This window comes from Hylobates moloch, unplaced genomic scaffold (genome assembly GCF_009828535.3).
Source record: "Hylobates moloch isolate HMO894 unplaced genomic scaffold, HMol_V3 SCAFFOLD_4, whole genome shotgun sequence".
Taxonomy (NCBI): Eukaryota; Metazoa; Chordata; class Mammalia; order Primates; family Hylobatidae; genus Hylobates; species Hylobates moloch.
Window position 1 is genome coordinate 115,516,450 of NW_026652279.1, and position 144,179 is coordinate 115,660,628.

Consider the following 144,179-nt stretch of genomic DNA (forward strand, 5'->3'; position numbering starts at 1 on the left):
GCAGGCATAAGAAATTATAAAAGTATTAATTTGGGGAACTAATAAATGTCCATGAAATCTTCACAATTTATCTTCTTCTGCCGCTGCTTCAGCCAGTCCCTCTGTTCAGGGTCCCTGACTTCCCACAACAATCAAGAGACTTCAGCAATAAACTGGGAAATAATAGAAGTCATCCTTAGGTGAAGTGGAATCGACATCCCAATCTAGCAGACAAAGGCATCACAGAACCTTGATTGAAATGTGGGATATGGGGAAGAATCAGTAAGTAAAACAAACAAACAAACAAACAACAAACAAACAAAAAAACTTCAGAGCAGAATGCATTTAATTTAAAAACCTCAGCAGAAACAGAGATAGGAAATTGCTGGGTTGCTTTTCCTTATCATTGGCTGGGAGTGTTTTAGGGTGTACTGAGGGGTGGGGGAAAAATTTGTGACTTGACCATTTTCTCCATTTATGTTAGATGTCAGACTGTTAGGATGTGCTCCTAGAGACATAGCAATCTGTGTGACTCTAATATGTTACCTACTGGTTCTTACAAAGTACTTAGTAATCATGTATTCAAGTAATGAATGAATGAATGAAAAAAGAAAAAAAATGAAGCACTAGTAACTTCCACTGTTGAAAAGTGGCTGTCCTTCCTTGAATCTAGTGAAAGATTACTTAATGCATGAAATGTACCTGCAGAAAGATATCAATTTACATGGATACAGTGCCAGGCTCTCTGTATAGAATAGTATTCAAAATGTGTTTCATCCAATGTTTTGTTATTTTCTAAATGCAGAGCACTGGGATCTGAAGGCTCACCTATACTTCTCACATTGTTTTAAGAATAAAGCCTAACAAGTTGTGGCTTTGCCCAATATCTTTGCCAATGGAGCTCTCCATCAGTGTTTCTTCTTTCCTGACAGCCTGGCAGTTTCTAGGACACTTGCAAGAGAACTTTCTGAAAGATAGCATAGCATCACAGTTAAGAGTAGGAACTCTAGACCCAAAGTGCAGGGGTTAGAATCTTCCTTCAGGAATTTATTTACTGGGCTAGTTACTTAACATGCTTCACTTTTCTCATCTTTAAAATGGGAAAAATAATACCTCCTCATAGTGTTGTAATGAGAATTAAATAAAGTGAATATAAAGACATAAGAAGTATACTTGGCCTCTAATCTATACTTAATAATATGAAATTAATTGTAACTACATATGTATTTATAAAATAAATAAAATAATCCAAGTAAATAGGGTGTTGGTCCAGCCTGGAAGTTTTAGATAGACTACAAGTAAGAAGTGACAACAGAAAGTCATGGAATTCAAAGGGTAGAAAAGGGAAGGTGGAATGCAGTGTGAAAAGAAAATTGTTCTGTTGTATTTGGTTGAAGTATGGGATAGACTTGAGAATGTTTACAGAAGACCGAAAAGACCCAGAAGCAAGAGGGAATCTGAAGATAAAGATGACAACACCCAGGGAAGGTAGCAGAAGATGAGATCAATGACATAGGTGAAATGATTTAAACAGAAGCAGGGACAGATTATTGATGTAGTTCTTTTGTGCTCCATTATCCCATATATATATTTGGAAACTATGAACTATATTGGGTATCAAAACAGCACTGCTTATTGAAAGATGCCCTGTATCACAAATGTTCACAAATTTTCCCTACTTTGTATGCTATTAACTTGATGTTTAATCCATATGCCTGCTGTTTTGTGTGCTTGGAATGCCTTTTCTTTTAAATTTTGTCTTTCCCAAACAGATTTCTCAGTTAAGTGACTATTCAACCATTGAAACAATTTCTAAGTCCAGGAGATTTCTTTTGCATTTCCAGACACATAGTAAGCATGGTAAAGTATTCATTGTTCGCATTGTACTTATTCTCACTTCCTCAGTGCTATGTCATCACTTGATTCACACTACTAGCTAATAGCATCCCAAGGAAATGAAAATCCTAAAAGAACAGGCACTATGTCCATTTAGTCTGCCTCTCAGATTATCGTGTTGTTTCATGAATTATAAATGAACTTACATTCAATTTGATAATGGTGATGGCCAATCATCTTCATGTAGAAAAGCTCTTAAAATTGCCTTAAAGTAAGCAGGGCACAATTTAGCATGAACTAAATTGGCAGAATATCTAGAAACTTCTACCAAAAGAAATATTAATTTAGGTAATCTTCTATGCTCTTTGAATCCTACATTCAAATGCCCAGACTACTGTTTGAAATCATTCTGGATATTTAGGTAATCTGGCTTTAGAACCAACAACTAAAACTATGGTAAATGGAGTCTCTTGGTATATATAAGAAAATTAAAGCACCTGGCCAAAATCAAAGTACCTGGCCACCCTCAGAGCAAGCTCATGCTTTTGTAATAACATGAGTTTCACTTTAAAAGAGAAAAAAACTTCCAAGGCATGTGTGGGTGTTTAGTTACTGTCACAAGTTTGTGTATCTCTTTTTCAGAAAGATGAGAAAATGAGTTTGAAAAACTACTTCGGGTATGGTATTATCAAAGAGGAACTTTAGTTGAGCTTTGAGGTTCCCATTAAGCCTACAAGAGAGAATGAGTAAAACCATGTTCTGACTTTGTGACTTTAACCATTACTAATCATCAAAACACGGTGAAAAATGATTTCAAGATCAAAGCAAAACACAGCAACTTCAAAGACAGATGGAGAGCTCAGTGCTGAGAAAGCAGGGTCCTCAAAATGTAACCCCCATTAGAAGGCTGTAGAAAGTCAGGTAAACAAGACCTGGATCTGAAATAGACCTCTCTGAGAACATCTACAGCAATCTACCAAGTTTGTAAGTGTTACTCATAATTTTTAGTTACTTTCACAATCACTTTCTGCTCCATTCCATAGATGAAATCCAAGTGTGCTTTGTGAATTGAGTAAGCTAGCTACACTTCTCTAAACAGAATGATAAGGTGATCATATAATTCACCATTTAAACTTGAAAATTTTAAGAGAGAAAGAAGTTGCTATTAATTACACCTTGAAATAGTGTTAATTTGGTAATTCCCAAGCAAATGCAAAAGTACGCTCATCCTACCATAACACTGTTCCAAAACCTCATTTAAGATGAAATGTTGTTCCCTTAGTCTTTAATTAACATCTCTTTCTTTTGAAATCTCACTCATGCCTCAGCCATTTCCTTTCATGTGCCTCTCATTGGCCAGTCCTAACAATCACAAATATAAATGGTCTAGTGACTTTATATTATGAAAACATTTCATATCAGCCTCAAGATATACTTTATATTCAACAACAGCAAAAAATAATTTTCAAATGTTAACACTCTTACCATATTTAAAAAAAATCCTGATGGAAACATTAGTGTGTCTCATTTCATTACTCATTCAATAATATTTTGGGGACTTCCCTATGGAGACCATTTTATTCACCATACCTTAATTCTAATATCAATTTTTAAAAATGCCCAATAAAGAATAATAAATAACTATAAAAACAGCTATAATTTTAGCTATTTTTAACATTATTTAAATGTCACAGAGATGCTAAAAAATAGAAAAAACCTTTAATCTTACCATTTTAAAAATAACCTTTTTATATATTTGTTTTTTTATAGTTCTATAGGATTGTGCATATCTATTCATCTTCAATCCATTTATCTATTCATTTTCTATAGCAAAATATATATATAATTGTAACAAAAGTGTATATCAAAATTTTATCCAGTTTGAATTTATTTCTATGCTGTTACCCAATCTATATAATTATAACTTGAGAATATGAGAATAAATTTAGTTTGAATTGTGCCCTAATTTAATTAAACATACTCCTCAACAGTAATTCTCATTTTTTCACTCTGTTATTACTGAAATAAATATTTTAATACTTACAGCTTTTTCTGAAAAGAAAGATTTAAAATGTATGTACCCAATTGCAAGCTTGCTGGGCCACTTGGTAAAAGTGAAAAAAGTAAAAGAAACAGTTGTCTTTGAAGAAGAGGTATATGAGCCAATAGTGACCAAGCAAATTTAATTGTACCCTAAGTGACTTAGAAAAACACCTACTTTATATATATTTAACATGGATTAGTGTGGTTTAAATATATGTAATTCGGTCGTAAAGTCTGACTAATGAAAGATCATCTAATCTAATACTGAGTATCCTAGTTCAGCTGTCTTTATTATGAACATAAGTATTTAATTTAGGAATCCTACAGCTTTAAGGTCTGGTTTGGTTCAATAGAAATAAATGGATACAGAGCAAAGCCATAGGTAAAATGGATAAGTTAGCAAATGAAAAGTGACAGTATTACTTGAGCATAAAATATGTAGCACATTTTTAACCACAGTTCAGCATTAAGAAAGACAAACTGTTTATTCCAACTAAAATATAACATATTAATGTCAGTGAGATGGTAAACTTGCTCCTCCTTTATATGCAAATAATTTTCTATTGCAATATTTGCATGTAAGCAATTTTATCTATATTTTGTTGAAAATGGTGATTTATTATTTTGTTCTGGCTCTGATGCAGAGATAATTATATTTAAACCTACTTTTTTAGCCCACACTGTTTCTTCCCCATCCCCAGCTTGTCTTCCTGTCTGTCACCTATTCATCTCTGAGAGGTGTGCAAATAGCCGAAAAAGAAAGTAGAGAAACTTACTCTGTGACAATTGATTACAAAAGGATTTTGCCTATAAATCTCCCCTTACATGTTGAAATAATTCATTTAAACAAAAAGCAAAGCATAAAATAGACTTAAATTTGTTTCTAAGTAAAATGTTTTGTGGTTACCTTAAGGGTACCATTCACAAAATCATAAATATTGTGTTACTAGTATTACTATTCACATTTTATTCACTAAGAGGAATCAAAGAAATATGGAAAGCAGAAGAGATATATTCAAGCTTATAAAAGCACACTGAAACAAGAGAAACATGGAACAGTAATGTTTAGTCATCTCTATCAAAAATTAATGAAAGCATTTAGCAGTACAGAATAGTTTTCTAGATAACAAAACATGAAAAAATGTAGCTGATTGAATTTATTTAGGAATGTCATCACAAAAGTCAAACATGTGCTCAAATGTATTGTCATCAAATCCTGACCTTAATAAGCATTTCCAGTCTGATCTTCAATCCAAATCCTATATTATTTGCTTTACGATCTGGCCATCTTTCCCTGAACAAATGTAAACTATCTTACTCATGAACAACTGGAAGTTCATGAAATCAATTAACATGTCTTACCCCTGCTCAAATATCTCCCTCTTCGAATTCTTCTCTGTTTATGAAAATTCCCATAATTCAAGGAAGAATCTCCCTCAAACATAATTAACTGTTTCATTACAAACATAATCCACACAAAATTTTCTCAGCACCCTTGCCTTGCTTGCAAACCAGGATTCTGTGATTCAAGTCTACAGTAGCACAAAATAATGTTCATCCTGTGTAGTATGAGGAAGATTTCTGAAGAAATTATATTAGCTAATATTTGTATTAAGGTTAAATTTTACTAAATAACTAATATTTTAAGAAAAATGTGATAAGCTAGATTAGATATATCTCTTTAAGTATGTGTTGGAGTCCTAACATTTTTTTCAATAGAGAGAATGAATTCAATTCAATTCACAATATATCTTTTAAGTAATTATTATATTCATAGTTTTATGCTAGACCTATTATTACAAAGATGAATGCATATATTATAAAATAACCCACTTCAATACAATAATGTTTCTTATATTTAAATTATGTGTTTTAAATATAACCAGATGATGAGGCAATTCTTTGATAAGGAAATTAAGTACTTTTCTTACAGAAGAGGTGACACAAAGTTGAACCTTACACTAATGAGTAAATAAGTTTGGTGTGCATGCATAGAAAATATATAGAAGAGCCACAGTAACTGGGTAGATTTAACAATATCCAACTACAGATCCTTCCACTAGAAGAATACCACTAAGACAACCCCATTTCAAACATAATATGGTATATCTGTTTACTGCATTTTTTATTTAAGAGAGACTGAGTCTCATTGTCACACAGGCTGGAGTGCAAGGGTGTGATCATGTCTCACCAGAGCCTCCAACTCCTGAGATCTGCTTTTTATCAAATTAAAACATTGTCACTCATTTTTTTTTTCTGTTTAAATATCTCATTTTGAAAGAACTATTGTGTTCTCATTTATATTTCTTACATATTAGGACCATCTACTGACTATATGAATATAGTTCCAATTTTACAAGTAGTCAATAAAAGTGATTGAAGTTTCAAAATTTATATCTTGAGAAAACATCTAATATTTTTATTGATAAAAATCATTGCAAAATGCAAGTTTCAAACTCTCAATCTAATCTATGGTAAGAATTTTTTAAGAGCAGTTGCACTTGGAAGTTTTTAACTAAATTTGTAACACCTATTAGAAATAAAAATAATCTGCTGGGCGCGGTGGCTCAAGTCTGTAATCCCAGCAATTTGGGAGGCTGAGACAGGCGGATCATGAGATCAGGAGTTCGAGACCAGCCTGACCAACATGGAGAAACCCCGTCTCTACTGAAAATACAAAAAAATTAGCTGGGCGTGGTGGCGGGCACCTGTAATCCCAGCTACTCAGGAGGCTGAGGCAGGGGAATCGCTTGAACCCAAGAGGTGGAGGTTGCAGTGAGCCGAGATCAGACCACTGCACTCCAGCCTGGGTGACAGAGCGAGACTCTGTCTCAAAAAAAAAAAAAAAAAAAAAAAAAGAAAGAAATAAAAATTATCAATAAGTATTTTAAAGATTTTACTTGTTTCCAAGGCTTAGAAAAAATAGAACCAACACTAATAATATGAAGTTATGCTTAAATTGTTTTAACACCAGATATAGGCAGATTCAGAGCAAGTGTGTTTTAACATGTAATCACTAAATAACAAGGCATGAAGTCAATTTATCATTTGCATAGTTTAGAGAATATCATAGATCGAAATATATTGCAATTGAAAATAAATCAAGAACTCGAAAAGAATTGAAAAATGGTTAAATTGAATTTAAATTTTGGCAAGGAATTGGACTCAAATCCTCAGAGAAATACCCTTCTTTAAATGTAAAACATAGCCTATAAAAGGCACATTCCCCAATGACATCATCTTAATTGAAGAGATAGCATTGAAGCCCTCAGAGCTATAGCTTTCAGAGCTCTGCAACAGGCAAGAATGACCTTAAATGAATAGGATTTTTTTTCAGTTACTACAGCTGAATGCATCTGAAATAGGGAATTCATGCATTTCACTCCACTATGGAAATAATCATATAAATGAGATAGTGAAATTTTCAGCTTATATATAGCAAGAAATTATGTCATTTACAATGATGGTATAATTTACATCATGTATATTTTTTCATCTTGATTTACATTTTCCAAAAAGATTTTAGTGGTTATAATATTATAACTCTTTTAAAAAATAAAAGTCTGTTGGAACATCATTTAAAATATGCATTAAAAATAGGGTTTGAAATGGCTTAAAATAGCAGTAAAGCCAAGATATCAAAATACAGGTGTAGAAGGAATAGCCCAGCATTTATTTGCTAAATTCAGGGCAAGTCAGCCCCAGGCTAAAGTCATTCTGTGCCAAATTGCACATCATTAAAATAATAATAATAATAGCAGCTATTATTGTTTATATCATTTTAAGTGCCACTACTTGTAGGGTAATCCTCTGGCAGTGGATAAAATATAAAGCTATTAAAACAAAACACAATTCATTCTGAGGCACCTAAACGTCAAAGGAAAAGATGCAGTATGCAAGAGAACCTTAGCTTAACATCAGAGAACCTCAGCTTAACATCAGAGAACCTCAGACCCATCATAGCTAATATTGCTGCTTCTCTTTCTTAAACTGTCTAAGAGGGCGTTTTCCTTATTATTTGGTTACTTAAATAACCTATGATCCTTGTTTGTGTTAATTTGTTTTATGGGTGACTGCCTTTTCTGTTCAAGTGAATTGTAAGTTTTCAAGAAACAATGTCCACAGCTCATACTTCCTTTGATCCATTGTCGAGTCCAGCACATGCACAAATGCCTCTGCCTCCTCAATGCCTCTTGCATAAAATTCAGTTGGTTCATTTATTGGCGACAGAACTTGCCTCCTAACTGGGCAATGCATTACAGAAAACACAGATGCTGGTCCTTGTTTAATACCTACACTTAGCTCATTCCCTGGTACATAAAATGTTTAATAGATAAACGAATTAATCTGGCATTCTCTTCACTGCTCATCTGAGTTAAAATTATCAGTGAAAGGAAACGGTTTATTTCACAAGGCAGTGTACATTTTGTTTCACTGTTAAAATTTTATTAACCTTTAGCCCAAATCTTTTATCCTGTTTATTGTACACATTTTTTTTCTTGCTTTGTACGCTCAGCTTAAAGGAAATAGTCTAATTTCCCCTAACGTTTAGGTAGCATTTTACCACCTATAGGACTCCTGGCTATTCCAAGAATTGGGATTTACCTCAGATATTTTTCATGTTTTAGAAAACACATTTATCACAATTATCTTTTTTGTTATAATTACATTATTTCAAAAATGCATACAGCACATGGTTACCTATGTGTACCAATCTATATAATTTAATGGTTCATCATGATAAACAAACCCACACACAGACTGTCCAACAAAATGCTTTCATTAGTTATTAAAATTTTTAAGAGACTTAAAAACATACAGTTCAGATTCTCCAGTGAAATAATATAAGTAGAGGAAGCTGAGGTCTGACAAATTAACTGGGTAATTGCTTCTTTTTTTGTAATATATATTAATATGGATAAAACAGTACAAAAGAACTATTTATTCAAAATAATATAATAAAAAAACTTTTAATATCAATTATTAATAGTGTGCCTTATGTGGGTCTATTTCATATATAGAATTATTTAATTTCAGAATATTTTAGAGAAGAATAAACTTCATTTTGTTTTTAAAAGTATATTATAGATGAGTTGCATGGAGATTCCAAATGGCTAAAGGGAAATAGAGCCAAAGATGTGAGGGATAATATGCGGGTTTTTTTTATGTTGTACTTAGCCATTGCATGTTTATTTGAGCATTCACAGACTCTCTGACAATCCTGGAGATTAGGAACGTGGGAAAAACCTAGTCCAGGTGTCACTTTAAGTCACAAACTTTCTTTTTTATTGGATTACTTCCAGTTCTTTTTATATGCAAAGAATTATGAAGCAATTTGCAACAGAACTCTATTGGTGTTTGCCCATGAGAGGATATGTCTAAGATGTGGAATCAATTTTGGTCATGAAAGAGTCAGGTATACATCTGGTCAGGTGAAGTACTTATGATTACAACTTCCCATGTAGTCAATTCTTTATGATCCTTCAGTTGCAGGCTTAACTTGTTTAAGGCTATTTTTGGGAAAACCAATATTTTAAAACTTAACCTCAAAAAACGAAAATGCCTATAATATATTGACAATATAATTATTCTTTAAAGAAATCTATACATGAGAATATAAAATTTGGATAAATTAAAAGATGGATTCACTGTACATGGGCCATAGGAAGCTTTTCTTATTGTTTTGTAATACTGAGAAACATAATAAAAGTATTTTTGTAGCACGTTTTATTGCAGAAGCTTTTGAATTTTTATTTAACAGCAAAAAGGTCCCTATTGGTAGGTTAACATTCCCCTTTGTAGTTGTGCTGATATTATGATAGCATACCTACACTTGGATATGGAACAAAAAACTTAGCTATAGAAGCAAACATAGCTAAAGTTAGAGCTCTTATTTTATGAGATAAACAAACTTGATTTGGCTATTGGTTTTTGTTTTCACATAGTTTCTGTTCAATTCAAGTAACCCACATTTTCATTGGAAAATCTATTGAGAAGATATTGGGAAATCGATTCCATTGCACCTGGATTTTTCTAAATTTATGAGACTTACTAGCACTTTGCATAATGCACTACCTTTGGTGATTACCCTATAATAGACAAAGGTCATGTCCAAGATAGTCTTTGTTTTTTTGTATCTTTGGGCACCATTCAATATTTTTAGGTACACATTGATAATACTTCTGGGAAAAGCTCATATTTAGTTATTTTACAATATCTTCAATCATTCATATCAAGGAAATATATTGTGGCTATGAAGCTCAGTTCTTACATGGTTTTTAATTTGTCAGTAATTGTTTATGACCTCTCGGAAGGAAACTTCTATCCTTGTCTAATTCAAAAGACTAATCATAGTCAGGACTGTAGAATGAGAAAAGTAAATAGATTCAGAGCAATTCACAGAAGTCCAGAATTTCCAAATATATTCAGTGTAGCTTACACAGTTTGTGGGAAGTGTAAAGTTTATTACTGTAAAGTGCTTTAGAATTATCTAAGAAACGTGGCTCAAAAGTAGGTAAAGTTACTTGATTCTGAGTCAAGATTCCCCCCCACTCTGCCAACCTTACTGTTATTACTTGATTTGTTTAATATGTTGGCTCATGCACGTATTTTTGAAAATAGTGTCCTGCTGCTAATAACATATGAAAGCTACCATTAACATTTCCTTCTCATTTAATTGTTCACCAAACTCAGACTCACTAAGACCACCCAAGATTATATACATGTAACTAGAGATGTCAGAGATGGGAAACACTGTGGTCTCTTTACTTTGTTTCTGTCCTCCTACTTTGTCTTTAATTAGTCAGAGAACATTCTTACAAGTGAGATTTCAGCCTATGTATGATATGGAGAGGAGTCAGGGAAATACTGGGCAGAGGAGGGTGGTTCCCCAGCAATGGCTCCACCCTCAACCCTGGAAACCTGCGGCCCTAAATGAGAATAGGCATTCCTGTTTTCATGCCTAAAAGTTGCCTTTTGGCTCACCACCCCCTACTATTCTGCGCTCATATAAACCCCAGACTCCAGAAGCAGATGAAGAGACAAACAGAAGGGTAGAAGAATGGCAGAATGGCACAGCAGAGAAGGAGAGAAGAGGAGTTTCTGAACACCGAGAGGAATTCAGCTGTGGGCATTCGAAGAGGAGACAGGCCACTGTATGGCCATACTCCAGGGGAAGATCATATTCCTACTCTATCCCCTTTCCAGCTCCCCATCCATTCTGCTGAGAGCCACCTCCACCCTGCATTCAAAAATCCTCAAGTCTCTGTGTGACCCAATTCTTTCTGGATGCTGGACAAGGACCTGGGTACCAAGGAGGCACTAAGGTGGTTAACACTTAAGTGATCCATGGATGGCAAGGCTAAAAGAGCACACTGTAACACATGCCCTCCTTGGACTTTGGGAGTCACAGGATCCCACCCCTGGACACTGCTGTGAAGCTGGAGCCCAAGGGTACTCACCCTGGCTCCTCCTATATCTGCCCATCACGTGCTTCCGCTCCCATAGGGGTTTGAGAGCGCACAGTGGCTGAATAGACAAGCCACACCTCTGTTGCATGTCCTGCAAGGGGGTTCAGGGAACTCTCCTATTTCATATGCAGTATTCATTAATTTGACAGACCTAAACTGTTGACCTAACACCAGTACCAATGCCATTTTATAGTGTGATCCAATTCAACTTAGAGACATCTTTTTTTTTTTTTTTGAGATGGAGTCTCACTCTGTAGCCCAGGCTGGAGCACAGTGGCGTGATCTTGGCTCACTGCAAGCTCCACCTCCCGGGTTCACACCATTCTCCTGCCTCAGCCTCCGGAGTAGCTGGGATTACAGGCGCCTGCCACCACGCCCGGCTAATTTTTTTTTGTATTTTTAGTAGAGACGGGATTTCACCGTGTTAGCCAGGATGGTCTCAATCTCCTGAACTCATGATCTGCCCTCCTCGGCCTTCCAAAGTGCTAGGATCACAGGCGTGAGCCACGGCGCCCGGCCAGAGACATCTTACTAAATGTATTGCAGTGTATATATTTTACAAAACTTACTTGTTTTCAATAAATACACCCAGTCCCTGGTTCCTGGGTACTTTGGTATCAAAATATAGGAAAAAGCATAATAACAAATTATTGTGTGAGTGAGGGCTGACTGTGGAGTATAATTCCCAGATCAAATATTATCGCATTTTGCTATGTGACCTTGGGGAAGTTATGCAACCTTTTTATGCTTGCGTTTCTTTGTCCATAAACTGGATATAAGGAACAGATGATTAATGTCTGTCAAGTACTTAGAAAAATGCCTGGCACATAATAAACCTTATTAAAGTCTTTGTAAAATAAATAAGATTGCTCTTAAAAAGATAACACTGCTCTTAAAAATGGAAGTACAAGACACCACAATGCACACATTAAAAAAATGGCTACATAGCAATCGTATTTGTTGCTTGGGAGGATTCGAAGTAAAGATTCTTAATGGATCTATCAGAGCTTTTGTGCATAACAGTGAAATACTCTGCCTCTACAGTCAATAATGTTCAAGAGTGTATCTTCTTTCTCAGCTATGCATCTTGCTACAGTTAGTCTGGCTTCCTGCTCTGGGCTCCTGTGAAGTAATCTATTTGGGACCTTCCCAGAAGATTCATTAAGTTGTATTGAACGTGTCGGCTTTCCTCATGGGCAAGGCAAGGCATACCAAACACAAAACACCTGTGCTCTCAAGTTTGCACCAATTCTGTTTCTTTAGCCAATTCAAGGTTTCATTTATTATTTATAACATTCTGAATGTGTTGGGACCTAATTATTTCTGAAAGTACTTCATCCCCCACTCCGTGTCATGTCAGTTGCAGCTGGCTGGAATCTTATCTATTCTTAGATTCGAATTTGAAGCAGGATATTCTCAGTGGAGAGCCCTTGCCTCCTGAACACACTCCCCTTAGTAATCTATCAACATGCAAATATGAGAGTGTTTAGGTCATGATTTATGATGCCCACAATCTTCTCAAAATTTGATTAATTTTGTTCATTTTTTCTAGGACAGAAAACAATAGTATATTTAATATCACTTAATATTAAATTGCAGAAAAGCTAATATATTGCACACTAATCATTTATTTTGAATCATATAAGAGTATAACATTAATAATGAAGGGGGTATTTATACATGAAAACAGAATATGTCTACTCAGATACATTTCAATCCAGTTTCACAAGGTTTTCTCAGCTCCTACTATCTGGAGCAATATTTTTGAAAATGTGTTCAAAGGGCAATCTGGCATCAGAATTACCCATAAGCTTTTTCAGGAATGCAGAGACCTGGCTCAATGCAGACCCATTGATCAGTAATTCTGGAAGTGAGGCCCTAGAAATTAAAATTGTAACATATATCATAGGTGATTTCAATGTATTCCAATGTTTGGACATCTCTGGTTCTCACATACTGAAACCATTTATTTTCCCAGCTTCTTTATTTACTTTTTGTTTTAGCTTTCAGGCAGCTGCTGACCAGGCAGGGTGTGACTGGCAAATAGGACGGAACTGCTTCAATCCATATGTGTGTATTAATTTATCATCCCGACCACCTGCCAGTCACACAGTTGGCCTCTTTGCTAGGACTGAATACCACAGGGAGCAAAGGTGCAGACTTTGCTCAGGATTTAACTTGAAACACCAAAACAGCTGTCTGGGGAGCTGATAATTCAGGGATTCTTTCTTGGCAGTCAGCACAGCACACCCCAGAGACCACTGGTGACCTACATTCAATTTAAAACCAAGAACATCTCCTTATTTTCCGCTTACTCCTTTGACTTAATCTGGATGAATGAGTCTAACTTGACACACCTATTCCTTGACAAACTCTGGTGGCCTGAACCACAGATCTTCTGGAAGCACCACTGCTAATTGAGAAGCAGGGCTGCATCTGTAACTATGCCAACTTTGTGTTCTCTGCTGGCTCCATTTCCTCTTCCATCCTCTCCCGGTAGCTTTTTTTAAAGTGGTGTTCTCAACTCCCTTCTTCCTCTACACTCCCTGCCAAAGAGAATCAATCCCTTTTTGTTGTTTCAACCAACAACTCCATGTTTGTGATCCTTAAATATTTATCTTCAACTCCAGTCATTTTTTTTAATGCCTTTACCTCCTTTCATTCGCTATGGACATTTTCCATTTCCATGTTCAATTGTAACCTCAATGAACACTTTTCTTTACCTTCAAAAAATGGGATCAGAAATCTAGCCTCTTCCATCAATGGCATTTCCACCTTCCTAGTTCCACAATTTAAGTTCATTAATCAATTTTCCCTTCTTTAGTCTCAAATTAATCATGGAATTGATTCACTGCTACTTATAATACATTCTTTATAGGAATTTCAGAAATCCTGAGACCTTCTGGACAGAGAAAGCGCTTCACTCTAAAAGAGGTAACACACTATGGTGGTGATAAGCAGGACTTGCGAATGAGAAAGTTTGGTTCTCCAACATGTAACTGCCACAAAAATATAGGTGTATTTCTTGTTTTCTCTGATCGTCTGTTTTTCATAACAATATTAATTTATTTTTTCCAATAAATATTGTTAGAATCTTATAAGTTTCATCAGCATACTAGACTCTCAATCTACAATGGTGGCCAAAGTCTCTTCACTCAGGGGGAATATAGATGAGTGGTTTATTATGATGAAAAATAATTTATTTAAAACAATTGGCACAAAGTAAATGTTCTGAAAGTATCAATAACTTCTGTTTCCTCTAGAATCTGTTTTCTGATCTTTGGCTAGCATCTCATATTTTAGTGGGCACTACTGTGTTTTTTCTTTCCTCATGGAAGCTTCTACATGTAACTTTCTTCATCTTCTTGGCTACATTCCACAAAGATGTACTGTAGAATGTGATTAGATTCCCCAGGTTCCCTGGTTCCTGATTTTCTCAGAGAAAAGTTCTCAATTTCTTTTATTCTAATTCTTTTTCCCGAGAATTTATTAAATAATCCTGGTTAAAATGTGTATATATCTAAGGGGTGTAAGTGCAGTTTTGTTACATGGATATATTCCTTAAGGTTGAAGTATGAGTTTTTAGTGTAAACGTCAACCAAATTATATACATTGTACCCATTATGTAATTTTCATCCCTCTCCCCAAAACCCACCACCCCACCTTTCTGAGTCTTTATTGTCTATTTTCCACGTTCTATGTTCATGTGTACACATTCTTTAGCTCCCACTTATAAGTGAGAGCATGTAATATTTCACTTTCTGTTTCTGAATTGTTTCACTTAAAATAATGGCCTCCAGTTCCATCCATGTTGCTGCAAAAGACATGATTTAATTCTTTTTCATTGCTGAATAATAGTATTCCATTGTATATACATATATATACACACGTATATACGCATATATATACATGTGCATACATACATATTTGCATATATGTACATATGTGTGTATATACATACATATATATGCATGTATATGTGTATGCATATATGTGTGTGTGTATATATGTATGTATGTGTATCCATACCCCCACACACACCACATTTCCTTTATCCAGTCATCCGTTGAGGGCACTTAGGTTGATCCTATATCTTTACTATTGCAAATTGTGCTGCAATAAACATAAAAGTGCTAGGTATCTTTTTCCTTTTCTTTCTAACTTTTATTTTAGGTTTAAGGGATACACATGCAGGTTTGTTACGTGGGTAAAGTATGTGTCATGAGGGTTTGATATACAGATAATTTTGTCACTCAATTAATGAGCATATTACTCAATATGTAGTATTGAGTAATACTACTTCACCCTCAATCCTCACCCTTCTCCCACCTCAAGTAGGCCTCAGTGTCTTTTTTTCCCTTCTTGGTGTCCATATATACTCAGTGTTTAGCTCCCACGTATTAGTGAGAACAGGCAGTATTGGGTTTTCTGTTCCCGTGTTAATTCGCTTAAGATAATGGCCTCCAACTCCATCCATGTTGCTGCAAAGGACATGATTTCATTCCTTTTATGGCTTCATAGTATTCCACGGTGTATATGCACCACATTATCTTTATGCAGTCCACCATTGGTGGCCATCTAAATTGATTCCATGTCTTTGCCACTGTGTATAATGCTGTGATGAACATATGTGTGCATGTGTCTTTATGGTAGTACAATTTATATTCATTTGGGTATATACCCAGTAATAAGATTGCTGGGTCAAATGGTAGTTCAATTTAAAGTTCTTTGAGAAATCTCCAGACTGCTTTCCACAGTAGCTGAACTAATTTACATTCTCACCAGCAGTCTACATGTGTTCCCTTTTCTCTGCAACCTCGCCAGCATCAGTTATGTCTTCGGCTTTTTAGTACTAGCCATTCTACTGCTGTCAGACGATATTTTGTTGTGATTTTGATTTACATTTCTCTGATGATTAGTGGAATTGAACTTTTTTATGCTTTTGCTGGCTGCGTGTATTTATTCTGCTGAGAATTGTCTATTCATATCCTTTACTGATTTTTTAATGCAGTTGTTTATTTTTTTGCTTGTCTGCTTAAGTTCCTTATAGATTCTAAATGTTAGACCTTTGTCGGATGCCCTGTTTGCAATATTTTCTCCCAATCTGTAGGTTGTCTGTTTAATCTGTTGATAGTTTCTTTGCTGTGCAGAAGCTCTTTATTTTAATTAGGTCCCATCTTTCAATTTTTGTCTTTGTTGCAATAGCTCTTGGAATCTTTGTCATAAAGTCTTTCTCGGGGTTGATGTCCAGAATGGTATTTTCTAGGTTTTCTACTAGGGTATTTATAGTTATAGGCTTTACAATAGTTAATCTGTAGTGGGTTGATTTTTGTATATGGTGAAAGATAGAAATCCAATTTCAATTTTCTTCATATAGCTAGTCAGCTATCCCAGCACCTTTTATTGAGTAGGGAGTCTTTTCACCTAGCTTGTTATTGTCATCTTTGTCAAAGATCAAATGGTTGGAGATGTGCAGCTTTATTTCTCAGATCTCTAGCCCATTCTGTTGATCTATGGATCTGTTTTTCTACCAGTACCAGATTGTTTTGGCTATTTGGGATTGCTTTTGTTTCCAAATGAATTTTAGAATTTTTTTTTCTAATTCTGTGAAAAATGTCCTTGGTAGTTTGATAGGAATAGCATTGAATCTGGAAATTGTTTTGGGCAATATGGCCATTTTAATATTGAATCTTCTTATCCATGAGCATGGAAAGTTTTCCTATCTGTTTGTGTAGTCTCTGATTTCTTTCAACAGTGTTTTCTCATTCTCATGGTAGAGATCTTTCACCTCCCTGATTAGCTGTCTTCCTTGATATTTTATTCTTTTTGTGGATATTCTAAATAGAATTGCATTTTTGGATTGGCTCTCAGCTTGGATGTTATTGGGGTACAGAAAGGCTACTAATTTTTGTAGATTTTTTTTATATCCTGAAACTTTGCTGGAGTTGTTTATGAGATCTAGAGCCTTTGGGCAGAAACTGGAATTTTCTAGGTATTGTGTCATATTGTCTGGAAAGAGACAGTTTGACTTTCTCTCTTCCTATTTAGAAAGTTTTTTTTTTCTCTTGCCTGATTACTCTGTCTAGGACATCCAGCATTATGTTGAATAGGTGTGGTAAGAGTGGGCATTCTTGTCTTGTTCCGGTTCTCAAGATGAATGCTTCCAGCATTTGCCAGTTCAGTAGAATGTTGGCTGTGAGTTTGTCGTACATGGCTCTTCTTATTTTGAGGAATGTACCCTCAATACCTAGTTTATTGAGAGTGTTTAACATGAAGAAATGTTGAATTTTACCAAAAGCCTTTTCTGCATCAATTAACATGTAATTTTTTTTTGTTTTTAGTTCTATTTATGTGATAAATCATATTTATTGAATTGTGTATATTGAATCAACCTTGTATCCCAGGGATAAAGCCTACTTGATCATTGTGAATTGTCTTTTTGATGTGCTGCTGGATTTGATTTGCTAGTATTTTGTTGAGAATTTTTGTGTCTGTGTTCATGAGGGACATTGGTCTGAAGTTTGTTGGTTTTCTTTCATTGTGTCTCTGCCAGGTTTTGATATCAAAATGATTCTGACCTCATAGAATGAGTTAGGGAGGTGTCCCTCATCCTCAATTTTTTGTAATAGTTTCAGTAAGATTGGTACCCACTTTTCTTAATACATCTGATAGAATTCAGCTGTGAATTCTTCTGATCCTGGGCTTTTCTGGTTGGTAGGGGTTTTTTTGTATTATTATTACTGACTTTGTTTTGGAACTTTTTATTTGTCTGTTCAGGGTTTCAATTTGCTCCTCATTCAATCTTGGGAGGTTGTATATTTCCAAGAATTTATCAGTTTCTTCTAGGTTTTCTAGCTTGTGTGCGTAGTGGTGTTCCTAATAGTCTCTGAGAGTTTGTTGTATTTCTGTGGGGTCAGTGGTAATGTCCCCTTTGTTATTTCTGATTGTGTTTCTTTGGACCTTTTTCCTTTTTTCTTTATTAGTCTAGCTAGTGTTCTATCAATCTTATTTAAGCTTTCAAATAATCAACTGCTGGCTTCATTGATGTTTTTCATGGTTTTCCTCATCTCCGTTTTGTTCAGTTCAGTTCTGATTTTTTCTTTTTTCTTCTGCTAGCTTTGGTGTTGGTTTGCTCTTGTTTGTCAGGTTCCTCCAGATTTGATGTAAGGTTATTAATTTAAGATCTTTCTAACTTTTTGATATGGGCATTTAGCACTATAAACTTTCCTCTTAACACTGCTTTAGATCTGTCCTAGGGATTCTGATATGCTGTATTTTTGTTTTTATTACTTTCAAATAATTTCTTTATTTCTGCCTTAATTTCAGTGTGTACTCAAAAGTCATTCAGGAGCAGAATGTTTAATTTCCATCTAATTGTATAGGTTTGAGAGATCCTCTTGGTATTGATTTCTCCTTTTTTGATATGTGGTCTGAGAGTGTGGATGGTACAATTTCAATTTTTTTGAATTTTTTAGAATTACCTATGGCTAAGGCTGTGGTCAATTTTAGAGTATGTGCCATGTGCAGATGAGAATATATGTTCAGTTGTTGTTGGGTGAAATGTTCTGTAGATATCTGTTAAGTCCATTTGGTCAAGCGTCAAGTTTAGGTCCCAAATATCTTTGTTAGTATTCTGCTTCCATGGTCTGTCCAATACTGTCAATGGAGTGTTGAAGTCTCCCACTGTTATTGTATGGTTATCTGTCTCTTCCTAAGCCTCTAAAAACTTGCTTTATGAATCTGAGTGATCCAGTGTTTGGTGCATATATATTTAGAATACAAGTCTTCCTTGTTACATCGAATCCTTTATCATTATGTAATGATAATCTTCTTTGTCCTTTTTGATTGTTGTTGATTTAAAGTCTATTTTCTCTGAAATAAGTATAGCAGCCTTTGCTCTTTTGATCCTATGGGTGGCCTTGCATGTGAGATGGATTTTTTTTTTTTTTTGAGACAAAAGTCATGCTCTGTCACCCAGGCTAGAGTGTAGTGGCATGATCTTGACTCATTGCAGACTCCACATCCTAGGTTCAAGCTATTCTCATGCCTCAGCCTTCCAAGCAGCTGGGATTACAGACATGCACCACCATGCCCAGCCAAGATGGATCCCTTGAAAACAGCATAAAGTTGGGTCCTGCTTCTTTATCCAACTTGCCACTTTGTGCCTTTTAAATGGGGCATTTAGCCTATTTACATTCAAGATTAATATTGATATATCCATGATCTTGTCATGACATTGTTAGCTGGTTTTTATGTACACTTGATTATGAATTTGCTTTATAGTGTTGACAGTGTATGTACTTGAGTGTGTTTTTGTGGTGGTTGGTAACAGTCTTTTGTTTCCATGTTTAGAACTCCCTTAAGGGTCTCTTGTAAGGCAGGTCTGGTGGTAACAAATTCCCTTAACACTTGCTGTTCTGGAAATGATTTTATTTCTCCTTTACGAAGCTTAGTTTTGCTTGATATGAAATTCTTGGTTGGAATTTATGTTCTTTAAGGATTCTGAATGTAGGTTCCCAATCTTTTCTAGCTTGTAGGTTTTCTGCTGAAAGGTCTGCTGTTAACCTGATGCTTCCTTCTGTAGGTGACCAGCCCCTTCTTTCTAGCTGTCTTTAATATTTTTCTTTCACTTTGGCCTTGGAGAATCTGCTATTTGTCTTGGGGATGATCATCTTGTATAGTATCTTGCAGGGGTTCTCTGAATTCCCTGAATTTCATGTCAACCTCTCTAGCAAGGTTGGGAAAATTTTCATGGACAATATCCTTGAATATGTTTTCCAAGTTCCTTGCTCTCTCTCCTTCTCTTTCAGGGATGATGATTAGTTATAGATTTGGTCTCATTACAGAATTCCATATTTCTCAGAGGTTTTGTTCATTTTTGTAAAGTTATTTTTTCTTTATTTTTGTCTGACTGAGTTAATTTGAATAACTGGTTTTCCAACTCTGAGATTCTTTCCTTAGATTGGACTTTTCTATTGTTAATAATTCTGATTATGTTATCAAACTCCTATAGTGAGCTTTCCAGCTCTATCAGCTCAGTCTGGTTCCTTTTTAAAATGGCTATTTTGTCTTTCATCTTTTGAATCATTTTATTGGATGCCTTAGATTCTTTGGAATGGGTATCAACTTTTCTCCTGAATCTCAATGATCTTCATTGTTGTCCAGATTTTTAATTCTTTGTCTGCCATTTCAGCCATTTCATTCTGATTAAGAACCATTGCTGGGGTGCTAGTGCGGTCATTTGGAGTTAAGAAGACACTGGCTTTTAGAGTTGCCAGAGTTCTTGCACTGGTGCTTTCTCACTGTGTGGGCTAATATCCCTTTAACTGTGGTGTATTATGAATATAGTCAGTTGGCTTTATTCTTGGGTTTGTGCAGGATTTTTATTTGTAGCTGAACTCTTGTCCTTGGTTTCATGGAAGACTATATTAGAAAGGTATTATTGGTGTTGATGTTTAGGCTGCAATCCAGGAGATGGTGCTTAGGTGTAATGGCTTGTAGATAGGCTCTTGCTCAGCCATGGGATTCCTCTGTATTTCCTGGCATTGGCCACAGTGCTACCTCCCATTCCTCTGAGAGTGTGAGCTTCTTTCCTACTGGAGTTCTGGCTACCTACAGATCTCTGCTTACGTCTTCTAAGTTGCTCACTGCAGCCCTGGGTCATTTCTCTGATGATTAGGAATGTTGACCATTTTCTTCATGGCTTCTTGGCTACTTGTACCTCTTCTTTTGGAAAGTGTCTACTCATGTCCCTTGCCCACTTTTTAATGGAGTTATTGTTGGTTGAGTCTTTGAGTCTCTTATAAATGGATATTATTTCCCTGCTTCATGCACAGTTTGCAAATATTTTCTCCAATTCTTGTTTTCTGTTCACTCTATTAATTATTTCTTTTACTTTTCAGAATATTTTTAGTTTAATTAAGTCTCATTTGTCTACTTTTGTTTTTATTGTTTGTTCTTTTGAGGTCAGAGTCAGGAAGTTTTTGCCTAGACCAATGTTAAGAGGCATTTTCCCTAGGCTTTCCTCCAGTATATTTATAATTCCAGGACTACATGTAGGTCTTTAATTCATCTGGAATTGATTTTTGTATATTTTGAGGGATAGGGATCCAGTTTCATTCTTTTGCATATGACCATCCTATTTTCCCAGCTTCATTTATTGGGTAGGGTATCCTTTCCCCAGTGTATATTTGTTGACTGTGTCAGTGATCAGTTGGCTGTAGATATGTGGCTTATTTCTGAGTTTTCTCTTATGTTGCATTGATCTATGTTTCTTTTTTTATGCCAATACCATGCTGTTTTGTTTATTATAGCCTTGTAGTATAATTTGAAGTCAGTGATGCCTCTAGCTTTATTCTTTTAGCTTAGAATTGCTTTTGGCTATTCTAGCTCTTTTTTGATTATATACAAATTTTAGGATTTTTTTCCTAATTTTGTGAAAAATGACACTGGTATTTTGACAGTAATTTCATTTAATCTGTAGATTGCATTGGGTGATATGTTCATTTTATGATATTAATTTTTCTTACTCATGATCATGGAATATTTTTTCATTTGTTTGTGTCCTCAGCAGTTTCTTTCATCAGTCCTCCATAGTTTTCTTTACATAGATCTTTCACTTCCTTGGCTAAATATATTCCTAGGTCATTTATTTTTCCATTAAATAAACTTATTTAGCAGAGTGATATGATCAAATACACAAGATTGGTCATTTTTTTTAAATGAGTGGTGAGAGAAGCAGGTAAAAATGCCTAGTAGGTATTCTTCTTGGTTGATTGGTTTGATAGCAGTACCACTAACTGAAATTCATATAGAAGAAAGAGAAGAGAAAAAAGAAATAACTATACATTATTTAGAAATGTTACATTTGAGGTTCTTGCAGAACTTTTAGTGAGGAGTTTAGCAGAAATTCAGATAAACAAATATTCAGTTTGGGAGAAAGGCCTGGGTTTGAACTAAAGCTTTAAAATCAACTTGTAGTTGGTACTAAAATCTATGGTAGTAGATTAATTTGTTTAAAAATATTATATAATATATAATTATTGTGTACTAGGTATCCTTTAGCTAAGGATGAAAAAGGGAATCAAACTCATATTACCCCTGCCATAAGTGTGCTGTTACTCTGTTAAGGACAAAAACACAAAGTAAATAAATATAAATTGGGAAGTGGGATAGATCATATGATATATTAGAAGTTTAAAAAAATGCTTATGACAGGATCTCATTCCCATTTATGGATAAATAGTTCCCCATTGTACATATGTACCACATTTTTTTTATCCATTTGTCTGTTGATGGACACTTAGATTGATTCCAAATCTCAGCTATTGTGAATAGTGCTGCAATAAACATGGGAGTGCAGATGTCTCTTCAATATACTGATTTCCCTTCTTTGGATATATACTTAGCCGTGGAATTGCTGGACCACATAAATTACATTTTTAGTTTTTTGAGGAACTTTTATACTGTTCTCCATAATAGCTATCCTAATTTACATTCCAACTAACAGTGTATGATGGTACCCCTTTCTCCACATCCTTGCCAACATTCTTATTTCCTTTAAATTGTGTGAACTGAGAGAAATCAAGCATAGTTGCGTGGGGGTGGAAGAATCCGTGACACCTAGCACCTTATACACCACCAGAGACATTTGGATTTCAAATGAAAGCAATGAGAAATCACTAAAATTTTAGTTTTTCAGTTTAAGTGACATGGTAACATGCTAAAAAGTGATATATTACTCTTGTTATTAAATGGAAAAGTGGATCAGCTGAGAGCAGGAATGTTGTCCTAACATCATTCCTGAACTCTTGATCTACATTTTCATGATAACTTATGAAAAACTCACTAATCATAGCAGAGGTATCTTATATGGAAGAAATTGGGGCTCAGATAATCTTAATTACTTAATAGGCAAGTTATTGATCTGGCATAAAAATTCAGGACTTCTGATCTGTATTTCAGTGATTTTAATGCAGGATGGATGACCTTTGGTTCTCTGAAAAATGCCTTTACTTCTGTGCATTTCCATAGTTTATGTCTGTTGTTCCACACCAAAAATCCTTCCTTCACCAGAATATTTTGCTGAAATTTTCTAAGACAAAGATCAACTGCCAAGAAACATTTTGAACTCAGGTCCTGTGGAACAAAGGTTGTGGGCAAGGTAAAGCTTGAACTTTAGCAGCAAAGCCAGACTGTCAGCAAGATTTCAAAATAATTTGCAAAATTTACAATCATGAGTACTAATCACCATAGGGTAGAGTTGTCATTAACTATATGGACATTGACAGATATTGAATATTAGCTGGGCACATCAACTTAGGTGCAATCAACTAAGGTACAAAGTCATCAATATTTTAAGTCAAGAACATTCATAGAAGTAAAACCAATAGCAACGATATTGTCTTCAAAGAACCATATACATTCAAATATAATAATTGAAGCAAATATAAATTGACTGCTCATATGTTATAGCACTTTACATACTTTATATGGATCTCTCTTTAATAGGCACTATTATCCTTATTTTGTAGATTTAAAAAAATCTAGGACACACAGTGATCAAGTAATTTGCTAAATGTTCACATTGCTTGAAATCACCAGGTCTAGGATTTGAACCACAGCTGCCTGGCTTCTCTCTGTCCTTGTATACTTCAAAACAATACCATTACCCCATCGTCTCAGCCCAAAATCTCCTTAAGCTGATTAGCAACTTCAGCAAAGTCTCAGGATACAAAATTAATGTACAAAAATCACAAGCATTCTTGTACACCAATCACAGACTAACAGAGAGCCAAATCATGAGTGAACTCCCATTCACAATTGCTTCAAAGAGAATAAAATACCTAGGAATACAACTTATGAGGGATGTGAAGGACCTCTTCAAGGAGAACTACAAACCACTGCTCAATGAAATCAAAGAGGATACAAACAAATGGAAGAACATTCCATGCTCATGGGTTGGAAGAATCAATATCGTGAAAATGGCCATACTGCCCAAGGTAATTTATAGATTCCATGCCATCCCCATCAAGCTACCAATGACTTTCTTCACAGAATTGGAAAAAACTACTTTAAAGTTCATATGGAACCAAAAAAGAGCCCGCATCACCAAGTCAATCCTAAGCCAAAAGAACAAAGCTGGAGGCATCACGCTATCTGACTTCAAACTATACTACAAGGCTACAGTAACCAAAACAGCATGGTACTGGTACCACCACAGAGACATAGATCAATGGAACAGAACAGAGTCCTCAGAAATGATGCTGCATATCTACAACTATCTGATCTTTGACAAACCTGACAAAAACAAGAAATGGGGAAAGGATTCCCTATTTAATAAATGGTGCTGGGAAAACTGGCTAGCCATATGTAGAAAGCTGAAACTGGATCCCTTCCTTACACCTTATACAAAAATTAATTCAAGACGGATTAAAGACTTAAATGTTAGACCTAAAACCATTAAAACCCTACAAGAAAACCTAGGCAATACCATTCAGGACATAGGCGTGGGCAAAGACTTCATGTCTAAAACACCAAAAGCAATGGCAACAAAAGCCAAAATTGACAAATGGGATCTAATTAAACTCAAGAGCTTCTGCACAGCAAAAGAAACTACCATCAGAGTGAACAGGCAACCTACAGAATGGGAGAAAATTTTTGCAACCTACTCATCTGACAAAGGGCTAATATCCAGAATCTACAATGAACTCAAACAAATTTACAAGAAAAAAACAAACAACCCCATCAGAAAGTGGGCGAAGGACATGAACAGACACTTCTCAAAAGAAGATATTTATGCAGCCAAAAAACACATGAAGAAATGCTCATCATCACTGGCCATCAGAGAAATGCAAATCAAAACCACAGTGAGATACCATCTCACACCAGTTAGAATGGCCATCATTCAAAAGTCAGGAAACAACAGGTGCTGGAGAGGATGTGGAGAAATAGGAACACTTTTACACTGTTGGTGGGACTGTAAACTAGTTCAACCATTGTGGAAGTCAGTGTGGCGATTCCTCAGGGATCTCGAACTAGAAATACCATTTGACCCAGCCATCCCATTACTGGGTATATACCCAAAGGACTATAAATCATGCTGCTATAAAGACACATGCCCACGTATGTTTATTGCAGCACTATTCACAATAGCAAAGACTTGGAACCAACCCAAATGTCCAACAACAATAGACTGGATTAAGAAAATGTAGCACATATACACCATGGAATACTATGCAGCCATAAAAAATGATGAGTTCATATCCTTTGTAGGGACATGGATGAAACTGGAAAACATCATTCTGAGTAAACTATCGCAAGGACAAAAAACCAAACACTGCATGTTCTCACTCATAGGTGGGAATTGAACAATGAGAACTCATGGACACAGGAAGGGGAACATCACACTCCGGGGACTGTTGTGGGGTTGGGGGGGGGAGGGACAGCATTAGGAGATATACCTAATGCTAAATGACGAGTTAATGGGTGCAGCAAAACAACATGGCACATGGATACATATGTAACAAACCTGCACATTGTGCACATGTACCCTAAAACCTAAAGTATAATAATAATAAAAAAAAGGAAAAAAAAACCAATACTATTGAAGCATGACATTATAAATGGTGTTTGTCTTTATATTTTAATTATTAAAAGTTATTAAAATTCAGAGCACTAAGTTTAAATAGCTACAGCTTATTTTTTTAATTTTGCCATCAAAACAAATGGTTTCATATTTATTTGTACAGAGATTTGTAAGACATAAAACATTATTGTAGTTTGAGAACATAGGACAGTGTTTTTTATCTTCATACACAGTTAAAACTGTTGTTGAGCTGTAAGTACTAAATAATCTCTTACCTTAAAAAATGACTGTCAGTGTTCAAGGACACAAAATTATTATGTCCATATTGTCTACAATTTTAGATTGATTTCCTGTCATTATATTGTTGGCTTGGTTTATAATCTGTTGCATGAGTTAATAAGTATGACAGCTGCCTGATTTGATCTAGGGGGAAAAACAGCATTCTGATAAAACTATACTAGTGAGAGAAAATAAAATATTATAATAAACTTCTTACATCACAAGGATATAAAGATACTAAGGTACTATAAGGACCTAAATAAACATATTACTACAAATTAGATATATTTTATTTATAACTTTATTTAAATAATTAAAACAGATGTATCATAAAGCTCTAGTAAGAGCCCTAAGGGAAAAATCATTTCCATTTGCTGCCTTATTACCAAATTTATGTGAATTCTCTAAAAGGTGAGATACTTTACTTTGCGTGTTCCTTTATACACATATTTTAAATATATTAATAAGTATTTTCCAAGGAGGTAGTTCTTTTATAGTATCATAAAGGAGAAAATAATCTTTTCATAGTTTACTTTTTATTTAACTATAAGTTTATCAATTCCATTTTGGTAGAGAAAATAATTGCTGACATTTAATAATGAGTTAACTTTCTCTAGGCCATTGCTTCACATGTGTTAAATCATTTAATATTCACAATAACTTTATGAAATAAGGGTCATTATTAGCTCATTATATAATGAGGAAACTGAGATATGGAGAACAGAGGCAAATTTCTCAAGGTTATACATTTAGTAAGTAGATGAGTTGAGATCTGATTGTAGGCTGTTTCCTGAGTCAGATATTTTAACTACATTAAACTGAAGTATATATATATTTTTCCAGGAGTTAATGGAAACCTGGTTTGGAGAGGCTAACATTTAAGGTACACAAGGAGAATTCTTTTTTAAACAATAAGTACGTACTTTTATGCAGCAATGCTTTTATCGCATTTTAGAATATGTACTGTCTTAGTCCATTTCTACTGCTTTAAAAAATACCCCAAACTGGATAACTTATAAAGAATAGAAATTTATTGCTTACAGTTCTGGAGGCTAGAAGTCCAGAATCAAGATGCTGGCATCTGGTGTCTGGTGAGGGCCTTCTTGCTGCATCTTCACAGGGTGGAAAAGGCAGAAATTACAAAAGGAGGATCACCAGGTCCTCACATGGCAGAAGAGTGGAAGAGCAAGAGATCTTCAACCTCAAGCCATTTACTAAGAGTGATAATTCTATTACTAAGTTGGAGCCTTCAAGACTTAATCATTTTTAAAAGGCTACACCTCAAGCTTCAATGTGAATTTTGGAAGGGACACCATCATTCAAACCATAGCATGTGCCATAGTTAAAGGTTTTTGTTTTTCTATGTTGAAGAAAAATTCTAGTAAGTGAAAAATTCTGTAAGGAAGACATATTCTTCAGTTCTTGTCAATCTAGAGGTTAATTTTTTAAATAAAGGTGAATATATACTAATCTGTTAGTCAAAGTTAATTCCAAGGGGTAGAACTATATTGCATGACAGCAGTGAGGGAGACCTTTACATGTGAATGTTTTTATTTTGTACCATTTCCATTTTTAGAGTAACCATTTTAATTTTATATTTAAAATAAGACAAAAAGGTAAAAATTCCAGGCAGGGACTAGGAAGAAGTGCCATAAGTGTCAGTTTTATTTTATGGATAGGAAAATGGCTATTAAGAGAAGGTAAGTAAAATACTCAGCATCATCTAACTCCAAAGTCCACAGACTTTTCATGTAAATTGAAGAACAGAAAAGAAAGCAAGCAAGCAATTTAGATTTAGAAATTCAGCCTTGGGCTGTATTAGCTGCATAACTTGTGTTAAAACCTATGATTCAATCAGGATTCCGGCCATAAATTTTTAACAGGCAAGAACTCTGTCATATTTACCTCTATCCTAAAACAACGTTTGGCCCATAGTTAGAATTCAATAACCATTGAATTTGAATGAATTGAACAGAATGTTTATTTATATTCAAGGCAATAATGATTTTCTATGAAAATGTATTTACATATCTCTTAGTTCCATCTCACATTTTTAGGTTAAGAATCAAATTTTTCCTTGAAAGGTAAATAGGTCATTCAGTAATCCATTATTCAAAATGAAAATAAACAAATAATTTTCATTGACATACAGCCAGCCACTTTTTAAATTAGTGGGAATGAGCAGTGGCCCTCTTATTCTGTAGCATCTGGAATTCTTATAAACTTTCAAAGGAGTCAAATGTTTCAGAGTATTATTTTCTTCTTATTTTTCTCTCTTCCCACCTCTTTTCAGCTTTTCGTTTATCTCCAGTGCTCATCCATAAAACTCAATATGAAAATAAAGTTTTAAATAAAGGAATGAGGATTACCATGCAGCATAACATACTTGAGTTCTCTTTCCCTATACTCAAAATCTGAGCATTGGTAGCAACTTCAAGTGTCTTGGGCTTAAGGAATATGTCATATTAACTCCCTTAATATGACTTAACAACAGAACAATAGTTTATTCTTAAGTAATTATATTTGAAGAAAAGAAACTATAATTAAATAAACAGAGAAACCCTTGATCTGTTATTAATGATTTTTGAAGAATATTTTGAAAGTCATGGCAACTCCTACCCTAAAACTAATTTTAAAATCAGGCAGTTTCATATATTGTGTAAGAAAATTTATATAATACTATTTTTAAAGCTACTTCAGCATCCTAATTTTCCTATAATTATCTTCCTCTTTCAATATCCATTATCTTTGTATGCCTAGGGTTCATGCTTAACGAATCAAGCTATAGTCATAAAAATAGAAACACATTTTAGTAACTATTGCTATTACACTAAAAATACATTTGGATCTATAAGATTTCACAAATTCAGGACTCTTTCCCAACACCAAATGTCTTGAATTTCCTACAGTTGAGCAAAATAATAGTTCTGCATTGCTTTTCTAATTAAAGAGCAGAAAGTTAATAGCTCTGGACATCTCTGCAAAATGAGTAAATGTGTCCTCCTGCCTTGACCTTTCCTCCAGCATTCATTTGAAAACACTAAATGTATTTTATTTTGTGGAACCAGAGCACAAAAATCCACCCAGTAATTATTTTCCATTGATATTCCCTCAGTGAGTTTGCATTTGTAGGATAAGAATTGGCATTTATAATTTAGAGCCAGTCAAATTATAGAATTTGTAGACTGAAGCTCTTTATTTTTATTAGTATAACCTTACAAAGTGATGGGATGATTTTGTACAGTCTATTCATTTGTCTCTTATTTCAAAATTAATTAAATAAGAGCCACTTTGCCTATAGAACAGAGCAGGAGAACTTTCTTGAGCACATTTTTAAAAAATACATTTCTTAGAAAACTTATTTTGACACTTTAAGACCAAGGCACAACTAAGAAATCAAGTTTACATTAAATATTTTAAGGGAAGGTCTTCTAAATGCAGGCTTCAGGTCTGGTCAGCAGGACAGCTCCCCCAGATTTGCAGTGAACTTAGGAACTTTTGCCTTCATATAGGTGTTGGAAACATGAATAATGCCCTTTATATTGATTATATGCCATCAAGAAAAAAGTCAGGGTAGTGCGGGTGCGGGCAATGAGATGAAGCAGTGGCGGAGGTCAAACTGCAGATAAATGAAATATCAGTCAGCAGTCATATGCTCTCTCTTTCTGAGATTTAGAGTATAGACCTTCCCTGTGGGATGCTGAAATCAGAGAAATTCACACTGCGTCTGTCTTTCAACATTCTACATAAATTATAATTAATATACAGATAAAACCAAGCTTAAAGAAACATAGAGTTATTTACCCTTAGAGAAAAGAGAAGTTATAAAAATTCAAGCCAAAATGCTATATGGAAGTTGGCAAAGAATAATTTCATAAACATTGCTCTGATGCTTGGCTTCTTGATGGTATGTGGTTTTGGGGATTCTTCCCCTTCCCCGCTTTTTTTCCTCATTCTGTGAGATTCATGTAGAACTTGGAACAGGAATAATTACTTCATTAATTAAAGGCACCTAATATATAGGACAAAATAGTCTGGTGTGGTAATTGATGGACTTCTCTTCATTGACTATAGTATCTATGCATAGTCAGTGACTCACAATCTTAGTCTTCAACCATGACCTGTATATTGAGACCAGACAAAATACTCTCAACACACTCCGAAGGAAAGTATTATCCACCAGGGCTTTTTTCCTTGTCTTCCTATCTCTGTTATTGACATCACTATCTATATTTATTTTGGTCTAAGCTACAAGAGACTGTTGTTCTTCATTTTGTACTGCCATCTCCCCATTACCTTCCACAACCATTGCAACAATGGTCTATTTGTGATGAATCTCTAACTTCTCCTCCTTTTCTTCTTTTGGGTTGCTATTATCACACTCTATCTTGTGACAATCTCCGTAACAGATTACCACAGTCATCTCCAAAACCATGGAGGAAAAAAGAGTCAACAAGGAGAGTAATGAGAACATGTCTTTCATGAAGATAATTCTTTTTATTATTATTATTATACTTCAAGTTCTGGGATACATGTTTAGAACGTGCAGGTTTGTTACATAGGTATACACATGCCATGGTGGTTTGCTGCACCCATCACCTCATCATTGACATTAGGTATTTCTCCTAATGCTATCCCTCCCCTAGCCCCCAACCCCCTGACAGGCCCCGGTGTGTGATGTTCCCCTCCCTGTGTCTATGTGTTCTCATTGTTCAACTCCCACTTATGAGTGAGAACATGCGGGGTTTGGTTTTCTGTTCCTGTGTTAGTTTGCTGAGAATAATAATTCTTTCAAAGGATAACACTTTGTTCAGAGTGGAGAGAAAGACAAAAATATTTTTGTAAGTCTTGTGACTTCAACTTAAGGATATTTAAGATAAAGGATATTACAGATTCCATCATTGTTTTCACGAAGGTCTCTTGGAGGACCCAGACACTGGTATACCTATTCTTTTTTTAACAATATAGGCATATCTTGGAGATATGTGTTCAGTTCCAGACTACTGAAATAAAATGAATACTGCAACAAAGCAAGTAACATTTTTTTTTGTTTCCGAGTAAATATCAAAGTTATGTTTACACTATAAGTGTGCAATAGCATTATGTCTAAAAAATGTACAGACATTAATTTTAAAAATATTTTATTGCTAAAAAATGCTAATGATCACCTGAACCTTCAATGAATTATAACCTTTTTGGTTTTGGAGTGTCTTGCCTCATTGTTGATGGTTGCTGAGTGATTGGAGTGGTGGTTGCTGAAGGCTGGGGTTGCTGACACAATTTCTTAAAATAAGGCAACAATGAAGTTTTCCACATAGACTGACTCTTCCTTTGATAAGGGGTTTCTCTAGCGTGTAATGTTGTTTGGTAGCATTTTACCCACAGTAAAATTGCTTTCAAAATTGATGTCAATTCTCTCAAACCTTGATGCTGCTATATCAATTAGGTTTTACATATTTGAAATCTTTTGTTATTTCAACAACATTCACAGAATCTTCACCAGGATTAAATTCTATCTCTAATAAGTAATTTTCTTTCCTCATTTATAGGAAGCAATTCGTCATTTGTTCAAGTTTTATCCTGAGATTGCAAGAATTCAGTCACATTTTCAGGCTCCACTTCTAACTCTAGTTCTCTTGCTATTTACACCACAACTGCAGTTACTTCTTCCACCAAAGTCTTGAAACCCCTCAAAGTCATCCATGAGGGTTGAAATGAACTTTTTACAAACTCCTGTTCATGTTGACATTTTGATCTCCTCCCATGAATCAAGAATATTCTTAATGGCATCTAAAATGGTGAATCCTTTCTAGGAGGTGTTTCATTTACTTTTCCCAGATCCATCCGCGGAATCACAATGACAGCTATAGCCTTATGAAATATATTTCTTAAATAATAAGATTTGAATGTAGAAATCACTCCTTGAATCATAGGCTGCAGAATGGATGTTTTGTTAGCAGACATGAAAACATTAATCTCCTTATACATCTCCATCAGAGCTCTTGGGTGACTAGGTGCATTGTCAATGTAATATTTTTAAAGAAACCTTTTCTTTCTGAGCAGTAGATTTTAACAGTGAGCTTAAAATATTCAGTAAACAATGCCAACTGTGCTGTAAACTGATGTGCTGTAATTTGGTCTTTGTTGTTTCATTTATAGAGGACAGGCAGAGAAGATTTAGCATAATTCTTAAGGACTGCAAATTTTCTGACTGGTAAATGATTATTGGCTTCAACTTAAAAGTCACCAGCTTCCTTATCCCTTAATGAGAGAGTCAGCCTGTCTTTAGAAGCTTTAAAGCCAAGTATTGACTTCTCCTCTTTAGCTATGGAAGTCTTAGACAGCATCTTCTTCCAACAGAAGGCTATTTTGTCTACATTAAAAATTTTTTGTCTTGGGTAGAGAATTTTTGTTTAGTGTAGAAGTTCAGATAGTTCAGATGATCGATGAACAATGGATAACTTGCTGCAGCTTCTATATCAGCATTTGATACTTCATCTTGCACTTTTATGTTATAGAGATAGCTTTTTTCTTTAATCCTCATGAAACAACTTCTGCTAGCTTCACATTTTCTTCTGAAGCTTCCTCACCTCTCTCAGCCTTCATATATTTAAAGCATTAGGGCCTTGTTCTGGCTTTGGCTTAATGGAATGTTGTGACTGATGTGATATTCTATCCAGACCACTAAAACTTTCTCCCTATCAGCAATAAAGCACTTTCATTTATTTAAAAATCATTCATGTGTCCACTAGATTATCACTTTTAATTTCCTTCAAGAACATTTTCTTTGCATTCACAACTTGGCTAACTATTTGGCATACAAGGCCTAGTTTTCAGTCTGTCTCAGCTTTTGACATGCCTTCATCACTAAGCTTAAATAATAGTATTCGAAAGTCAGAATGACTCCCCAGTCCATAGGCTACAGAATGGATGTTATGTTAGCAGACATGAAAACCACATTAATTTCTTTATACATCTTCATCAGAGCTTTGGGTGACTAGGTGTATTGTCAATGTAATAGAACGTAGTGAGAACTGTCATTTTAGAATGTAGTGAGAACTCTATATCATGTGACTCTTCCTGTCACTTGAACACTTAGAGGTCATTGTAGGGTTACTTATTGGCCTACTTTCAATATTGCTGTTTTTCAGGGACTGGGAGGAACTAGGAGAGGGAGAGAGATGGAGGAACAGCCAGTTAGAGGAACAGACTGATAATACACAACATTTATTAATTAAGTCTGCCATCTTATGTGGGTGTTGTTCATAGTGCCCCAAAACAATTACAATAGTTACATCCGATCACAGATTACCATAACAGATATAATAATAGTAAAAATTTGAAATATTGTCAAATGTGATACAGAAACATGAAGTGAGCACACGATGTCATAAAAATGGCATTGATAGCAGGATTGCAATGAGCTGATAGCTCAAAGCAGGATTGCCATAAACATTTGGTTTGTAGAAACTGCAGTAGCTGGGAAGTGCAGTAAAGTATGAGGCAAGATAAAAAGAGGTGTGGCTGGGCATGGTGACTCAGGCCTGTAATCCCAGCACTTTGGGAGGCTGAGGCGGGTGGATCACAAGGGCAAGAGTTTGAGACCAGCCTGGCCAATATGGTAAAACCCCGTCTCTACTAAAAATACAAAAAAATTAGCCAGGCGTGGTGGCAGGCACCTGTAGTCTCAGCTACTCGGGAGGCTGAGGCAGGAGAATGGCATGAACCTGGGAGGCAGAGCTTGCAGTGAGCCGAGATTGTGCCACTGCAGTCCAGCCTGGGGGACAGAGCGAGACTCCGTCTCAAAAAACAACAACAACAACAACAAACAAAATAAAAAATAAAAAAATAAAAACAGAGATGTGCATGTATGATATCAATGATTGTGTCAACCACTGAGAGTGCTCTCTGTGTATCACCCACAATGCTAAGTAAGGTGTTTTACGTAGGTTACCACAATCTCAATCCTTGCAGTATCCCTATGAGGTGTTGTTAATCTCATTTTACAGATTAAGAAATTGATTTTAAGGGAGGATAAATAAATTATCCAAGGTATCACGGTTGGTAAATTTTAGAGTCCAGATCTGAAAGCAGGCTGATTCCAAAGATAACTTTTATAGTAGGCACAGCCTCTGGAACCATCTGCTTTAGTTCTAGTACCTCATAATTTATAGGCCTTGGGCTAATTTTATTAATATCTTTGTGCATCATTTTTCTCATCAATAATGTAAGGATAATAATTTTCCCTTTATAGGGTTTATATGAAGATTAAAATAACATATGTTTAGCACTAAGAACAAGGCCTAACACATAGTGAGAGCTGTATAAAGTGTTAAGGATTTTCATCTGACTGTCTCCCCTTCATCCATACCATATTTAGAAGTGGGGTTGAGTAGAATTGGATATGTTTAGCTTTAGAATCCCTGTCTACTATGCCTGAACCCAGGAACAGGCAGAGTAAATGGCTAAAGGGATAGGTCTTGTCATATCCCAGGTTATATAAAACTTGTGCAAAATCACATGATATTGAAGGGCATTCTTTTTAGTTCATTGATTTAAAGACTCCACTTGATTGGCCTAAGAAATACTCAGGCAGAAATGGGAGTGTAAGACTAGGGAAATTGCTTTTGGGAATCTAATACTAATAATTATTACCATAGTCTCTCTTGTCATGTTTGGTCCTCCAAGTGGACATAGATAGAAGAGACATTCTGACCTCTTGAGAACAATACATTTTGGATGTTCCCAAGTTTTAAAGAAAAATAAACATGTTATCCAAAGTCACAGCAAAGGAAAATTAACAAATTCATTAATCAGAATTCTTTTTAGTAAAATAGTTAATACGCTTATTGAAGCACAAACTGCCTATTGCTTCTGGTTTTGGAATTTGTGTCCAAATTTAAATTTTATTAATTAAAGAAAAGGTATAACATACTACTGTATCAGATGACAAATAATCATTTTATTAAAAGTATATCTTATTTAAAACAAACAAATGATTTAATTAGTTGAAGAAAGTAGAAATGGATTCTGATTAGTGGATTTTCTGATTATTCTTTCCCATGGCCTTTAGCTGTAACAAATTAGGAAAGACTGAATAAAACAATGAAAGGAAATCAAATTATCTCTGCTCATTTAATTTTTAAGTATTTAATAAATCTGTAAATGTTAATCTACAAAAAATATTGTACTTATATGATTGAATTATAAATAGATGATAAAAACATTTGACAGTGAAAAGAATTTCATTTTAGAAGCCAGATGATCTAAATTTTCTTTATCTGTTAACTGTAGTGTCAGCTCCTGCAGACCTCATTTTCTCATCAGGAAATGGTGACTGCCCCAAAAACCCTTCTCCTGATGCATGAATTCTTCAAGCTTTGGCTTATGTGTCACTTTCTTAGTTTAAATCCTATTGTTAAAACTTCAAATTGCAAATGTAATTTATTTGAGGTATTTAACATCAATTTAAATTTGTAATTATTTCTCTGCTTTCTATTCTTCTAATGGGCTGTCAACGTTATATGATGATAAGGTGAATGGCTGTCTTTTATATCATCTTTGCACATAATACTTTCAATTAATATATAGACTGAAATCAAGGCTATCAAACCCAAATGCCTTTAGTCTGAATATGAGACATCATAGAGTTTAGAAACCAGATAAACTGGAGACTGTAGGTACCATTCAAAATTATTAAAGTTTTAAAATACCATTCATGCAAAATAATAAAGCTCTGTGGAGTCATATTTTTATGAATTCCAGTATCTGCCAGTAGGTCATTCAAACACCCTAATGACAGTAAAACAAAAGAAAACAAAACAAAACAATAGGAACTAATGGAAAGTGTTCCATCGGACAAATAAGGAAAATTTTTCTGTATTGTATTTCTTATTGCCCTCCATTATTTAATACATAATCAGTTCTTTTTTCGGTAATCTCAAATCTTCCTCCATGGAACTATTCTTGATGAACTTGGCCTTGCACTACTATCTCAAAGTATTCTTGTATCTCTATCAGTAAATGTACATAAATAATCATTAGGTTAAACATACTTAATAAATTAAAAATGCATTGAGAAAATATTTATTAAAAATTATCACCTCCTTACAAATTAATACATTTGTAATTCAGCATGGGAGCCCTTTAAATAATAAACTCTTATTACGTATTTAAATATGTAATTATATTTACAACTTGTTTTACATGGGACTTTTAAAAAATCTATCTGATTTCAAAGCAAGATTCAGCTGCATTGATCAAAAATTGTACTTTTGCAGGAGACAGAACTTCGCTTTTATTTATTCTGTTTCATATTACAGACACATATGCTCACTGTACACTGTGGACACTCAATAAATCTAGTTGACCAAAATTGCAATACTTCTAACCTGACTCCAAACTGTCCTTCAAACAAAAAATTTAAATAACATGAAATGTAAATTAAAGCTATCAACAGGAAACTAAAACTGGAAAATATTTATCAAAAGAAAAAAAAACGAGGCAAAAAGAATTTAGTCATTCAATGCCCTTGGCTATATAAATTCTTCTTTTCTTATTACAAAACTGGAGACAGAATACGAAACTATAAGTATAAAATCTGAACCTATGACATACTCTTCTCCAAGCTACAGATATTCTTTATAATACCAGATTTTCTCAAACTTCATTCAATACCACATTCATTTCTACCATAGATAATTAAAATGATTATGAAAATAACAGAAATGCATTGACTTAAGTATAAACGTATTCTTCATTTCACAATCTTGATCCACTATGGAAAACTAAATGTGTCTATAGTACTTGTTCCCCGTGTCTACTAGAAGAAGTTTGTACTCCTTACTAGTCTTGTCACAGAAAAAAAAAAAAGAAAAGAAATAAAAAAGAATACAGTACAGCTAAACTTTATGTTGAATTTAGGGCATTCTAAAATAATTTATGATACCATAAACATAATTATCATCAAAACAAATCCTGTCACTTGCAGAAAAGATGAAGAAATTCTGTAAATCATCATCTAAAAGAAAAAGCTTTGTCAGAGATGATATCGTGAGAAATTAGAATTAAATATAAAATATCTAAATAAGATAAAAGCACCTAGTTTCAAAATGTGTCTTAAAACAATTGAGGCTAAAATATTTTTGTGAGCAATTTCTTAAATTGTTTCTAATACTGAGATGACTTTAAGACATAACAGAAAATTCAAAATTACCTAAATATATGAGAAGTATTGTAAGTTTTATCTAAATGTAGAGCTAAATATACTATTAAAACAATAATGACACAATTACAGAACTCTTCATCTCTCTTGCACATTCAGTGACAATGGCAATTGTTTACTGCATAAAGTTAATTCTTCACGAAATAGATTTTCAGCTAATAATTTTTTCTTCAGGGATGTTGATATTAATCTGTTGGATAAATATTAAGAAAAATTCTTTCGAAAAATAACTGTTTAAATTTGTTTTTTTGTTTTGAGACAGAGTCTCACTCTGTCGCCTGGCTGGAGTGCACTCACCATTGCAACCTCCATCCGCCACCCCACCCCCCCCCGCCCCCGATTTCAAGATATTGTCATGCTTCAGCCTCCCAAGGAGCTAGAATTATAGGTGCACACCAGTACTCCCGGCTAATTTTTGCATTTTTAGTAGAGAGGGGGTCTCACCATGTTGGCCAGGCTCGTCCCGAACTCCTTACCTCAAGTGATTCGCCCACATTGGCCTCCCAAAGTGCTGTGATTGCAGGTGTAAGCCACTGTGCCTGGCCCCTAAAATTGTAAGAATTTTGAACTTAAAACTCCTGTAAAAAATAAATCCACTAAAAAAAAGAATTCCATACACCGGTGAACTATGCCATACTGTATTTGTTTTTGAAACTTTATTTCTATGTTAAGTACATATCTTTAATCAATTATTCAGTGATTTTTGAAAGGAACTATGCATCTGAAGAGTCCCTAGATTATCATCTCATAGTTAATGACAATGAAAAAGATGAGGAAGATGGGGGATAAGGAGGAGGATGTAGAGGAGACAATGATGACAACAAAAAAGATAAAAGAAATGGTACAGAAGAAAAGGAGGAAGAAAGACAAGGAAAAGGAAAGAGGAAACTAACTGAAAGAAGAGAAAGTCTATTACTAAAGAAAACTACTCAGAAAAATAGTTTTTTTCTTCTCTTTTATTTACTTACTGCCCTGTCTTAGTCACATATCTACTATACACTATTCTTTGTTGGGCAATGAGAATAATATTGCTAATTTAACTCATAGAAATGTTTCTGTTCTCTCGTATCTACATAGGTTCTTTGCTAGCACTGTATTTCTTAGAGAAGCAATGATCTAAAATCAATGTCTGTGTTATTCTCGAATAAAATCTAACAATAAATTCAATTCACAACATTGTTAGTATAGCCTTGACTAGTGAGAGTGTTACTATAAAAGCAGGAAGAGTTTCTCTATGGAATTGTACCTCCCCATGTTGTCTATCTTTCTGTCTTTTACTGCTCTCAGTTAACTCACTGTCTCAGATTACCCCAGCAATGTTATAGTCTCTTTCCATTAAAAATCAGTCTTATTTCAATCGACTGTTATTGAAAAATCCCAAGACAATTATATTATGGGACAAATAATTATCAGTATTAATGTATTGCTCCTCTAGATGGATTTGCAGTTTCAAAAAAATTATTTTAACCCCAATAAATTTATATGAAATTGAAATGTAAGCGTTGTATAGCATATATACTTATAGAGTGGAGCCCTTCTGGAAACTTACAAATCATATAACATATTTGAATTAATCCACCAACAACTAAATTCAGGCATATTGGGCCAAATATTCTTTCATTTAAATAGGCAGGTTAAATTCCTTTCTCTTTCTACTTTCCAACTTATTCTAACCATTAAATATAGAACATTCATTCACCTGTCTTCAAATCTGTGCTCATGTCTTTTATTTGCTTATTTTTCAGTTCTAAATGAATTCTACCTTCTCTCAGAAGAGACCACGTCTGTGTTCTCACTGTTGTACCTAATAAAATAGCTGACAAGTAATAGCTCAATAAATGTCTGTTGAATGAATAAACAATGTGTGGTTAGATTCCAATGATAAAGGAATGCTAGAGCTAACATACTTTTGTAGGAAAATGTCCTTACTTTGGTCAATAAAATTATGTTTTGATATGAGCAAAATAAATATGAAATTCAAAGGTTTGCATAGTAAACAAGACAAAATTGAAGTTAATTGATGGTCATATCCCGTGAGGTTAACAGAAGACATCTACACCTAAAAATGAATAAATAACCAGTATAAACATAACTGTCAATCTCAACCTTTTAATGACTAGATTATTATTTACTCTTTTGATGTAAACAAAAATTCTCCTTTGGAAACTCAAGCACAAAAGTGACATCTGAATAGTTTATAATTTTAATATAGACATGACACATACTGGTCTTTAGCATCCCCTGATAACTTTATTCTTTTCAGTAACTTGGATTTCTGCTGCAGGTATTATTTTTCCCCTCGTGTTATTGCCAACTCACCTATTTTCATACACAAAGTAACTAGCCCATGTATGCTACTACATTTCCAATCTCACAGAACCCTAGGCAGTATTATTGCAATTCCTTTCTCTACCTGAGACATTGTGAAAGGCATTAGTTGTAAAGTATTGTTGAGTTGACAGGTCTAGAGTTGCTGCTGACACTGTAGAAAAAGACTTCCCAAAAGGTTAAAACCTACATTTTATCAAAGAAAACAGCAGTGAAAGATTTGAACTATTGTGTCTTGAATTATGGCTGGCTGAGATGCTCTACTGAATCACTTAATCCTTTTAATACCCACCTATTTTAGCTTTTATATAAGCATCTGCTCATACAAAGCCTGCATCAAGCTCTGCATCAAACTCCAAATCCAGGAACTATTAGAACTGCTTGTAAGATTGATGGACTGTGCTGTGAGCTGTGAAAAGATTGAGAAAATTAGGGAATCAGCATTATTAGAACCCAGGAGGTGCAAGCACTTAGTTACCCGGACTCAATCTTTCTGCTTCTAACTTACTGGATTTCTTCTAATACCAGACTGTTTCTAACACCTAGGAACAAAATGGTGTCAGGAAAGCACATATGTTGATGTAATTATTTTTGTTAAGGTGCTAGGTCTATTGATTTAGACTATCATAGAAAAAATTCTATAAGGGCTGTTGTACCACATGACTTTGAAATCAATTAGAGTTGAGTTCATGTCTCATGTGACAATCTAATGGAAAAGATTGATCTGTTTGGTGCAAAGTAAGTACTTACTATTAAGATTTGATTTTGTTATGTGCTGAATAGGAAATGTGAAAAAAATAAAGAGGCAAGTCATTCTCATGTTGCTTTCCATCTCAAACCTTGAGCATCAATGAAATATTATAACACTTCCCTTTCACCACTGTTCCCATCATGGAGAAAGGTAGGTAAGAAACAGAAGTAAAGAAGATTGAATCAGTGAAAGAGAAAACCTTTTTCCTACTGAATAAAAGTTTAAAAAAAATCTATGAACAATGTAAAAGTAGCCATCTAAGAAAATATGAAATTTTAAAAATGTATATACATATAAAAACATCACATGCTGGGCATGGTGGCTCACCCTTATAATCCCAGCACTTTGGGAGTTAAAGGTGAGTAGATTGCTTGAGCCCAGGAGTTCCAGACCAGCTTGAGCAACATAATAAGATCCCATCTCTACTAAAAATAAAAATTAAAAAAAAGAGAATTTAGCCAAGCATGGTGGTGCACCCCTGTGGTCCCAGCTAGTATGGAGGCTGACAAGGGAGCCGTGATTGTGCCACTGTACTACAGCCTGGGGGACAAAGAGAAACTCTGTCTCAAAAACAAAAAGCAATAAAACAAATTTTAAAAAACCCATCACATTGTACATCTTGAATATATACAAATTCTATTTGTCAATTATATTCAATAAATCTGAAAAATCCAAATAAAACAAAAAAAGTTATGCAGCTCAATAGTGGAACGTTTTTTTCCAAAACTCACACACAATCAATAAAAATCTCCTCACCAATGTATTTTCTTATAACCCAAAGTATTATTATCATAGGGAATTAATTAGATTGAGAAGAAATACTAAAATGCATAATACTTCAGGATTCTCTGGATACAGTTGTCCACAAATTTAAATCCAGAGTTACAAAAATGAACATGGGTATGTGAAATCAGCAGCCTACTTATAGGTGAACAAATTCTGTCAATAATTGGTTTTAGAATTAAAGAACCATGTCTGTTGTAAAAATGTACTTCTGATAATATATAACATATACCTCTGCTTTCAAGTGTTAGTACTTGATCAGAGGATGTCATCTAAAATTTATAAATTGCATATCCTTTATGGAATTGTGACCTAAATATTTTGTTTACTATTTTTGCTGTCTTTTAATGATTGACACTATTAGCCTTTCCTTGTCGTGTTTCTATTAATACTTCCCATGATACCCCACTGCTTGAATCTTGAAGAGTTTTACAAACAAGTGATAGTTTTATCTTTTCTAGTTATTCCTGTATTTCACTCTAAAAAGTTTTACATAAAAAGAATTTTCACACTATTTTACTTTATTTAGAGAATGGCATTTTTCTTAGCTAAAACTTCCAAACTTTTATTTGTAGATAGCCACATTGACATATTGTTTGCATGAACAAGATAAACATGTGCAGAACAAACATGTGAAGAGTTTGCTCTTCACCATACTTTCTTCTAATTTTTTGAGTTGTCAAAATCCTTGATTAAAAGAACCTGAACACAAATATCAAGTAGAAATGCTTGTGGGCAACTTCATCACCCATTTCTTCATGAATAAGCCAAGGAGACATTCGCTACTAATATATAAGAAATGGCATCAAACTGTACACATACAATAAAAATCTTGCTACTTAGAAAGAATCATATACTGGGTAATGAAAATACAATTTGGATATTCATGAGGAATCTATGAGTCATGAAAAGTAAAATAGCCACACATGATTTATTCTGAAATAAAAGTAGACACAGCTCTATAAGAAAAAAAATATGGAAACACTAGGTGAAAGTGAGTAGTGGTAACCAGTTAACCTAAGATGAATACAGGTTTACCTGCAAATGAAATGTGACAATGTCTGAGCTTTTCCTCTAGCGTTCCAGAAAAGATAAAAATGAAATAATCTTCTTTCAACTGAAGTGCTACCTACTCACAGAACACCGGATAATAGAAGCTCTATTGAGACTTATTATTCTCGATAAAGTTAATGTCAAATTGGACGACCATTTAAGCATGAAAGTGACAGATAAGGAAGCATTGTTTAAGTGCAAAGGCTTTTTCTGAAATTTAAAATCTTTTTAAAGAAAAGACTTTAAATACAAAGGTGGTCCATTGCCTAATGCCAGCACAAAAAAAATTAGATACAATTGAAAAAGAAGTTTGTGAGTGATCTCTCTGAATGATGAAATAGTAGGTGCTGTTTTCATAATTCAAGGTATGTTGACTGGTGGTGGTCTGCATTCCTTTACCACAGAAGGAACAAAGACACACTGGTCTCTCTTCTTTTCTAGTTGAGTTTGCATTTACCAATTATCCCCTCAAAATGTGCAATTTACTAGTATTAATTGAACTACTCTATTACAACTGAGTATCTTTTTAATAGATAAAACATTTTTTAGCATGAACAATACTATATTAATTGAAAGTTATCTTTCCTACAATGAAAATAATTTAACAATTACGGACAATTTTTGTGCATGTGTATGTGTGTGCGCGTGAGAGAGAGAGAGAGAGGAAAACAGAGAAAGAGAAAATGTGCTTTTTAATCTGTGTATTTTGGGGAAATTTTTGCAAAGGCTTTCTGCTAGTGTGACAGTGTTCACAGTATTTGCAGCTTTCTGAGGTACTAGCCCAGTCTGAAGTGTAGATGATTAAAGTCAGCTCAGGTTTTCAGTGAAAACAGATATTATTGAAATGCTAGAATGGACCTTTCTCTCTTTGCATCTTTATAGCTTTTATGATCAAACAGAAGACTTGTTTTTTCCCCTACATTTGAATTTTAAAGAATCCAGAAATCATTATTCTCTTTTACCAGAATGTCATGAGTCCCTTTAAAAATTGTCCAAATGGACTCTGTAACATATCGAAGGGATGATATCATTGATAAGGCAGCTGGAAGGATGCACAGTTGCTAGGAAGGGGGGCTTTCTTGGATTTGTTATGGTTGTTCCTCCCTAGAGGATCTTAAAGCAGGTTAAGTAATATCCATCTGGACTAGTCAGGATATAGTTTCTTTCAAGTACAAGGTATAGCCCATAATTCAAGCTCTAGACCCAAAGGGCTATTAACATAGGACTGCTTGGTAATAATGATGATGATATCTTATGCAGTAGGGTGTTTACAGTTTTCAGAATGCTTTCAGGAAAAAAAATTCTACTCTGATCTCTGCAAAATTCCTTTGCTCACTTTCATCAAGAACAGCCTAATTCCCTAGTCTTGCAAATCAGTAACCCTGATGTCCTGATTGATGCAGCACCTCTCCTAATTTCCCACATTTTTCAAAATGTCTCTGGAGTCTTTAGCCTTTAACTTTCTTTCCATTTCCATTACGACTGCCTTTGTTTGCGCTCTAATCTCTCTTGCAGAGTTTTATTAAACCATAACGTTCTTATGGACCCAAAGCTCTACCTCCTATATGTATGCTCTGCAGCCACTAGACTTAACTTTCTAAAACGCAGTTCTAATCATGATATTCTTCTAGTAGATCATAGATGAGGACTCCTGAGAGCCAGCAGAGAAGTCCCAGCTCGTTACCACAACCCAAGCCTCCCACAATCTGGACTGTGGTTTTGTGGTCTCCTTTTCTTTCTCTTTATCCTTTCATCCATGCCTCCTAGTCATTCTGAGGCATCACTAATCAGATTTCTGAATCACACTCACTTAAATTATTATCTGCAACTTTGCCAATGCTCTTCCTTATAGCTGGAACAACTGTCTCTGTTCTTAAACTGATAAAAATGGCTTTTGATTAGGAAGGATTTGGGTATGACTGGAGAAGACAGAAGCGTTTTGCTCATGAAGAGACTCTTAAACCATGCTAAGGAAATTTGGACTCCATGTTAGGGCAATTTGGACTTCATGTTAAGGGAGCTAGGCAGCTGAATGTTTTTGGAAGATAAGTCATGCAATATAATTTGCATTTCAAGTCACGATCACTCTGTTGTAGGAAGTGATCAGGAGAAAGGCAAGGCAGGAGACCAGTTAGGAACATTTTGGATTAAGAGAGCAGGTGAGCTGATGGCTGCAATCCCCGGGGATGCAGGAATGGAAAGACTTACACATGACTTAGATATTTCTAAAAAGTAGATTCAGCAAGACTTTGAAATTAACTTGATTTGGAGAATGTGTATAGCATTAGTACAGCATTTAGAAGAGTGCAATCTAGTTAGGAGGCAGGATTTCCATACCGCAGCCTTGAGAGTTAGTTTCTTGAAGGCAGATATTACCTATCTTTGAATCTCAAGAATCTAATTTTTAGAAGTAATTTATAAGTAGAGGAAGTTGCTATTTTTATTCAAATTTGAGGGAGTAATGTAAGGTCAGAATGACTGCTTAACTTAGTCAAGATCACAGTTAATAAGTCAGAGCAGAGGCCACGCCATTTCAAACAGTCCAATAGTTATTTTATGTGATATTTTAGTAGACAAAACAGGATTTTTTTTTTTTTTTAGCTAAAAATGAGCTCTTTCTCTAGATAGAATTTTAGCAAAAATGGGAGACAGGATGCGATCATACCTAGAAAATAATGAAGCTGGTGGTAAGGCCCGCTGGGTCCCTGCTAAGAAGGGGCATTGTGGTGCTTGCAGCATCATCAACAATGGCAGGCACTTGTCACTCATGGGTTGGTGTTCTCCTCTCTCTATGGCCTGGTCTATCCATCTGGGAGTTGCAGGTGATGTCCTTACTAAGGCACCCTTGTCAGGCTTCAGGAGGCTGAGGACTGTCCTCTTCTCTCTCAGGAGGCAAGGTGTAGGTCTGCTCAGCGTGCTTGAGACTAGAAAAGGCCCCTGCCAGATGGGCACTAGTATCTTTTCTGTAAAGAAACATGTGTTTTAGTGTAAATTCCTCAGGTCCCAAAGAAGTAATTCAAGCGAACAACCAGAAATGCAAACAGTACAGGAAAGTCTATGGCAAAAATCCCAGGAGATGCAATGGAGAACAAAACACTTCCGCCTTCCAGGAGCTGACTTGCACCAACCAAGAAAACAACTAAATAAGTCAGGTCACAAGAGTAATATTGAAGTCCAGATAGCTTGAGAAAGATGAGTCCGGCCATGTCTCCCTTTTTAGATGGCAACCTTAGGCTGGGTTTATCATAAACCAGGTCGAGACAATTGAGACCTGTTGGCATCTTCAAGCTAGCCAGTCATGGGGACTGTATCTTTTTTATCCACGTGGCACACAAGGACTGGGGAGATGCTGGGGAGTGACTCCTGTTCAGCTTCAGACATTGCTTCAGGAAGGGGACAAATTTGGCCCAGGAATGACTGCTAGCCTTGTTGATATTAGGGAGACTTGGCAGTGTGCTGAAAACCAACCTGAAGTAAAAGTGCCTGGTTGCTATTTGAAATTCGAGGTGATTACTATAGAGTCAATATCCATGAAAAGGGGAAAGGATATACTCCAAGTAGATATCACAGAGGATCTAATCACTTTGGGACAGGAGGCGTGATGGAGTCCTGAGTGTAACATGGCAGAGAAACACAGTAAATATTTTTCCCAATCATGCCACATATACAAATCATATTAAAGCTAAACTGCTGCTGTTTTTGATACTGCTATCCAGTAAGTATTTTTGATGTAAACCTATTACTCCACTCAGATGAAGGAATGGGAGTAGGGGAAGGCTTTCTTTGTTAGATATGCCTCTAGGCTTAGGAAAATGTTTTAAGTATTTTGATGATTACCAAAAAGGAAAAGTTGCCAGTTTATAAGAAGATGGTGAGGGGCCAGTTGTGGTGTCTCATACCTGTAATCCCAGCACTTTGGGAGGCCAAGGTGGGCGGATCGCTTGAGCCCAAGAGAGGGAGATTGCAGTGACCTGTGATTGCACCACTGCACTCCATCCTGGGTGACAGAGCGAGACACTGTCTCAAAACAAAAACAAAACAAAAACAAACAAACAAAGAACAGTGAGGGTTGGGGGAGGGAAGAAGAAAGAGAAGAAAAGAAAGAAAAAAAGACCAATGGTGTAATTGGGGGGAAAGGGGGGTGATTCTTGAGTGTGTGCCATAATATATGTAAAGTGTTAATTCATTCTTTAAACAAATTCTCATTCATATCATACGTAAAAATATGTATGAATCAGTTAACTTCACTATTTCATGTAATTTGAATCTTTTTCTTACAACTTTCCAATGTTTATTAGACATTTACAAATGAGAGATATCCTTCATCCTTCTTTCCCATCTCACATGCTGTTGTATTAAGAAATTTCATATCTATCCTAAATCCTTAAAGGCATTCAAGTTTACTGTTATTTTCTTACCCTTTTTAAAATAAATATCATGATGACGATAATTATAGGATTGTCTTCTGACTGATGAAAAAATACTAAAAACTCCTGAAACGTTTTTGCATAAATGCCTTTTATTTTTCAATATACCTCTGATAATACAAAATTAAATACCAAATGACACTCACTTAACAGTATAATTAGAAGTGAGCATGACCTGAGTTGCTGCCGAAAATGGGGTTTCTGACATGAACCTCTTTCCTTAGATGAGCTTTGAATCATGCAGAATCTCAAAGAAGCGTGGGTTGTGTCAGACAGTGAGTTCAGAATCACTGAGGCAGTGGGACAGTATGAATCAAGATGGGCAGTGGGAGGAAATTCTGACAAGTGGTGACAGGTAAGCTATTGATATCAGGTTAATTCAGCAGAAGAGAGGCAGCTTGACTTGGCAGAGACAAAGAGTAGAGGCAAGGAATTGGGGAGAAGGGACAACATACATATATGCAAGAAGAGAGTAGATAATAGCTCAGATCTGGGATTTAGGTTTCCAATCAGTACTGCTGGGTTATTCTACAGACAGACTTATCACAAGTTTGGGTGTGGAAAATGACTGAGAAACGAAAATTTTAATATTTGCTGCTATAAGAACAACAGTGGCTGAATGTCATAATCAGAATTCACTGGACTTTCTTAAACTTCCTTTGCTGTCTATTATTATTTTTGTTTTGAATTACACATGTGGAGGGAACGATAATCTTTTCACTACTCAAGTTCTCTAAAGGTCTTAAGCTGTTCCTAGTTAGAACTGTGGCACATATTTTCAGAGCAGGGCAGTTGGAAGGTCAATGATGCAGAGTTACTGAGAAAGAGCTAATTAAATTATCCAGCAAACGTCGGGATATAGCCTGGTGTTTATTTGAGCTGAAGATGGAGTTAGACAGTACAGTTTTGGGGATTTGAATGATGGGGGCAAATAAATCTTTGCAAGAATTTATGAAGACTATACATATCAATGTCAAGAAATGTGAAGGGTCTGGGAATTTACAATTCTTGCAATCTAACTAGTTAGCCTGCTGCAGTTTCATGGATGCAGGCAAAAGACAAGAAGACTCCTGGGTCGGAGACAAAGGATTTCAGTACTCACAGTAATATCAATAGCTGGAGCATCAATATTATCTCGTGACAGTTCACTGAGCCCCAGTTCCCACAGAGTAACATGAAAAGGGCCAGATGATATCTGTTTGCACAGTAGGTTGCAGTATCAAAATGAAACCCTGAGCTTAGGGAACCCAAAAGCTATTAATGGGCAAGAAGCATGCCTGCCCATTGTTCTGGAGGGAGACACTATTTCTATTTTCCAAGGCTGTTCACTATACAAACATAATTTGAATAGATAGTCTGGAACAAAGGCTGTCAGTATCAGCTCACAAGATGTGAAAAAACATGAGAGACCTATGAAGAATTGATCCCCAGTCATCAACTCTTCATTTTTCTGTTCAAAAAATGTGAGGCTTTAAAAGATCAAGTGACACTTTAAAAAAACACAATCAGTTAACATATGATTTTTAAGCTAGACCTAGATGCTCAGGCCTGAGTAGCAAAGCCCGCTACGTAACATCCAAGGTTCCATAAGCTTTCCCCACAGAGTTCCTAATGTTAGGATGCATAATATACACATTTTAAATTAATCTGAAAAGCAGTGCTGATTGATACTCAGTAATCCCTTCTGTTCCAGACTTACAGTATTACTAATGCCATTGTCTAGAGTATTTTGTGAGAGGCTATTCCGACTGAACCATATCTTCCCTAACAGTTACAGAGAAATAGACAGATTTCCTCTCTATAGAAGCACAAGGTTATTTACACAGCAACTGTAGTTTGTGTAGTAACGTTGGAGACATTACTTGGTGCTACTGTACTACCCAAGAGGGCACCTTAGAGGAAGCACTCTAGGCGTCAATGACAGTGAAGAAGTAGCTGACAGGTGGTAGAAAGTGAGCAGCACCTGGAGTCATACAAACAATTTACTGATTATTGGCAATTAACTTAGCATCACAATGTCAAACAATCACCCTGTAAAAGGAGAATATCCATACCTCACTCAAAGTGTTATAATGAAAATTAAATAGAATGAATATGCCAGTGCTCTATTTGTGAAACATTCATTAGAGATTGTGCTCTGGTAAAAATTGTAAATGGCTGTATACTTCATAAGAGTTGTCAGTGACAATCATGAGAACAGTAAGCTGATTAACACGACAAAGTTGACATTTTGCTGTCTAGAAGATAAAATTTCTGATTGTGTGAACTCCAAAAAAAATTAACTCAAACAAAAATACAGAAAACTCCCAAATTTTTTTTAAAAAACCCTTGAGGTTATAGGGAGACAATTTTTAAAAAATTGTACTTTTCATGACCTCATTTTTAGGGAAAAACAAGTCGTTTTCAAAATAAATAAGCTTTTGTTTTTGTAGAATATGGGCATATTTTATTAACTTATCACTAATTTGTAATTTTCTTAAAATGTTGAATATATAACGGTGATGAAAGATGTTTTCACTCTTTCATTAAAGTTGCCATTTTTGTTGGGCGCTATGGCTCACACCTGTAATCCCAGAACTTTAGCAGGCCAAGGTGGGCGGATCACCTGAGATCAGAAGTTTGAGACCAGCCTAGCCAACATGGTAAAAGCCCATCTCTATGAAAAATTTAAAAAAAAAAAAAATTAGCCAGGCGTGGTGGCAGGCGCCTGTAATCCCAGTTACTCAGGAGGCTGAGGCAGGAGCATCGCTTTAACCCAGAGGCGGAGGTTGCAGTGAGCCGAGATGGTGCCACTGCACTCCAGCCTGGGTGACAAGAGGGAGGGTCAGAATCAAAACAAAAATAAACAAAAATATTGCCATTTTCTTTATCTGTGATTTACATGAAATTTTCTAATTCTGTTTTCTAATTAGTCACATGTTGAAATGGAGTGTGTTTAAAAATTCATTATACATGTACAAACCATGTTAAATGTTTTCCAAAGTCAGGACTTGTATTTAATTGATAAATCAGCATAAACTTTGAAAATTTTAACAATTAGGATTTAGAATAGGATTGCCTATGACATTGCAAGAACATATTTTCATCTTCCTAATGCTCAGATAATAATTCTCTTATTATTCTTACTAACAACCTTTTCATTCTTCCAATCACACAGGTTTTGAAGCTTGTATTAGTTCGTTCTTGCACTGCTATAAAGACATACCTGAGACTGGGAAATTTATAAAGAAAAGAAGCTCAATTGGCTTATGGTTTCACAGGCTGTACAGGTAGCATGGCTGTAGAGGCCTCAGGAAACTTTCAATAATGGCGGAAGGCAAAGGGAAAGCAGCACACCTTTACACGGCTGAAGCAGGAGAGAGAGAGAAGGGGGAGGTGCTACACACTTTTAAACAACGAGGTCTTGTGAGAACTCACCCACTATTATGAGAACAGCAAGGGGAAAATCTGCCCCCATGATCCATTTACCTCCCACCAGGCCCCTCCTCCAACACTGGGGATTACAAGCGAATATGGGTTTAGGTGGGGACACGAATCCAAACCATATCAAAGCCTCATCTATGATTCTATCCCACTGCCTCTTCCCTTGCCATATTACCAGGGATCACATCCTTTCTATTCTGCATTCAACCAACATTTCCTATTGTAGAAACTGAGGCCCTAGGATGTTATTATGATATAGTATTTAGGAAGAGATAGTATCATGTTTGAGGATTCTTCTCCATTCTGACCAGTGAGGTCTCGTCTCCGTATCTCTAATCCAGACTGCTCATATTCTTTATCTGCCTACTCTGGTCTATTCCACGGCATTACCAAAGTATCACCCTAAAGCATTTATGGTCATAGTCAAACATCATGAAAGGACTCCTCGCATTTACTAAATAAATCCATGTGTGTAAGCATAGAATTCAAAGATTTCCATGCCCTGGTCTCAATATACTTCTGCAATTCTTATTCTATCTTTTTCATAATATATCTTTATCCTTTGTGCAACCTGACAACTTGACATTGCCTATACTTTCCCATTTCCAAGATACTATTCCCTTCACATGAAATGCTCTTCTACTTCATATTGAGCTGTCAAAATGCTACCAAGACTTTAGGGTAAACTCAGAGCCTTATTTGAATTCCCAATTATATTCTCACATTTCCTTGGAACTTTTTGTTACACTTTTGTATATCTCTCACTGCAACGAATAACTTCTGTTTTTAATTGTACTCATATGTGCCCCTGTTATATTCTATTATCTGGCAACTCAAAAAGAATTAAAGTCCTGAGTATTTTAATGTTCCATTCATTTACACTACGTATATAGCTATATGTTTCTTCATCAACTTTTCAACAGGATTTCATTTCCTTCAAATTAGTCCTACCAAGTCTTAGGTTAGATAGCCCCCTTTCCTCACCTTTCTTTGTGTATTTGTAATATATTGCACATTGAAACAGAAATGAGCAGAGCTGAGAAATCATTCTATAAGAAATGCTGCTTATCCACTCTGAGTGTCTGAAGAATACATCTTTAAAAAGAAAACAAAAATAATATGTAATAGCATACTGAAATGCATGGGACACATTTCAGATGGGAATTGGGCAACAAACAAATGCTTGCATAGAGTTTAAACTGAAAAATCGTAACTGCAAATGAGAAATAGGTCATGATCAGTATCAATAACAGAAGTTAATATGTACATTTTTATTTTTATTTTTTTAAGATGGAGTCTTGCTCTGTCACCAGGCTGGAGTGCAGTGGCATGATCTCGGCTCACTGCACCATCTGCCTCCTGGGTTCAAGCGATTTTCGTGCCTCAGCCTCCCGAATAGCTGGGATTACAGGCATGCACCACCATACCCAGCTAATTTTTGTATTTTTAGTAGAGATGGGGTTTCACCATGTTGGCCAGGATAGTCTCGATTTCCTGACTTCATGATCTGCCCATCTGTAGTGCTGGGATTGGGATTACAGGCGTGAGCCACCGTGCTGGGCCCGTATCTACATTTTAAGACTGCACTAAGAAAGTTCAGAAAACTTCAGCCTACATAAGATAGTATATCTAGACAGACAGGTAAGTGTTGGAAGACACTGATCATGGCCTGAGTCTTAAAGGAGATTGGCAGAGATCCCAGGACACCTCAGCTTTACCCTGCCTGCTTACTACCTCATGTGCACAAACCAAAGCGTATCAAAACTTTGACTATTTCAAATATTAATTTAAGTATAAGTATGTACATCAATTACAAAAAATTGATAGCCATCACCGAGAGTAGGTTTTAGGGTAATTTTCACTCTCCACTTTTCAGGGCATCAGAGAAAGTGATAACTAGGAATAACTTAGGGAAATCTCTGACCTGGTACTCATCAAGATTTTCTTCTCCTGTCTTTGAATACGTGTGATGTGCGGGTCCCATTCTGTGCCTCTCATCAGTCTACAATTCACATTAATTTGTAGCAAATCTTGTGTGAGTGCAGAGAATTCACACATCTTCTCTGTGTTTAACATAAGTCACACTCAAAAGAAGCTTCTCATTAATCTATGGTTCATAAGAGTTGGTTCTATGCCTGTTTACTTATGCAAAAATCCATGAAAATACAGGAGATGATTCCTTTGACCCAAAAAGTAGTGTGTGTGTGAGGGGATGGGGAGATTACATGATTAGACGGTTTCATATATTAAGATTTTGTTGAAAAACAACTTTTATTCCAGATGCCACCTGGGAAAATATCCCTCATGTGACTAAAAGTCCTTTATCCTATGGCTACAGCCTGTGACTCATGAGTAAATGAGTAAATCCAGGGGATGCAGCTGTGGATTAAGTTGTCTGTTCCAGCAGGGTAACCTAGGAGGATGTGTAACTAACTGTTCTATGTGTTGATACAGCCCCTTCAAGTATCCATGCCTACATGAGAACAATCCTTTCCTTTGTAACTGCTAAATGCAACTGCAACTTTAGGATGGGAGCGATACATGTGGACAGCAAAGATGAAAAGAACTTCACTAAATAGTGTTTCTCATTACTTTGAAAAATGTCAGCCATGTTCAGCATGCAAGAAGAAACAGTGAAGAATGTTAACATGCTCAGCATGGGAAACCGAGTCATAGCTTTACATCTTCACTTGATTATTTCCAACATTATTTTACATGCTTCTGATCAAAGACTTCAATTTTCTCAATTTTTCAGATCATTTTTGGCACTGGAACATCATTACACAAGTTCTTGGAACAGTACATTACCCTATTATTAGTTTGACCTACTACCTTTCTTATATTAAGCTCCTCACAAAAGGACTATAGAATAAGAAAATTAAGGTTTTCTACTAATCCTAGTTAATTGCTGATATTAGATATTAGTTAACTGTGTGCTTCCTTAAGTATGTTTTTAGGAGTCATAAACAGAACCTCTGTATTAAATATATTTTTACATTTCAACTGATTCTTGGCATTTATGTCATTCATGTTGTTTTTCTTGACATTTATACCATCTAATCAGTCAGAAAAAAAGTAGTGGGTGGTTAATAAGTTATTTACAGGAAAAGTGAGGCATATAAGAATTAATGAAAGACACTCAACTGACATCACCAAAGAGAACCTGACAAAACTTAAACACTCAAATAGTTTTAATAGTCATCTTCATACAATGTTATACTTTTTCATTCAATAAATGTAATTAATTTTGTACTTTTTAATGTTTAAAACTTTCTAGTGGAAACTTTAACCAAGAAATTTGAGGCCATATTTCATCTTGTGCTACTTATTTTTAAAAATATATTTTGTGCAATAAATCTGACAGCTTCAGTAGCAGTTGGCTAAAAAGACCATAGAATTTGTCATCCAAACTGGACACTATTGAGAGTCTAAGAGGTTACCATTATGTTGAGATAACCAGTGTAAAATCAAATTTTCCCAGGAAAGCCACAACTTACAGACAACCTAAAGTTATGCCAACTAAGCAGACGTAGAGAAAGATAAGATTTCTTCTCCTCTTTGAAGATATTTTTTATTGTCTTTTTCTCTCCCCCTTTGACTTCTTACAAAAAGGCATAAGAAAAGAAAGAAATAGAATAAGGTTTAGAGACTAAGTACTACTCATAATGACATTTTAGTCAATGACAGACCACATCACATATACAACTGTGGTTGCCTATGATAATAACGGACCTAAAAAATTCCCTGGCCTAGTGATGTCATGGTTGTCAGAATATCATGGCGTGTCATATTACTCATGTGTTTGTGGTGATGCTGGTATAAACAAACCTACTGTGCTGCCAGTCACATAAAATTGTAGCACATATAATTTTGTACAGTATGTAATACTTGATAGTAAACCATTATGTTACTGGTTTATGCATTTACTATACTACACTTATTATTTTAGAGTACAATCCTTCTACTTATTAAAAAAAAAAACCTAACTGTGAAAGAGCCTCAGGCAGGTCCTTCAGGAGGTATCCAGAAGAAGGCATTGTTATCATAGGAGATGACGACTCCATTATGTGTTATTGTCTCTGAAGACCTTCCAGTAGGACAAGATGCAGCTCTGGAAGACAATGACATTGATGATCCTGACCCTATGTAGGCTTAGGCAAATGTATGTGTTTGTGTCTTTGTTTTTAACAAAAACGTTTAAAAAGTAAAAAAAAAAATGAAAATTAAAAAAAAATTCAAATAGATAAAAGCTCATAGTATAAGGCTATGAAGAAAGAACACATATTTGAACAGCTGTACAATATACACTAAATGTTATTACAAAAACGTCAAAAGGAAATTTAAAAGTTTATAAAGTAAAATAGAGCAAGCTTAGCTTATTATTAAAGAAAAATTGTTTATAAATTTAGTGGTGGCCTAAGTGTATAGCATTTATAAAGCCTACCATAGTGTATGGTAATGTCCTAGGCCTTCACATTCACTCACCACTCACTCACTGACTGGCCCAGAACAACACCCAGTTCTGCAAGCTCCATTCGTGGTAAGTGTCCCATACATGTGCACCATTTTTTATCTTGTACACCATGTTTTTACTGTACCTTTTCTATGTTTGGATATGTTTAGATAGTACAAACGTCATTGTGTTACAAATGTCCACAGTATTCAGTACATTTACATGACATAGATTTGTAACCTAGGAACAGTATGCTATACCGTATAGCCTAGGTGTGTACTAGGTGACGTCATTTAAGTTTGTGTAAGTACAGCCTATGATGTTCGCACAACTATGAAATCACTTAAAGATGCATTTCTCAGAACACATTGCCATTGATAAGTGAAGCCTGACTGTAATTTACATTCAAATTTGGGCTCTTCCAGATAGTAGCTGAGTGATATTTCTCATCTTATCTCTGTTTTCATTTCCATTTTGAATGACAGTGTCTTATCCATATTGCCATGTATTGAAATCATTTAATATACTAAACTCTAATCCCGTTGATCAGAGCTGTATAATACATTAGCCATTAGCTACATGTGGCTTTTTTTTAACCTGTGGCTTTTTAAATATAAATTTGGAATAATTAGTATTAAAAAAACATAAAATTCAGTTGCTCAGTCACTCTAGCTACATTTAAGTGTTGGATAGCCACATGTAGCTAATGGTGACTACAGTAGAATAGAGATTAGATTTCCATCATTGCAAAATGTTCTTTTGGACAACACTTGGAGGGTCAAAATCATCATTATTTCTCCCTCAGACACTTTCGAATCTTCCTAAAATGTCAATGTATATTCACTTTGGCATTCCTGAATCTGTTCTCCATTCAGCAGCCAGAGCAATTCTCTCCAAAGGCAAACTTTGCCAATTTACTTACCTATTTAAAACCATTTAATGGTGTCCTGTGGCTCCAGCCCTCCCTGTATGATCTCCCTGCTTCTTTCACCCCAACGTTGTTAAACTATGCTTGCTTTCTCTTTCTGTTTCCAGCCACCTTGATCTCGTAATTCCCCTTGCATTTGCCAGGCTTCCTTCCTCCATGGGTCCTTCAACTGTATCATTTTCACTGCCTTGAATGCTCTTTCTGTTATTCATCACATATGTCCTCCTACAGATCAGCTCAAGTGTCACTTCCCAGGGGAGTCTCCCCAAGCTTCTCTGAAAGATTAAATCTTCCATGATAACTCTCAAACACCATATAATTTCCCTTCAAATGGCAAACACGTTTTTATTTGCTTGTGTATCTTCCTCAAAATCTGTCTTTGTGGCAGGCAAATAGTGATAATAAATGAGTGAATGTTTGTTTTTCATCACATTTGAATTTCTACCACAGTGGCTTCTGCAGAATTGGCATTCATGGAACAAAAGAATGAGTCCAATCCTTGAGCAGGCTCTAGCAGCATCACTAGGAAAAGCTATAGCACCTGATAACAGAAATCTCTCAGAACACTGGGATCAATCTCCAGAGGTCATTGATCTCACCCCCTGCCCCAATGACTCATGTTGTTTCTTTTATTTCAGCTAGAATCCATTAATAGAATAATTATCTATGTAAATGTAAAATGGAAATCTGAGTCCCAGCTTCAATAATTTTAATAATTAATATAATAATCAATTACTAACTCACAGTACTTGCTGTAGAAAGGTTGTGAGACGTCCATCCTTTGAGATTTAAATACAGTTCAGTCCAGAAGAACAAGTCCTTTTTTTGTTTTTTTATTCTGCTACCAAAAGAGATTTGTTTGTTTTTTCATGCGCATTGGTGTGAAGAGACCACCAAACAGGCTTTGTGTGAGCAACAAGGCTGTCTATTTCACCGGGGGCAGGCGGGCTGAGTCCGAAAAGAGAGTCAGCCAAGGGAGATAGAGGTGGGGCTGTTTTATAAGATTTGGGTAGGTAAAGGAAAATTACAGTCAAAGGGGGGGCAGGTGTGGGAGTCACAAGGTGCTCAGTAGGGGAGCTTTTGAGCCAGGATGAGCCAGGAGAAGGAATTTCACAAGATAATGTCATCAGTTAAGGCAGGAACTGGCCATTTTCACTTCTTTTGTGGTGGAATGTCATCAGTTAAGGCAGGAACTGGCCATCTGGATGTGTATGTGCAGGTCACAGGGGATATGACGGCTTAGCTTGGGCTCAGAGTCCTGACATTCCTGTCTTCTTATATTAATAAGAAAAATAAAATGAAATAGTGGTAAAATGTTGGGTCGGCAAAAATTTTGGGGGATGGTATGGAGAGATAATGGGAAATGTTTCTCAGGGCTGCTTCAAGCCGGATTAGGGGAGGCGTGGGAACTTAGAGTGGGAGAGATTAAGTTGAAGGAAGATTTTGTGGTAAGGAGTGATATTGTGGGGTTGTTAGAAGAAACATTTGTCGTTTAGAATTATTGGTGATGGCCTGGATACGGTTTTGTATGAATTGAAAAACTAAATGGAATAAAAGAAGGAGAAAAACAGGTATTAAAGGCCTAAGAATTGGGAAGACCTAGGACAGCTAATTAGAGAGTGCCTAAGGAGATTCAGCAAAGTCTTGCCAGCAAAGATTATTTATTTACTTTAAGAGTTAAGAGTGGCGGTTTGGGGACAGCACCAGGGGATATCAGCTGTGATGGCTTGGAGAAACAGTGCAAACCGGCAGTGTAAACAAGAGCAGGGTATGTATAAGTAGTTGAGAACGGTGAACAGGAGTATGACTAGACAGAAGATAGTAGGGATGACAAGTTTTTTGGGGCACAGTCCAAGTTGGTCTGGTGTCTGGAATGAGACTGGGGCCTAATAAAAAGGAGTGTCTATACAGGAGCTCAAATGGGCTGTACCCTGTAGCATTCCGAGGACAGGCCTGAATTCTGAGAAGGGAAAGTGATAAAAGTATTGTCCAGTCCTTTTTAAGTTGGTGGCTGAGCTTGGTGAGGTGTGTTTTTAAAAGACCATTAGTCTGTTCTACCTTTCCTGAAGACTGAGGACCGTAAGGGATTTAAAGGTTTCACTGAACACTAAGAGCCTGAAAAAATGCTTGGCTGATTTGACTACTAAAGGCTGGTCTGCTATTGGACTGTATAGAGATGGGAAGGCTAAACCGAGGAATTATGTCTGACAGAAGGGAAGAAATGACCATGGTGGCCTTCTCAGACCCTGTAGGAAAGGCCTCTACCTATCCAGCGAAAGTGTCTACCTAGACTAAGAGGTATTTTAGCTTTCTGACTCGGGGCATGTGAGTAAACTCAATTTGCCAGTCCTGGGTGGGGCAAATCCCCGAGCGGGTGGGAGTGACCAATGTGAAGGAGAAAAACTGGCGGTGAAGGACAGAAGTTGGAAATCTAGCTGCTTGTCTAGCCACCTTATCAGCATACGCATTGCCTAGAGCAATGGGATCTGACGCCTTTTGATGGCCCTTGCAGTGAATGACTCCAGCTTCCTTTGGAAGTGGCCTTGAGCAGTTTTTATTAAAGAGGCATTAATGATGGAGGAGCCTTGCATAGTGAGGAAACTTCTTTCTGCCTATATAACAGCATGGTGGTGCAGAATATGGAAGGCATATTTAGAGTCAGTATAAATATTGACATGTAGTCGTTTTGCAAGAATGAGGGCCCGCGTTAAGGCAACTAGTTCGGCTTGCTGAGAGGTAGTGGAGGGAGGCAGAACAGTAGCCTCAACGATAGATGTGGAAGATACTATAGCATAGCCTGCCTTGGCTGGTGAGTGGTGATTAGGCCTGGTGGAAGTGCCATCAATAAACCAAATGTGATCAGGGTGAGGAACAGGAAATAAGAAAATATGGGGAAATGGGGTGAATGTCAGGTGGATCAGAGAGATACAGTCATGAGGGTCAGATGTGGTATCCAGAATAATGTGGGAGACCGGATTGAAGCCCATGCCAGGAACAATGGTAACTGTAGGAGACTCAACAAAGAGTGAATACAGCTGAAGGAGCCGGGAAGCAGAAAGTATATGCATCAGGTATGAGGAAGAAAATAGATTTTGGAAGTTAGAACTGTAGAGAGTGACTTGAGCATAGTTTGTGATTTTTAGGGCCTCTAAAAGTATTAAAGCAGCAGCAGCTACTGCACACAGACATGAGGGCTAGGCTAAAACAGTAAGGTCAAGTTGTTTGGACAGAAAGGCTACAGGGTGCGGTCCTGGCTCTTATGTAACAATTCTGACCGCACTAACCGTGCCTAGGAAGGAAAGGAGTTGTTGTTTTGTAGAAGGGATTGAGGTTTGGGAGATTAGTTGAACACGATCAGCAGGGAGAGCACGTGTGTTTTTATGAGAATTATCCCAAGATAGGTAACAGATGAGGATGAAATCTGGGCTTGACTGAAGTAATGGGGGCTATCTGTGAAGCCTTGTGGCAGTACAGCCCAGGTAATTTGCTGAGCCTGATGAGTGTCAGGGTCAGTCCTAGTGAAAGCGAAGAGAAGCTGGGATGAAGGGTGCAAAGGAATAGTAAAGAAAGCATGTTTGAGAGCCAGAACAGAATAATGGGTTGTGGAGGGAGGTATTGAGGATAGGAGTGTATATGGGTTTGGCACCATGGGGTGGATAGGCAAAACAATTTGGTTGACAAGGCGCAGATCCTGAACTAACTTGTAAGGCTTGCCTGGTTTTAGGACAGGTAAAATGGGGGAATCGTAAGGAGAGCTTATAGGCTTTAAAAGGCCATGCTGTAGCAGGTGAGTGATAACAGGCTTTAATCTTTTTAAAATGAGCTGTGGGATGAGATATTGGCTTTGAGCGGGGTAAGGGTGATTATGTTTTAATGAGATGGTAAGTGGTGCATGATCGTTCGCCAAGGAGGGAGTAGAGGTATCCTATACTTGTGGGTTAAGGTTGGGGGATACAAGAGGAGGATGCAAAGGAGGCTTTGGATTGGGAAGAAGGGAGGCAATGAGATATGGCTGTAGCCCAGGAATAGTCAGGGCAGCAGATAATTTAGTTAAAGTGTCTCAGCCTAATAAGGGAACTGGGCAGGTGGGGATAACTAAAAAGGAGTGCTTAAAAAAGTATTGTCTAAGTTGGCACCAGAGTTGAGGAATTTTAAGAGGTTTAGAAGCCTGGCCGTCAATACCCACGACAGTTATGGAGGCAAGGGAAGCAGGCCCTTGAAAAGAAAGTAATGTGGAGTGAGTAGCCTCCACATTGATTAAGAAGGGGACGGACTTACCCTACACTGTGAGAGTTACTCGAAGCTGGGCATCTGTGATGGTCTAGGGGGCTTCCGAGGCGATCGGGCAGTGTCAGTCTTCAGCTGCTAAGCCGAGAAGATCTGGGAAGGAGTCAGAGAGCCTTGGACCAGAGTTCCAGGGGCTCTGGGAGTGGCTGCCAGGTGAGTTGAATAGTCTGATTTTCAGTGGGGTCCTGCACAGATGGGACGTGGCTTAGGAGGAATCCCAGGCTGCGGGCATTCCTTGGCCTTGTGGCCAGATTTCTGGCACTTGTAGCAAGCTCCTGGGGGAGGCAGGCCTGGAGGAATGCCTGGCCGCTGCAGTTTAGGCATTTGGAAGTCCTTGTGTGCTGGAGATGTGGCTGGGGTTTGTCTCACAGTGGAGGCAAGGAAGAGCAACTCAGAAATATGTTGCTACTTGGCTGCCGCTACTCTATTATTGTACGCCTTGAAGGTGAGGTTAATTAAGTCCTGTTGTGGGGTTTGAGGGCTGGAACTTAATTTTTGGAGTTTTATTTAATGTTGGGAGCGGATTGGGTAATAAAATATATATTGAGAATAAGACGGCCTTTTGACTTTTTAGGGTCTAGGGTTGTAAAGCATCTCAGGGTTGCTGCCAAACAAGCCATGAACTGGGCTGGGTTTTTATATTTAATGAAAAAGAGCCTAAACACTATCTGACTTGGGATAAAGAAAAAGGAGCATTAACCTTGACTATGCCTTTAGCTCCAGCCACCTTTTTAAGAGGAAATTGCTGGGCAGGTGGGGGAGGGCTAGTCACGGGAGGAAACTGTAAGCCGGACCAGGTGTGAGGAGGGGAGGTGATAAAAGGATTATAGGGTGGAGGAGCGGAGGCTGAGGAAGAATTGGGACCTAACTCAGCCTGGCGAGGAGGGGAGAGGTCAGATGGGTCTGTAGAAAAGGAAGATTAGAAAGACTCGGTGACACTTGGGGTTGGGACTGAGGGGACAGGTGGGAGGGAAAGAAGGAAGAGTTGAGATGAGTTGCACTGGGAACAGACTAGGGAAAGACTGATGTGTAAAAGAATGCCTGGACGTCAGGCACTTCAGACCGTTTGCCCATTTTATGACAAGAATTATTTAGATTTTGTAGAATGGAAAAATTGAAAGTGCCATTTTCTGGCTATTTGGAACTACTGTCGAGTTTGTATTGGGGTCAAGCAGCATTGCAGAAGAAAATAAGATGCCTAGATTTTAGGTCAGGCGAGAGTTGAAGAGGTTTTAAGTTCTTAAGAACACAGGCTAAGGGAGAAGGAGGAGGAATGGAGGGTGGAAGTTTGCCCATAGTGAAGGAGGCAAGTTTAAAGAGAAGGGTAGGGACACGGAGAAGGGGGGTGGGGAGCAGCCCTGGGCTGCAACGTGGGTGAGTAGCCAAAGCAGGCGTCCCCGCAATTGACTTGCCACCAAGGGAATGTGAGTGAATGATCAAGGCAGGCATCCCCGCGGAGATCAGACACCAATGGAACGCGGGTGAATAATCAGAGAGGCGTCCCCGCCATGATTAAACACCAAGGGAAGGCTGCCTTCTTGAGTCTGTGACCGGCGCCAGAGTTTTGGGTCCACAGATAAAATGTGTCTCCTTTATCTCCACCAGAAGATGAAAGGAATTGAAATTAAGAGAAGGGAGAGATTGAAGTGTGGCACCAAGATAGAAAGGAGAAAGAGGTTGAGGGATAGTGAGGGAGGTTGGAGAAGAGAGTAAAAAGAGGCCACTTACCAGATTTGAAACTGGTGAGATGTTCCTTGGGCTGGTCGGTCTGAGGACCCGAGGTCCTAGGTGGATCTTTCTCACGGAGCAAAGAGCCGGAGGACAAGGGATTGATCTCCCAAGGGAGGTCCCCCGATCCGAGTCACGGCACCAAATTTCATGCGCGTTCGTGTGAAGAGACCACCAAACAGGCTTTGTGTGAGCAATAAGGCTGTTTATTTCACCTGGGGGCAGGCGGGCTGAGTCCAAAAAGAGAGTCAGCCAAGGGAGATAGGGGTGGGGCCGTTTTATAAGATTTGGGTAGGTAAAGGAAAATTACAGTCAAATGGGGGGCAGGTGTGGGGGTCACGAGGTGCTCAGTAGGGGAGCTTTTGAGCCAGATGAGCCAGGAGAAGGAATTTCACAAGATAATGTCATCAGTTAAGGCAGGAACAGGCTGCCTCAGTTATAACATCTATAAAATAGAGATAATAATTGTACTTCCTTTACATGATCATGGTAAAGATTAAATGTAAAGTTCTTTGAAGAGTACTAGGCACACTTATCTAAAAAAATTTTACCTGATAATATTATCATGGTTGACCCTTGGAATTATGGGTATTGATCCTCTCTCATAGTTGAAAATTCATGTTTAACTTTTGACTCCCCAAAAACTTAACTACAAAGAGCCTATTGTTGACCAGAAACCTTACCAAAAACCTAAAAGGTCGATTAACACATAATTTGCATGTTGCATGTATTATATACTGTATTCTCACAATAATGTCAGCTAGAAAAAAGAAAATGTTATTAAGAAAACAATAAGGAAGAGAAAATATATTTACTATTCATTAAATGGAAGAGGAATATCATATGGTCATTATCCTCACTGTCTTCACTTTTAGTAGGCTGAAGAGAAGGAGGAAGATCAGGGTTTGGTCTTGCTGTTTCAGGGGTGGCAGATGGAAGAAACTCCACATATAAATGTACCTTTGCAGTTCTAACCTATGTTGTTCAAGTGTGAACTGTACTATTATTATCTTGTTTTCATAAAAATTCTCATAGTTGTTCCTCAGAAAGATAACAATAACTAAATTGATATCCAAAATAAAGTGAATATTTTAGAAATAAAAGATAACAATAATAATATGGCATAAGTTTTTTCTTGGGCCCATACTAAATGCCGTGCAATAATCACTTAAATGGGAAGAAACTGAGACTTAGAATAAGTGGATTGTATGTACGTATGACACCAGTCTGCTTCCTGAACTCAGAAAGGCTTGATGACAATGAACTCCAGGGAGACATAGGAGTCCCACTGATGGGGTTCAGGACGTGGTACCCTAAAATATGGCACCTTGGCATCTGAAAAAAACCGTAGAAGTAGGAAGGACACTCTCACCTTCCCCTGTCCTTCTTTTCTGAAAAAGGTCATAAAACCTAAGAAGGATTTTCTGACCTTCCCCTGAAGCAGGTCATAGACCCTCATTTTAGAGTCACCCTTCTTATATCCAGAGAAAACAAGTGTCCTTATCTTTGAAGACAAACAGTCATAGAGAAGAATGTGAACAAATAGGCCTTGCTAAATTTCCCTCCAGTTTATTACCATTAGATCACACTCTTTAATCATATTTCTCCATTTTTACACATTCTTCATCAAACCTAGCACAAAAGTCTGCACGTTTAATCATTTCTTCAGGTTATAATTTTCTTGTGAAGGCTCCTATGTCACAAAAATTATATTAAAGAAATATGTCTCTTTTTTTCTTATTAATCTTAAATAATTTTAATTTTCTTATTTGTTTGGCCCACCACCCTTAATCAGTATGGCACTTGCCTAAATCATACGGCAATTCTCAAGGAGACAGAACATCCATTTTTTACTCACCAAGAGCCTTCAGAGAAATGCTGACTTAGTTCATTCACAGCAAACTGCATTAAAAACAAACAAATGGCAACAAAAAATAAAGTTTATTTTTGACCATGTAAATAAAAATAAATTTTATATTTGGACCCCACCTCCAAAAGAAAACAGGACTGAGAAAGCTTCTCACATTTTGCTCATGACTAATCTCTCTCAAGGTCCTCCTTTTACTTGAAGAATGATAGACCTCTGAAGTTAAATGGAATCTCAGAAATAATCATAAGGAACTTAGTATTTTCTGCAGTAAGGACAGTGGCCCAATGACATTAACTGCCTTTGTTTCTATCCTTACATCTATGCATTTTCATTTAAAAGCATTCTTCCTGAGACTAATGTTGTCTATTTTTGTCTTTCCTATCTGAATTTTTCTTCAGGAAGAAACAAAGAACAGAAGTGTTTTAGTAAAATTTTCTTATTTATAGCCTACAAAGCCAGTCTTCTTTCACTAATTCATCTTTTTGTTTAGATTCATTCTTGACTATATTTCTTTTCCACAGGTGCCTGAGGACACACTTCTTACCTCTGAGCTTCTGATCTCAAAGCAGCAATGTTGTTTTCTGTGTCTCCCACAGCCCCTCACCTCCGCTTCTTTATTTGTGCTTTTGGGGAAACCCTTTTATTTTAGATAGAGTGCTTTTTTTTTTCTTTTTCTGCTCACCATTTGTTAATGTCTGCATCCAAATAGCTGGCATTAAAATGTCTGTCTTTGCAGAATGCATTAAACATTATATTTTGCACTTTGACCCACTTTGTCCATTCACTACTCCTTTTTAAACCATCTCTGCACATCCAGTCTAATGCTTAAGGGCTCTCAAGATTCATAACGACATCTTGTGCTTCATAGGCACCCTACTTATTTACAATATGGTTTCAGCATGTCCATATAAAATAGGCAAATAGCTCACTCCAGAACCACTTCTCATAATTTAGCTTCACCTTTACGCCCACCTGTCTATCTTCAGTAGACGTCTTTTTTTTTCCCCTTTTGACCTCTCTCCTGGCCATAGGTCTCTAAATGAAATACATAGCATGGCTCAGCTGCCACCATCCTAATTGTAAAAAATCACACATCTGCTAGTTAGTCTCTCTCTGTTAGCCTTTTGCAAAGAAAGACTTTGTAGAAAATGGATTTTCTAATAGATACATGCCACGTTTGTTTTTTTAAGTAACAGTTTTTTTAAAATGCCTTCTGATTACATTTTCTTAGCAAATCATATGCTACTCTATTTCTAAAGTTTTGTAAAAGACTAAATGAAATAATAAAATAATGATTTCTAATGTGTAAGTCATTTGATACAAGTTAGTAATCAGGAAGACTATAAATTATTTCAATTGATTGTGATTTAAACAATATTGAGGTGAACAGAGATTCTAACATTTATTTTGTAACAGAGGGTACAGGGATATTCTCTATATTTTGTTAATGAGGCAGTGACCACACAGCTAGCAAGTTGTTGAGCAAAGATTAGTATCCTGGTGTTCTGACTCTTGACCACACAAGACCCGCTCACATAGCAAGGCTAAAAGGTGCCCAGATGCAACATAAGGTGCTTGCATTGCCTCTTCCACATTCTGCTAAAACTGCACCAGAACTGGGTAACAGGAGCACCTTTGACATACTCACTGCACTAATCCTTAAATCTCACTATACATTTGCACATGCTCCTAATGCAGGTCTTGACAGATAAAATGAAATATTTTAGATGGGCTTTGAAGCATAAACAAGAGTCTACTTGGTATTAACACAAAGAAAAAATAACATTCCAGGCAGAAGTTATAGGGAGTACGAAGTCATCACCAGAAGGGGCATTATAAAGCAACATGCTTGCATTTCCAAATGCAATATCCTTAAGCAAAGTAGAATTCTGTATTAAAATGGAAACTCAATCACTAACTTCTGAAAGTGCACATGGCATAATAGCATAGCCACAGAAAGATCCAATCCAATCTCTAGATTCCTCTTATGGATTATTGGGAAATTGCACAGCCAGAAGCATGAATAAGTAATTTTCAAGTGCTGCTTTCAGTATTTTGTCTGGGAAATATAAAAATCAATCATATTAGAATATACAAAAGTCCCAATTTTAGAGGACTTTATAAACTCTATGAAGTTTACATGAATAATGTCACCAGATCCTTACCACAATCCTGTGAAATATATTGCTATGATTATTTACTCTGAGGTTCAGACACAGTGAAGGTTGAGGTTTGAGGTTGCAGTGGTGCGATTTCGGCTCACTGCAACCTCTGCCTCCAGGGTTCAAGCGATTCTCCTGCCTCAGCCTCCCTAGTAGCTAGGACTACAGGCGCGTGCCACCACGCCCAGCTAATTTTTGTAATTTTTAGTAGAGACGGGGTTTCACCATGTCAGCCAGGATGGTCTTGATCTATTGACCTTGTGATCCGCTCACCTCGGCCTCCCAAAGTGCTGGGATTAAAGGCGTGAGCCACTGCACCCGGCCCCAATTGGTTTCTTAAGATCACGTAAGTAATTCCTCCTATAACTGGACCTATAAAATAGGTGTTTGGATTCCTTCTCCATTGTTTTAAAAAATCAGCCAGTTTGTAACATTTCTTGAATGTAAAACTTGTTGCAGGTAGGAGATAAACAAAAGAAACCCATTAAAAGAAACCAGCTCTGGCAGAACTGTAAAGATTATTACTGTTTTCACTAACCCAGGATTATTCATTTTTATGCACACTAGCATTTGTGGGCACTCTTCTATTGCCATTTCGATTGACACCCTTCTGTTTCTTCTTTTAGAAACATACTCTTAGCAGGCCTGTTCTTCAGAGCCTTAGACCTACTCCTCTTTTCCATAACCTGGTTGCCTTCTCATTAAATGCTATCTCTTGACTTCAGACCACCCAAGATATTTACTTATGCCCCACTGAAATGTACCATCTTCATTTATTTTCTTGGACCATGACTCTGTGTATTATCCATGACCCCACCTTGACAGGATGACCCTACATCTTGATATCCCTGAGGAAATCAGGAATAATGCCTATTTCCGTAGCATAGTTAAAAATTTGTGTCCCCTTCACTTTTAAATGTGTCACAGTTTTACAAAATGTATATAGTTACCCTTATCTATACTTACTTGTACTAGGTGATCTGATAAATTAATCTATGCTCTTCAGAGAGAATAGAGACAGTATCAAATTATTTTCTTGCCAATGCTCTTTCAAGAGCCTGCAGTTAAGTGGGTTAGATATATATTTTAATTCTGAACATTTAAAAAAATCACAAATTTCTATGTTGGTTACTTCAATGCAGGATTTTATCTTATTATAAAACAGATATTGGTAATGTTTGTCCAAGTTATATTTAGATAAGCATATTTTCAAAATTAGAATGGCTTCCACATTTTCAAACATAATAAAAAGTCCTTTCTCAGCTGAGATACTTCCTTCACTTGTCTTCTGAGAAATAGTACTCTTCTTGCTTTTTATTTGCTTTACTGTCCAAAACTTCTCAGGATTTTTGGTGGATATTTTTCCTATTTCTATTGAAATATTTGATTGGGTGCCCCAGGAAGCAATCCTTGGAGTATTTTCTGTGTCTGCATAATCTCCTAACATAATCTCATTCAATACTATGATTTTATAGAAACTCTATGCAAATAACTCCTCCTTAATTTCAAATTTTTAGAACCAATTACTACAACATCTCAATTTTCATTCATACATTTATTTATGTATTCTCACACAACAAACATTTTTTTTTTTTTGCCTGATAATAAATCTCATGCACCGTTTTGTGTGCTATAACAATGATCAAGAGAGAGTCCTTGCTTTCATGGAGATTTCATTCTGGGAAACTAATAGGGGCCTAAGATATGCCCAAAAAACAGAACCCCTGATTCCTTAAACATTCTCACACATGCAAACATACACATGTACACACACATACACACGTACGGGCATTCATAGACATCAACTTGCATCTTCCCCAACAGTCTTCCATCTCAGGACATAACTCCACAATTCACCAAGTGGCTCAGGCAAAAATATTGGATTCTTTCCAGACTCCTTTGCTGATACCCCAAATCCTGTCAGCTTCATATTTAAAATGCATTTTGAATCTCAGCAGTTCTCATAGCATCCATCTTCACCATTCTAGACCAAGCTTGGAATTTTGCAGTAGCCTCCTTATTGTCCTTCTTGCTTCCACTGGACTTGCTACCATTTATTCTCCAGACACACTAGAATTATATTATTAAATGCACTCCAAATCCTTTCCAATCCCTTCAATAGTTTTCTATAACAGCCATAATAAAATATGAATCCTTTCCCATGCCAATAGCACTCTGTGTGAGCAACCATGGCCTCTATAACATCTTCTACTATTCATGATCTTTCTCACATCTCTCCAGCTACTCTGCCCTCCTGGCTGCTCCTTGAACATAACAAACACACTCTTTGTGGCCAATGCATTAATTCCTCCTTGGTCTCAAATACTCATACCCCCGATATTTGCATGGCTCACCGCTTAATTCAGGTTACTGCAGGGATTACCTCCAGAGAAAGGCCTTCATGGATTTTCTGGCCTAAAACAGCTTCTTACTCACCTATACCCCCTCAATCTATTATCAAGTTTTGTTTAGCCTTTGTTCCTAAACTATTATAAATATACATCTATATTTTTTGTATTGATTTTCTGACACTCTACTGGGATGTCGCTGCCATAGTAGAAGAAACTTTAGTGCTAACTGCCTTCTCTCAAGCTCTGGAAAAGTATTTGTCATGCAAACTGAGGTCAACTAAGATCTGATAAATAAATAAATAAATTTATTAAAGCAATCCTAATGATCTCTGCCTCACAGGACTTTACACAGAGGTGGCTCTGGCATTAAATAAAATCTCAAGCTCAATGATGGACAAACATACACTAACAATTGTGAAGTGTCTTCCAAGGCTTTTTTTCTTGACTTAAGTGACAAAGAAGAGCAGTTTTGTGGTGTGGAAGATACATAAAGTCACTTTTTTTTTTTCTTTTTTGAGACTGATCTTGCTCTATCACCCAGGCTGGAGTGCAGTGGCGCAATCTCAGCTCACTGCAACCTCCGTCTCCCGGGTTCAGGCAATTCTCCTGCCTCAACCTCCCAAGTAGCTGGGATTACAGGCATGCACCACCATGCCCAGCTAATTTTTGTATTTTCTAGTAGAGACGGGGTTTCACTATGTTGGCCGAGCTGGTCTCGAACTCCTGACCTCAAGTGATCCGCCTGCCTCGGCCTCCCAAAGTGCTGGGATTACAGGCGTGAACCACCGCACCCGGCCAAAATCACATTTCCATTTCAAATTATATAATCTAAGTTACTTGATCTCTACCTTTATTTCCTCTAAAGTTTTATTGACCTTATAGAGCCATTGTGAGAATTACATGACATAATACAATTTAAATTCTTAGAATTTTGCTTGGCGCATTGTAAATGTGTACTACATTTATTTTCATTCTTTTTTTTTGTCTCGTTCACTTATTGTGGTATTTAGTGGGTGATATACCACATTTTTCTATATTCCTCTTCCCCGCTGATCTTGAGTGACACTTAGTCAGTGAGACAGAATGTTTAGAAGATACATCATATCACTAACTCATACCATGTGATTGTTTTGTGTGAAGAAATAATATCTGGGCACTATACTAATCCTGCGGAAGATGGGCACAGTATGGCTTTCATTTTAAATGGCCTACAATCCTTTTGCCCCTAGTAGAAATGAGATAATGCTAAGTGAGCTGTTAAATGCTCAGTGAATCTCCGATGAATCAAATTATATTAATCATGGTCTTTTTCTGCCTCCAGATATACTAACAGATGCAGGGAGGCTCGCCATATGAGATTTTTGGCTTTATTCTCTTATTAATCTCTTCTTAGTCTTTTTGTCATTTTCAACTCCTCATCTTTTAGCTTTGCAGGCCTGAAATTGCAAGTTCAGCTGCTTTGGAACAGGTGGATTAGTGGTAGTTTTATGGAACATGTGGCTAATGGGGTCCTTATACATGGGATGTTTGATTTGCCTAAAAGAGAGATTGCTGTTGCTTTTCCTACAGTTGCTTCTCTTCTCCCTTTAATTTCAGATATCTCAGGAGGAAGAAGCAGGGAGAAATAACAAATTATTTTATCTCCTTCATCTTGAATAGCAAGATTTTATAACAAACTAAGTGAACTCTGCCCTCTCCCATCCCATCTGGAAAGAAAAAAGAATTAAAAAAACTGATGAAATCAGTTGAGTATTTTAATCACATAAGAGATGTAATTTTCAGTCAGAATTTCCATAACCTGGTATCATCATTTGGAACTAAGCCATCATTTACTTCTACTGCTAACACAGCAATAATAGTGGTGATAATGGGGGAAAAAAAATAAAGAGAAGGCACGGATCCAACAGGGACTTCAAAACTGGATGAAGTCCTGTTGAATCTTCTTAGTTATCTCCTCCATCCCCTCCTGGAAGAGCCACCATAGCCATCACAGCCTCATCTTTCATTGTTTCTTTCCAACCAAAGGGCTAGAAGACAGTGTGACATCTCCAGCAAGGATCACTTTAGAGAAAGTTACAGGAATTTTTAAGGCCTAACTCTTTGCTTCAAGGTGCCAAGATTCCAAGTGGATTTGCCTTCAATGATATAACATCACAGTGACAAACCGAAGTGAGTCAGTTTTGCAAGGTTTGGTTTACCAGACCAATAGCTCCTCACAGAATAAGATTATTCTTTTATTTCTGTACCTTGAATATCTCAGTTGTCATCTCTAAGAGTTTACTGAATAAAAATTGGATGGACATTCTAACAGATGCAGGGAGGCTCAACGCATGAGAGACCACAATCTTCTCTGCCCTGGCTCTGACTCTGATGTAATCTTAAGATCTGTTCACTCTTCTCCAAGTCTTTGCTATGAACCTAGTTCAGGCCTTTCATCATCTCTCACCTGGATTACTCCCCCAACTTGATAACTGGGAACTATCCCTTCTGTTTTGATCATGTATCTCTTTCTGAATCCCTGTGCCCCTTTCTGTACTGCAAACAAAATTATGTTTCTGATATGAAAATTTGATCAGGACAATTTCCACTTAAAACTGACCAATGGCTTTTTATCTCTCTTGGTTTAAAGTCCAGATTTTAGTTTGTGCATTTGGTTTGTCATGTCCAACATGATGCAGCTGTGCTAAATCTACAGCATTGTCTCTTCCCACTGTCACTTTTGTAGGATGTGATCCAGCCATAATGAAAACTAATGTATACATTCTAAGCCACATGTTTTTTCACATTGTAATGTCCTTGGGATCATGATGAAACTCAAAGTAAGTGGTATAAGTGTGTTTTCTTTTGCCTTGGTGTACAAAATTATAATGCAGTTTATATTTGCTATCAACCTAAATTTAATAGACAACAGTATTTTCATTTTTTCAAATATACCAAGTTACCTTAAATTCTGTCTTTTAACATAGACAGACACACTTCAAAATATCTAAATAATTAACAATCTCCTAGAGGAATGACCCTTTAATTTTTATTGTCCCAACTTCATAGAACTTATATATTTCTTATTGTAACATTTTCAGCCAATCTTTATGTAAGACCAAAAAGTAGAGTATATTTATGTCCCCAAAGTTCAATGAAGCATTTTTAACAAAATGACTTCCAGGAAAATTCTTGAGTTACAATCCAAATACAACTGCTAGAATGCCAGAGTCACTTTTATAACTAACCTAAAAGTGTGCCAAATGTCACAAAGTGTATGCAATCCACAGAGAGTGGAGATGTAAGAGATGTAGCCCAAAGTCTTTTTGATTCGAGCAATGGCTTTTATATTTACCTTTATTATTGCATAGATTGTGTGACAACATTGAAGAACATCATTGAGAACTTTAAAAAATTGAGTAAGATGTTAAAAATAGAAGATGCTACTGCATACAAAACATCTGTTAATAACCATATTAAAAATCATAATTGTTGATCAAAAATTTTAAACATTTTACAATGTAAAATAATCATTTTGGAGCCAGTTCCAGTGGTTCATGCCTGTAATTCCAGCATTCTGGGAGGCTGAGGTGAGTGAATCGCTTGAGGTCAGGAGATCAAGACCAGCCTGGGAAAGATGGTGAAACCTCATCTCTACAAAAATTAGACGAGTGTGCTGGTGCCTGCCTGTAGTCTCAGTTACTTGAGATGCTGAGGTGGGAGGATCACTCAAGCCTGGGAAGTTGAGGCTTCAATAGGCAGACATCACACCACTCTACTCCAGCCTGGATGATAGTGTGAAACACCATGTAAAAAAATTTTTTTTAATTTTTAACTTATATATGTACATATATGGTGTACATATGTACATATGTGTATATGCACACGCATATGTGTCTATGTAAATATCTGTGTGCACATACATATATGTGTATATATGTACATGCATGTGTACATGTATGTGTCTGTGCATATCTACATACATAGATACATAGATACACACGGACATATATACACATATATGTACGTACATATATACACATATATGTACGTGCATATATACACATATATGCACACATATACACATATATACACACATATATGTACATATATGTATATAACTATGTTTTAGTTATATTTTAAGAAATTCCGTGAGGATTTGTGTTGAGATGTGCAGTAGATTCTTCAATATTTCGTTGAAGTAGTATAGAACCATACATTTATCATGGCCTCATCATATATGGACATAGCCAAATGACTTTCTTTGGCCAGTGGGATGATGTCAAATGCAATGGCAAGCAGAAGTCTCACATGTGCTTGTATATTGTTTATATAATTTTTAAAAATTTTAGTGTATTATGATGTTTTGACATTTTAAAAACTTTGCGGAAGAGAGACTGTCCCTCCATGGCTAGCCAATTCTACAGGATAGCAAAGGCCTCAGCCAGGAATATGCTTCATGCTTTTGATATGCAAATTAAGCAATTCAGAGATACTCCTCCTCTGTCTAGCCTGTACACACCCCAGGAGGCAATGTTTCCCTACTTTAATTATCTCAGTAGTAGGTACCAGGCATTTAGGACCAACTGTATCATTTATAGCCCGCCAAAATTATTCAAACTAGCCAATCCTAAAATGTTTACCATGCTCTGCTTTTTCTCATGGAAATCTCAATAGAGGTTCCAGCCCTGGCTTTTACCTTGCTCCTGCTTTGTTCCTCCTGACCACCTGACATTTTCCCTTGTGGTCCTGCTTGGCTGCTTTGCCTCCTGTTTCTAGGTTTATAATACGATTTTGTTTCCTGGATCCTCTCCTTTGTCCCCTCTTATGGACACCTGACTGACCATCATATAAAAGAGTACGTAACAGCTTGTGTGGTTGGGCTTATTATCTTGTGCCGCTGCCCTTCTTCATGAGAAGATCGTGTCTCCAGGAGAGCTAATAATATTCTAAGAACAATGACAGACATATGGAGAGCCTGGGACTCAACCTAAAGCTTGAGCCAACCCCTGTCAAGCCCAGCAAGAGTAGCCGAACCCAAGTCTACATATATATGTATGAGCAAAAAATAAATTCCTATTTTTATAAACTAATAAGTTCTAGAATGGAGTGTTTTGAAAAATTATTGTGGAATAACAGCTTTCTACTACCATATAAAACATCATTTAATGATGAAAATGAGACTGCTGGTTAGAGATTTTGCTCAGAGCATCTGACTTTTGGAAAGAATTGCTGATGTTCAACAGGAGATACAGCTCCTATCCTATCTTATCTCTAACAGGAGATAGAGTTCCAATCCAACCATCTCCTATCCTTGCCATCAGCATAGGGATTCTAACTTCTCTTTTACTTGTGTTTACTTGTCTTCTGATCTCCTGAACTGTGCTGAGGTCCCTATGCCCATTTTTTTCATAGCATCCTGTCTTTTTCTATATTATAGCACTTAGCAAATTTTACGCTATTTTTATCTATGTGATTCACTTGAATATCACAACTTGGAGGGTGGAAACAATATGTGTTTCCAGCACATAACATAATGCCTGGCATGCATTAGGCTTTTAAAAAATTATTGTTGCTGAATCAAATGAACTATCTCAGCTCAGCTCTGTTTCCAGATAGTGTGTGACTTTGAACAAGATACTTTATTTTTATGGCCTCCGTATCCTTTTTGTGCAATTGGTTAGTCTAAATTATCTCGAAGACTTTATTTCTATAATATGTGTTAAAGAGCTAAAATTAAAATATAATCATTTATTTAACTGTACAGTTTACAGAAATTTATGTAATCTTTTTTTTTTTTTTCTTGAGACGGAATCTCGCTCTTTCCCCCAGGCTGGAGTGCAGTGGCGCGATCTCGGCTCACTGCAAGCTCCGCCTCCCGGGTTCACGCCATTCTCCTGCCTCAGCCTCCCGAGTAGCTGGGACTACAGGCGCCTGCTGCCACGCCCGGCTAATTTTTTCTATTTTTAGTAGAGACGGGGTTTCACCGTGTTAGCCAGGATGGTCTCGATCTCCTGACCTCGTGATCCGCCCGTCTAGGCCTCCCAAAGTGCTGGGATTACAGGCGTGAGCCACAGCGCCCGGCCTTATGTAATCTTTTATAAAGGATTGCTTATTTATATAAACTTGGAAAAGGATAAATAATCAAATAAAAATGGGATCCTACAAATAAGATTGATAGGTGTTCTATTTAGCTGTAGGTCTCCTTTAACCATCATATATACACACATACACACACACACAACAAATATCTACCTTTTTCTTACATTCATTTTCATGATGAAATTTTATGTGATTAAAATTTTATTCTATATTTTTGTATCTTACATTTTATTTACAATTATGTTCTCATATTTAAGTAAAATACTTAATTTACTTTCAATTTTTAAAAAATAATTGTAATTTTAAAATTATGAATTTTCCCACTAATTGTAGCTTTGGCTGCAACCCATTAGTCATGGGATATAGCCTTTTCCACTTCATTTTGTATTAATTTATCTCTTAATTTATTAATAAATTAAGCACTCTACTGTGTTAGTGTGATCGGAACTATTTCAAAAACTGAAATTACAACTATGTACACAAAAACAATAAAGGTCTTGTCTTAAAATAACACAATTTCTAGTATCTGTATGGTTTGAACTACAGATTGAACAAGAAAATTACACCTCACCTGCCTCTGAGTAAAAAATTATTTCACCTTTCTTTTAAATCCTCAAACAAAATGTACTTGAGCTCTCATCACTGATTTGAATAAATATATCCCTGTGTATTAACAAGGTTTACTTAGGTGGCTATAGCACAGGTTCTAATGAACAGGTTTAAGTTTTATTCCCAAGGACTTCCTATAAGGCCAGTTACTGCTGTGGTCATTTGGCCTCTTGAGGCAATTTACATTTCAGACCAGAGCACTTACCATTGAAGTTTAGGAAAATGGTCACTTACCAGTGTTTTATTCAAGAACAATAGGTAGATATTTTCTTTTCTTTACGTTTCTGTAAGTGGAGAACTCTCTCAGATTGCTTTCACAAAAGTGAATTTAAGTCACTATTTGGAGAATTACTGCCTGCAACTTTAAAATAGCAGTTTGTTGCAAACTTTTCCTATTATTTAAAAAAAAAAATCTTACAGAGACAGGAGCTAGATGAAGCATCATAGTATGTTACTTCAGATTTCTTTTTTGAACTGTTGTTTCTTTGAAAAGTAGTATTTTTTTCTTTGTTTTAAAGTTATTTGTTTTGTTTGCTTCTTTTAAAAATGTTTTTTACTATAGGAACCAGAGGTCAGAATATGGGTAATTACTGTTAGTGTAACTGCCCAATGAGTTCACTATGCCCGCTGCCTAGTCAGAGACGATTTATCAAGACAGGGGAATTGCAATAGAGAAAGAATAATTCACGCAGGGCTGGCTGTACAGAGACCGGAGTTTTGTTATTACTCAAATCAGTCTCCCAGACAACATGGTGCATGGGGGAAGCCAATGAGCCAGGAGTGCTGATTGCTCAGGTCAAAGATGAAATCATAGGGGGTCAAAGATGAAATCATAGGGAGTCAAAGCTGTATTCTTGTGCTGAGTCAGTTCCTGAGTCGGTGCCACAAGATCAGATAAGAGAGTTTATTATCTGGATGGTACCACTGATCCATCAAGTGCAGGGTCTGCAAAATATCTCAAGCAGTGATCTTAGGAGCAGTTTAGGGAAGGTCAGAATCTTGTAACCTCCAGCTGCATGACTCCTAAACCATAACTTCTAATCTTGTGGTTAATTTGTTAGTCCTACAAAGGCAATCTAGTCCCCAAGAAAGAAGATTTGCCTTGGGAAAGGCTGTTATCATCTTTGTTTTAAACTGTAAACTGTAAACTAAGTTCCTCTCTAAGTTAGTTCGGCCTGTGTCCAGGAATGAACAAGGACAACTTGGAGGTTAGAAGCAAGATAGAGTTGGTTAGGTCAGCTCTCTTTCACTGTCTCAGTTACAATTTTTCAACAGCAGTTTCATTAGGGTTCTATAGGTCAAGTAAAATAATCAGTATCTACCTGTGAATTTGCACATGAGGTAGACACTATAGACACTGGGAAGCTAGCTCATCAGTTTCCCAGCCTCCTCCCAGGCAGAGGTGGTTATGTGCCATTCTTGTCTACCGGAAGATGTGCGATAAAGCCTTTGCTTTGTAGATATAACTATAGTAGCCTTTACTGTTTGCCAGTCTCTCTGCCTGCAACTGAAAGTACCACAACCCCTTGTGACCATTAATAAGAACGCCAAGAGGTTAGGGCTTAAAGACATAATTGAGATACTTGACTAGCCTTAACCAACCGACCTCTAGACTTCCTTTATGTAAGGAAAAGTAAATTAATATTTTTTAAATCACCCTTTATAAGCAACACAATATTATTGAAATGTTCGCTAGGCTTATAAATGTTGTATATCTGATTTTGCAAGCACTTAGAGATTCTGTGACTATCTCTTTGTATTTATAATGTATTATTGTTATTATTATTTTTTTTTCTGAGACGGAGTCTGGCTCTGTCACCTGGGCTGGAGTGCAGTGGCACAGTCTTGGCTATTGCAACCTCTGTCTCCCAGTTTCAAGAGATTCTGCAGCCTCAGCCTCCTGAGTAGCTGGAATTACAGGTGCCCATCACCATGCCCGGCTAATTTTTGTATTTTTAGTAGAGACAGGGTTTCGCCATGTTGGCCAGGTTGGTCTCGAACTCCTGACCTCAGATGATCCACCCACCTCAGCCTCTCAAAGTTCTGGAATTACAGCTGTGAGATATTTTGATGTCATGAGGTTCAGAATATTATTTTTGTATCTTTATTGTGAATTATGCACTATATCAACATAAAATGACCCTCTTCATTCATTAGTTAATTTTTGCCTTAAAATTATGTCATTTCATCCATTTATTTTTTATTTATTTAAAAATATGGATTGAGTGCCGTATTAATAAAGGTTCACTTTGACCACTGATGCATTATTTGCAGAAGTACTAGGATGTGATTTTTAAACATATTTTATGTCAATTTACTGTCTAATTATAATTGTCATGTGGAGATACAAAAGACCTAGAAGAACCACAAGTTTTAAAAAGAGAAACAAGTTAGAGTACTAACACTGTTAGTATAACCAAAATTATAAACTTGTGCTTTTCATAAGACGCTATTAAGAGAATGAAAATACAAGCCACAGATTGGGTAAAAACATTTGCAAATCATAAATTTGACAAAAGATTTATAACTAGAATGTAAAATACTCTCAAAATTCAAGGAGAAAACAAATAATAAATTATAAAATGGGCAAATGTTTTAAACATGCTTCACCATATACATAGATAGCAAGCACATGAAAAGATATTCAGCATCATTAGTCATTAGGACAATAAAAAGTTAGAACTACAGTGAGATACTATGACACACCTCTTTGAATTGCTAAAATTAAAAAGACTAATCATAACAAGTGTTGGCATGAAATGTGAAATGTGGAAAAACTAGAACTCTTATTCTTTGTTGGTAGATATGTAAAATATTATGACTACTTTGAAATAAACGTTAGCAGTTTCTTCAAAAGTTAAACATACACTTACCATATGATCCAACAATCCAAATCTTAGTTATTAACCCCAAATAAATGAAAACATATATTCATACAAGGCCTGTGCATTAATGTTCACTGAAGCTTTATTCATAATAGCCCAACATTAGAAACCACCTAAATATCCATCAACAGGTTAATGGATTTAAAAGAAGTTATGATTTCTTTACACAGTGCAATAGTGTATATATTTTGTATATATCAGCAATAAGAAGAAATAAAATATTGTTATATATTACAGTGTGGAAGACTTAAAAAAACTGTGTTGAGTGAAGAAATTCAGACCAAAAATATTACACATTGTATGATGCCCTTATATAATACTCAAGAAAAATTCAACCTTAATTATAGTGGTAATAGGCAGATGAGTGGTTGTCTGAGCAGAGACAGAGTGGAGGAGTGAAAGTTGGGAATACAAAGTGGCATGGGGAATGTTTGGGAGTAATTAATATGGTCATTAACTTAATTGAGGTAATCTGTCATAGTTAGATACATATATCAAAACTTAAATTCTATACTTCAATGTGCATAGTTTATTGTATGTCCATTATACCTCTAAGCTGTTCAAAAAAAGAATTGTCAATGTTTTCCCATCATATAGCAAATAAAATACGATCTCCTGACTACTGCGTTTTAGTGCTTTGTAATCTAGTATTTGTTGATCCCCATAGTTTTCTCCTCTACCACTCTCCAAACCCACTGTCCTCTTGTTTTCTTTTTTCATTGATAATGCCAATCTTTTTTCATTACTCAGTGACTTTTGCACTTATTTACCCCTGTGAATGGACTTCTCTCCCCTTGACTCTTTCTTTTTTTTTTTTTTTTTTTTTTTTTAAGGAGTCTCACTCTTTCACCCAGGCTGGAGTGCAGTGGCGCAATCTTGGCTCACTGCAGGCTCCGCCCCCCGGGGTTCACGCCATTCTCCTGCCTCAGCCTCCCGTGTAGCTGGGACTACAGGCGCCCGCCACCTCGCCCAGCTAATTTTTTGTATTTTTAGTAGAGACGGGGTTTCACCATGTTAACCAGGATGGTCTCCATCTCTTGACCTCATGATCTGCCCGCCTCTGCCTCCCAAAGTGCTGGGATTACAGGCGTGAGCCACCACGCCCGGCTCCCCTTCACTCTTTCTATATCTGCCCCTGTACATACTACAAGTCCATATCAGTAATTTTGTTACCAGAAATCCAAGGCCAATGGCTTAAATTTATTGAAATATATATTCAGTAAGTCCAATGCTACGTAGAGCAGGCTTCATATCTGATTTAGTCCAGCCACTCATGCTTCTGAGATGCTCTCAGATTTAATAATGTTAACGTATCTCAGGCTGGTAGTAAAACAACTGAAATAGTTACAGCTCTCAATCATAGACATGTACAAAAATAAAAAGAAATAATGAGCTGATTATATAAGCTTTTCTTAAAGATCCAGAATGAACTCTGCCAGAAGCTCCCTAGCATCCCGCTGGCCTGATCTGTTCATTGGGAGGGAACTACTGCAGACCAAGTAGATGCATTCCTGCATCTGGGGTGGCTCAACTTACACTGTATAAGCAAGGAGGAACCAGAACCAAGCTGGTGTTCTGTAAGGAAGGACAAAAGAAAAGAATATATCCTGGTGAGACAATGTATAATTCTACTAGTAAATTTCAGTACAAATGTGACTACTATTGTCCAAAGGAACACTCACCTCTCTTTAGCTAATCTTTCTGTTTATTTCCTGTAAACTATGCTTTATTATTTATGATATCTTGTTTTTTAACAGAGTTATATATTTGATATCTGTCTTCTTTTCCAGAATGTAAACTCCTTAAACACAAAGACATTTTGTGTTTTATTTGTTATTTTAATCCTAGATTCTAGAATAGCAGAACAAAAACATACAGAACTATATCAATAAAAATTAATTATATGAATAAGTGAGTGAATTAATCATTTAATAAATTCTTTACATCCAAGCATTAATTTGATTTCCATAGCACTAAATAAAGAGTTGTATTTTCTGATTGAAATTATTATAATCCAGGGTACATGATACATTCCATAATAATGATGCATATAAAATATTTGAGACCTGAGAAGCAAATGTTGGTGACATCACTAGAGACTGAATGGAGAAAGTCCTTCAGTATTTTTAGTCATTAGGAAAATGCAAATTAAAGTCATGTAAGATATTACTATCTACCAACTAGAGTAGCCAAACAAACAAGTAAGTGACAACATCAAGTATGGTCAAGGATATGGAGCAATTGGATCTCTCATACCTTATTTGTAGAAATGTAAAATTGTATTACCACACTGAGAATTTCTCTATAAAACTGTATATATGCTTATCCTATGAACTATCCTATCAACCCCTAAGTATTTACTCCTCCAAAATGAAAACATATACAAGTGAGGCTGGATAGGTAGTCAAGGAAGAGACCATGTCCTTGGGACATAGCAACCATGGCGACTGCACCTGCAACACAATAAGCCCTAGCATTCACATTGTAGTCAAGCTCATTCAAGCAAAGCTATCTCCAGTAGGGAAATTTTCCTGTGGAGAGCATGTGCATTTCGATTTTACCTATCCTCAGACTTACTCATTGTAATAGTAAAAAACACACTCCTGGGTGGAGATGTAATGAGACATGTGATGTATGAACAAGCATATACAGCTATTGCACATGTGCACCCAGAGGACCACCAGAATATGCTTACTAGTAACACCTCTTCCTACTCCCTTTATGAGTAATCATGTAAGACTCCCATAACAGGAGTTTTCCCAGTAACAGCCAATGCTGTCTCATCCTTATGAGCAGCCAGCTCTGAACCCTCTCTCTCTCTCTCGGGGTGTACTGTCTATTTCACACTTAACTTTCAAAATATTCTTTCTTCTTTGCAATAAACTACTCTATGCTGCATCTCCTTTGTTGTGTGCCTCTTGTTTAAATTCTTTTAAGCTGAGAAGATAAGAACCACAGTTTTACAACAGCCATCAACACAAGTGTATTGTCTTAGTCCATTTTGTATTACTGTAACAGACTTCATGAGATGGGGTAATTTATAAAGAAGAGAAATGCATTTCTCACAGTTCTAGAGGCTGGGAAGTTCAACATCGAGGGGCTACACTAAAAAGAGCCCTCATGCTGCTTCATTACATGGTGGAAGGCATCACATAATATGAGAGCGTACATGCAAAAGAGGATGGCAAAGAGGGTGGAACTCATCCTTTTATCAGAAACTTTCTCCTGTGATAACTGTCCTACTTCAGCAATGAAGCCATTAATCCCTTCATGAGAGCAGAGCTCTCATAACCTAATTACCTCTTAAAGGCCCCACCTCTCAACACAGTTATATTGGGGATTAGGTTTCCAACACATGAACTTTAGGGGTCAAATTCAAGCCATAAGAGGTATTCATAGCAGTTTTATTCCTAATAGCCCCCAAATATAAACAAACCAATGTTATCAATAAGAAATAAGCAAGCAGGAGTATATTCATACATTGTAATACTACTGAGCAATAAAAACAAACTACAGAAATATTCAACAAAATAAATGTATCTCAAAAACAGTAAAATGAGTAAATGAAGCCTTACACAAAATAGTGCATACGGTATGCTTTTATTTACATGAAAATCTTCATCTGGAGAATTGACTGGAAAGGACCAGAAGAAACTTTCTAGAACACCATGTACTAAACTTTTTTGTAGAGGGCCAGATTGCAAATATTTTCAGCTTGTGGGCCTGATGGTTCCTGTTGCAACTACTCTTTACTGCCATTGTAACACAAAAGCAGCCATAAACATGTCAGCAAATGTGTGTAGCTGTGTTTCAAAAATAGTTTATTTACAAAAACTGTTGGAATGCAAGATTTGGCCTGCCAGCCATAGATTGCTGCACCTCCATAGACTGATAACAACGTCCTGTATCTTGAAAGAGATTATACGTGGGTGTATGTATTTATTAAAACTCAGTGAATGTACACCGAAGGTTTGTGCATTTCCCTATACTTCAACAAATATTGGATTCTAGAATGATATGTGTGCTGAAGCATTTAAGAAAAAGTATACTGATGTCTGTAATATAGTTTAAAATGTACTTAAAAGTAAGATTGTAAAGCAGATTAATACTGAGATGAATAAATGGGTAGCTATGTGGTAAAGTAACTGGGTAAAAAGTTAATGGAAGAATACAAGTGGTGCATGTAAGGATATTCACCTTAAAATCTTTGTTTTGCCATTTCTATGAAATTTTTCATAATAAAATGTTGAATAGATGGCTTAGGGAAGTTTATCTGCTAGCAAGTGCAGGCAGTGGCAGTGAAGTGGTGGCAAACAGGACTGTAGTATTGGCAACATCATGCAGTGTGTAGACCCTTGCATTGTAAGCCAAATATTGTAACTTTTTGTTCCAGTTTAACCCTTGGGTGAGTCATCTCAGTTCCCTGTGTCTCAATTTCTACATGCACTTTTAATAATAGAGACAATAAATATTTTTTGAGTTAATGTTTGATATATTGATATATAAATTGAAGGAAATGGATAAAATAATCTCTCAGGTCCCGTCTATGTTTTCTATGACTCATTTTCATTGACTATGTATCAGATTAACATCTCTATCATTACTTAAAATATTTTACAATTTATATTATGACTAATTATATAAATTCTAACAATAACATAATTTTAATGGATGAACTAAAATTTGTATTTACAAATGAATGGTAACTCAAAGAAGTAGATCCCTTGAAAAGCCATGTAACTGTATGTCAGCTTGGTAAGAAAGTCAGTGTCAAATATAGCAATAGAATTACACTACTCTTTTCAATGCTTTTTCCCAAATTTAAAATGTATAAACAAATGTGCATATGCTTCCAAATTAAAGTTTGGATCTAATAGTAGCCACTTGGGAAGACTATTCCATTCAATGTAACATATTTTTGTGCCGAACTATAAGCATCTGATTACTAGCTGAGGTATAAGTTGTTAAAATACCCCTCATAATTTATCTAGTTCAAGCAGCAATGAAATTGTGGCAGATGATGAATAAATATCAAGCACTTCCTTTGTTTGCAGCTGTGTCCTTACAGAGTTTCAAGGTGTTTAGGAGAAAAAGAGACAATTGTGACATGACACCCGTAAGTACTTATTACATCATCCTTGGTATTGAGCTAACGATAACTAAAAGAATTATATTTTTATTAGGCACCCAGGGTACACAATAAAATATTCATTTACCTTACACTGCATATAAAGCTATGTTTTCAACAGTTTGTTTCTTATATAGGATTGCCATAATGTGATTCTCAGAACATTAAGCACCAATGCAATTATTAACCTCCTTGTATACAGCCATCTACATTAAATACCATTAAATGAAACGCTCTTACAAATACTGTATATCCTTATAGAACTATTATCTACATTTTCTCAAAATATCGTGCTCAAAATTGGATCAATGGAATTAGTATTTTGTTCTTATAATAATGTGTATGAGCCTAAGGCTGAATGCAGGAGAAAGAGAGCTTTATGGCTCCCAATTCATTGGAACATGCGGGATTTTGGGGGGACCACACCCTGAGAACCATACCTTCTACACCCAGGTCACTTTTGGCATTTTATTTTTATTTCTATGAACCCCTTTTGGCCTTGATTTTTTAAAAGAGCTGCACTCTTTAAAATGTCTTTGTGTACTTCATATATTCTCTGAAATACAGGCAATGAGCAAGACTGCCAGTGCTCAAGAAATACTCATCAACGAGCCATGACTTTGCACTAACACAGTGGTTTCCAAACCTGTCTGCATATTAGAATCTCCTGAATTTTTTTAAATGTCCCTAAGCCTAGGACACACCCACAATCAATTAAATCAAAGTCTATTTTGATGGGCCAAAGTCATTACTATTTTTCGAAGTTCAACAGAGTACAACAATTTGCAGACAAGTTTGGGAGCAACAATCAGATTAGGAGTAATAAGTAAAATTCTAAGGGAAGATGACATGGAAGCCAAATGATCCAAAGTTGAATTTTTGGTTTTTAGAAGAAAAAAAATAGAGATAATATGACATTATAACTCTCAAACCATTTTTTCCTCTGTATGTGAAAAGTTAAAGTTAAGTACCTTTGAAGATATTATCACCCCTGATATTTTAATTGTTTAGCAACAGCCACTAAACTATACATATGTAGCTATTTGGACATTAATTTAAAAAGTAGCAGCTATAAGAAAAGAAATGAACAGTAGCTTAATGGCTATTTAGTAAAGATTATATTGGGAAGCTGTAACTTGCATGTATATTCAGTAAATACATATGGAGGTTTGTCTGAAAACGAGAGAAATAGATAAGAAGTTACATACTATATTATATATTTTAATAAAAACAAAGATGTAAAAAAGGCATGACATTTTGTTTCGTTACATGTCTTCATGAGTTGGTAAGGTGGCCTTATACTACATCCAAAGACGTGTCAGGCTGTGCATGGCTTTTGGGTTTCACAAAGAGCTACACCGTTTTTTTGAATCCAATTATATTTTCCCTATCTGATTAAGTTACTGTGCCAGGCAAAGTCTCCTGAAAAGGGTATTATGTGGTTTATGTTCAATAGATTTTTCTAATTATATTCATAGTAGTAGACATATTTCTAGATAATTTGATTCAGAGTCAAACCTGAGATTGCAAATTGATGAGGTATAAGCACCTACTGGTGTCATCATTATTAAGAGATGGTTGTTGTCATCCTCACCATCAAATTTCCCCTGTTTTGGGTTATTACAACCTGACAACATTAAGTCTTGTGAGAAAAAAAGATTTAGTGGGTAGGATTTTCTAATAAAAAATGTAAATTATATAGTTATTGTTTTGAATATTGTGATGGTTAATGTTAGGTGTCAAGATGACCAGATTAAGGATTACCTAGAGAACTGGTGTAGCATTATTTTGGATGTGTCTGTGAAAGTATTTCCAGAGGAGACTGGGTTGCTTGTGAGTTGGTGGACAGAATGAGGAAGACCCACCCCCAATGTGGGCGAGCACTGTCAAATCCACTAGGAGCCCAGATAGAAAAAAGGGGATTTCCCCTCACTCTTTCTCCCTCTCCCTCTCTGCTGGAGCTGCAACACTCTTCTCCGTCCTTTGGACATCAAAACTCCAGGCTTTCTGAGCTTTGAACTCCAGGACCTAACCAGAAGCCCCCTGGTTCTCAGGCCTTTGACCTTGGACTGAGATTTATATTATCAGCTTCCCTGGTTCCGAGGCCTTCAGAATTAGACTGAGCCATGCCACTGACATCTCAGGCTCTCCACCTTGCAGATGACCTCTACTGGGACTGCTCAGCCTCCATTATCAAATGAGCCAAATCCCTTAATGAATCTCTTCTCATCTTTCTATCTATCCTATTGGGTTTGTCCCTTTGGAGAACCCTGACTAATACAAACATTATTACAGAGAAGCATCCCTAATATGTTTGGTGTTGTGACATGAAAAAAAGAAAGACTTTAATGCCTAATTTCTAAAAGAATTTAGGAATTTTTAAAGTTTTTAAATAAATAGAAATTTACATGGATAAGTAAGACTGTGACAATATTGTGCAGTCGGTCAGCATATAATAAAATATTTATCAATTTTTAATATAGCCAATTTCGGGTATTATAGATTCAAATAGTGTGCATATGAATGCTTTATGTGTTCACCTGAGTGAAGTAAACATAAATGTTATATCTCGATTGTGAATATTTTTTAATTGAATCTAGTTTAGAGCAGGTAATTCTGTAAACACTTTTTGTGTGCTTAGTCTTCACATATGTTCTCAGAAAGTGCCAAAAGTTTATTTAAATGGTGGCAAGGACCTTTAAAGGAATAAAATTACAGGGTTCATATGTCTTTGTTGTCCTAACACAGTCTTTATATATATATATAAAATATTTTTTTAATTATACTTTAAGTTTTAGGGTACATGTGCACAACGTGCAGGTTTGTTACATCTGTATACATGTGCCATGTTGGTGTGCTGCACCCATTAACTCGTCATTTACACTATGTATATCTCCTAATGCTATCCCTCCCCCCTCCCCCAACCCCACAACAGGCCATGGTGTGTGATGTTCCCCTTCCTGTGTCCATGTGTTCTCATTGTTCAATTCCCACCTATGAGTGAGAACATGCAGTGTTTGGTTTTTTGTCCTTGCAATAGTTTGCTGAGAGTGATGGTTTCCAGCTTCTTCCATGTCCCTACAAAGGACATGAACTCATCCTTTTTTATGGCTGCATAGTATTCCATGGTGTATATGTGCCAAATTTTCTTAATCCAAGTCCTAACACAGTCTTAAATTAGAATTTTCAGTAGTAATAACTGGAAGCATTGATATGATTTAAGGAATTCATTGACTTAAGAGATTATGTTGAAATTTTTATATATTGCCTCTACACTCTATAGATAAGCAAATAGTAATTCCAGTCACCTCTCACTTGAACAAGAAGGAATCAACATATTGGTACTAAGCAGTTAAGAGCCTGGCCAGTACATGTGTTTTGTTTTGTACACTTAAAATATTTCAAAATTATTTTCCAACATTTTAAAAATTAAGAAAAGTTAAACATTTAAACACATTTTCAAATTTTAAAATTGGGAGATTTGATATAAATATCCAGATTTCTGGTTTATCTTGAAAAGCCACCATCGGGCTATCTATCACTGCAGCTTTCTTTTCACCTGCAATATTTGGATAGAGCAAGTAGCTGCTGTCTTCTATAGGTGGGCATCTGTTATGCAGTTTGGCATAATGTCCACCTGGCCTCACCTCACCTGTCTGGCTCCTAAAGACACTTGAGTACTTAGTCCTCAGAATTTCTACTTAAAAGCTCTATACAGGTTAGTGGATAAAAAATGGTGGTGATTTCAGACACCCAGGATTCTAAATTATACCACACTTTTTTCAGTTGGCGATGATATAACATCTGGCCCTTGGAATGCAGGTAAGTGCAAAAATACTTCAGATGGTAGATAGCAAATAGCTTAATATCCCTAACTCTTATGCCTCTAATGCTGCTTTTGTTTGATCAGATTTTTAGTTTTTCAGAATTTGAAAACTATTATACAAAATAACTGTTCCCAAACTCATTGTCTCCCCAATTTGTATTATAACTGCACCTCCAAAGCTAGTTAACTAGAAAGGAGGAAGGGTTGGCAGAATCAGCGGGGTGAATATTGTCAGGGAAAGTCTAGAATTGGCTGCTACATCAAGACATGGAGTGGCAGGCTGGGCACAGTGACTCACGCCTGGAATCCCAGCACTTTGAGAGGCCAAGGTGAGAGGATAGCTTGAGATCAGGAATACGAGACCAGCCAGGGCAAAAAATCAAGACCCTGTGTCTGCAAATAATAATAATAATAATGATAATAATAATAATTAGCCAAACATGGTGGTGTCCACCTATAGTCTCAGCTACCCTGGAGGCTGAAGTGGGAGGATTGTTTGAGCACAGGAGTTCAGGGCTGCAATGAGCTATGATTGTACCACTGCACTCCAGCCTGGGTGACAGAAGAAAAATAAATAAATAAAAACATGCAATGGCATTTGTACTTGCCTCCGTTTGGCCTACTACTGAGTCTGGATGCTACTGTGGTGCACAGCTCCATGTGAATTCAGACATATCTTGTGCAGATGGCATCTTATCTCAAGCAGAACACTAAGTCTCTTCATGTTTTTTTTTCACCCCCACCCCAATTTTTTGACACAGATAGCCTGGCCTATGCAAAACTACAGCGTGGAAGGGAAGTTAATGCTGTCGGGGGCAACTTTCAACTAATGGGGCTTGTGGGTCAGTGGATAAATATTTTAACCTTCTGTCCTTCAGAAGACAAAAGATGGATTAGATTTTCTTTCCATTTTACTAGTACTATAGTTGGAAAGTTCTACAAAGCAGTGAAAAACACATACAAAAGGATAGATTATATCCATATATCCACAGTCAAGAGGCAAGGGCATTTTATTCACCTGAAAATTAGTAGCATATTGTATATTACCAGGAAGAATGGTGCCAAGAGATAAAAAGAGATAAAGTTGATGGATATCATTTCCTTATTCAGTTTAGTGCACAGCAGGCAAAGTGGTATCTTTTTTTTTTTTTTTTTTTTTTTTTAGAGAGAGAGAGAAACAGAAATAGAAAACCACAGGCAGGAGAGAGACAACCATATGGAAGGAAAGGCCAAAGAAAGGATGTGGCAAAGAGTGATGAGACACAAACTGCACTTGACAATTACATCTGGGGTGACACAGAAACCTGTATGATAATTTTGGCAAAAATAGCTTTCTGATTAGCTGTACATTTGAGAATTTCAAAAATATTAGTTTGGAAGTAGAATTTCTCCACTTTTTTTTTTTTTTGCCCTTTAAGATAGAAATGTGACACTGTTTTATATATAGGACATCTCCTCGATTCCAACAGTATACTTGGCATGTTGCTCTAGTTCCTCAATAAATGTATGCTGAATAATGAATGAGTAATGTTCAGAGACCATGAGTGAAGTGCTGTGTTAATTGGTTAGTTCTTCAGAGTGCTTGGCCAATACATTTACCCAGATTTACTTATTAATTACTTTCTATTCCAAATGAATGATATTATACCAATTTTTGCTTTAGCCTTATTTCAATGACAACTGAATTCAAATGAGAAATTATTGCTTCAGGGGCCAGGGAATAACATATTTTTTAATAAATTTGCCACACTTATTTATTAAATGAACAAAACACTTGCATTTTTTAATATGCATCTCAATCTAAGTAGCTCTCCAATGTTAGACTAAACAGAATCAAACTGCTGATACCATATACTTACAGGTCGAACTATGAAATTTGACAAGGCTTCAAAATTGTGAGCCTTATTTGAAGTTTGAATAAATAATAAAAGCGAACTTCACTTAATGGTGTTGTTATTCTTCATGTTCCTTATTATTTGATTTTGGTAAATTAATTGCCTACTGTGTTTTATTCACGTGGTTAGGTGTTGGAATACACAGATGAATAAGACACAGTCTCTGCCACAGTGTGGTGAGCATTGTCACTATTTATGGCTATGGAATATCTGAATCTCTTTTGTAGAGTTGGCTATATTTTATTATATGGATTTTATTGGTAGTAAGAGACCATTCCCTGTCATAGGAGGTTAATATACCAGATTCCTGCTTTTTAGATTTCTTATAACAGAGACTCAGGCATATGATCTACTTTCTGCCCATCAGTGACATTGGTGCTGGCTTTGCCACAAAAGCTCACACCGGGAAAATGGAACCGTGGATCTCTGACAAACAGGAGTAGGATTTCTCTGACAAGAATTCTATAGGACTGAGTTTTCCATACAGTAGTGGTAGCAGAGACAACCATAACATCTGGTGATTGGTAAGAAAGGGTGACAATGATTGCCCGACCAGATAAATTCTGCAGATGGTATTGTTAGTTGAGGCTGATTCCATAGATGTCATTCATCTGCTTCCATAGGTTTCCCATTGATTCATCTGGCTATATAGTATCCTTTTAATAAACTCCTTTTCTCTTTCTATTATCCATAATTAAATTACTGGCTACAACTAAGAAGACTGAATGATAAACACACACATATTTCCTTCAATTTAGAACCAGAAGATAGACACATGACTACTTTGATTTTGATTATGTCGATACATTCTCAATAATATTAATAGTTTTTATGATAAATAATCCACCCATAAATGTACGGAAACTAATATACATTGAAAATGGCACAAAGGTAGAGAAACTGAATGTGTTGGGAACCTGTCATCGGCCTGGCATCACACTCACTAAAATTTTGTCACATTTAGTTGGTTATGAATTGGATAGTTACAAACATATTTGCTTTGTCTTTTGCCCCTAAAGATTATTATAGAATTAAAACAAGAACATCCATGTAGTATGCACAACACAATTCCTGGTATGAAATGAATGTTCCAAAATGTTAGTTCCACATACTTAACATATTACATGTTTGCAAAATAGTTTTCATGTTGGTGTTACAGGGAGAGTGATGGTGACAAATGTGGGGTAGGGCAAAATTAAGCTAGTATCCAGTAGGCATAATATGAAAAATGAGCCAGGCATGGTGGCTCATGCCTGTAATACCAGCACCTTGGCAGGCCAAGGCAAGTGGATCACCTGAGGTCAGGAGTTCGAGACCAGCCTGGCCAACATGGTGAAACCCGGTCTCTACTAAAGATACAAAAATTAACCGGGCATGGTGGTATGCGCCTGTAGTCCCAGCTACTCAGGAGGCTGAGCAGGAGAACTGCTTGAACCCACGAGGCAGAGGTTGCAGTGAGCTGAGATCACGCCATTGAACTCCAGCCTGGGCAACAAGAGCAAAACTCCATTTCACAAAAAAAAAAAAAAAAAAGAAAAAAAAGAAAACAGAAAAATGATAAAATCAATTTGGTATTGAGAAATATGTAGATATCAGCTGTTTTGTAATTAAAAGTCAGAATCCAATAAAAATAACATAAATTGGTGTGTCTTATAAGAAAGCATTTTATTCAAATTTGTATATAAATTTTGTTCAAACCACATCAAGCCCAGACTTCTTTTTTGGACTTAGAATCATATCTACAACTGCTATTTAACTCACTCCAGTTGGTGAGCACAAGCCTCTGCTTAGTTTCCTAAGGCTGCTGTAACGAAGTACCCCACTGGGTGGCTTAAACAACAGGAATTTATTGTCTCACAGTTCTGGAGGCAATAGTCTTAGATCAAGGTGTTGGCAAGGTGAATTCCTTCTGAGGGTTATAAGGGAAAATCTATTCCAGGCCTCTTAACCAGCTTCCTGTGGTTTGCCTGTAATATCTGGCATTTCTTTACTTACAGATATGTCACCCTCATCTCTGCCTTCATTTTTATATGGCTCTCTCCTTGCATGTGTGTCTCTGTGTTCAAATTTCCTTTTCATAAGGACATGGTTATACTATATTAGAGTCACCCTAATTACCTCATCTTAACTTGATCACCGGCAAAGACCCTATTTCTAAATAAGGCCACATTCACAAATACTGGGGGTTAGGACTTCGACACATTTTGAGGACACACAATTCAGCTTATAATAGTCCCCCAATGCTAGTATATCTAAATACAAACCCTTGGTTTCTTCTCTCTCTCCCTTAAGTCTTACCTTCAGCAGTCTTATCTTCCCGTACCTTTCCCCATATTGGATAAATAGTGTCTTCATTTCTCTATTTTTTTCAGGGCAATAGTCCAGAGAGACAATATAGTAGATGGGTAAAATATTGCATTAGAGACAGAGAGCCTAGATTCGAGTTCTTTCTCTCCCAATTCAAAGCTGTATAGCCTTAGCAGGTTACTTAATCACTGTGCGGCTCAGCATCCTCATGTGTCACATGCAGATAACAATAATACCAACCCACAGGTTAAGAATCAAATGTATAAGACAATTACAAGACAGGAAAAACATAAGAAAATCAAATTTCTTCCTAAAATAGTCACAAATAGAAATCCCTTCATAGAAAACAAGGTAAAACTAAATAATACTTAATAGGAAAAAAAATGTTTAATAATCTAAGTCATCTTGGGTTGTTTAAAAAATAGCCTTCTTTCAGATAGCTTATTTAAATATAAATTAAATAAATCCTATTACTTGAAAGCTGAAAGAAAAATCTGCCTAAAAAGTCAGGGGAAAATCATTCCAGGAAATATATACTCTTAATCAATATTCTAAATTTCTTTTTAAAAAAGTAGTAATTGTATTTTGTATGTATGTATATGCCTTTTTATATTCAAAAAGTGTGAAAAATCAGCAGGATTTTGCAGTCTTAAAAGAGTAAATAGATTGAAAATTGTAATAACACATGTAGAGAATGAATCACTTCTTGCTCATAGTGGGAATGTCAACTCAACATCTGGAGCACACAGCAGTGATGAGTTTTTAAAATAAAACGCAAGTTTGCATTATAATTTCTTTTTTTTTTTTTTTTGAGACGGAGTCTCGCGCTGTCACCCAGCCTAGAGTGCAATGGCACAATCTCAGCTCACTGCAACCTCCACCTCCTGGGTTTAAGTGATTCTCCGGCCTCAGCCTCCCAAGTAACTGGGATTACAGATGCCTGCCACCACACCTGGCTAATTTTTTGTATTTTTAGTAGAGACGGGGTTTCACCATGTTGGCCAGGCTGGTCTTGAACTCCTGACCTCCCAAAGTGCTAGGATTACAGGCGTGAGCCACTGCGCCTGGCTGCATTATAATTTTTAAATATAAAAAGAGAAATTATAGATTCATTGTTATTTAGTATAGCCCTGTTTTCTTCCTTTAAAGACTTCCAGGACTTATTTAAAATCAGAACTTATACTCTTACCACCTCTGAGGAATCATAGGGCAGAAATGATGATTCTAATTTACACCTATAGCAAGATGAGTACAGACACAAGTGAAATAGCTCATTCAAACTCAGACAGAATCATTGCCTGAAGCTTTTTGGCCATCCCTAATTTCTAGTCCCAACTGTAGTCACATCATGTTGTTTTATGAAGCTATTGCATAGTGAATACAAAATATCTGTTAATATATGCAAATTAGAGCAGAACTGCAATTATATCAATAAACCTAATGAACTCAGGTGAAAGTATTTGATATGACTTTCATTACTTCAGTTATTGCAACTTACTATTATTTACAAGTGTGGTAGCAGTTGATGATGGTTAAAAAAAATCTCCCCAGTAAAAATACTTCTCTCTACACGTTTACATATTTTAAAGTAGTTGGTGTAAGATCTCTGTTAGATTAGGAGAGTCTATTTTTCATTAGTTTTCTATCTCCTATATAAAATAGCTTGTAGTCTCTCCCTTTCAATTCTGTCCCTTAAAAAAAAATCAAATCTGGAAACTTTCAATACTACCAGCATCTGTGAGCCTTACATAGTCCATTTTAGCAAACTCACTATGATGTTATAGCCGATGGAAAAACTTTAGTCATGAACTCTGATAACCAGCCCACTAAATTAACTATGTAGGAAGCAGGCAGAGATGTTCCCTCTCGACTCTCTTTTCAGGTATGTGACAAGAGGAAAGAATGAACTTTTCCCTATTATAGATACTGAGTATGGTCAAGAGACTATCAAGGACCTACCACGTGGTCCACAAATTTGCTGTAGTGATGCCGGGATGCAAGAGAGGTTGCTTGTCTGTGTTCTACTTTTGGCTGGTCTGGAGTCACAAAGGCTGGGTTCGCTCTGGGGAAGCGTCTCACAGGGAGATGGCAGGCTACCAAGAGGTGCAACCAGTTACCATTTTATTTTGAGGGGAAGTTATATATCATTTAGTGGGAACTGATAACTCTAAAACTCACCCACTTTTTAAAAAAATATTGAGATTGGGTTCAAGTGATCTTTGTGATTTTGCATGAATATCAGACCTTCATTGATCTGTAAAATTGCATATTACAACTGAACATTTTGCGTAGATTGTGTTCAATATACTTTATGTTAGAATATGCTGAGTTGCTAAGTTTTGTAAAAGAATGTTTATAAATGGACATTTTCATAAAATGATGTTTTTGCCTTCAATGACATTTCTTATACTTTCAAACAGATTGTTTACATTATGGCTTGTTGTTAACAACAAAAAACACTTTGTGCTGTAAAGAAGGAAACATTGCAACACTCAGTCATAGGCATTCCCATAATCCTCCTACGACAATATAATTGCTGTTTAGTTAATAAGCCTAAGTACCAGTGATGAATGTAAGTTTATGTATGGCATATTGATGATAATATCTGAGTAGCATAAGCTGCCAAATGAGAGGCAACAAAAAAGAAATATTGCAGCCCAAATTGCATTCCAAATAACTATTTTTCTCACTGTGCAATCAAAATTGTATAGTGTACAGTTATTTCCATAAACACCCATTGGTGCTGTAGAATGAAAATAATAACTTCATGTGATTCACAGCAGATGCTGATAACATAAACCTACACACCTGTGATGAATAGGATTTAGTAATTTCTCCATGATTAAGGAAATTGCTTACTGTTCTGCAATTGCAATGGGTTGTTTATCTTTCCTATTAGACTTGTAATTAATCATCAAGGCATGAATTGCTTGATGCCAGGTAGATTTAACATTCTGGGATGTATGTTAGAATTAGACACAGAATATGTTGTACCATAAATGAAACACGTGAGATGCTCTCCAATATTTCTTTGTTTGCCAGCAACATATAGGGTAAATGAGATCTAGTGAAAGGGAGAGTATAAATCAGCAGTGCAAAGTGAGTCTTTCTTAGTTTAAGCTAAATGGTAGACTGTCCTTTTTTACACTTGTAAAGTTTTAATAGATCTATTTTGCTATTGTTAGTGAAAGGAGAAAATGGGTTTCTGCTAATTTAAGTGGGCAAAGTACGCACACTTTAAAGGGTAACAAGATAATAAATAAAACATTGTCACAGTCTGCATAAGGACAGGATGAAGCGGCAGTAATTCAGGAGTCCACTAAGCAAGCTAAAGCTCTTAGCTCACTCCAGTAAAACGTTCTAAACAGAGTCTTTATGCAGCTGAAAATGCATATAAAGGACCCTCTGCCTCCTGGTAATATCAAGAGAAAAGAGAGGCAGTCAGAAACATTAAAGTAATCATATTGTTGGCAGTGTACTGCCATGAATAAGAATGAAGACACACCTTAAAACTGTATGTATAGGACAAAGCTTTCTTTTCCTATAATCGTTTTTCATAAAATTATTTTATACATTAACTTCAGTATTATACTCTCACTATGTATAGTTTCCTGGAGTGGCTTGTTTTGCTTTCATCAATATTTTAATAATTTACATGGGTGAGGCCTCTTTTCAGGAAGTTTTTAAAGACTAACAGTGAGTTTGATCCCTCAGAGCTTTGTATTGAGCTGTTTATTGACGAAAGAAATCACTGGAAGGTAAAAGAAAACTGACCTGTTCTGTCAGATAGCAGTAAGTAATTTAGAAATCTGAAATAGTAATAAAAATATGAAAAGCATGTGGGGAATAAAAATTCTCATATTTTACAACCATTTTATATATGACTATACTAAGCTTTCAGTTCAGTCAGAAAAACTGGATCTGTTGACAATGTGATCAAGAGTAGTTGTGATACTCTAGAAATATCTGAAATAAAACGGTTTTCATACAATATGAAAGATTCTTGATTTTTCAGGGAAATGATTAAATTGTAATGATTCTATTTTGAAACTATGGCAAACCACAATTCACAGGCTGAGTGCAGCCATTGCCTGTTTTTGTAAATAAAATTTTATTGCAACACAGCCATGCCCATTTGTTAATTTACTGTCAGTGTGTACTTGGGAGTTACAGTAATGGCAGAGTTCAGTAGTTGTGACAGTTTGCCTACAAAGTCAAAAATATTTATGATCTGGTCCTTTAAAGAAAAATGTTTGCCAACCTCTAGATCAAATTATTTAAATTTTACTTTTTGGTAGTCACTTAAATTGTGGGGAATGGCAACAAACTCAGATACATGTGACTCCCCAGATGAACAGAGCAAGTTCTGTAAACTTTGGTGAACTGTTGATGTAAGACTTCTTCAAGGACTAGATTTGCCTTTGTAAAATTATAGAAACTATTTTTGTTATCATTATCTTGATCTAAATGACAGTTCAGAATTTTGCTTTGTTCTTTCTAACCCACACAAACTCCAATGGGAAGTGTTGATTTAAAATGTGAATTGAGGAGACTTATTATAAAAAAAAATCCTCAATCAGTTCCTTTTCATAGTCTAAGATGTTGAGTTGCAATTTTTAAGCAGTTTTTCCATACAGCAGACTTGTTTACAATTGACTAGCCCTAGGATAGTATTAAATTATTCCAACAATGCACACCTTTGGGGCTAGTAAAAAACCTACTTGGGGAAAAAAAAAAAAAAACACAACAAAAACAAGCAAGGGCATATAAAAGTAGCTTTTTCTCCTGGAAGTTTCTTCAGGTATATAAGGGGCATGGGCATAGGCAAAATAGAATTAAGGGAGAAAGAACAGGTAAAGATAGAAGATTCAAATACACATAAATAATAACTATGTTCATACTTTTTGTTATAAATGTTTCTCTGCTGCACATGGACATCAAGTATTATGAACATCTGAAAAGGAAATTCAATCAAAAAATATCAGGCAATCACAATGTATGCTAGCCTATATATGCATTGTATTAAATATTTAGGAAACAGCAAACGAACATGTTTTGGAGAATTTGTGATGCCCAAGTGTTCTCTTAAAACTCAGAGCCATTTAACATCTATTTTTTACAGACAATGAAAAGGAGAGGTTATGATGACTTTCTAAAGGAACAGCCCACAATGCATGTTTGAAATGCCATACAAGCTGCTTAAATTTTGATATTCTGGAGGTGTGTGTGACTATCTCTCATTTAATAAATTGTTTTCTTTCTCATTGTTTTCTTTTCTAAAAAGAATCAAAAGTTAAACTTGCTCATGTGTCCCCCTGCCTTCTCGGTTCTACTTGCCCCTGCCATGTACAGTACGTGTCTTGCTCACCCACTCTTCAATTATCGGCCTAACTTTGAAATCGTATCAGTGACAATAGAGGAAAAAAATCTAAATTGTGTTTAAAAACTAAATAATGAGGCAGTTTACTCAATAGGGATATTCAGGATACTTTTGTTTTCCTCTCTACATCATGTTTGTAATCTCTACTGGCTCTTGTTGGCATAGAATTTTCTATAATCTTTCTGGTTCAATATTTGAGGATTCTGAAAATGTATTGTATTTCCTTGTAACAAATAAGCATTTTTAAAGGTCTGTGGCTTCTGCTCAGAGTCTGTATATAGCAAGTAGCAGATGGAATTTTCACTCTGATAACTGTGAAGAACTGCTCTTCACGTATAAAAATAACGGTGCAGCTGAGATATCTCTTTCCAGATAGGTTTCAGCCATGTCTAGAAGTATAATACCCACAACTGCCTATCTCTAACATAAGCTGTTGTTAGAACTTCCAACCAATGTGCCATATAAAATGCAGGAAGTGGGCATTCTGTTTTATTAGTATGGAAGCATATGAATGATAGATTATATCCTCTGGACGATTATTTATTTGTGCATTCATTCAAGTACAAAATAAAATATAGCAATGTATTCTTATCTTTCCAACAGAATTTCATTGACAAAGAATCCAGAGAAATGCAGAAAAGCTATACTGAAAATAACATTTATGTTTCTGGCTGCAAAAATAAGTACCATTTCAAAGTGAATAATGAATTGTATTTGAGGCACTTAGATGTGATTCCTACCCTTTGGAATATCTATTTTGGAGTTTGTTGGTGGTAAAGGACAGCAATATGGAAGAGTGTTCAGATGCATGGACTCCGGAGATAAAATTGTTGAAAAGTTTTAATAATATAATGTAAATACTTAGTATAGTGCTTAGCACATAATAAATAATCAAAAATTACATGCTATGATAATAATTCTTCTTATTATAATAATTATTGTTATTACCACCACTCCTAATTTTACTACCAGTAGCACGATGAGTTTAATTTGATAGGGAACATATTAGAGCCAAAATATTCTTTTTCTCCAACTTTGCTGTCATATTTGCACTTGGGAATTTTCCGTGGATCTGTTTTGTATATGTCATCTGACCCAACATACCGAATGATAGCTGGTCCCTGACTTTTGCAGTTATAAACTAGATTCTTTTGTTTGAGATTAGTGGGATTAGAGCACTATATTTCAGGAAATGTAGAGAAGTGAGTATAGAAGTTAATATTAATTTAACTGATTCTTTTCCTACGCATACATATAATTACCTTTGTTGGAAGAGACATTAGAGCCACCGCCCATAGTTACCCCTCAAGAAAGGGGGTTTGAATTATGCACACTTAGTTGTTCCAAGTCTAGTTTAGTGTAGCAGATAAGAATTTCACACCATAAACTAAAATGTGAAAATAATATGACTTTGTAGTTTAGTTTATGTTTTAAAGCCCTAACAGGATAATAGATTTTATTCTGTTGAGGTTCCCAATTTTCAAAGAGTCATGTCTAATTTTCAGAGTTGTTATATAGTGCCAAGTCATTGTTGGAGGCAGGGAACGCTTGAATCATCTGTTCACTCAGGCACTGGCCAATGCCATAATTATCCAGTTGTGTTCTATTAAGTCAACAACACCAATTCTCTTTCAAAGTTTTCCCTGGTCTTCTCTGCATGGCTTCACAGGAATTGGAACACTCTCCAGTCATTCTGTGCAATGCTCTAGGACTACCAAATGATTTATTTTGGTGTTTGAGATAAAAAAGCTAGTACATGTTGTTTTTATTTTTTGGTTTTCAACCTATTGCATACTTCTCTAGAATTCTGAAAGCTTTTTCTTTCTTTTTAATGTGTGAAAGAAGAAGACAGAAAATACCTGGTAAATAAGAGAAAGAATAAGTTAATATTTACAATATTGCCCTTACACAGGAGTTAATGGACAATAGCCCCCACCCCCATTCCTCGACCCTCCCCTTATCTGTCTAATGGGCTGAGGGTTTGAAGATCCACACCGCAAAAATGGTAGTATGTGGAGAAGTTGCCTTTATGAGAAAGCTCCTCTGTATTCACTAGGATAGAGCCATGGTACTGTGCTCATGCTTTTCTCCATGTTTATGCAAAGCCTCCTATTATGCACAAGCTCTAAAAATAATATGCAGAAAAGGATCCAAATATCCAAGATTCAGAAGGTAGCATTGTCATTGGTGGCATTAGGCACCACACATTTTGTGAGGGATTTTTGATTTGTTTGGTTTGGTCCAGCAAACAAGAAGAGTTGAGAATAGGAAAAGCAGGTCCCTTTTATTGTTTAATACCATGTTTGCCTAAAAATCTGAAATCGTTTTATAGACAGGCCATGAAGGGGAATTCAGCATAAGATGGAAACTTCCTGGACTTCTCTTAAGTGGACCAGTTTATAAGGTAGCCTCATATAAAGCTAAATTTATAGGTAAATTTAAATGCTAATCACTTTGAATCATCCTTAAATGGTTGTATTAAGTCTCAGGGTGGAAAGTTATTTATTTTGATACAGGATCTCACTCTGTCACCCAGGCTGGAGTGCAGTGGTGCTATCATGGCTCACTGCAGCCTTGACCTCCCAGGCTCAATTAGCCCTCCCACCTCAGCGTCTGGAGTAGCTGGGACTACAGGTATTCACCAACACACTCAGATAACTTTTGTATTTTTTGCAGAGATGGGTTTTTGCCACGTTGCCCAAGCTGGTATTGAACCCCTGGGCTCAAGCAATCTGCCCTCCTCTGCCTCCCAAAGTGCTGGTGTTACAGGTGTGAGCCACCACGCCAGCCTGGGTGGAACACTTTCAATAAACATTCTAATGCTATCAAATATCTGAAAGGTTTTTGAAGTAGATAGCTGCAGGAATATGAGGAGGAACTTAGAAGGCTGTGAATCTTCTGTTTGATCCCTCTCACCTTCCAGTTTACTTTTAATAAGAGATGTCATTATCTGACATGCTGAAGACATGGGCCTAGTATCTGTCCACCCTTCCATACACATATATCAGACAAACCTGCAGATACCATACCACTATTTCCCATAGGTCAGATGAAATCCAAAAGATCGTGCATTCCTGTCACATGTCAAACTCCCAAGCCCTGTTTTTTTTCCAACTTGGAGTCATAACATTCGAATGCTGGCATTCACCTTCCTATGTCCGAAAACACCTCATTATCAGGGTAGACATATTTCATTAGTTGAATTTCCACTTGCCAAGTCTCATTTCTCAATTGTATCCTACAATATAGGTCACTTAGGTATATTGGACTGTTCAACAGGCGTTTGGCAGAGTTCTAAGTAGAAGGCTTGAAATATTTGTGCAGAATACTCCTTACTATTTTTTAAATCGCTGTAAAAGCAGTACGTATTTTAAATACCCGTATTGCTTAGCTCTTCATCTCTTTCCCAATGTTGACTCATCTTTCCTCTCTACCTCTCTTTTTTGAAATATTTCAGAAAAGAGAGGCTTAATAAGATATGAAGTGGGAATGCTTAAAGAAGGGCATCCGCATCCGAGGCTATGATGCTTGCTCTTCTTCAGAGTGTTCTAAAGAGTTTTGTATCATTAGACTTGTTCTATGTGCTATGCCATTAGAGCAATGCCTTACATACCTCACAGTAGTTCTGTCTATTTCCTACTGTAACTTTATGTGGCAAAATGAGAAGTGGAATTTCTTTTTTTTATAAACAACTCAACTTTGTTCAGATTCCTTGAAAAAGTTAAGCAAACTCCTTATAGGAACTTTATAGAGTAGTTGCCTTCTGTTGAAATAAATTCAGCAACTAAAATTAATGCAAGATTCCAGGCAAAATGGAACTAAAGGTGATTCATAGGTAGATTCTGACAGCTTGGTTATCATTCTAATTGAGCTGAAGCTTTTATAAAATTATGTTCTTTCCTGAAAATTATATTACTATCAGGTTTGATTGTCTTTTATTTCAACCATCATGTAGGAATTTCAAGTTAAAACCAAAAGAAAAACAAATAATTAATTTTGCTTATTTTAAAAATAACAATATTTTATATTTATAGATTTTTTATAAGCAAAAAATGGCTTTGTATGGTCATATTTATATGTATTTAGGTGAAAGGCACAGAACTGGTATACGGTAAAAAATTAAGATGGTCAAACAACTTAAGGAAGAATCTTGAGTGTTACAGAGCAGTTACCTGCAAATAGTATGTTTATTGTCATCAAATGAAACAAAGAACATTCACTTCCACTAGGATGTAGAAAGTCAAAAAATGAAATCATTTACATTCCAGAATACGTAAAGAACCACAATATGTAAAAAAACTCTCCAAACTCAGTAATAAGACAATCCAACTTAAAAATGGGTAAAATATTTGAACAAAGGCCAAAGAAAAGATATGACTGGCAAATAAGCCCATAAAAGTATAGTCATTAGTCATTAGGAAAATACAAATTAAAGCCATAATGAGATAGTACTACATAGCTTTTAGAATATCTGTAACTAAAAATAAAGATAAAACATGCAAGGATTTAGAGTAACTAGAAGTCTTAGGCATTACTTGTGGAAATGAAAGTTGATATGGTGGCTTTGAAAAACAGTTTTTCAGTTGCATACAAAGTTATTTTTACCATAGAACCCAGCAATATATTCCTATTAATAGATAATTACCCAAAAGAAATGAAAACGTAGGTTCAGGAAAATACCTATAGACAAATTTTTATAGCAGCTTTATTTCTAATTACCAAAAGTGGTAAACTACCTGAATGTCCACCAAAGGTAGGGGTTGGGCAAATCAATTAATTGTGGTACATCCATACAGTGGAATGCTACTCAGCAATAAAAAGGAACAAACTACTGTTCCATGCAGTAACATGGATAATTTAAAAAGCATTGTGCTAAATAAAAGATTCAGAAAAATATATTTTTAAGGATTCCATTTATTTGACATTCTTGAAAAGGTAAAAATATAGGGACAGAAACCAGATCTGTATTTGCTAAAAGTTGGTGATGGGGAGAGGGATTTGATTACAAAGGAGTATGAGAAAAGTTTGGGGGAGGATAAAACTATTCTACACTGAGTTTTATGGTAGTTACACGACTGTGTAAGTTTGTCAAAATATATAGAATCTGACACCTTCTTAGGATAGACTTTACTGTATTCAAATTATAACTCAGTAAACCAAAGCTAAAAGAGAAATATGGGGTACAAAATCCTTTTTTGTCTGCACTAGGCAAGAAGAATGTAAGACCTAATAAACTAAATGGTTTTCTCCATAAATTACTGTAAGTTACCTTGTCTAAGAATTCAGTGATTACAAATTGGTACTTCAGTGCAGCTATTCATTTTATTCCAGATTTCTTTCATATCTGGCAAACTCCATGGGAGTTTGGTATCAATGATGTCAAATACAAAGGTATTGAGAACATAAATGAGTAAGAGATTTTTTTAATTTTTAGAGAACAGTTTGATCATGAACCCCCAGGGCTGCTTACTCTGGGCTTCTGGGGATTGGTATGGGAAAGGGAGGATGCAGAACCCCAAAGTTGATTTAAAAAAAAAACAAACTTTAATTCTATTATCATTTGATTTTGAGCATCAAATACTGGTGAAGTATTTAAATACAAATTTAGATAAGAAAGAAAGCTGTGTCTACTAAAATCAAGCTGAACATTAATGTCTTGGAATATGGTCACTTTGATGCATTATTGGCACACCATGGAAACCATCACAAGCTGCTTTACAGATTTTACCCAGTTTGGAAGTTTTTGTGCTTCAAGGCTAAAAAGAATTGATTTAATTAAACCAGCAGATTGACAGAAACAGATACTGTGTGACAAGATGGCATATATTAAAAAATTCAGATAGCTGATTATTTCACTTTTCAATTTTATTTTACTTTTGGTTTGAGCAATGAAAGAGTTCATAAAAATCCTGGCAACACTGGCTTTGTGAATACATCTTCTAAAGGGAATTGGTCACTCTCCAGTCTTGCATCGGTCATTCTGGTAAAATACAAAAGGACTGTGCAGGTTTGGGGCAGCTTGTTAGATTGCTTTAAATGTTTATTTTCACCAATATCCAAATGTGTGAATATAAAAAAGTTAATGTTTTAGAAAACAGTTTGTCTTTGTTCTTTTATAGCATGCATGCATTTTTATGTCAATCTGTTTCAGAACAAAGCATATTTCATCCCAAAATGCTATGTTTCAAAAGACTAAGAATTTGGTCAATGCACACATTTCATTATGTTCTGTTAAGACCATAACATTAAACTAAAGAATCATTAAAATTGTTGTGTATTATGTTACTTGCACCACTGGGTATTTTTTTTTCTTATTAAAGTAAGAAAGAAGAATGCACCACATACTTTTAAATAAGAATCGTTATATCTTTGCTTTTGAATGCAAATATATAATGGTTGGCAGGACATAAATCACTCCTATAAACAATTGAAATTCTCAGTTATACTGTTGGTTCCATACTCCTGTATATTAAAGCCTTTTTCATTCCTTTGGCTTTTATTTGCTTTAAAAAATCACGAGTACTTTAAATAATATTCAATTGTTTTGGTTATTAAGTCCTACTAACTAAAAATTGTTCATCAAAGCTATATTAAATATAAAGAACTTTCAAAAGTTAGCCCTGGAGATGCGGTAAATTTCCAGGCATTACCCATTCAACATTCAAATAGAAAATGTGTTGCTTTTAAATAAAAAATGAAAGAAAAAATGGAATTCAGCCTCCAATGGAAGGCTTCTTTTTACGAGGAAAATATATTGATTTTATCATGGATTTATGAACAAGTTAAGTTGTAATTAGGTATTTGCTGGGCTACTTTCATAGGGTGATTTTGCAGACACGGGGATCACAGTGACCATAACCTTCCTGTCAGTATCTAGACCTGCATTTAACACCTGTTTCTGAATTGGAAACTAACTAGACCCTGATGCACTTCAATAATGTAGCTGAAATTTTATTTTCATCTATAGTCATTAATTCAATACTAGCATCAGATTTTCACATTTGATTTTCATCTTACTTGAATTGTATTCACTGGTACACTAGAATAATCCTCAGCAACTTGTCCTTTATCAAGTGATTTTACAGCTTGCTTACTTAGTCAAAACCTACCCATAATCCTACTCTCTCCTCTGGGCAACCACATTCACATAGGTCAGTCCACAAAGTTAAATGACTCATGTAGCTTTTATAATATTATGGTACACACATCTCTGCTTAGTATAAATTTCGTTTTTAAGCCAATGTCCTATATTTCCCAGAAAGGGTCATTTTCTCTCTTATTGGTAAAACAAAAACTCTTTACTCTCAGAGTTATTATGAGAAATGAATGAGAAAATTTAAGTAACATTGTGCCACAAACTTTATCAAAGCCTAAAAAGAAATCAAGGCATTATAACTCTTAGTCGTTATTCAAATGAAAAGATAATTGGCTATGGCCTCATACCTCTGAATAAATGTGGACATTCTCTCCTTCCCAGAGGAATTAGATTCAGAGTGGCCTCTTGCAGCATTGCTTTGTTTTGATCTGTAATTCGAACATACTCATGCAGATTACTTCCTTGGCAACCTAATCTGAAAAGTCTATGGGCTTCAAGAACTCAAACTGCCCTTAGCTCAAACCTATACTAGAAACAGAACTAAATAGATTGTTCCTAGCTTTCTTTTTCCTAAATATCACCCTGTTCACATTTGCCCTACTAAAGGAAGTACAAGCACCCCCTGGGCCATATTACTTTACCCACTGCTACAGAGAAAGTATCTAGTGAGAGGAGAAAGAAAAGGGAGGGGGGTGGGTAGAGGGGAGGGGGAGGGGGTAGAGGGAGAGACATTTAAACACGTTGTTCCTCTTGATAAAATATATTATTATTACTATAAAACTAGAGATGGGAGGTCAGGCGTGGTGGCTCATGCAGGTAATTCCCAGCACTTTGGGAGGCCAAGGCAGGCAGATTGCCTGAGGTCAGGAGTTCGAGACCAGCCTGACCAACATGGTGAAACCCTGTCTCTACTAAAAATACAAGATTAGTCGGTTGTGGTGGCAGGCACCTGTAATCCCAGCTACTCAGGAGACTGAGGCAGAAGAATTGCTTGAACCAGGGAGGCGGAGGTAGCAGTGAGCCAAGATAGCGCCACTGCACTCCAGCCTGGGTGACAAGTGGGAGACTTTGTCTCAAAAAAACAAACAAAACAAAACAAAAAAACTAGAGATGGGAATAACAGATTCTCAGGGAGAGGGTTGCCAAATGTGTTACCTATAAGGTTTTAAAATGCTTCTCATGAGATTTTTGTATTTCTCCCTTTATCTTCCTTCCACTTCATTCTCATTGAGGAACACCATTCTCACTGAATATACATATATATATTAATAAATTTATCCAGGAAAAGATTCATGCCAAACCTCACTGAAAACCCTATGTTCTTAGCATAGCATGTTTAAAATAAAATGTATTGAACAAATGTTATAAAAATGAGATTGTTTTAACTTTTTTAAAAGAATATTTATGAAAATCTCAACATTCTATCTAATTTACAGTCACAAAACATGTAATACAACTGGTTAGTATGCAGACCCAAAAGGAGGAAGCCTTCAAAGAAATTAGACATCAAAGAAAATATAATTTATGATTTATGACTGCAGAGAGCCAGTGTTGCGCAATGTTTAAGACCTCAGGCTCTGGAGTCCACATACTTAGTTTTAAATTCTAGCTCCACCATTAGCTAGCTGTCTGACAAAAGACAAGTTTATTAACTGCCCCAAATCTGTTTTCTCAATTGTCAAATGGAACATTAGTAGTTCTTCCCCACCTAGGAAAGTTAAATGACATGATGAAAGTAAATAACTTAAAACAAGGCTTAGGTCAAAATATACATATATATGTTTTATATATATATATGTATATAGAAATACATACATACATTATACACATATATTTTCTTTCATCCATATGAAACTACAACTATATGTTAAGCAGTTATTAATGTATATTTTTTCAAATGTATATGTCATCTATAAATTAATCTTAGACAGTATTTCTAACATATGTGTTGAATGTTCTGGTCAGTAACCCACCCAAGAAATGGTATGAAAAATATTATTATTGATAAGGAACCATAAACTATAAGAATAACAAAATATGAAAAAGGTATGAATTATTTTGTTGAGCCATTAACTATTTTGATAGAATAGTTCTATCTTAAGGAGCTACTTGACTACATATACATTAGTTTTAAGTCAGTCCATGCTTATTGAGTTCCTGAAAGGTGCAGAACACTTTTCTAGATGGAATGAGAGATAAAACATGTTAAAGGCACCAATCCTTGAAAAACAGTTTATCATCACTTGGGGAAGTTAAGATAGTAATTTTTGATTTTCCAGGCTGACTACTCGACTCTGCTTCAAAATCCATTTGATGAGAATGAATGCATCACCTCCCAGACAGATGTAAACAGCTTGCAACGGAGCAGAGAAATTAAGAGCAGGCTCTTGAAATAACATGCCTGGATCTGATTTTTGACTCTGCAATTACAGCTATGAGACTTGGCCTTTGCTTTCGTATCTGTCTAATGGGGATAATACTCATATCTTTATTAGAAAGATTAAAGAGACAATCTTTAAGTGATAGTAGAATGTTTAGCATATAATAAATGCCAGAATACTAATTTGACCGACTTGTTACTACAAGGTTTCCATTTTCACACCATGGCTGAGCTTCACCAGCAATTGAGAGTGTGCGTCTAACTTCTACTAGGCTAGATTAAATAAAGATCCAGATTTTGTCAATAGTGTGCTTAATTAAGCAGACTTGATAAGAGCATCAATAAGCTCTTGAAAGAAGCCTGGATACGGAGAAACTTACGGAGAGCTAATATGAAATGTAGGTAAATGACTTAAGCCTATGGTGTGCTATTTCAGAAGACTGGCTCCAGATGCATGGCCACTGTCTCATTAAACTGTGTTGTATTCAAGGCATGCCATCTTCCTACAGACTCTTAAAACTCCTTCGTACCATTCTGTACAATTCGGGTCCCAGTTTGTGAATGTACCAGATGCTCAACTGCAATTCAAATGTTTAAAATGCAAAAGACACTTTTCAATAGGAACAATGCTGTAAATATTCCTGCTCGTCCACATAATCAGATATAAATCAAATGTCTCCTTATTTTCTCTCCCATCTTCTCAGCCTCTTAGGCACACTGGAGATGACAGAAAATATCCTATATAGGAATGTGGTGGCTTCTCCTGCAAAGAGTAAGAACCCCTAGGCCAATAGCACTTTCCTGAGGATGCCTTCACCTCTGCTCTCCTAGCCTCCGAAGGCTGCTAAATTTTACCTACTATTTTCATAATTTTCAGTGACATTTGTCATGTCAGTCACTCTCCGGATAGAACACTACTCTCCTTCCCATTCAAATCTCGTCCTCTACCATTCAGAAAATAGTACATTTTAAAAATTCCATCTCAATGAGTAATTACTTTTATCATTGTTATCTCTATGGGTCTAAGCATTTTCATGATACGTTATAACAAAGATTAAAAATAATAATAATGACACAAATGTTAAAAGTCTATCTCCATGTCGAAGTTGAAAATTCTCTTATTTTTCAACTTTTCATTATTTTTCCTTTGAAAACACACGCATTAAAATAAATAATGCACACATTTTATAGAATAGTGCTTTCTGAAATGCTGCATTTTATGAAGCATTAAAATGAATTTGATGTCAACACACTAAGGGCTCCTGCACTAAACAGTACCAAGATATCAGCTGTCATTATTGTGTCATGGAGATTCACCCCTAAAAATATCTCACGCAAAAATGTAGGAGACATTTGCAGACAGCTTTGTCATTTAGACATCGCCTCATGATACATAGATGAATCCTAGCTGCTGCGCTCATTATAGAATGATTTCCCAAATACAGGGAGACTAGAATTCTCCAATTAAATGCTAAATATTTATGGCTGCACTAGCTTTGGTGTTTCTTTAACTTCTTTGTGTAGAGCTTTGTGATCTAATTACTTTCTCATATTTTTCTCTTTCAAATGTTTGTTTTTGCACTTTGGCTTCATATTGTTTATTGGCAACAAAAGCAGCTTAGTGCCGAATGTGTAATACATTACTCAATGCACCTTCACTTTTATAAAGTAAAGAATCAATGCAGTGGGATAATTTCACCTTTGACTTGCTGTGTTCAACAGAAATAATGTACATAAAAATAATATTACAGAATGGAACTGCTTCTACAATTTTGGCAATAGCTGAGAATGCTCTAAATAAAATGTGGTGATTGTTGACCTTGCAACCTCCTGAACTTCCCTATGTTCTTCCTCAAACTGGCCAAGTTATGGCGTAGGTAGCATCAAGCACCCCCATTCAGCAGTTTTCTCTTTCATCACTAAACCCTACATTCCCATTCTTTCCTATCTCTAACCCTATAGCTTATCTTTGTGTGCTCACAGTTTGCCTTCATATTTTTAAACAAGATGACAAAGAATAAGCCAATAACTGTGTCCTAAGCAGTGCTCTCTCAAAAATTCTTTTTCTATTTCTCTCCAATTTCTATCTCCTCTCTTGTTCCAAATTATAGTTCATCCTTGTTCTCTACTGTTCAGATAAGACAAAACAAAACAATCCGATAAAAAAAATAGTCACATAACGTTTGTCTTGACCCTGCTTCTTTCTACCTACAAGTTTCACATGAAGTAGAGTGAGTGGGAGAGTAGAGAATGAAGACGAGAGGACTTGGAAGCTGAAAGGAGAGAAAAGAAATTGATAGAGATTGCCTAAAAAGGATTGTGGAGACATGAAATTCTGCTTGAACTAATCGCTGGTAGGGTGGGTTTTTATTTGAGGCACTAAGACCAGTGCTGATTTTGCTTTCAGGGGGAAAAAAAAATCCCTGAAGCCAAGCCACACTGGTTGAAAATCAGAAACTTAATTCAATAGCATACCCATAAAATACTTCTTCCAGCTGCCTTCCCTTCCTCTCAAGGGCACTAATCTCCAAGAACCCAAGCTTGAAGCTTCAATTATCCCCACATAGAATCAGTGAGTGGGTTTTGCTGATTCATTTTCTCTCTCTTTTCATTCCTGCCACCATTCACAAGTGTTCTATGAACATAGCCTCCTTCCCAGTCCAATTTAATCACTATTGCTTTGTATTTTACCACAAAATTAATCTTCCAGAAACATTACTTAGATGACATTTTTCTAGTCAAACACCCTGTAGAAGGGGGAGACTCGGCTGCCCCCTGCTTAGAATTTTAAAGTGTAATCTCATTAGCCTGTCAATCAAAGACTCTACAGGATTATCTACTCTTTGCATCATTTATCCAGTTGTTTTCATTATTTATCTTCTGCTACCATGTTCCCTAATGGGATGTGCTGAAGAGGTTTCCAGACTACATCGATTTGCAAAGGGGAACTTCTTAAAAAGCAGAATCCAAGTCATTGGAGTAAATATCCTCTACATATCAACTAGCCAGTCAAATGTTAGCACATACTGCATTAATGTGATTTCTTACCTATATGCAGAAATAAAAATGGTTTCTATATTCAGATGGCTCCATTTTTCTCCAAATTGTTTTCTCAGGCAAAGTTTCTCAAAGTGTGGTCTCCAAAAGAACAGCATCAACCTCACTTGAGAATTTGTAAAACATGCAAATTCTCAGTCTTAGAATCTCTGGTGGCCGGGCCCAGCAATCTGTTTTTAATAAGTCATCCATGTAATTCTAATAGATGATATATTTTGAGGACTACTACACTAATGCCTACCAATTCTGAGCTCATTTTTCAAAATAAAGTGAGATTGGTATAAAAGAAATGTAGTACTCTTTTCTAGGTCATTCCTGCTACAGAAAAAGTAAGAGTGAGTTAACAGTAAGCCTCTGTTAATAACATAAAATAACATCTAAAATTTTTGGAAAATGAGCTCCATGAGAATGAGGCTTCCAAATACATAAATATATACATTCAGACATACCTCTAATAATTAAATATTCTTTGCCAGGCACAGTTTGAAAGCTTTTCCACAGTCTGAAGCCTCTTTCAATCCTCAAAATGAATTTATGAGGTATTTTTTTTTTCTTTTCAACTTTTATTTTGGGTTCAGGGGGTACATGTGCAGTCTTGTTACGTGGGAAAACTCTGTATGACATGGGGTTTTGTCACCCAATTAATGAGCATATTACCTGGTGGGTAGTTTTTTAGTCCTCACCCTCCTCCCACCCTCTGCCCACAGGTAGGCCTGGGTATCTATTGTTTCCTTCTTTATGTCCCTGTGTACTCATTATTTAGCTCCCACTTATAAGTGACAACATGTGGTATTTGTTTTTCTGCTCCTGCATTAATTCACTTAGAATAATGGCCTCTAATTCCATCCATGTTGCCACTAAGGACATGATGTCATTCTTTTTCCTGGCTAGGTAGTATTCCATGATGTATATGTACCACTTTTTTTTCTCTCTCTTGAGATGGAGTCTCACTCTGTCACCAGCCTGGAGTGCAGTAGTGCAAACTCGGCTCACTGCAACCTCCGCCTCCCGGGTTCAAGCCATTCTCCTGCCTCGGCCTCCCGAGTAGCTGGGACTATAGGCCTACAGGCGCGTACCACCACGCCCAGTTAATTTTTGTATTTTTAGTAGAGATGGGGTTTCACCATGTTGGCCAGGATGGTCTTGATCTCCTGACCTCGTGATCAGCCCTCCTCGGCCTCCCAAAGTGCTGGGATTACAGGCATGAGCCACCGCACCCAGCCACCACATTTTCTTTATCCAGCCTACCATTGATGGGCATCTAAGTTGATTCCATGTCTTTGCTATTGTGAACAGAGATGCAGTGAACATGCATGTGCATGTGTCTTTATGGTAGAATGATTTACATTCCTTTAGGTATATAACCAGTAGTGGAATTGCTGGGTCAAAAAGTAATTCTGTTTTAAGTTTTTGAGAAATCTACAAACCTTTTTTTCACAGTGGCTTAACTAATTTATATTCCCATGAGTAGTGTATATGTCTTCCCTTTACTCTGCAACCTATGAGGTATTATTAACTTCCCATTTCACAGAGAGGAAAACCAAGGCCCAGAGTTTAGTAACTTTCCCAAAGTCATAAAGCTAGTTGAGAAAGAGTAGATATTTTAACCCAAGCAATCTAGTACTTCATGTTTTCAAACACTACTTTATGTTGCTTATTAAAGAAAAATTCTTTTATCCTTCTTAAGGTTATTTTGTTTTTAAAAACACAAAGGTCTCATCATAATCAGAATTTTGAACATATATGTACAACTTGAAGTGTCTCCCGTTGTGTTATATTTAATCTTTATTTTCCTCCCATTTATACTAGTTAAATTGAGGCTTAAGGAGGATATGTGACCTTTCTAATTCCATATCATTTTTATACTGTTTGAGTAGATCTGTTTTTTGATTAGAATGTATTTTCTTTTATATTTTTAAAAATGCTCTTCACTGATAAGTAAGTTACTATTTATTTTAATGCATACCAGAAGAGGGAATGTGGTAGATTTTTATTTCATGCAGACACAGTGGTAGTAAATAAATCATTCCCCCTATCAAATATAAAAGTCATATTATTTACAAACTGATTTGCCTACAATAATTTTATCTTTTAAGGCTGATATACAGAAACTTCCTTTACAATATGTTTAATATATTTGGTACTTATAAAAATACTGTCTACTAAATTAGAAATAAATTGCTAATTGAATTATCACAGATTTAAAGTGTAATCTTTGTTATGACATGTGTTAACACAAATTGCTTTGCAGTGTATCAAATGTAAATCTGATGCAAATTGACATGAGCGAATATTCAGTGGATTGTCTGCACCAGTTATTCAGTTATTGTGAAGAATTTTTAAAATGCCAATAGAGAAAATGTTTCTCAGTTAGTAAATATTAAAATTAGAAAAACATTTTTAAAAAGGTCATCCTTCCATCAACCCATTTTAACTGCCTTAAAAACATTAGCAATTCCTTCTTCATAGTTCAGTGCAAAGACATTTGAAAATACAATTCAGTATCTCAAAAGTACTGTAAAGGTAAACTGCCTCTTGGGGATTCGGTCACCATTTGATTTAATGTTGACTGTTTAATCATATTATAAACTTCTCCAACAGGACGACATAATTGCCTTCTTAGCAGAAAAAAAAAAAAGTAAACAGCTTACCTTGCAACTCCAGTTTCTTAAGAAGCCCATTACATTCCTGAAAACATCAAAAGATTTGTCAGCACTTCCATTATCAACCTCCATTTTCTAGAGTTGCAAGTTGGCTATGAAATTTTCCTCTGGGATTAAAATTGACATTTAATATGTTGATCATGGAATGGCCATGATCATGCCCTGGGAAGAAGGGTGGGGAAAGAGGGCGGGGTTCTTCTGCCATGCCATTCACATTAGCTAAATTGTTATTTCCCAAAACATAGTAATAATTTCTGCCATTATTTCGTACTTCATGCCAGGCACATAATATGCACTATATTTAATTCTTTTTACACACTTCAACCAAGAAGGTGATATTATCCTTGATTTGCAGGTGAGAAAACTAATGCCTACAAGAGTGAAGTCATTTTCCAAGCTCCCATGTTTAATCAGTAGAAAACTGAGCTCAAATACAAGTTCAGAGTGTCATGGAGCTTCCTACTGTAGAATTGCTGATTAAACTCACCCATGTGGATGGGGTACGAAGGAGGGACAAGAGCTAACAACGAAAAATGGGATCTTTACAATTCAGTAGCCAACCTACTTCACCTCAATTGCCAGAGGCGACTGTCTCATTCCATAGCCAATTATAGTTCCCGTGGATATTTTTGCTGCCTCTCTTGAAGGGAAAAATTATACTAATAAGTCAGGATTAGAAAAAGACATTCCACTCATTTGACAGCTTGCCATGTTTCCGTAACAAACAGTGATTTGATTAGAGAAAATGAGGTTGGGAAATAATCACTTTGATACAAAATATGAACTAATTGGTGTAGGTGTTTTCATTAAAAAGTTCACAATAGTTATAATTCACTAATTTAAATAACAATTGTCTCCCACTTATGTTCCTTATGAGTTCTTGAGCAAAAGCGCTGTAAATACTTTCTCACTGAGAAAGTCTAGGCACCTGACATCTAGACTAATATGACAGATCACATTGCTCAGCATGTTGGAAATTCATTTTAACTTACAAATACATCTAAAATCATTGTGAGAGTAAGTGCTGAATAGTGTTGATGGCTATGCTAATTCTGTGGCATCTTGACTTTGGGGGTGAAAGCAAATTTCAGAGGCAAGAAGAATTGTATTCCTGTTTTAAAAGGCAGACTGGTATGTGAGCCTAACTGAAAATTTGATTTCTGTTTATTATCTTCCTACTTTTGCAATTATGGCCATCAACATTATCAACATCAAATATTTATTGAGCATCTCCTAGGTAAGTAGTGCTGTAAGAGTTGTCCTCAGAACAAAGTTAGGCAGAGCCAAATCTTCTCAATACACCCAGTTTGGCCAAAGCCTGTTGATTTGATCTTTTAGCCCGTCATTATGATTAATTGCGAAGCGAACAATTGGAATGACTAAGCGGTAATCAGAAGAGAAACTTAACAGCAAGAATAACCAAATAGCCTCCAGCCCAGTCTTTTAAAATTGGATACATTTGACTTCACATCCAGGCTCCAGGATGTTTTAAATCTGTTAAAGAGGCAACACCATAAAATATTTCATTGGCATAGGTGTAAAGATAACCAATTGTCAATTACACTGAAACTGATGACATCTAAGGTAAAGTTAATTTTTCAATTTTTGATTGAGAGGATCAATTGAACTTATTAGAAATATTTACATGATATTTAGATAATAGGCATAAACTTGATTGGCTTTTATTCCCACATACTGTCTGTTATTCAGTAGTGGCTGAAAGGGAATGTGTATAAAACAAAAATTCTAACAGCTGTTTTCAACCCCACAAACTTGATGATCTTACTTACCTGAGGGACGGTGAGACTCAAAAACATAGTCATTTTTAAAAAGGACAGTCATCACTGAAAGCAGTAATGCTTCAGCAGAGACACTTAATCAGGAAAGCAGATCGTCCCCTCCTGGCCAAATTGCCATCAGGAAGCTTGTTCTTAGTAAGCAGGATGGTTCTCAGAGCTGGAGCAGCAGACAAAACTGGGTTGAATTTATATTGCTCCTTTTTTTCCTGAATAAAGACATGTTGAAAAGTTTAAGTAACTGGCCACTTCTCTCTTGTCTGCTTTGCTGTTGTACTGTAAGAGTTCTCTGATAATTTTCCCAACTCTGTAGATTAGAGGTCTCCCAGGAAGATTGAGTGGATTGATTAGGAAGCCCCAGGTTGCTGGATTAAAAATTAAAATGCCTCTAATCCTAAAATCCATGTCAGGACAACTTGTCTTGTGCCATTTGGCATGTCTGTGTCTGACCCTCCTTGCTGCTTTGCATGCATTATCAATTATTTTACTAAGTCAGAATTTTGCTTTGACTTACAGAAAGCTCACAACTGCTTTTAGTTGCTTTAATCCTGCTTTTGTCTCTGCCCGAACTAAGTCTTAGAGAACTTCCTACTGCAATTGGAAGAGCTAAACTTTAGGACAAGTTTGTGTGTGTCTGCCTTCTTGCTGTTATAGCTGAAAAGGTCTTGGTTGCCTTACTGAGGTGTCAGAAACTGAAGATCCAATTTCTACTTAATTTCCCCAGAATGGTCTGACGAGAAATGGTTATAGCCTCAAAAAGCCACAGAGGGGCGGCAATTATCCATTTTGTTGACACAGAAGCTCCAATTCTCTTAATATAAAGGAGGTGGAGTGGAATGTGAGGTAGGTTACTATGGTATTTAGTACAGTGGAGGCTGGCTAATTGCTCACCAAACCCATTTTCTCTTCTTCATGGGAACATACCAATCCACATTTCCCAGCCATCTTCGTAGGTAAGTGTGGCCATATAACTGAGTTCTAGCCAACAAAATCTAAACTGACTTGATATAGACTATTACCATGTTGAGCAGATGAAATCTTCCCACCCTGAATTCTCCATACTCTTTCTCTATTCCCTAGGCTTCAGACAAATGCCAATGGTGACCTTAAAAGCCACAAATTGAAAATGGCAAACTCAAAAGATTGAGCAAACCTGAATTCGTGTTCACCATTTTGGGAAGAATATGGAGCCAATCGGGAAAGTCTGTTGCAAACTTCATATGAATGAGAAATGAAGTCTACTGTATAATAACAATTAAAGTTGGAGTTCATATTTTTAAACAGCTATTATTATTGAAAATGATAGACTGGCTGTGGTGGCTCATGACTCTAATCTCAGCACTTTGGGGAGCCAAGACAGGAAGAGTAATTGAGTCCAGGAGTTTGAGACCAGCCTGGGCAACATGGTTGTTACAGGTAGTTAGGCATGAGGAGAGCAGGAAAGGAATCCCTACCCCTCCAGCCCCCACCAGGAATGTCAGGCAACCATCAGGTGATGGTTCACCAGTTATCACACTGCCTCTCTAAAAATGATAATTGGCAGCCTGCACCAGGGAGAGGCAATTCCTGATGGTACACAGTTGTCACACTAAAGTGATAATTGATTGCAGGCACCAGGAAGAGGCAGTTTGCCAAATACATAAAAACACTTGAAATTGGTAATCAGTTTCCAATAAAATCTCAGGAATTGGGCAAGTGAGCTCAGTCATACACATTAAGAGACAAAATGACAGAGTATGACCTGCTGAGGGCCCAAAAAAAGGGAAGAAAGCCTCAGATGGGTATACGTACAGCTTCCTAAACACACTGTGCGTGCTCACCTACCAAATGTAAGGAGGGTCCATGTGGAGAGCTCACCCTTAGGGAAGAATAAAGGGAAAAGGGCACAAGATATGGGAAGTGGGCCAGCATATAAAGACCTAGGATCAAAGATAAATGGGGTACTTTTCCTTCAAGTCGCCCGCTTGGGTCTCTTTCAAGTGTACTTTTTTTTTTCCTGCTGTAAAGCTTTTTGTTAATAAACTTGGACACCTGTTCTGAAACATGTCTCTGTCTCTTTTCTTGCCTTATTCCCCTCAATCAAATTATTTCTTTTGAGGAGGCAAGAATTGAGGTTGCTGCAGACCCATATGGATTCACCACCAATAACTCAGATACCTTCTATCACTAACATGGTGAGACTCTGCCTCTACAAAAAAATGAGAAAAATTAGCTGAACATTGTGGTATACACCTGTTGTCCTAGCTACCTGGGAGGCTAAGGTGGGATTATTGCTTGAGCCCAGTATGTTAGGGCTGCAGTGAGCCACATTTGTGAACCTGAACTCCAGCCTAGTCAACAGCATGAGACAAGGAAAGAAAGAAAGAAAGAGAGAAAAAGAGGAAGAGAGGAAGGGAAAGAGAAAGGAAAGGAAGAAGGAAGGAAGGAGAAAACGAAGAGAAGAGAAGAGAAGAGAAGAGAAGGGAAGAAAAGAAAAGAAAAGAAAAGAAAAGAAAAGAAAAGAAAAAGAAAAGAAAAGAAAGAAGAAAAGAAAAGAGAAGAAAAGAAAAGAAAAGAAAAGAAAAGAAAACTGCCAAAGAAAATTGTACAGCATTGGTTTATTGGTCAAGGAGCAGATGAAAAGGAAACTATCAGAGACTTGAAAGATGGAGACCCATGGGATGCAAGACTTTTGGTGAAACAACTGTTAACTGTGATACTTAGAAGGCAGATCAAGTAACTACTGAGCTTAGCTCCTGGGGGAATGATTGGAGGTAGTTAGCGTGTTGGCATTCCTTTTGCTTTTTGCAAAATATTACATGAAAGAAAGAAATTCATAAAAAAAAAAATGGCCACTTTGCAAGCAGAAGTGAAATAAATGTAGAGAACCCAAAATCTGGGGCCACAAATTTTAGGAAACCTGCATGCCCAAAAGAAAGTGATAGGATTTTAAAAAGCATCCGGAGACAAGGACCAGATAAAGTTTCTCATGAGAATAAAATGACTGAGACTGTGGCAAAAATCAGATTACACATGTGAATTCCTCCCTTTTTACTTTTGGTAGCCTGAAATTCATAACTGACCACTAATTTGAGGAAAGTAGGGCATAAAAAAGTAAATTTGGCTTAGGCATTATGTCTGGAAAATAATTTCAGTTCATTTATTGGCACATGGAATTGACTAGAAACAAGTGAGTTAGAAATCTACTCAGACTTTGAGTGAATTTCTTTGTGAAGGAAATCCATAAACTTACTTCCAAAATGTCTTAGACAATTTGACACTAAAACAAAGAAAGAGTTGGGTTCCCAAAACTGCATTAAAAGGAAACAGTGTACTAAAGGTTGGCATAATCCAAGGACCCTTCAGATGTGACCACAGAGGAAACTAGACAATGAAAACCAAGAAGATAGGATTTGTTCAATCACACATAGATGATCAAACAAAACCCATCATAAGATAAGAAGAAGGATAGGGATGTGGATAGATAGTTAGGTGGTCACATACCTATGAGAGAGCTAGAAATAGAATATGTTAGTCCTATTGACACCCAAGGCCAAAAACATGGAGACTTTGGTCAAAATATGGCTCTGACACTTAATCTCTCCAGATTCATATCCCTAATTCCTGGCATTCTATGATTATCTTGTTGCAATGGAAATACCATTAAATATCACTTGAATTTTAAAATATTGCCAGATGGTCTACTGATCTACTATATGGAAAAAAATCAAAAGCCTCCTTTAAGAGTAAAGAATATGATGTTCTATGTGTCTCTTCTCCAAATCTCCTTGTGTTTAACAGTAGGGAAAAAAGAGAAGATAATATTGAAGAAGAAAACGAACACAACATTTTTATAATGAGATTTGATTTCCCTATGGTTAAGTTGATTTGCTGACATAATACTGTAGTTGAAATTCATTGATATATTGGTTGATGCTATATTTCATGTAATAATTTTATATTCACTTTTTCATATAACCTGTCCCCCCATCCTTTTGTATAACACACACACTAACTAAACCAAATTTTTTTATTTTAAATATTTCTGAAAGAAGTAACATTATCAGTGACCCATTTGATCTAGCCAAAGACTATCATCTTTGACCTCTCTCATTCACTTTCGCACCATCGGATCAATTACCAGATCTACTAAATTCTGTCTCCTAAATTTCTGACAAATCTAGTCACATCTCTTCATTCTCATTTCACCCCCCCCTTCACAGGAAACTTTATCACTCTTCTATGGTAATAGCTCTTTAATTGATCTCCCAGTCTCTATTGTTACTCCTTTCCAAACAATTCTCCACTCTGAAGTCAGAAAGATCTTTATAAAATGCAGTTTATCACATCACTTCCCTGATTAAATTATCAATGTCTCCGTATTGCTCTGCAGATAATAACCCCCTTTAACATTGCCTACAATGTCCTTTGTGGGTCAATTAATTGCTTATCTCTCCAATCTTACCTCCCAGGCAAAAATATCTCACAATCAGTGTTCCAAATTTGTTAAAATACTTTTTTCCCACATAATGCTCACGCTCACTGTTAATTTTAAAACTTCGCACCTGCAAATCTTTTTGCTGAAGCTTTTCTCTCCATCATACTTTACATTTTAGAAGTTTAACTCCATTCCTGCTTTATGTCTCAGCCATTCTTCGTCAGCCTCAGCTGGCGGCAGGAGGGCACAACCTCCTGCATTTACTCATCATTACAGTCCTCATGGCATGGTCGCTGCCTGTTTACCCCCATGTATCATCCTTTTTGAATGAAAAGAAAGGATCTTGCACTGCAAAGTTGCAAAGCATTTGCTCTGCATAGTAAGTTGTAACTAATTTTGCGCTGAACAAATGAACAAAAGGTATTTATGCAAGTGTGTCTATGCACCATGCGGAGAGGATCTCACAGCAGTAATTCACTTTAGAAATTCTCTACTTGTGAGGCCCCGGGATTGTGTTGGGAGATATAAATATCAATCAGTTTATACGCTATAGATTTGAGAAGTTTTAAACTCCCCAACCAGAGACCAAAAACTGGGATGAAGGAAAATCACTTGTTCAGTTTTTTCCCACAAATATTATGTTAGCATAAAACATGTTTTTCAAGACTGAGGATAGACAAGCAAGAGCAGCACTATGAATGTATGACAGATTATAGAAAATTGGGTGATTGGAAAGCAAAACCAGAAGATATGAAAGAAGAACCTATAAAATTATGGCAGAAACAGAAGAAAGTAATGATAGAAGCAATAGTAATATTGCATCGGTAAGAGTAAATACTCGCCATTTTCGAAAGAGCTGAGGAAGATGAGCCCTCCCTGAATTTAAGGAAGAAACTAAGACAAACTGAGGATTTTTTTCCTTAAGCAATAGAAAAGCATCAAAAAATTAATGAATAAAATTTTAGAAAAGGCTTTTGAGGAAAATGAAAACAAGTAGCGGAATTTAAGATTACATTATTTGTAATAATGAGCACGGTTTTTGATGAAGAATATATAGCCAGTTATGGGAACCAAAAACTGAGACAGTCTCCCAAGGACAAGCAGATAGAAAATAATACAGCAAACTAATAGATATATAAGATCAAGAATGAGAGACAGCGTACAGGTCATTGATATTCACGAATGAAAGACCAAAATATTGCGCCACAATAAATTTATACACACACACGAACTTGAAATTTACCCAAAGAAAAACTGAACAGCAACTCTATCATGTTACAGGGGAATGCACAACCAATATCTTCATGTTTCATTCAAGCAGTCAAGTATCTCCAGGCACTTGAAGAAGGGTTCTAAAATTATAGTTCAGAGGCTTAGACAAAGCCTAAACATCATCAAAATGTAATATACTCAGAGCAATATGAGATGATGTAACATCACTAAAATACCAGATGTTTATTAAATAAAAATGTGCAAAGAATAAGAAGAGCTCTGCATATTTTTAAAAAACAGAAAAGCAAAAATTTTACACATACAGATACACATATAAGATACATATTTAATAGAAGGATTAGAGTAAAAGTAGCTCAAAAAGTGATTAGCAATATTAGAGAAAAGAAAAAAAATGAATCCAGCTATGAGCAAGAATCTGAAATACTTTGCATTTCAGAAAGAGAAAAAGCAAAAATTTGTGGGAGCAATCATAAAAGGAGCAATTCAATAGTTTCTTTGAATTAAAGAACTTGAGTGCCAGATCAAGAGAACCCACAGAGTATCCAGCAGGAGAAAGAAAAAGACCTATGCCAAGATAAATCATTGTGAAACTTCAGAAGGAGGTTTTGAGGGATAGAAGATAACAGAAGATTTCTGAGGGGGAAAAAAAGACAATGAAAACAAAATGCAAAACAATGCAGGTTTATTTAATAGATGGTTGAGTAATTCAACATTAGGAAATCTATCAATGTAATTCATAAATCATTGTATCTATCTATCTACCTATCTAGATGTTTTGTATGCTTTAAAAAGCATACAAATATATCTATGTCTCTCTCTCTCTGTATATATATAGTATGCAAAACCATGTATATATTGAACAAAGACTTACCATGGAACCAAGCATTATCCCCCCTCAAAATATATGGACATCTATCTATTATCTATCTATCTATCTATTATCTATCTATCATCTATCTATCTATCTATCATCTATCTATCATCTATCTATCTATCTATCTATCTATCTATCTATCTATCTATCTATCTATCTATCTATCTGTTTTGTATGCTTTTTAAAGCATCTCTCTCTCTCTCTCTATATATATATATAGTATACAAAACCATGTATATATTTAACTAAGACTTACCATGGAAACAAGTGTTACTCCCCCTCAAAATACATGAACATCTATCTATTACCTATCTATCAATCTATCTATCTATCCATCCATCTACCTATCTCTCTCTCTCTCTCTCTCTATCCCTCTGCAGATAGGCAGATATCTGTTGATCTCTTCATCCACAGAGCATAATTACATCTGTATTAGCAAACAACAACAACAACAACAAAAACTGGAAGGATAAGTAATTAGTTACCTGTTATTGATGGGAATAGAAAGGTTTTATTACTTTTTTTACTTTATCTATGGTTTTACTTCCCTATAAAATGTATGTATTTAGGCCCCAAAATTGTAATGAAAATAACATAACAAAAAAGTGTCCGGTTCTTATTTTAACAAAGGACCAAGTTATTTGTCAGAATAGAACAGCTCTTTTGTGAAAGAACCCTCAACTAGAATTGAGCTTTCCTATGTCCAGAAGTCTTTCTATGAGTGGCTTCAATTTTTTCCTCATTGAGCTAGAAACTCAGAGAGGAATCTCAAAGGTCCGCAAAAACGAAAGGGGAGGAAGAAGCTGGTTATTGTTTTGCTCCAGTCTATCAGCTTTACATAATAAATGTTCATCTGCATTTCTTCTCAAGAGAAGGGTTATTTGCTTTTAGCAGTTTAAACCACTTAGGTTGTAACAGCGATCTAATATTTCTAAGTTATTATATATCCTCTTGCTTCTAGTTAGCTAGAATGCTATGAGAATACCTTTTATTGATTTTGGGCCATCATTTCTTTATTCAGTTACTTAAGCCACATGGAATTTTAGAATTTGAGCTCATCCCTGACATCTAAACTCTCTTCATTTAGTTGGGATTTTCTCCTGTCTCTTACAAGCGAAGCTCCACCGTACGTTCAGTGCCCTAAGGCCTTGTTTCTGTCAAAGAAAGATATCAAATTCCTAATGAAAGCTTCTACGTCACCAAGGTCATAAGATGGGAAGTTTTCCTCTCTTTCTAATAAAGGGGTAACATTTTCTTTATTAGTTTTACTATGTTCTGCCATATGTACATGGCTCTGTTCAATATGTTTCTAGATCCACTGCAGTACATTTTACAGAAGTTCATTTTCTAGATTTGTCTGCAACAGCATATGTTGTTTAAGTTGTAACCTATAACATTCTATAACTGGGAGAGACGAAGAGTAAATTTCTTTAATTTGAATTACATTTTGCTATGTCAAATTACAAAAAGTGTCCAGAGTACTTGATTTGAAATGTTGTATCAAACGTAGGACCTTTTGTTCACCGTAGCCTCAGGTAGTCTTTTTACCAGACTTCCCTTGCACTCTAAAGGGTTTGGTAAAATAAAATCCTATTTGACATATATGGCCCTTGCTGCAGGAGTTTGGCAGCAAAGACTTCAGTTCTTAACATGAAAACAAAAAAGCTAATAACACAAAGACTTAATAATAATCAATTACCCAGTGTAATCCAAACATAGGGTAGAAGTTAAAAAGTAGAGTTTTTCAATTAGATTTATATTTTGTGTGTTTATAAACAAAAATAATAAAAAATTATATAATTTCTGTAATCTGTCAAACGACAACTGTTAGAATATTTGTCAACTCTACTGAATTGATTTAAAAAATTTTTTCTTTGTATGACAAAGAATAAGAGAAGCTTCTTGTACTTTGGGAGAAAAATGAGTGGCTGTAGGAAAATATGTAGCTTCCTTCCTCAAACTTAGTAAAATAAAGTGAAGTAATTTTCATATTACAGGTGATAGACAGTTATATTTTCCTGGACAAATTTTGCACATAATGTCCCTTCAATGTCATAAAAATAATGCTTATACTCAAAAAAGTGGGTATAAAATGCTTAAACCATGTTAAAAATATTTTGACTCCACTCGAAAAAAGAATAAAATCCGTGATTTTATGTGAGATATAGTCTTAAGTTTTATTTTAAGCTAAGTGTCTGTCATTAAGCCCATAATTGAAATAAAATATTTTATTTGCTCATTTTTGAGTATTTATATAGCCTTATAAGGCTCAAGTAAAGATAACGATATCACAGTTTGTAGAAAAATATAATTACTTCACGGGTTTTACTTTTCTTTTTTTGGTTTTCTCCCTTTCATTTTCACAGCTTTGTCCATTTTATCAGCTAGGAAATATAAGCTCCAGAGCTTGCATACAAAAAGAAAAGATAAAATGTCACCTCCAGAGCTTTCATCAAAGACAAACTCAAGCTAAATATTCTAACAAAAGGTAAATGAACAATGAACTAAAATCTGGTAACAAATATGTAACGCGCTACAAAAAAATCGATAATTACACTCCAGATCTGTGGAAATTATACTTTTCCCGATTCAACCCAAAGACAATTTTGCTGCAGTATTTTGTGAACAGAGCTCTCCGGTGGGAACGGGCTGCAGAGGACATTTTAGTGGGAGGAAGAGAGCAATAGGAAGAGGAGTATGATTCATGTTCAGCATCTCAAGTGGAGGATAGAGTGCAAGCATTGAATAATGAAACAAAGGAGATATTCAGCATGCCAGGAAGGTTACTGTTAGAGAGCTGTTAGAATTATTTAAAAAGGTTAGTCTATGAATAAACATGCTTCATCAAGGTCTCTTACACATGCAAAGAGAGATGCTAATGAATAATAAAAGAGTAATGGGGACTGGTGAAGAAATTAATGTTAATCTTATCCAAAGCAGATACAAATTAATATTGGAGCAACATTTTTGTAATCACTTCTCAAGGCAAAAATTCAATTAATGTGACTATATCAATATTTCAAATCGTAGTCCCTTGAAAGTATACTTGTCTCTCTTCATATGAACTTGCTGTGTTCTGTGAATGGCTGTAGCTTATTCTTGTCAATACTTGGGGAGACTTCTAAATGGTATGGTTGGGAGAATTTGGGATCAGTTCTGTAAACCACAGCGCTGTGATGCAGAAGTGCCTTAGGGCATGTTTCAGTTAGGAAGCTCAGTTTAGAGAAGAGTAATTACTCTATAGAAAATAGATATGTAAGCCCAGAACAGTCTGTCTTGCTTCATTATTTTGTTTACTATTTTATGCACATGGTGGGAGAAAGCTGCCTGTGATTTCTGGAAAATCTACATTTTTTATATATTTAGTTTCAGTCACAGAATAGGTATAAGTATTTACCCTTATAATATTTGTATTTAAATAGCATCATATCAAATGAATGAGCAAAGGAAAAAAAAAAAACAAAAACAAAAACACTGCTACCAAAAGGAGACTAGTTCTACCAGTGAGAAAATAATTATATAAACCAGAGTTGAAAGAGATTTGAGGCTGAGCTAAATTTTACCTTTTGTCATGTCCTTCTTCGATGACAGGAAAAGTGAATATCTTCCTAGGAATTTTTAATATGTCTGATTTTTTTCCATGAGAGGTTTATTTTATCTTACAACATTTTCTTTTGTTGGTAGTCTCTAGATACATTTTATATAGTGAGTGATTCCCCTTGTTTGGCATACAATATAAATGCCTGTCATAGTTTGTTTAAGGTGTCAGAGACTTAGAAAAAGTTTATGAAACTAAATGGACTCCAAATAAGTGTTTTGCAGCTGGGCAGAATGTGTTGTTTATGTTGTAATGCCCTGACAAGTTTATATAATAAGAGGTGCTAACTCCACCATACTATGATAGATTGGACTTGTTTGAGGCATAGTGCTGTAGAAAAATAGGCTTACATGCTGTTGTTTGCAAAACTAAATGACGATCCAAAGCAAGTCACCCTATTAAAATAACTGGGCAATCTCACTTCTGTACTTTTAATAGACAGTGCATCATCCCCATAATGAAAGAAACATGAAATGGTTTCCATATCGAATGAGTTCCCAGAGGTGCTGGGATTTATCTCATTATATAAAGATTTTCCATCACCGTTGCAATACCTCTTCTCATCTTTGCTTCTCATGCGAGTGAAGAATTTTCTCTCAACGGCTTTAGCCTGGCTAAACCTGCAGAGCACAGAAGAGGAATATACTGGAGATAAGATTACTTTTTTCCATTTATGTAGAAAATTATACCCAGTATTTCTGCCTGAAAAGGATCACTCTATGATGTGGACAGCATTCTGCACTCTCATTAAAAAAAGGCAGCCTACAATTTTGTATTATTTTATTTTTAAAAGAAGTTGGATATGGCAGGAAAGACTATCTGAGATTTCACGCTGTTAAATTCACCAGGGGGAAAAATCACCACTTATATTCTCCTCAGATTTCTTTGGTCACTAACACTCCAGCACTGTGCTGATAGCTTCCCATGGCCAGCAATCCTACCACCTGCCTCAATAATTTTGATTGGAGGAAGAAGGTTAGTATGATGGAATAAAATGAACTTTGTCAAGTAATATTAAAGTTCAGTCACTAACTGACAAGCCCAAGAATTTTCTGAGAAGGGATGTTACTGTAGTCTGTGATTCTGCTTGAATTTCTGTTGCTTATTGTCTTTGGGACAGCCATAATCTCAGAGCAAAATTTTTTCTTCTGGTTCCTATGATACTCCTTTATACAATCGTCATCATCATCATCATTACAGCCAATTATTGGGTACTTAAAAATAAATCAGTCAGTAAGTTTGATTACTCAATAGCACGTCTGTGTATTTTTGGGATTATTTTACATATGAAAAAACTGTGTCTTAGGATAATTAATGTAAGATTACACAAATAATAAATGGAAGAAGTAAGATCCAAATCCATATTTGAATCCAAAGCCATGACTTAGAACCATTATTAGCCTCAACAATGCTGTTTGTATACTGTTGCTCCTCAGGGGTGCTTGTACAAATTTATCCCATTTTTATGTGCTATACTTAAATTATCAGATTTGATAAAATTCCATTGACAGACAAAAATACTCTTTAATAACCCCTCTCCAGGATATCAGGCTTAAGGAACTATGTGGCTTGATTTACCATGAAGTAAGAAAGAAAAAAATTAATGCTGACTGGTTTATTTTTTGACAAGTAATCGAGTGGTTTAATTTTATTTGAAACTGACTTCCAAATGATTCTCTCAGATATATCTTTAAAGGCAAGCATAGCAGTGAAGTGATATGGTTTCTTTTTCTTTGCTAATTCTATTAATTTTTCACATGACTATATAATTTTCTTAGTATTTGTAAAAGGAATTTAAAATTTAACTGGTAATAGAAAAGCTCAAAAGGATGCATAGTCCCATTATTGCTTTTTACGTTGATCTAAAGAGACAGATAGATGTGAGATAAATGAAGCAAAACAAAATGACAAGAATTTAACTCCATAATTAAGAAGGGAATTACTGAACTACCATCAACAGCCCACCACATCTGTAGCAATCAGTGGTCACAGGTAAGAGCTAGAGGAAGGTATTCTCATGTCTTGCAGTTAAATTTAATCAATGAAATAAAGCATCCTCTTCAAGGTACCCTGAATCATCTTATGTTACTTACTATGGAATATGTTCTAAATTACATTCTGTGGATGAAATAAATATATATATATATATTCTATTGGTAGGCTATATATAGCCTACCAATAGAAGCCAGCATATAAACTATCCTGTTATTTTTCCTATTATTTTACTGAATATTTTTATGTTTGTTATTTCCCAAGATCTGTCTTCTTTTGGGAAATTATTTCTTTCCTGTTTTACATGGTGATAGTTTGACTGCAATTTAAGGTGTATATTGGCTGTCACTATGCAATCGAAAAGGTCCTTGGCAGTTCCTTTAACAAATCCTTTCTCTTACAACTCCAATAGAAATATGTAATCATAACTCCTCTCCTGGAACCCTGAATTCTGGACAAACAATGCATCGATGAAAAAAGTGATTGGGTTTTATTTCAACCATAGTACCGTGGTGAATGAGAATTCCTGCTCTAATAATTTCTGAAACTTCTAGGAGTCTTCCATGCTCAGTTTGTTAATTTTATCTCTGCATTTTTCAGCTCCCTGGTATCTTTCCAATTAATTCCATATTTGCTTCAATAGGGTCACCTTCCATTGCTTGCATCTAAAAACAATTAATGGCTAAAATTCAAAAAGTAAAATAGCAAATAGACAAATTCTGTTGATAACCAGATAGAATTTGTGTTTTATTAAGACAATTCCATTCCTAAATCACAACGTATTAAGTTAAAGAAGAAGCCAATTTGATGATCATATTCATTATAGCTAATTTATTTTCCCTATCTAATGAAACAACAAGTCTAATGGCACATTCCTCTAAAATGTATTTTATATCTAGCTGTTGTTCTCTATCATTACTCCCAAAAACCTGGTCCAAGGCAACATTTTCTCCTAGGTTAGCAGGCGCAATATCTTTTAATTTGCTCTCCATTTTATAAAGTCTCTATTTCAGTCTAAAACCCATTCGATACCTAAGAAAATAATTTTAAAATATAAGTTCCATAATTTCACTCCCCTGCTTAAGTTTCTTTGATAGCTGCCAATTGTACTTCAGATAAAACCCAAACTTCCAAGCTCAGCAAAGGCCTGGATAATCTAGCCCATGACTCACTCTTAAATTTCAAATTGTATAATTCTCTTTCATAATACCTCAAGTTCTCTGTTCCCAAATTAAATGCAACTCTTCAGAAAATTCTCCCCTTGCTAATCTGTTTTTACTTATGTGCCCTTGTTTACTTCATTCTTTTTATCGTTTTTTAATAATATAGTTTATTTTATAAATATTTATATGATATAGTTTATTTTTTGTGCATTTGCTAGAATGTAAGATCCATGAGGGCACATTATTATTAAATACATGCCGTGTGGTAAGTACAATGCTAACCACTAGCAGCATCTTAATAAATACTTGGTGTATAAATAAATGCATATTTCTGTGCAGATCAGAAGTGAATTGCTTTCCTTATGATAACACAACTTATTTTCCTCTTTTCCTTAAAGTGAAAGTACTTTTTCTAAAATTCCACATTTGATGAAAGCACACGTTTTACTGCTTGAAAATTTTATAGAAACCTTTATGTAAGCTTGTCTTTTACAGAATCTAAAATGAATAGTATTTTAAAGTGTTAATTCCTATTTCCTTTGTTTTGTATAACAGTAATAAGATTAAAATGAATACAGTATAAGCAGAGAATAGGCTTATAAAATACTTATTGTGTCAAGGGAAACCTAACAAATGTTCCCTTTACCTGTAAAGCTTTTCTGTGTTGTGAACACAACATTCCAAGATCTCATACAGGCAGTGGAATGCTACATTTGTACTATTATGTGCTTTGCCAGTCAGACAAATCCCCATTTTGTTTCTCAGAACAATGCAACCTGAGAACTTTCACTGAAATGGTTATTGAGTTAGAAGGAGAGGGAGCCCAACCTTTTGAGTGAAATACCTCAAGTTTTCCACTTTGAGGCAATTAAGATGTAATTAGAACTTTGCAAGACAGATAATTTCAGTGGAACTTTCAACAAATTTCCTATTAAAACAATATAAGAAGCCCTGTGCTCCTCTCTTCGCATTCCAGGGATACTAATATACTCAAAGGAAGAAAACACAGGCAGTACTGAACTAGTGAGAAAATAATACTCCCAGAATACAAATAAAAAAATATAATAAAACCTTCTATAAGTAAAATGTGGACTTTGATTTCCACTTGAAATATAATTTTCACATTTAAGTTGTAATCAAATGTCAAATATAATACAGTATGCTGTTAAGTAAATCTAGCCTGGGCAAGACAATTAATGTGGAAAAAATCAATTAGTCTTTTATTTCTCTTTGTTAGAAAAATATGGTGCAGATATTATTTCTAGGATATAAGTATGTAAAATCTTACTTGGGGGAATGGAAGGAGAGGACACTGACAGTCTCTGTTTTTGTTTTTCTCTTTAGTTTACTGATCAGAGCATTTAATCTATAATGTTACTATTTATAAATAAAAATAATCTAGTTTATAAAGATGATACAAATGATTAGCTTTTCACATAGGTGACACAGATGTCCTAAATCCAACAAGCATTATTAAATATCTTCTATAATAAGGCACTGAGCAGTGGAGTTTTTCAAAGACATAAAGCTTCTTCTCAAGTAACTCTCGATTTACCAGGCTGTATAACACTTGCACCTATTGGGAGAGGCATTTGGGTTGCTAAAAGAGTAATGAGGGTAATCACTTGGAGATCACAGTAAAATGCAGATTCTATTTCAGTAGACCTGAGGTGGAGCCCAGAATCTGTATTTCTAATATGCTCCAAACCAATGCTGTTGATGTTGCTGGTATACGGACGAAACTTTGAGTGGAACTGAAGTGGGTCTCAAAGAGTGGGCCTTCTCTTGACCAGAAAATTGCTCTTATATTAAATATCTGTGAGATGTTGAGTGGAGATATTCTAAAAACATGGAAACCATGTTAGTAACGGAAAACAGATAAGAAATGTACCATTTCAAAGAGAAATTGATGGGTATCATGAATCTTTTTGGAGTGAGGAATATTGACCACTTGCTACGTGCCAGGTAATGTGCAAAGTTTTATTATGCATAGTGGGTAAATTGCAGGATTTACCACTAGTTAGTGCAAATGTATAATTTTAAATGTAATAACTAAAACCACCATCTTCTTAGAAAACGAAATCATTTTCCAGGATTTATCTTCTCTGATAATCCTGAGAACCTTCAGAGATGTTTTCATATATATATGCGAGGCGATTTGTGAGGTCTTATTACAAATATAATTATTGCCATCCTGCTGTTTGCTGTGAAGTCCCTGCCTCTTTCCTTCTAGCCATAAGAAAAGCCCTTTCTGCTTCTTGTAATCTGACCTTCAGAAGCTCTTCCTACAGCAGAGTGATTAGGTCCCAATACTGAGAGAAACTGAGAGGAGAAAAGGACCCAGGTGGATCCTGGGTTGGAGTGACCAAGCGTGTCCCTTACATTTTAGCTGTAATCTTTCTGCACCCTGTGGCTCAGTCTGGCCCTTTCTTCTAGTGCTGGTTAGTGTTCTAAGCACTTAACATGTGTTAAATCATTTATTTCTCACAACGAACCAATGAGGTAGAAATTTTATGCATGAGGACATTGAAGCACAGAGGTTTGTTCAAAGATCGCATACTAGATATGACAGAACTAAGCCAGATTATTGGCTCCTTATTCTGTCCTTTCATCTGGCTTCTTTCAACAACTTCTTGTTCTCAGGTAAGTCTGTTAATAAGGATAAGTTCATGTTCTTTCACACTGTGTTTCTGGACGTGTATAAATTAACACTTGGGGCTAGATAACATTGCAGTGAACTTATCTGTAACAATCTGTAACATTTTTTAATGCTAGAAATATCTATTATATTTAAGAGATTGGTCTGTTTAGGGCACAAAGACTTCTAAGAAGTAGTCATCGTGTAATGCTGCCCACTGGTCTATCTGAGTCTTATCTCTGGCTCAAGCACATTAACTTCTCACCTGTGCACTATCACTTAATACAATAATCATATAAGTTTAGATATTATCTCAATTTCAAGCCACATTTTAGCATGTCAAGCAACTAAACCTCAGGAAAATTAAATAATTTTTACAAAGTTAGCTAGTAAATGATAAAGCCAAAATGTTTACCTGCTTGGAAAATAATTCTGATACTAGTAAAACACCTAATTGATATGGTTTGGATCTGTGTTCCCATCCAAATCTCATGTGAAACTGTAATCTCTAATGTTGGAGGTGGGGCCTGGTGGGAGGTTATTGGAACTTGGGGGTTTAGCACCATCCTCTTGCTGCTGTTCCTTTGATAGTGACTGAGTGAGTTATCCCAAGATCTGGTTGTTTAAAAATGTGTAGCACCTCCCCCCCGCCCCCTTTTGCTCCTGATTCAGGGATGTGACATACTTGCTCCCCCTTTGTCTTTCACCATGATTGTTAAGTTTCCAGAGGCCTCCCCAGAAGCTAGGCAAAAGCCAGCATCATGCTTCCTGTACATCCCGCAGAAGTATGATCTAATTAAGCCTTTCTGTATGTATTACCCAGTCTCAGGTATTTCTTCATAGCAATATGAGAATGGACCAATACATTAATATTTCTTATGTGTTTACTCAGTGCTGGTTAGTGTTCTAAGCACTTAACATGTGTTAAATCATTTATTTCTCACAACAAACCAATGAGGTAGAAATTTTATGCATGAGGACATTGAAGCACAGAGGTTTGTTCAAAGATCGCATACTAGATATGACAGAACTAAGATTCAAGCTCAGGCATCATAGCACTAAAGCCACCCTCTTAATCACTACCTTTCAGTTTTTCTATGAAAGATATATTAATCTTAAAGTAGAGATAGAAGATTAGGGTAATACATTATGAATAAAATAGAACTTAACCAAAACTGCTGGATAATGGCAACTATGTGTAGAAAGGTATGAATCAGCTGATTAGAGATACTTTACCACAATGAAAATTTTTGCCATGAGTTGATGAGTGAGTCAGTATCTGCAGTGCCAGTCAATTGAACTGAGTACACAAAAGCATGGGGACCAGACAGGAGAGTGGTACTGGAGGGACATCAGCTGAGAGAATTGCAAGGAAGGATGTGAATTGGCAAAGCTGAAGAAAGGATCTCTTTTTATTTATTTTTTCTTTTTTTGTGTGTATTTTTATTCAGATAGGGTCTCGCTCTGTTTCCCAGGCTGGAGTACAGTGGTACAATCATAGCTCACTGTAACCTCAAATACCTGGGTTCAAGGGATCCTCCCACCTCAGCCCCGTAAGTAGCTAAGAATACAAGCACACACAGCTACATCTGGCTAATTTTTAAATTTTCTGCAGAGATGGAGACTTGCTATGTTGCCCAGGCTTGTCTTAAACTCCTATTCTGAAGTGGTCCTCCCACCTCAGTCTCCCAAAGTGCTGGGATTACAGATGAGTGCCACCATGCCTGGCCTTGAAGAAAGAATCTCAAATGAAGAATTTTTAGGAACTGCAGATTGTGTTGAGAGTATGGACGGACCCCTGAGTGTTGGTCTGCATTCAAGTTTAATCTCTTCCAACCAGGGTAAAATCTGCTAAAAATTGTAGTTCCTGCCTCCAGGAATTTCCATCTTGATTTTTAAAATAATCATAAGATGAGAGACTGAAGTATGATTTTTAAATCATCATGACACTGGGAATAGGCCAAATGAGAGAAGTCAAGGTGTGAACTGCTATAAATTATGAGGAAGAAGAGAGCCCACTGGTAGGGCAATGGAAAATTCTGTGAGCAGAATTGGTAGAGCAGTGGAAATTTCTCATTCACAAAAATGAGATAGAGAGATTAATTGAAGTTGGAGATACACCTTTCATCTGCCACTTCCAACATCTACCATTAGAGTTATTCTATTTGGTTTGATGGTATATTTGACCCTTCGATTAACTATTTTAGCCAGTTAGTAAAGTATCTCAGCTTCTATTCCACTCTTCAGCAGTATGTGATGATGGGGCTGGAACTGCCAATCACATTTCTGTTTTCCTCTTACCTCCCTAAGGCAGAATCCTTTTTTTAAAACTTCTATGTTTCAATCATGTTGACCTCTTCTCTTCCCTGGGGTAAAAGCTACACCCTGTAGTTGCTACCCCTGTGATAGCTGGGTCTCTTTTTTGCTCTTCAGTACCTATTCAACAATGTTCATATACATATACTTGGTTAGAAAAATGTGATTTCTGTCTTTTAACTAGACTCAGACTGATACACTACATGCATGGCCTTGAAAAATACCAGAGACAATTTTCTTGTTACTAAAAAGATTTTTTTTTTCTGGACAAAACCAAGGTTCCTGTCAGCTATAAGTTCTATGATGTCTTGTATGGCCTTCAGAGTTTCTCTCTTGAAAAAATGCACTTGCTGATAAAATGGGTAAAAGAAAAGGCCTGGACATCTTACTTGGCTTTTACTTACTGGTGGGTTTACAATGGTTATCAGACTAGCTAATAGTCCCCATCAAAGACACTACATATCTCAGAACACAGAGATAACATAAATTCTCAGTAAATTTCAATGAAATCCAGAGCAACAAGCACAAGATACATGCATTGTTGGGGCAGAGCCTTGGATGCCCACTAGGGAAGGGAAGCTCAAGTCAGAACTTGAGACACAATAACTAAAGAATTTTTTTAAATGTTACTATTTTGCTATCATTTATTGAATACAGACTTGATACATGCCAATCCCTTTACTCACCTTTAATACACACAACAACTCTGTCTTATTTTTGAATTTTTTTATTACCCGCTTTTTACCAATGATGAAACCCAGGCTCATAGAAGATAGCTTGCCTGTTCTCCATAAAAGGTAAAAAGGGCTGTGATGCTCCAAAGCTCATTATCTTGATCATTATACTTAATTTCCAGTCATGAAAGTGCTGGGCCAAGGAGAGTTTGAGGACTATTAATGGGGCCAAAAGACAAATTATTAAGAGAAAGATATTAAGTACAAGTGTTATAAACATCCACTTCTGGTTCTCACTATATCTTCATTGTGACTTTTGCATGTGAATATGAGTTATATGACTTTTAACCTATCATGGTTTTATAATTTTTTATATCCTCAAGTGCAAATTTCTTATCAATGATGACATTCAGGAACAATACCAAAGAAGGTTCAACACCTAAAATATATACTGTAATGTGAATGTTTTTATTTCATTCTTCAAATCTAAATATTGATATTTTACATCTGCATGTGAATTTGTTGATACCCCTGTTAAATTTTGATTTAAAATAATCAGTTTAAAATCCCTTATAGCTACTTCAAACAACTTGAGTTTGTTGGCAAACTCAAAGAAGAGATTGATCTAGACATAATTATACTCTTTAGTCTTAGATAAATGACGATTAATGGGCAGAAACCAATGCTGCTTCTTTTTTTCTTTCTTTTTTTTTTTGTTTTTTTGGTTTTTTTTTTTTTTTTTTTTTTTTGAGACAGAGTCTCACTCTTCTCACCCAGGCTGGAGTGCAGTGGCTTGATCTTGGTTCACTGCAACCTCTGTCTCCCAGGCTCAAGAGATTCTCCTGCCTCAGCCTCCCAAGTAGCTGGGATTACAGGCACCCGCCAACATGCCTGGCTAATGTTTTGTATTTTCAATTGAGACAGGGTTTTGCCATGTTGGGCAGGCTGTTCTCGAACTGCTGACCTCAGGTGATCCACCTGCCTCGGCCTCCCAAAGTGCTGGGATTACAGGTGTGAGCCACCATGCCAGGCCAATGCTTCTAATTAATAGCAGGAAAAGTGTCATAAAATTCTGTCCAAATGACATACTTATAGAAAGGAAACTAGAATAGCTAGTAAGGTAGTATTGTTTAAATTTTGGATTTGTTTTATGATGTCATGCTTCAGCACAATAAACCAGCAATTGTCTTGATAAGAATGAATATGGACAAATTTCCATACTGCTCAGTTCCTGGTCTAGAAAGTCAGGGAAATTGGAAGATACTGTGGGCTCATCCATCAGATAAGTTATCAGATTTAAAAGGATGATATCTATGAAGTTCTCAGAGCTCCTAAGCATTAACATGGGTTATTACTATTATTATAAAGTGGCAAATGGTCTTTGGCGTGTGAATTGGCTACTAAGAAACTCAGTGTAAAAAAGCAGTAAAGGAAAAAAGAGAGAAAAAAGAAAAGAACACTAATAAAAAAAAAAATGCCGTGTGAGAATTAATGAGAGTGAAAAGTCAGAAGACAGAGGTTTTACAGGTTACTGCTCAGATGCTGATCTTTCTCCCTTTGAGCTTTTTTGTGTGTGTGCCTGTGCAAATGGGCTGGAAGTTTAATGAAGGCCATCTTTCTCATAACATGTCAGACATTTCACCCTGAGTCACGGCCAAAAATACCACAGGAAAAAAATGGCCCTTCTCATAGTATTCCAACCTTCCTTTTCCAGATGGATGGCATAATAAAAATATTCTTCCAATTATTTCAGAGCCTTAAAAGAGAAAGGGAGAAGACACAGCTTAAGTTCAGTTCTGAAAAGTCATGAAGCTGTCAGTGAAGCTATTTTTGAACAGGATGGCCATTCCTAGTAAGAGTTCTTTAAAGAAAACTTTTCTTTCCTGTTAAAAAAAAAAAAAAATAGAGGGAAAGTAGAAGATTCACACCTTTATATCATAGTACCAGTGGAAGAATTACAGTGTGGAGGTTTATAAAGTCATTTGAAATTTTGAAATACTCAGACAAGAGACACAAGGTAAATACAGGAATACTGAGCTCAATTTTGCAGTGGCATCGAAAGTACTTCCTTATAAGGATTTCTTCAGAGGATTGTTTGAAGGACTAAGTACTAATGTCCCTAAGTACTAAAATAAATTCCTTCCCAGTTTCTCGCACCAGAACAGACAACTTCCACTCTTCTTTGTAATCTCATAATAGCAGTCTATGCAAATGTCTACCTAAAGTTAATAAAATAGTAGCAATGACTAAGAACAAAGTTGAAACCTTTAGAGTTTGTTACACAATGTAGATGGATATTCCTGCTCAGTTCTTTCTTTAGCATGTGAACGTGTGAAGTCTATTTTGTCACTGACCTTTGCTTGTAGCATATATTTTTTTCTGAATACAAATTCCCATAAGTAGGAGTAATGCTGGTGGTAAATAAATTATAAAGAATTTATATTTTTCCAAAATTGAATTCAAAAATGAAAAGGAAATTAAAGGGGCTAATTTAGTAGGATATTGTAACAGAGCCCATTCCTGACTTGTAAAAACGCTCGTATGTTTACTCATAACTGACTTCTATGGTTATAATAGGCCTTTTATTTTTGTTCTCTGAATAAATCCAGAGGAAAATCTTGGGATCTTTTATGTGGCAAAAAGAGCAAACGCACATTAGACCATTTACTTTATCTGACAATTAGTTGTCAAAAACAAATTCAGCAGTTCTGAGTTTTTACTTTGTCTTCTACTATGACATAATCACTAGTCAGTAAAATATAAAATCCTTTTTACTTAGAGGGAATTATATTCTGAAAGTAGTCAGTATCAGCCTCTTGCCCCAGAGAGAACTCCTTTGACAAGTATTACAAGCTGCCTAAGCACTAAAGGTTCTCTTATCTCTGTGTGTGGGATATGCCATTCATTTACTCGAATGTATTACTCTTTGTTATGAACATACCTCTCATTGTGTTTTTAGGACCCTTGGACTTATTTAGCATTTATATAACACTTCCATTTTAACAAAGATATGCCACAGTAATTTATAGTAGTTATTCCTCACAGCACCCTGGAAAACTAGAAGGCCATCTCTGTACTTATTTCATAGATGAAGAACAAGCTAAAGCAGGGCTTGGAAATATGGCCAAATTGTATGGATACATTTAAAATTAAGGGATGTAACTTCAAGGTTGTTGTTTCATCAGGTAAGTCAATAAAAATATTTGAAATATAAATGAAGGATTTAAATGTAGTTTTTGTTTCAATTCACTGAAGATTTACGTATGTTTGCTGCTTTCTAATATAATAAACATGCATGTGGGTAAAATGATTTATTAGAAAGCTCACAAAATCCTCAATACATGAACATTCATAAATTCAAATATTCAGCAAAGAATGTATTACTAAATTCATAAAAGCAGAACCAAAAGAAGTACACTTCTTTTTGAGACTCCAGGGCAGTGAGGACAAACTAGTAGGCAGGCCATTATCAAAAAGAGAGAGAAGAGTCACCAGTATGAGAAGAAGTTGCCTTAAGGCAAAGTGCAGTGTTTTTTTTGTTGTTGTTGTTAAAATCCTGTCTTTGGAAGTTATTTGCTGTGAAATCTAAAAAATTTAATGTTTCTACTGTAAATAATTATACTTACCCCATAAGTATATTAAAATAATTTTTTAAGTGTTCTAATGTGTATTTTTCACACAATAATTGACATGTAATGAATGCTCAATGAAGAGTAGCTATTTTATAAACACCCAAATGAGGTATGAGCCGATATTTGCCCTGTTGGCTAGTATCATTCTCATCCCTTCATTTCAAATTCAGCAAATAGGTACCACATATTTAGTCCTTCTCTTAGAGGATATACCAATCACTTTGATGATATTAAATTAATTATTCATATTTATGATGGCTATTAATAATACTTTAAATGCACATATGATTTACATTATGAAACATTATCAGAGGAGGAAGTGACCTGAAATATGCCAAGATACAAGAAAGTTTTTACCTTCTCTTTTGCAAACTCCGTTATTTCTTTAGCCTTAAAAATGTTTTATGTGAATTGTTATTTTCATCAAATCTTTGTATATCCTTATAACCTCATCATTCTGATCTTTAGGAAAGCTGTGCATTATATAAGCACTGAAGACATTAGAAGGCAAAATCAGTAAAGAACAGAGGTAACCTGATTTCTCAAAAAAATCCTCAAAGTTCCTCAAGCCACCAATGAAATAAATTTTTATTCATAACAAATAAGTCCTGCTACTCTATGAATGTTTTTTCCAAAGAGGAGAGAATTTTCTGGATTTCCAGTTTGCCTTAAATGCCAGGCTTCCTCTATGACTACTACTGACTGCCTCAGCAGGAAAGATGTTAAATGACCCCTTAGCCCAAAAAGTGGGGCTGCTCGTGATCAATTAGCACAAACCCACTGTTGGCAAGAATTCCAGTACAAATATGATCTGGATATAGTGACCCAAATTATGCTTTGATTTAATTCATTCTGAAAGAGCTGGAAAATAAACATTTTATAAATGCCTACTATGTGTTCAGTATTTTTCATGTTTTTATGTGTTCTCTCCAGAATGAAAGATTGATAGTCTTACCACCATTTATAAAGTTAAGAAAAACATGCCCCAGATTAATATGAGATGGGGAGGAATTTGCATCCAGACTTCTGAACATTCCCAACAAGTGTTAAGAAAGCAGTGTTAAGTGAAGGATATTAGCAGATGTTTTCCTCCCCTGTGAATTAGAAAGAAAATAAATCATCTATCTAAATTATTTTTCTTAGAAACACTCAGCCAAATGTCAATGAAAAATCAAAATAAAAATGATAAATTGATATATAGGATGTGAAGTAAATATTCCAAATTACTACTGCTACTACTAACTAATTAATAAAATGTGGCTCACTGCAACTTGAAAGAATAACAAAATCTTCCCAAATGCTACAGATAAAAATGTAAAGGATCAAAATAATTAATTTGAATCAATATCATGCTTTGGCCATATTAAAATTATTTTTTCTGTCCAATAGAAGTAAATACTAAAACAAAAATACTGTTATTGATAAGCTCTCTAGAACTCAAAGAGCTGAACCTAAGTAAAGGACAGAAGGCTTGATATATACATGTCATCGGAGTGGAAAAATCTCAAAGTATAAAAGCCTGTAAATGATTTCTTTTAGAATTTATAAAATATGCCACAGGTAGCCAGCTGGTCTAGAAGTTCCAACAAGGAAAATATGTTCATGAAACTTGTCATGAACAAGAACTTTGCATCTGTGAGACTTGCAAAGAGAGAATTACAATAATGTAGCCTGCTGGCAATTTAGCTTAAGCCAGAATCGCTGAAAATATATACATGATATTAAAATGCTGATGTCTTGTTCTTGTGTCAGAAATGACAATGACAAGAATAGAAAAGAATCCACTGCCATTACAAAAACCACAGGATCACACAAAATGACCAAGAATGTCATCAAACTATGAAGAGACTATGAGCTTATCTTCCTGAAATGTTTTCTTCATACTATCTAAAATTAGTTGGAAATATGATTATGCTATATATAAGATAGTTTTTTGCATGCTTTATTTGGAGAAAAGTCTGATCTTTCTGGGCAAAGGCTCTCCTTACAGAAAACAAACAACTTCATGAAGTTGCAGTCTCAATAATCTCAACAGTCAGATTAATAGTCAAATCTACAGTTTGCAATAATTTATTTCATTACCTCTTGTTATCTGGCCTGAATGCAGCTACCACTGTATTTTCTCACATCCAGGCAAGTGGGAGATCAAGATTTGGAAACTCAATTACAAAAAATCACCTACAATAATGCTCTCATTTTCTGATACAGGAAAATTTCTACAATTCAGCACGTAAAAAAGTCCAAGTGCTGTCCCTTAATTCTCCTCTACTAACATTAATATTATGCTTGTTACTATATTAAATTGTGTTGATAAGATTTGTTAAGTTTGAAATGTGATGCTTCAAATTTATACTTTAGAATGTTGCTGGTATTTAGAAATGTATAATTAATATGCCTTTGTAACCTTTGACTTCATATCATCATAATCACAGCCTGGTTGAGTATAAATTAACAAAACTCTAATGGAAGTTCACTTGGAAATATCTATTGAAACTGACCCAGAAATTCTATTTGTAAACATTTCAAAATGTTGAAAGGCAAGATATTAGAAACTACATTAATATATATAAATACAAGATGGGTTAAATCAATTATGGTATAATCACAAAATGGAAAATTATGTAGTCATAGAATATAAGGAGATTGCTTGTTTATGTACAAATATGAAAAGTTTTCTAAGATTTAGTGCTAATTAAAATGAGGTACCAGTGTATGGAATAGTATATAGAAGAGGAAGAAGTATACCTCTGAAAAAAAAAGTAACAGAAACTAAGATTATTTTTTATCAAGCTCAGGGAAACTGGGTAGATGAGAAAACAGTGGGAGAAATAATTTTCAATGTTTCCCCTTATATATTTTAAATTTTCCATTCTGTGAAAATATTACTGGGCAGGAAAAAATTACCTCAGCAATCCTGAATTGCTCAAACCCTGCAGATTCTGAAGAAAAGCTTATCTCTAGGACTGGCCCTTTATGTTTCCTGGTGGGTAACCTCTCAGCTTTTGGAACCATCTGCCTGAGAAGTGTGATTCTACGTAACTAAAGACTTAGACCACACTGCATTTTATGGTAAATATCTATGTTTGTATGCCTAGGGCATTGTGCCATGCTCTATCAGTTTGACCAGATAAATTTATCCCAACAATGTGGAGTAGAGTGGAGAGGTGGGAAACTTGGGGGTGAGAGGATGGGAGTGGGGAGTAGGAAAGTGAGAAATGACTGGAGCCTGTGTGAGGTCAATGCAGGAAATACATGCCTATGTGACTGACTTCTAATAAAACACTGAACACCCAGTCTTGGGTAACCTTTTGTGGTTGGCAACACTTTGCACATATTTTCACATATTGTTGGTAAGAGAATGGAATGTGCCCCAGGGTGACTGCTGGTGAACACCACTGAAAGCTTGCACCTGATTTCTTCTAACCTTTCCCTGTGTGTCTTTTCCCTTTGCTGATTGGAAACAGTTCCCTTTCATTGTATACATCATAACCATAAGCACAACAATTTTTCTGAGTCTGTGCATACTTCTAGCAAATCATCCAGCCTGAGGATGGTCTTGGGGAGCCCTAACAAAATTGTATATTCCCAAAAATCAAAGTAAAACATTTCAAAGTTAAATTGCATTCATTAGGCTGAAATGAATTGGTAAATAAAATGAGTTGATTAAACTCTCTTACTATAACCAAATTCTGGGCTACATGTGAGAAATTCTGAGATAAAACCCTCAAGAAGTTTGCGGGCTAATGAAAAAAATGAAACAAACTATGAGGCCTCTGAGCCCAAGCCTGCACGTATACATCCAGATGGCCTGAGGCAACTGAAGAACCACAAAATAAGTGAAAATGGCCGATTCCTGCCTTAGCTGATGACATTACCTTGTGAAATTCCTTCTCCTGGACGGTGAGTCTCAGAAGCCCCCCCACCGAGCACCTTGTGACCCCCGCCCCTGCCTGCCAGCAAACAACCCCCTTTGACTGTAATTTTCCACTACCTACCCAAATTCTATAAAACTGCCCCACCCCATCTCCCCTCGCTGACTCTCTTTTCGTACTCAGCCCACCTGCACCCAGGTGATTAAAGAGCTTTCTTGCTCACGCAAAGCCGTTTGGTGGTCTCTTCACACGGATGCGCTTGACACAAAGTGAAATTACTAGTTTATAATCCAAAGAGTTATGATTACTTCCTATAAAGAATGGATAAGAGGCTCTGAGCTCCTGGACTTCAAAGTTTATTGTTGTTAAGGAAAAGCATACAAGTACTATTTTATGAAAACAGTTTTCTCTATTGTTAAAAGAAAAACTTCACCCGAATTAAATTTAAAGGAGTTTAATTGAGCAATGAGCAATTTACAAATTGGGCAGCTCCCAGAATTGCAGCAGATTCAGAGAGACTCCAGAGATGCCTCGTGGTCAGAACAAATCTGAAGTGATGTACAGAAATCAGAAGTGAAGTCCGGATCACCTGGATTGGGTATAGGTTGGCGTTTGCCTTATCTGAACACAGTTGAACATTCAGCAGTATAAGAGTGGTTGAAGTATGGCTGCTGGGATTGGCCAAGACTCAGCTATTGATACAGGTAAATACTACTAAATTAGGTTTTTAATCTTGTCTACCTATTAGGTTAGGTTACGGTTTGTCCCTAAGGACTCAAACATAAAAAGATGGAGTCCTTCTCAGGCCATATTTAGTTCGCTTTAACACTACTATGCTCGATTATTAACCCTACTTGTTTTTCTCCCACTATCTCTAAAGCACTGCAAGATAGACATGTATATTTCTGTTTTACAGATAAGAAAATTAAAGCTCAGAGCCTGAGTCCAAGATCATACATTTAACTAGTCCAAGATCATGCATTTAACTACTATAATATAGAAACAATATGACCGTTCAGTACTGCAGGCATATGAATTATCCAAATCTTCAAGCTTTATAAATGAAGAATTTTCAGGGTTACAGAGATTAAGAGATACTTAGTAGGAACATCCAGAGCCAAAATTTGAACAATTAACTTGACTCTGAAGATTATACTTCCTTCCATTGTGTTGAAGTGTCCTATAAAACTAAGTAGCCTCTATAAACAAGATTTATAATATGTAGTCTGTATCCATAATACAGGCCAAAGTTATATGATTATGGAGAAATAGAATTATTTTTAAAGATTTGCAAAATAAAATGTTACTAAAAATACATATCTGGACTTAAGAATTTCCAGTAATGCTATATTTATCTTTAAATGTAAAATAATTGTAAACAGAGAAACTTTGTTATAGTAGTATGCTTTAAATTGTATGAAAATATATGCATGTAAAACTGTCTAATATTGCTCAAAAATTAAATATGTGTGTATGTGTATAAAATAAAAAGAAGTGAGACAATTACAGCATTCTCTAATTTCAACTAAAAATAAATGAGTTTTTTTAGACACACTGTTTTTAGATTTTTGATTGCTTATTCCTGAAATAGCTATTTGTATTTTGAATATATGGCTATATAAGTCACAAGCAATCACAGAAACAGTGAAAGTTTGTCAAATTGTATTAATAGATAATGTATATATGGTTGCATCATAGTTATTAACCTAAGTATTAATTTTCAAGCAATTTCTTCAAACCACTTAGATGGAAGCTAAGTAGAGCTGTGTTCAATGACCCCCATCATTGCATTGTTATTGAAAAAGTCAGTAGAAATTTAGATTACTAACGAAATTAACCACATTAAAAGCTTATCTGAAAGTCTAAATTACAGCCTTTGAAGATTCAAAAAGTCAGAAACACAAAGACAGCTATATTTAACTGATTTAAAAGAAAAAACAACACAGCTGGAAATTTATCATAAGACACAGTGTTCATAATACAGAGTGCACCTAATTTTCATTAATGACTGTCCAAGCATTCTAAGATGTTTCAATTTAAAGACAACATACATTTCCCTTAGGAAAACATCACCATCCTAAACGTAAGGTAGCTGTAATTTTTAAATGGGAAGAATGAAGAACTCTTTGAATCTTACTATATCTTGTAAGGAATAAGCTAAAATATTATCTGCAAAGGGGAGTGAGATGCAAAGACTCTCAAAGGGAGATTAGTGAAGCACGTGCTTCTTATAATAAGAACTGGTGATAGCAATAGGAGGCAAACAAATTCTTAGGAAGACAGAGATGAGGCCTCAGTGAAACTCAACCTACAAGCCAAAGACAGTCTAATACCTGAAAACCAAGCTACAAATTCCAGATAAAATCCATAGACCAGACTGAGAACTCCCATTCCCATTTGGTGTGCTCCCTTTTAATTGGTCCTTATCCTTTACCTATTTTACATATACTTACCCTCCTCCAATTGGTCTTTTACACTATGATGCTTCTTTCTAAATGGTGCTTTTTCCAAGCCTATACACAGGCCAGTTAACACACACTTCCCCATTCCAAGCTCATAGAAACCCCTGGACTCAGCCTCATGGTCAGCAACCCACTTTTGGGTCCCCTCTCACTGCTGAGAGCTTTTCTGTTGCTCAACAAATTCTACTCTGCTTTACTCACTGTCCAGTGTCCACATACCTCATTATTCTCCATCATGGGACAAGAACTCGGAACTTGCCAAGCTACAGGAGTAAAAGAGCTGTAACGCTCCTACTCACCTAACTACAGGAGCAAAAGAGCTGTAACACTGGTACTAAAGAAAATAATAACATAAACCTCTGAGCCATCAAAATCGTCCTGAACTCAGGATTACAAATCTAGTAGATTTGTAATCTACTGTAAGATTGTGGATTGAGATGGTATTACATGTTGTGATTTTACATATGGTGAAGTGGAATCACTGAAAGTGTGCTAACAGAAACTGGGTTAATGCTTATATATTGCCTGTCTTGAATCTTTTAAGAAGAAAAAAAATAGTTGATGGATAGTTTGATACACAGTTCTTATCACTTGATATACAGTTTTTTAAATTGTTGAGATATACTTTACATACATAATTTATTTAGTATAAAATGGGAAACATTACTCAACCTTCCACTTAATTTTATTCATGTTTAAACAACAAAGGAAGATCTAAATATCTTGGAAGAATGGAAGCAACTAGTGGATTCAGTGGAGTGTACTTAGCATTAGAAAATAGAAAATGATGGTATAGGAATAAAATACTTTTTAAGAGACTTCAACATTGGGATTTCTTTAAAAAAAGAGTTGGTTGATAACACAATAATTTTTGTCGTTTTTGTTGTAAAAATTTAAGTATAACACTGTTAATTAGAATAAGGAGAAACATACTTTCTTTAGTATTTATGTAACTATGTTTTTAAATTAAGAAAACAAAATATTTCATTAGGTGCACACCAGTTGCCAGGTAAGCATTTAATTGTTTTTTTCCTGGGGAATCAAAAATAAATCAAACATCATTCTTATTTTAAAATCTCTTTTAAATACATGATGGATTTTAGTTTTAAAAGTTTTATCAGTAGTCATAAAAATGTGTAACATATTGATATAGTTTGGCTGCTTCCCCACCCAAATCTCTCCTGGAATTTAGGCTCCCACCATGGGAAGGACCCAATGGGAGGTAATTGAATCACGTGGGCAGGTCTTTCCCATGCTATTCTCATGATAGTAAATAAGTTTCATGAGATCTGATGGTTTTATAAAGGGGAGTTTCCCTGCACAAGTTCTCTTCTCTTGTCTGCCACAACATGAGACATGCCTTTCACCTTCTGCCATGATTGTGAGGCTCCCAGCCACATAGAACAGTGAGTCCACTAAATCTCTTTCTTTTGTAAATTGCCCAGCCTTGGGTATGTGTTGATCAGCAACATGAAAATGAACTAACACACATATTTAGCCTGTGATGTTGGATTTGAATATCTACTAAGGAGAAATCAAATTTAGAAAACAAGAAAGTAAACATTACAAGTAATGTGGCACTTGGAATAGATGCTTCTTCCTATCCAATTTCCCATGTGATAAACATGTATATAAAGGGATGCTAGGGATCTTCTGGAATGATCTTCTGTTTTATTTGGCTTGTTGAAGAAGCCTTTAAATGAATACATTTCTCTCAGTATTTTTGGTTCTTATACCCCAAACAAAATTCTAAGCATTTTTGAAACAAATATTTTACCAGGATGTGTATCAATTGACATGGAAGACCAATACTCAAAGCACAAATTTTGTGTTAGCTGCCATTCCAAAGAAAAATTTGAGTAAGAGGTTCTTTTCACATCCCTATGACCATCTTTACCCTGTCTACTAAACAAAATTATTTCTCCTTTGAACTCCTCTCTTTCCTATTTAAGCACTATGTATTTAGCATTTATTTTGTAAATACATTTATTTATCTTATTTAAGAGTTTCTTTTTATATATATACTCCATGAGAAAATTCTTGTTCACGTTTAGTGCCCTAACCTGAAGTCGTTAAAACTCAATAAATGTCTGTTGAATTGGTAAACTGGGCTGTAGAAAAGTCAGATAAGATATCATTTAAAGAAAATCATCTAAGTTAAAGTAGGTTTTAAACTCTCATTTGTATACAAGCAATAATTGGACAAAATAATTGAGACATACAGATGCAGCTACAGAAATACAT